Below are 140227 nucleotides of genomic sequence, written 5' to 3'. Positions count from 1 at the left end.
CTTGATGTGCGTGATTGGAGCTGATGGGAGCAGGTGGGACGTCGAGGTCTTCTTCAAACGCCGGCGCGTATGGTTGTTGCAATCCATCGTAGACATATCGTCCAGCTCCTAAGGGCGGCACGGGAGAATCTTTTCCTCTCCCGAATGACGCCCCACGGCGTGGCAGATCATCCTCGTCCATGCGGTCGGGTCTCACTGGTCTTTGATAGCCAGGTTCCCGGTCTACTAGTGATGGTATTCTTCCGTTGGTATCGTCAGTAGGGTGAGGACCATGTCCGTAGCCGCTACCACGTCCTCGTCCTGATGCAGCTGCAAATTCCTCGTCAGGTAGGGGAGAGCAAGCTCGCGGCGGAGATCCTGTTCCACCGTAGCTAGTGTTGTGTGGAGATTTGTGTAACGATTCTGGATCCACGTGCCGGATGGGATGGCCTTGCCTAGCTCTCTCACGGTCTCTCACTCCGTCGAGCTCTGGATCATAATATCCAAATGGCTGCGCTCGTGGAGAAGTTGGAGGGGGCTCTGACCTGCTGTACATGGTGCCTTTGTTCATGTAGAGCTCATGGTCTTGCTCCGGGTCATAATACGCGAGCCCAGATCGTTGTGCTCGTGGTGAAAGCATGGCACGAGATACTGGGATGGGCCTGGCGCGAGATGGATTGTGTTTCTGCCCATCCCAGTCTCGCTCCGGGTCGTATAATGCGAAAGGTGTCTCTTCCTTGAATCTGCTTCCCATAGTCGATGGCGCTGTCTGACCTCAGTGGAATATCTCTTTGAATAGTTCCCTCCACACAGATTCGTCATCAGAATACCAGAGAGTTGCAACACAAGAGCTTGAATGCGATTCGGTGGAAGAGACAAGACGACTACAATACTAATAGCATGTACTGACCATCAACACGTACAACCTTTCTAGTCCCCAGCTTTTGAAAAAAGAAAGAACAAGGAATGAATTCATTTTCTCAAAACACTGAGGACCTGGTCATACACTGAAAGAGAATGACGACTTCAGTTCAGAAACATGGCGCAACAAAACCAAAACCTAAGAACTCATGTTTTGGAAACAGTGCATGAGCGACAACAATGTGTTGCAAATTCCCCTAAAAAGATCGTCGTGGACAGACTGAACGTGGGGGCGTCCTTACCATGAACCTCTCAAAACTTCATAAAAAACAAACCCCTCCTAGTTGTGCATAACTCAATCACAGAAAATGAAAGTTAGAAACCATGATCCCCAAGCCATCACTCCCAACAAAAACTCATGAATTTCCACAGAAACAAATTACCAACCAGACATTCAAACTGCATCTAGAGAGACAATTCACGCACTAACCCTCCCATCTCCACACAAAAGATCCCAAACAAAAACGCTGCACTGTACACAAAACATCAGGAAATCAAGGGGAATAAATAAATAAATAAATAAATAAAAACACAACAAGAAACAGAGGACGGAGTCACATCAAAAATCTGCAAAAACACTAACCCCTCCCAAGAAACACCAAATTAAGATGAAATCAGGATCAATTAGGACAGGGAATCGCGCGTGGTAATGGACAAGGACTCAAAACAATCCCTGGCACGACTCAGCAATCGTAGCCAGCTCTCGTTTCAGCACCATGCAAAACTGCGAAAGAAAAGGGTCTCAAGGTGAGGCAGAAACCTGCAGAGGCTGAATTCTTTCACCGCGCCGAGAGGCAGTTCGTCGAAGAAATAATCCAGCGAAGCAGGGGATCGATCGATCGATGGATTGACGAGGTCGGACTGGATTCGTCAATTTGTATGGAGCTCGATGGACTGTCTCCGTTTCGCGACGGCACTGCCTGGTGCTTTGAAGCGACGCGTCGAGGGGCGGGCTGCCCGGGCCCGCATAAGGATGGGGATGGAGACATCGGGGGCAGCGGGCAGTGGATATGAAAAAACCAGTAGGAAAACGCTAAAGTCAAAAGATAAAAGGTAAAAGGAAGGGTTGGACGGGAATGAGAACAATGCCTTGGGTTGTGTTTGTATTAAGGGGGTTCAGACTTGGCACTTTCACAAAACCCAATAACTGGGATTTAGCACTTGATATTTCCAGTATCATTCAATTTATCATTCAATTCAATAAAATCCAAAATATCACCATTCAAGCTTTATTACCCCCCTAATATTACCCCCTGATTCAAACTTTATTACCCCCTGTTATGGAGTCAAAGAGGGAAGAGAGTTAAGACAAGCGAAACAGTTTTTGATATTTCACCTGCCCCTCTTTTGATATTTTGACTCAAACTCACCCACCTTGAAAATAAATAAATTTATTTATTTTTATTGTACTTAAAAACTTATAATCCATAATATCTAAAATGTGGTACATATTTTTATTTCTAAAAAACATCTATCTTTTAGCTTCACAGGTGATGAAGTGTACTAAGCACTATTTTTATTTTTTTATTTTTTTATACATGTAGATAATATATATTATCTTATTCCGTGATAAAACTAAATTTTTAGAAAAACCTATAACACAAATCAAACAAAAATTAAATAATATATACTTCTATGTTATTAGATGTACATAATACATCAAGTATTTATACAATACCACAGTTGATTTACAGAACTGTAATCCAAAATATTATGCACTAATTGAATGTGACACAGTTCCATTGCATGTTAATTCAAAAACTTATATATCTAATCATGTATGAAACATGTTGAGGAATCATTAAGATAACATATTTAATGTTCTGTTTATTTTTTCAATTATAAGTTTTCTTAATAAAATAATATACAATTTGCAATTTTCCTTAGAAACTTCAACAAACACAATTGTTATTCATGTTGAAAGCTTAATTTGGTATCAATAAAATATTTCTTTATTCATTATTATAATTTTATACTAAAAAACACACGTGTAAGGTATGTATTGTGGATGTAACCAAAAATTAGATGAAGTATTTTCAAATAATACGAAATAGATTAGACACATGTTTTTATTTTTATATTGATTCAGAAAATTACTAGGATTGAAAAACAATGACATGAATGATCGTAAAAATAATTGCACAACCTGATTGTTAGTTTCAAAACAAGTTGATTTCAAATGCTATACACTTTACCAACTGTTTTATTTTTTTGAAAATAAAAATATAAAAATATATAAAGCTCCAAATTCACCAATCAATATGGTGATTCTTAACAAGTACATCAGGGATACAAAAAATTGCGTGTGAATTTTATTTGTTTATGTACCTAATTTTGGAGAATGAAGCATTTTTAATATTTCAATACCTTCAGGTAAGTTTTAGGTTTGTTCAATTAAATGTAAACTTACAACTTTAAAAATTCAGCATTAAAATCATTATAAATGTGTGGGTCTGTCTTGATGTTTCATGGTAAATTTAGATGTATTCTGTGCTGATGTATGTTGAAGACTTGGAAACCCACATTTTTTTGTTGCCATTATTTCAATTTTTGGTTTTCTTCCAATACTTTTTACTTGAAACTTACATGGCTCTTTGAAGAATGGTATTGGTTTTGGTTGATATTTCATGTAAGTAATTGGATCCATTTTTAACATGTTTATGTCCTTTTGTTTGTAACTTCCAATATCAATGTTATGTTTTTTGTTATCCTTTGTTTTCTTTGCACTGGAGTTGTTGGAATGTGATGAGTTTGGAAACCAACATATTGGTTTTTTTTGATGTAACATCCAATCATTTGGCCCTTCATTAATTGCAAATTTTTTCTTCATACTTAATTTACAAGTTGACATTGAATTCAGTGGAAATTGATAGTGAAGTTTATGCTATTGAAAATTATGAGTTATGTTTAAAATCCACAATCATTAGAAGTAGTTTTAGATTGTGATCTGTATTTTGGTTACAATATAGTGCAAATAAAACTGAGAAACATCTAAAGATCAACCTGGGACATGAATTAAAGTGCATGATCAAGTGACATAAACACTTGGGTTGAGAATACACACAATTTTCAAATCATAAATAGTAAATAATTTTTTTTATTTAAAGAATGATTAAAATAAATTAATATTGGGAAATCTATATTTTATTAGAAAACTTACATATATAGGAATAAAAAAAAATGAAAAAAATAAAATTATTATGATACTGTTATTTTTAGTATCAAGTTATTACTTTTTGATGAATATAAAAAATTGTGAATATGATAAATCCTAAAAAAAATTAAATTAAATTAAATTGTTTAAGATGATTATGAAAATAATATTGGTGCAACTTGAACATTTTTATCTACTACTGAGTTGTCATTATTATTATTTAGAATATTATTATTGGAGCATCAAGAAGATGTTATCTTTGTTCTAGTATTCATAACAAAAGATTAGGAATTTTGTATCTTGGATTTGAACTACTAATCTTTTGGTACCATTTTCTATTTTCTGGTACTGTGAGGTCATTCAAGAATATCGAAAAAAAAAAAAAAAAAAAAAAAAAACCCTTAAAAAAGTCTTAATTTTTACTGATAATATATTTAATGTAAAACTGCAAACTCAAATAATTATTTATAATATTTTATTAATATTCATTAACATATATATAATTTTAAGCACAAAATAACTTGATTTAGAAATTAAATAATAACTAAAAAAGTCATATAAATTTAAAACAATATTTTGCTTTGCTTTTATGTGGCTTCAGAAACTGAAACAAAATATACCGTGATTTGTTGCTTGAGTGATAATAGAACGTCTGAAGCTTTCTATTAAATTGTTAAATATAGTCTTATTGGCATTACATAGATAATTTGCTTGATGGATATCAAATTATACAATTATACGAAAATGAAAAAAATGTGCTTGATGACGTCTTGTTTATTATTATTATTATTATTATTTACTGAAATAGATATAATAAGTGCCTATGTAATATCAAAATTTATTATAGTTAATTTTCTCATTTTATCCTTTGCAATGTGATGTTTAAAAAAAAAAACCACTCAAAATGAAAATATAAATATAGTAAGAAGTTTTTTTTATAACAATCCAATATTTTTAATCTATATATATATATATGTATATATAAGCCGCAAGTTGCATTTCATAGCTTCAGACTATGTATCAAAATCCTCACTGGTGTTATTCTTTTTTATATGCTTTATGATGCGATTAAAGTTCAAAAACAATTAATTTAAAATTTTAAATATCTATTTAAATATGCTAAATCATATGTAACCTTGCATAATGTGCCTAATAAAGTCCTTAAATGATTACCTTATGTATAAAGTTAAAGAAAAAATACCTAAATATTTATTATAATTTTTTGAGAAAATTTATTAAAATTACTTGTTGAGCATATGTAAAACAAAATAGTGCATAAAATGTAATTTCAATTCTTATTTATGGATGTAAATAAATACAAAAATAAGGACTAAATAAATTATTTAAAATCATATATATATATATATATATATATCTGTATTTCAGATTAATTTGTGTTAATCAGGAGTTTGTACTTGAAAACATTGGCAAATCTCTTTTCTAGTATTTGTATGGATGTATGTATACAAATAAATTATTTGATATAAAGATGTTGTAAAAAAGCATGAAATTTTTTGCAAAATAAAAAATTGGATTCTACAGTGTGAATATGTGTATTTAGAAATAAAGTTCCCCTTTTTTGCAATAACCAATTCAAATACCTTAAATCAAATTTTACATTGACCTGATTTTTGAAAAATCTGTTGATTTTTTTTACCAGATAGCACTTTAAAAATAATTTAGAAATTCATAAATACATACAGAGTAACTTTACATTAGACATTTTACTGCCATTATCTTTATTGTGAAAATGTCACTCTAGCAAAAATGTCTATTGTGAAAATATTGGAAGAATTGCTTTCAATGTTATTTATCTCATCATTTTCAAATGACTCGATAACTAAGTTTGAAGCTTGGTATTCATAGTTGGAAGATACATGTCGACCATCATGAAAGATGTGGGATGTGCATTAGCACTTTTTGAGAGACTAATTCATCTTTATTAATTACTTAAAAAAATCCATAATCTCAAGTCACACCCTAATTAGAGATCTTCCTTCACCTTTGCTTTCACATGATGAAGGTAAACTTGCAATGATTTTTTCAATAGCCTATCTCCCATAAAACAAACAATCAGAATATTCTTCTATAGATAATTATTTTTATTTTTATTTTTTAAAATTTCTCCTCATCTAACATAACTTAGATCACTTTCATGTTCAACAAGAAGCAAGTACAATTTTTGGCTAAACCATCAAGAAGTTTTTCACTTGGTGTAGCTTAGATATGATTAATAGTAGTAAACTTTTCTAGGTTTGATGTTGTTGTAACTAACCCAGATTCTACCTTTGTTGTGCTTGGTCCACTTTGCAACCTTCCTCTCAGATGGTAGAACCCACATGTGCACATGCCATCCTTGTCTTTAGCACCTTGGTGTATATTGCCATCTTGGTATTGCCTTCTAAATCTCCTTGTACAATAGCCTTGAAGCCAAACAACATACATCAAAATAGAAAAATCTTAATCTATGACTGTATTCTACCACTGTGTTCCTTTGCCATGACATATGTGTACAGCAACAAGGATTAGATGAAAGGTAAGTAAATAAATTTTTCTTCACATGCGATTGAACAATCTCTTGTCTACTGACATAATGCATGCTTTGCCTTGTATTCTCCCACATACACAACAGAATCCACTGGAGCACCATTGTGTCTTTCTTCCCCATACTACTGCATCTCCAATTGCTGTCACTCATAACCCATATTTTGACCCAGATTCCTACCAGTGTCTTAGATTGTTGATTTTGGAAAAGAAAAATTAGAATATTTTTGGATGCTAGCTTGTTGTACATGACTCAAAGTGTAATATGGTTCTTAGAGGTATGGCTTATTATTACTACACTAATCCACTATAATAAACATATTTGATCAAAAATCATGCTGCAGACTTGCACTTACAACTAATAATGCGCAGAGACAAGACACACATCTTCTCAAGTTTGCTTTCAAATTTCACTCTTTAATTTGCAAAAGAACCCTAGAGTTGCTATAGGTGCTTGGATTTGTCCCTTAGGATTTGATTTTGATCCTAGTTGGCAACTAGTCCTTTTTGGATATCAATTCTTATCTTTTTGAGGTAAATTTTGCTAAAATCAACTTTTAACTCCTTATATATGCGTATATTTTTTTTTTTCTAATTTACTTTATTTTGTCTTATTTATTATTCTACAAAGTAAATAGAATCCATTTTAATAAATACTTTTTTTAAAACCACAAGATTTTATTACTTGCCTATCATTTATTTATATTTTTTTATTACTTCTTTTAATTAGGTTCTTTTATAATAATAAAATATTTTTTTTCTTCTTTCACCAAATAGTTGTGTTACTATATAACACCACAAGCCATAATACCAATAAAATTCCTAAAAGTCCTAAGAAAGATGAGGAGATAAAAAGTACTATCAAAGATTCTATTCCTATAGTACAAAAACAAAGGTACAAATCCAAGCTTTCATTGAAGAACCAAGTGGATGTTGAAAAATCCACAAATAGATTATGAAAGGAGAACAAAAGTAGTGCTAGTAGTAGCAAAATTTGCCTATAGATTTCTGCTTGCATATTACACCAAGCATATTAGGCCATTCCAAATCCTGACAAGCTCAATGAGTCAAATTACAAAGAATTTTAGGAGAAGATGTAGCTATATCTAATATTTACGGTCTACACACTATAAGAGTAAGAGGTATGTTATGTGAATTAATAAACACATTACCAAGAAATAGTTGATGGATTCATATTGGAGATAAAAACATAATAAGAAGAAATGTAATAAGTCCAATATATATGGCTTGTCCATCTCAAGTAATAAACAACAATTGTTTAACACCTTTATAATGTCATTGCAAGTAGAAGATATCTTTCTATTATCAAATTCCATCCAATTTAATTGACATAGCAAGAAATAAGACAATACTTGTATTATGGCTAAATAAAATTGAACATCCATATTTTAGATATCGAGAGTAATCACCACTTCTATTGATTATGAGATTTTTAGAGATTGCACTTATTTAAACTACATGTATGTATGGTAACAAATACAACTTCAATTTGGAGCTTGTTGGAAGTCATCATATATCATAAATATACAATACCTATGTAATAAAGTAGTCCAAAGCAAGATTTCTCACATCTGGACGTTGCATCTGTTTCTACTCTTTTTTCTTAAGCTTAATAAATATATGAGATTCTACAAAGCATATTATATTGACAAGGCCACCAAATACATAAGAGAAGAATCTATTCTATAAGTATAATTGACTATCCCAATAAGCACCTTACAACAAGATTCAAGAGATAGTGATTGCCATAAAAAAGGTAGTTTCATGCGTTGACCAACTCTAGCATTTAGAATATTAGAAAGTTGAAGGGCAAAAATTATAATCTTGATTGAAGTGACAAAGGATAGATGATTGTTACATAAAAAAAGAAAATCCAAACATACAAGATATAATCCACAACCTAACATATCACCAAGTTGGCTAAGGTATAAGATCAAGTTCACAACAACCAAGATTCTATTGCCTTTATATGTCAAAAAATTTATAAAAAGTTGTATATGTCATTCTTGGCTATTAGTGCAACAATTGGGATAAGCCAATATGCAAGAGATTACATCACCATTAGCTTAGATGTGGCAATGAAGGAGAGATTCTAAACTCTCATTATCTTAGTTGAATTCATTGTATCCATGAAAGACATAAAAAAGGGTAAGTCCCTTAGTCTAGATAACATTTTTTAGAATTATATTATATGTTTTGAGAGGTAATTGAGCAAGAGTACTTAATCATGCTTTCAGAAATCATAAATCGTGACTAGTTACCACTTGAGATAATACAAGTGATAATTGCATTACTATACAAAGGAGGAATTAGAAGCAATCTCATTAATTGAAGACCAATTACCTTCTTCAATGTTGCCTAGAAGATTTATGCAAAAGCTCCACAACTATGACTTGAACATATGCTTACAAATATTATTAGAATAGACCAATTTGCTTTCTTACCTATAAGGTTTATATTAGACAATTTATTATTGATCTACATGATCATGGCATGGGCAAAAAAATCACATTAGATTTTTCTTTTTTTTTTTCTTTTTTTTTTTCTTTTTTTTCTAAAGCTTGACTTTTCAAAGACATATGACATGGTCAAATGTGATTTCTTGTTTCATACAATAGTAAGTTTAGAACTCTGAACTAAATTCACACACAAAGTTAGATTATTGTTCATCAAGCGTGTGTAAAAATCAATGGCTCACTCTCTACATCTTTCACTCTCTACATCCACTTGCTCCTTCTTTTTTATTTTAGCCAAAGACTCAATAAGATGATTGCAGGAAAAACCAAACTTAATTCAATGAGAAGAATCCAACTTCCAGTGGCTCACACACAACAAACTATGGCACAATACACAGATGACACTTCTCTAACTCTGCTTGGAGAGGAAGGGAGTGTGCAAAATGCCATTTATCTAAAACATTTTGTCTAGGATCAGGCCTTATCTTAAACTGGAATAAGTCCAATGGCCATTGAAAAGGTTCCCAAGATCCAATCCACCCTCCTTGGACAAATGAACTTGGTGTTACAAAAGAACTAGAGAGATGATTACATTAAATTTCACAGAAAGTTGAAGTTCTGTAGGATAAATTAAATCTCCTTAGTACTAAGAAGGCTCAAATTTGAATGAGGTGCAAAGTCTCACAACAGCACTATGTGGTAAACAATCAAGAAAGGTAAGAGACTCTAAACCTTAAGCCCAGAGGAGAGATTATTTTATACAACCCATATCGACTTTCAATTTTGTGCAAGTACAAAAAGCAGGATGTGTCAGAGTATTGGCTATGATAAAATTCCACAGTTTGAAATGACATTTTCAGGCATTCATTGAAGACTATTCTACATTACAAAGATCCCACTGCAATGAAAATAAAATCATGACTCTATTGCCCGTTCGACTGAATTTGAACAGGTCAAAACGAGCAAAAGAGCAGTCAACCTTAATGTCAGCGCAGAAAGGAGGCGCAGGAACAACTATTCTTGAACCTCCGCCCTAGTTAAATACCAACACAACCCTAAACACGTGGTCATTTCATCGTAAGGAACTGTTCCCGGTGCAGTATTGTATACTGACATCTACATTACAGTAGTCCTGAGTGCTTCAGCTCCAACTGCGCAGCTTCAAAATTTACCCACTCCAACTCAAATTGGACAGGCTCTGGGGGTACATCTCCCTGCCAACAAGACAACTTGCAACATAGCAATGTGTAGGAAGTAGCTTGTACGTAAATTAGCATAAATTAATAGACAGGACACCTAAGTTGGTCGTTTGGAACTGTCCCTTGTAAATTTGGAGCTTAATTTAGAGAAAAAAGTAAGCTTAATTACGAAGTAATCAACGAGCTTACCAATTCGTAGCTGTCATAGGGAAGCACTGTGGGATCCAAGCGCCATCCGCAAGTGCCCTCTTCGTAAACATAACACCTGAAGCAATATATTGATATGAGAATCACGGGGTTAAGTAAAGAGGTCTGTACAAGTGATTACAATAACAGGTAGAAATTGTTTCGTCAGAGGGACAATTCTTTACTAGTATCCAACTTGAGAGGTTATTGGGATGCTGGCATATGATGAACGATGACAATGCAAAATGACAATGAACAATGATGCCTTGCAAGTTCCAAAAAAACAGGGAGGCATATAAAGATTGTATCAGTAGTACCGTTTGAAACCAGCGTCTTGAGCTACATAAGCCGCCCATGAAGCACGCCTGTTTGATCTACCTGTATAATCTGAAATTCAAATTTAAAATGATAATGCAAGGATTGAAAACTTAGTTCCCATAACGAGGCCCTTCATCACCAAAAAAAATTGAAAAAGTGAAAGATAGCTCTGCACAAGCAGGAGGGACCTCTCCAAGGTAAAGAATAGCAGCAGAAAGATCATACAAGAGTATAGCGGCAACAACCTAGATAAGAAGTAGGGATTGAAAACCCGAAGAATAAAAAGGAGAAAATGCATTGCTTGCTGCAGCAATAAAAGCATAGCTCAGGGAATAAAATAAAAATTGAATTATAGACAGACCTCAAACAATCTAAGAACTTACAGTGGAGGATGACAATGTCGTCAGTGTCAATCTTGGGTTCATGATACCGCTTCTCGAATGGTGCAGGATCTTTCGCTAGTGCCTTTGGCCACCCCTCCACTGCGCGGCCATATGCTTATAAGTCATACGCATACTTCGGCTATCACATTTAAGAAAAATAAGAACCTCTTATTTTGATACAGAGGCGGATGCAGTAGGAGTCTCTAGAGAATCTAAACAAAATACGGTATTTACTAAGTCCTAGTGGAGAAGACTGTTCGCACCTCGAATGTGCAAAGACCCCTTGATGTGCCCATACAAAGCTCGTTCATCCTGCCTACGCAGGTCAATCAACCACGGTGTATTTTCTCCCACATTCTTGTCATCTGCCATGGCTTCCTTGTTCCGGACCAACAGAGCAACCGCATCCCTGCATCACCAATAGCCAGAAATGACAGATCGATATAGAAGTTGGTGCACAACATTTCATCACCTACTAGTTTCATAATACTTGCTCAATCAAATACCTGCTTATATAGTGTACATGTTCCCCATTAGGAGAAGAATTTGCACGTAAGCCCTGGAAACCGCCCTTTAAAATACAACACCTGCAACAATTACCGACACCACCAAACTGAGATTGAGCAGGCTATGTGCGTCTAAGCCTGGGCATTCTGACATAACAGTAGGTTTGCACACAACCAATAAGAAGGACAAAATTTACCCATTAAAGCCCAGATCAGCAGCTGCTGCCGCAACGCGCTGAGCACGCTTGCCACGATTTGACAGGAATATTATCAAATCCTCCCGTCCTGGTTTCTTTGCAGAGGGGAACTTCGTCTTCCAGTCAGCTGCTGAAAGCTGTAAACAAGCTCTAACTTCCGTTTCTGCATGAATTGACCCAGTTATCCTAGTCAAGGCAAGCCTTAACATTTTCTCCCAAATTTTCCTATTCTTATTCCTTCTCCCAAATGAAAGACGACCAGGTTTATGGGTGGAGGAAACGTACCAGGAATGTTGATTGCATTTTCAAAGGGCTTGGGCTCCGTGCGAGCTGCATCAGGGTGACGGACGTCGATGAGGAGGTAAGGAATGGGGTTAATCTCCACCAGTTTCTTCACTGCCATTGGACTCAAGTGAGCTAACAGAGGAGGCTCCACTGGCCGATACAGAATGACGTTCACGCGTCCTCCCCTAGAACTAAGCGCTTTGTTCTGTCGTCGACGTGCAAGGACGCTACGCAGTTGCCGGATTCCCCAAGCAAAGAGTGCTATCTGATAACAACCATTGGTTGTTTGATTAGTATACGCATGAATTGTTCGTAAAACTTATCGCTGAGGATATGATTTAGACATATCCTGCAATCTCTACATAATCCTTCACCAAAACGGCAGAAGTAATACCCAGATATGGATTGCAGCTGTTGTGGTTTTCTAAGCCTGGCAGAAGTCTAAAAAGATTTATAGTTTCGATTCAGACGCAACCAAAATACGGCAAAACGAGGTTGTGGTACCAATTGGGATTATTCACTGAAAAGCTCATGAACCTGATTGACGAATTTCAAAAAATGTACAAAATTCTTAGCGCATTAATAGAATGCTGATCTTTAACCAGTATGAATGCACCTGACACTCTTCAAAATCACAACGACGGAACAACTGAAGAATAGATCCTCAATCTGCATGCCATAGACCTTCTTCCCCATTTCGTCCATACACTTCTGAACCCCATCTCGCCAACAATACCAAAAAAGCTAGCGAGACGGATTCTCGCACGCCACGAACATCAAAAAACGCGGGGAGAGGAAATGGGAGCAAGGGCGCGGGATCCCACCTGCAAGAGAAAGGTGAGCGAGCCTCCAACGTTCGAATTCGCAAGCGCACACGCTCTTTATGCTTCGGGGGAGAAGCAGGCGGAGAGTCGTCATCGTCGTCGGGGAAAGGCTCGTCATCGTCGTGAAGGAAGCGGCCGGAGGGAAGCGCGTTCAAGGGCAGCCGATCTTCGGCGTCGTCAGCTGGGTCCTCGTCCGCCATAGCCACACAAACAGCGACAACCCTGACGCAACACAAAATTCAACCCAAAACCCAAACTCGCGGATACGAAATCAACGACTTCGCATCAATCGGAACTGGACTCCGTCTCCGGATTCGGCGACGATCACATTGACACGCGAATCCTTCAAGTCATGCACTCATCCTTTCGTTCCGAAGTCCCAGTTCCTCACACAACCAACTGAGGCCATTCGGGACGACGATCAATCTCTCATTGGGGCAAGTTCACCTAATTCCTATATATCGTTGATCGAACACGGACCAATGCATCAGTGATTCATTCAAGTCATTTACTCACTGCTTGATATAATAGGTCTCTCCCTTTGCATCACTTCCTTCGGCAAACGTTGCGATTGTAGAACAGTCATCGTATGATCGCCTCCAAGTGGCAGCATGAGAACGCCATTGATCTCGACCACAATTGTTCCTCTCAATTCTACGGTATTCCTTGCCCCTCAGACTCCGGAGTCAAGTGCTTTGTGATGTCAACATAATCCCACAAAATTCCAATTTAATAAGCTTGATGTCATCTTGATTTTGATGAATCTGATACACTTTTCGCACCACTTTGGGTTTCATGAGAGCGAGGTAACCCAGGTATTGAAATGTGGCACTCTCCATGTATGGACAGCTCCATGGTGTATTGCTCAAAACTTGCCGAATTATCGGCATTACAATACGTATGGTCAACTGTTCCACGAAGGAACGCGATGAATGTTCACCCAAATTTTGACGTCTAAGGTGCATTCAACCCAGGATGTTTCAAAGTTCTGCCTTAGTAGCAAATTCCATGATGCTTGTTCAGTCATCTAAGCTCCAACATGGTTACAGACAGTCAATTTGGTGGCTCCTCGCCACCACCACTACCAAATTGCAGGATGGCAGCCACTTCTTAAGTTTGAGAATTAAGCAAACAGCACACGATTTAGTAGAAGCTCCTGAAAATATATATATCTACTGCTGAAGATCTGGACGTCCGTCCAAAGATTGATAACATGCAAGAATTTCAACAATGGTTCTGCCAACATTTCATTCAATGGATTGAGAGGCACAGCAGCAGGGGTACAAATTGGCACATTACATCAACAAACAGTTTATATTTATCAATCCTGTGGCATTCTTTAAAAATTCGCACCGTACCACCTGCAAATTGCTACTCTCTACTCTCCGTATCTGCAGTAAAGCATTACGAAGTGCAAAGACATAAGCAAGCTCTGCAGCCTCGGAGTCTCTCCATGAACATTACTATAAAAATAACTACAGCAGGAAGAGGCAATAATGTATGCTATGGAATTTGAAAGCTAATCACTGTAGGATTCTACGACACTTTTCAAACATGTCTGATTCTTAGGTTTAGCAGCGTCTTGTCCTTCAGAGTTGGAATTGTGAACAAGAACTAAACTCAAAAGCAAGATTGTAACATACACCTGTGAAAAAAGAAAAATTCTAACAAATCCTCAGTGTTCTAATCCTGAAACGAGTATGAACTTATTTAGGTTTAGGATTATGTCTAAACTTCCACAAATACTAATTCCACATACATAGACAATGAAACTAGTCACTGAACCTGGAAACAGAGAGTGCTTGGTGAAGCCTTATAACTGGTCAAATGAAGGAATTTTATCTACCTCAGAAAGAGTAAAACACTCTCTGAGAAAAACCCTAGAGTAAGATAGTGTCAGCAAATGAAGAACCCAACTCGGAGACAAAGAAAAACACAATTCTTCTTCTTCTTCTTCTCCTTCTGCAAGAGCAGTTGGTGCACAAGTTTTTTAGATTCTTCCAAGATCTGTGTCTAATTCACTTACAAAAAGTGGATCCAACGTCAAATTCTGAAGCTTCATTATTTCACAATTATACATAACCAAGCAGATTTGACTGTATTGTTTAAAGACAGAATTCAATACTGATAACATCAGTAGGAATCGATATTGGGATTTACCAATACTTGACTCTTTTGGAATGATTATTAAATGAAATAAATAATGGTAATTGTTTGTATGTGGGGATGTTTTCTTTTCTTTTCTCTATGTTTCATTTAGATTAAAAAAAAACTATCCATGAACATATGCATGTATTATATACACATGCATACACCATTATCTTAAATTGAAGAATTATAAATTTATCTTCTTTATTTTATAAAATTATAAATTTTAAGATAGATATAATTTTTTTATATAAAATTAACATTAGTACTTATAGAAATATATTAAAAAAATTATAGCAATTAATTTATTATAAAAATTATATATATTTATATTTATATTTGTCTCTTATATATTGAAGCTAATATTTTTATATAGCTTACTTAGTTGATGTCTATTTGTTATCTATTGATGCAACGTTTCATAGAAATATCCATTCATGGACTCAGTGCTAATACTTGGGCAACATTGTGAACATTGATGCAACCTTTTATGGAAGTATTTATTTATGTATTCAATACCAAAGTTGTTGTTGTATTGTAATATGATTATAAAGTGAAAGAAAAAAAATGTGAATTATAGTTTAGAAAAGTATGGATAAAAGATAGGTAGTTAATATATTTACTATTGATGTTGCTTTTTTGTAAAAAAAATAGTTCTACTCATTTTATAAGACCATAAATAAAATAAAATAAAATAGATTAGGTATACATATATATATATATATATATATAGGCATCTTTAGGAGAGAATTAAAAATAATTTTTAGCAACAAATTACCTTAAAAAGCTAAAATTTGATATAGAAAGAGGACTTGTTGTAAATCAAGTTCAAAACTAGATCCTATATCATAGACACACAAATGAAGAAGGTTCCAGAAGGTTCCAAAAGATACCAATAGATTCTAAGAAGGCTCTTGAAGATTTTGGGAGATTCCAGAAGGTTCCAGTAGATTCTAAGAAAGTTTTAGAAGGTCATGGGAGGTCTTAGAAGGTTCTAGGAGGCTTTAGATGATTTAGAAAGTTGCTGAAGAAGGATCTTAAGCTTGCTTTGTTTTCAAGCCTCATAGAAACTTTTCAAAAAGCTTTCTAGGACCTAGTATATATAAGAGTCGAGGCTGAGCAAATCCTCGGTCTCAACAATTCACTTCTTGTGGTCTAGCTAGGACCTTCTTGTCTTGTATCCAGTTATTATTTTAATGTTGAGCTAATTCCATTTCTTAGTCTTAAATCCTTGTCTTGTATATGCTCTCTAACAATTTGTCAAGACTGCCATAAAACAATATTAAGAGCTTCGTCTTTTTTGACAGAGAGTGGATTATCCCTCTTCTTGGAAGTACTATAGTATTCTAGAGGTTGTGGATTATCCTCCCCTCGAATAATAATGTTCTTTTCTTAATATTCTTTTGGTTTTTTTTTTTTTTTATATCATAAATCAAGTTTTTTTCTTCTGAAGGTGTATGTTTCTCTAATTTTCTATGGTAGAAGGTAAAAAAGTAAATAGGATAGATTCAAAAGAGATCAAGTTAAATTATATTATTAATGCTCTTAAAGTATTGAAGATTAGAACAGAGACTTTGTCGAAGCAGAATGAAGAACTATATATGACCATACATAATGGTCAAGGAGCTGGAGTGCCTCAACCACCACATCAAATTGCAACAAAGGTTCCAAATTCTCAAATGACTATGTCTACTTCAAACATGGGAGGTGCATCCACTTAAGGCAATGATCTAATAACAATAATAACAAAAGAATTAAGGATCAGCCTTCTAGAAAAGTTTGATGGCACCTACTCAAAATTTTGTGGCTTTGTAAACCAAGTATGACTAATCACCTTCCTTCAACCTCAACGATATTCCACTCAAGCATCTCATGTTGGTTTGATTGGAATCTTACTTTTGGATCAAGCTTTATCTTGGTTCGCCTCATTATTTGAAAAGAATTCTCTTATATTGTACAATTTTGAAGCATTTTTGGCAGTATTTATGGAAGCATTTGGCAAATATGATAAAGTTTGTTCTTCAACAACTAAAATTCGAAGCCTTCAATAAGAAACGCAGTCTACATCAATGTATGCCTCAAATTTTTTACAATTAGCATGTAATATAAATTAGAAAGAAGATGCATTGATGAATCAATTTCATTGGGAATTAAGAGACAATGTCAAAGACTTATTGTTATTTATGCCAGATCTTCTAACACTCAATGAAGTGATTAGACAAGCTGTGAAATATAAAAACCGTTTATTTCAACAAAAACAAGATAAACATTCTTCAATTATGCCACATATATACATCAATTATTCTACGGCTTCTTCACTATCCAATTTTAATGAGCAGTTGGAAGCAAAAGATATGTAAATTGATATAGTTCACTTCAAACTTCTTTCTAAGTAAGAAAAAAAACATCAAAGATATCTTGGCCTATGCTTATATTACAAAAAATCTCGCCATAAGCTTAATAATTTTTCAAAGAAATTCTAGCATACATATCAAATGAGGAGTGCAGCCACATCATAAAAAACATTGTAGGAAAACAAGGGCATTCAGCCATAGTAGAAACTGTGTAGTTGGATTCTTTACTATCATAAACAAAAAAAAGTCATGTACTCTCTACCAGCCGTTCTCGTTGTTTTACTATACCTATATGGTTAGGAGTCACAAAACTAAATTATCATGCATTACTTGATTTATGAGCCTCTACATGTTTTATTAACAAAGGATTTTCTAAATCACACAAAATTTGTATGGTCAAAAAACCTAAAGCCATATATATAGAAGTAATAGATGGTCGACCTTTATCCTCTAGAGATGTCACTCATAAAACAATTCCATTAGAAATAACCTTTAACAACCATAGCAGCCAAGTAGTATTCAACATCATTAGCTTACCATCAAGTCCACTCATTTTAGGACTCTCATGGCTTGAAAAATACAATACACAAATAGATTAAATATCACAAAAGTTAGAATTTTTTTTAGTAGATTATAGAACCCCCAAATCTATATAAAAGCTTCTAACATCCGACAAGCCAAAACTTAAACAACATTTATTTATTGGAGTTAGAGCATTTGTGAGAGCAACCAAACAAAGTACTATGTTTGCTGTCTATGCAAATCCACAATCAAAACATGTGATTGCTACAACAACAATTCCAGAGGCGTATAAGGATTTTATAGATGTATTTGAAAAGAAAAATGTGGATATCCTACCAAAGCATTGCCCTTACAATTTTGCAATTGACCTTCAAGAATGTGCTTAACCACCATTTTCATCCATCTACAATTTATCCCAGAATGAGCTTGCAACTTTAAAAGAGTACATTGAGAAAAATCTAGCTAAGAATTTTATTTGACATTCCAAATCACTAACTGGTGCTCCAATATTATTTGTGAAGAAGAAAGATGGATCCTTAAGAATGAATGTCAATTATTGCGGTTTTAATAAAATCACAATAAAAAATTGATATCCATTGCCGTTGATATCCAGACTTTTTAATCAACTTAGCTAAGCAAAGATCTTTACGAAGATTGATCTATGAGGCATGTATAACTTAATAGGCATTAAGGAGGGAGATGAATATAAGACAACATTTTGTACTAGATATGGACATTTTAAATACAATGTCATGCCTTTTGGACTTATCAATGTTCCAGTCATATTTCAATACTTAATGAATGACATATTTTATAAGTATCTCGATGATTTTGTTGTAATCTATTTAGATGATATTCTGATCTTTTCTAAGAATCCGGAAGACCACAAAAAATATATCCGTCTTATGCTGAAAAAACTACAAAGTGCTAGGCTATATGAAAAACTAGAGAAGTGTGTATTTCATACACCTGAAGTCAAACTTGTTGGATATATTTCATACACCTGAAGTCGAACTTGTTGGATATATTATTTCCAACAAAGGCCTTTTTATGGATCTAAAGAAGGTACAAGCAATCATCAATTAGACAAAGCCAAAAATTTTATATGATGTCTAATGCTTTCTTGGATTTGTAAACTTCTATAAGATTTTTGTTAAGAATTACTCCAAGATTGCTATTCCACTTATGTAGTTGATATGCAAGGACAAACTAGATTGGGGCCTCAAAGTAGAGAAATCTTTTCAAAACTTAAAAGATGCTTTTATAACAATTCCAATTTTGATACATCCAAATTTCAACAAGCCCTATTTTATGGAGATCAATGCTTCAAACTTTGTATTAGGATCAATTTTGTCACAATATGAAGAAGATGGCAAATTTAATCTAATTGCATTCCATTCTAAAAAATTCTCAAGGATAGAAATTAACTATGAAATCTATGATAAAGAACTACTTACTATTATAGATTCTTTCTAAGAATGGTGTCACTTTCTTGAAAGGGCCTCTCATCAGGTGACTATATATACAGATCACAAGAATCTTGAATATTTCATGTCAACCTGAGTATTAAACCATTGCCGGACACGTTAGAGTATATCTTTATCATGATTTGACTTTTGCATCACATATCGACCCAGGAGCCAACAAAGATTATCAGATGCATTATTAAGACGTTCCTACCTTGAATCAAAAGAAGGCAAAGTAGCTAATGATCAACAATAGGCAACCTTATTAAAACCTAAGTAATTTCATCTTCAAGCAATCAATGTAACAATGCCTGTAGATTTATCATTTCTTGATCATATTTGTAAAGCCTCAAACTCGGACCCTCTTGTTCTTAATATCAAGCATCTTACTAACAACTTTCTTAAAGAATCTTTTAAATTTAAGTATAAAGACAACCTCTTATTTTTTAAAGAATGTTTGTTCATTCTTGAAGGACCAACTTGCATGCGCGTTCTTCAAACATGCCATGACTTCCCTACAACTGGACATTTTGGATTCAACAAGACCTTAGAACTTTTGTCTAGAGACTTTTGGTGGCCTAAAATGTGGAAGAACGTTAAAAAATTTGTACTATCATGTGATACTTATTCAGGATCAAAGAACCCTCGACATAGGCCATATGGACTTCTTCAACTCTTTTCTATTCCAAGACAACTATTGTCATCTATCTCTATGGATTTTATTACAGATCTCCCACCATCAAACTCATTTGACACTATCTTTGTAGTTGTTGATCGATTGACTAAGATGGCACATATTATACTTTACAAGAAGTCAATTACTGGTGAAGAAATGGCAAGATTTTTTATTGATAATATCTATCATTACTATAGGTTGCTAGTCAATATTGCGTCGAATTGAAGGCCACAATTTGTATTAAGATTTTTAAGATTGACATCAACCTTTTGTCTATCTTCAACCTTCAAACTAATGACCAAACAGAGCAAGTCAACCAAATTCTTGAGCTATATTTGAAGTACACTATCAATTATCAACGAGACGATTGAACTTTCTACTTGTTATTGGTAGAGTTTGCATATAATAACACAATCCATGCATCTATGTAGCAAACGCTATTCTATTCAAACTACGGTCATCATCCAAATTTAGATATGATAGAGCCTTCAAAGTCGACAAATTCAACAGCAGAGGAGTTTGCTACGAAGATGGCCAAACTTCAAGCAACCATGAAGACTCGCCTAAAAAAAGCTCAACAATATTATAAACTATTGGCGGATGAATTGAGGAAGGAACATCTTCCATTCTAAGTTGGTGATAATGTATGGCTTCTTCGGTGCAATATAAAAACCAACAAGCCATGTAATAAGTTGAACTACCGAAGGTTGAGATCATTTGTGCTTCAGAAATAAATTAATTATGTAACTTATGGCTTAGAGTTACCATTATCCATGAAGATTCATCCAATCTTTCATGTTTTACTTTTAGAAAGTTATAAAGAATAAAACATACAAGATCAAAAAAAACCACTACTTCTTATAGTTGAAATCAAAGATCATGTTAAATTTGAGGTAAAAGAGGTATTAGATTCAAAGATAAGACATGAAAGGCTTAAATATTTGGTCTATTTGCATGGATATGATATCAATGATCGCTCATGGGAACCAAATGGCAATCTTATAAATATACAAATGAAGGTTCAAAGGTTCCATTAATGACATCCATCTAGACCAAAAGCAGCAAAATGAACAACAATAGCTTGGTAAGATAGCTTTACAATGAAAATTCTTAGTTCTTGGCCTCATAAAGAAGGGGAGGAAGCAACCTCTGAAGAGGCAGTTGTTATCAAATGTTTAGAATAGTATAAGTCAATAGTTTGAGTTCACAATCATAGCATGTTTATATTCTTTTGGTCTTATCTACTTTATATGATATGGATAGTTAAGAGATAGATGCCTTGTCAGTTATACCATCTCAACCAAGTAGCTCATGGAGATGACCCCGAAATAAAGAGTCGCCTGAACTACAAAGACGTCAAAGGATACCTAGTAATAGGTCACTTATAATTGTATTTGAGGTAGAACTTGCCTATAAAGAACATTTAGAAGGAGTGTTTGCAGGATAATTCAATAATGAAGATACCAAAGTTTGTGCTTGGTGACAAGTAGAAGGCTTGGGACACTATCAATGGCTACAAGGACCTATGAACCATTTACCTTGCAAAAAACAATTGAAATATATAAAAGATACTATGCGATAGATCTTCAACTTCTTGCACATATACTAGCTTACTGCAACATTGCTTATCGAAGACCTCGAAGCTAGAAGAAGAGGTGATATTACTAACATACAACTTAAGAAGATTCTAGAAGGTTTTAGAAGGTTTGAAAAAGTACCAATAGATTTTAAGAAGGCTCTTCAAGGTTCTATGAGGTTTTAGAAGGTTCTGGAAGTTTTTAGTAGTTTCTAAGAAAGTTTCACAAGGTCATAGGAGGTCCTAGAAGATTTTAGGATGCTTTAGATGATTTAGGAAGTTGCTGAAGAAGGATCTTAGGCTTGCTTTGTTCTCAAGCCTCATAGAAATTTCTCAAGAAGCTGTCTAGGACCTAGTATATATAAGAGTCGAGGTTGAGAGGATCCTTAGTCTTGACAACTCACTTCTTGTGGTCTAGTTATGACTTTTTTGCCTTGTATTTAGTTATTGTTTTAATGTTGAGCTAGCTCCATTTTTTAGTCTTGAATCCTTGTTTTGTATATGGTCTCTATCATCCTAAGGCACAAAATTGTATACTTGTTGCATATTTCAAACTTATTTTTTTTATTGGAGAGAAAAAATAGAAAGCATACTTGATTAGGTTTATTTAAGTAATATGGATTTTTGAAAAATAAAATAAAATTTTTATATTTAATTTTTATATAATTATTTTAGTATATTAATAAGTACAAATTTATAAGCTTGTGCATTTGGTTATTTTAGTTTTTTTTTGTATTTAAACTCAATCTAATAATTATATCAGAGATTATTAAAATTCAACTAAATTAAGGTCTTGGAATTTGGATTTCAAGGATTAATAAGAGCTTCTTTGATTGTAAATAATCTGCTTGTTGGATTATAGCAAATTCTTGTAAGTGGCTTTTGAATTTAGTTTTTAATATTTTTTCCAATTTTAAGTGCAATTAAATAATTCAATAAGAATTTATCATTGCTATAAGATCAACATTAAGATTGGAGAAGAAAGATGGCTAATATCTAAGTAATTAAGGAGCTTTTTTTTCTTCATTTTATAAGTTGGATTATTCTTCAAATTTGTGTATTTTTTTTTTATTATTGAATTATAATTTATATAAAATCTTAAATAAGATTAATAATTTAATCAATAATTATTGAGATTTCAAGATTATTCTAAAATTAGTTAATATTACTTAAACTTTAAATAGAATTTTATTTAAATTTTATTAGAATTTTTAAGATTTTTTTAAAAATTGTTTGAATTTTTTAAAGATTTCATAGAATTTGATTAGACTTTATTTAAAATATTCCATAAACTTTTTTAGAATTTGATTATAGTATTTTTAATGTTCACTTAAGTTTTTTTTAATATTCTTTATGATTTCTTTGTTGTTTTTATGAATTATCTAATGATTCTTTTAGAATTTCTTTGAAGTTTTTTAGAATTTCATTAAGGTTTGATTATAATTGTTAAGATTCAATTAAGATTTTTTTAGAATTTTATTAGAATTATTGACTTCTTTGTTTGTTGCAATCATTATTTATCTTCCATAATCAAATGTCAAGGACAAAAACTTGATGAAAGTAAATAAAAAAGTGAGATTCTCTCAAAAAAATATGACAAAATAAAAATAGAAAAGTATGAATACTAAAAAAAAAAATGGAATGGCTATTGCCAAAAGATAAAGAAACTAGAGACTCTTGAAACTAAATTAGAAAGAAAAAAGGAATTCACAAGAGTGAAGAAGACTTCACTCTTGTCTCTACATATACTATCTACTTAGGATTTATGTGGTGACGTTCTATAGGACCTCCAAAAATATTTTGACTTTGCATGATACATATCTTAACTTGTACTACAAGTTTTTTATATGAGAACCACATAGTTAACTTATTTTGTAAGCTATCAATACATGTGGCACGTGATTAGCTTGTTGACTAAGTTTCTAACCTATGAATCAACTACAAACACATATAAAGTTAAAACAGTATCTAAAAAGCTTCTAGGAAGCTTCTCTAGAAGGTATTATGAAATAAATCTATTTTTATCTACTTCTAATTATTTATATTATCTACGTAATAATTACAATAGATATATATATCCATGACACCAAATTCTTAGTACATTCACAAGTTAGTTTTTATATAACATGACACTATAAGACTTGAATGTTTTTATTTCATCCCAATAATAAAAGATGATAAAGAAGCAGTAATAACAAAATTGATCAATTGAAATGGTTACTCTTTCAAGTCTTCTACTTCAACTTGATGAATGTAGTACAAGGTCAATTGATATTTTGCAAGCCATCATTAATTAATACAACATTTGTACTTCAAGATGAAGAAAGTGCAATAATATGATCCAAAGATTGAAATAGTATAAAACACAAAATAAATATATTTGATAATAGAGAGGTAATTGTGATAAGTGCATACTTTTAATTTAGGTTAAGGAAATGCATTTTCAACAACAGTCTATTTCAACAACAGCCTCAACTTATTGATGAAGAAAATGAGAGTACAATCTAAATAAATTCAAATTTTCTTACAAAAGTCCACGATAGGACTAAGAAAGGAGAATATAATGTGAAAGAGAGAAAGAGTATGTATATATATATATATATATATATATGTAAAGCTACAATAATTAAAAAAAGACAACTTAACAGTAATATAGGCAAGAAAAAAAAAAAAAAAAAAAAAAATCAGGAAAGAAAGAAGTAAGTGAGCAAGAGAGAGAGAGAGAGAGAGAGGTGGAAGAAGGATTCATTTAAGAGTAAAGAGGTGCAAGACTATATCACAAGTGAATTCGCTCTCCTTCTCTCTTCTCCACTTATTTGCTTTCTTCTCCACTTCTTTTCTTTGCTTTTTTTTTTTACTTGAAGAAGAGAATAAAGAAAGGAAGATGTGAGAATACTACATGCATTAAATACAAATTATGTTTCAATACATTAAAAATATAAATTAAAAAAAATAAAAATTTTCATTCTTTTCAATTAATTAAAGAGGTAATAATTTTTTTTATACATTTCTTGTATATTTTTATGTGTAGATATGAATTTTTCATACATATATTAAATAGTATTTTTTAATTGCCTCAACAAAATTTTTTTTATAGATTTATGTTATTTTATGGTTAATAAAAGAATAAATTATTAAAATAATAATCTTATTTCTAAGATACCATATTATGAAGACCAAAATAAATGATAAAATAAAAACTAAATAAAAATAATTTTAATTGAAATTAAGTATTAGAAAAAAATTTAATAAGTAAAAATTATGTATATTAATAAAATATTCAAGTATTATTTTATAAACTTCAAAACATAATATTCAATTAAATATTTACACATTATAAATATTTTTATGTGGTCCATTTAAAAATTAATTTTAAAAATCTAAAAATTTAAATACAAATATTTTTAATAACTAATTTAATAAATCTTTAAGATTTTAAAATATATTAATCTAATTAAAATACAACTATTCCATATTATCAATTATTATTTTAAATATTTATCAATAAATATTTTTAAAATTTTAAAAAATAGAATTTTATATTTTTCTAGAATAATTGTGTAAGAAAAAAAAAAAAAAAAAAAAAAAAAAAAAAAAAACTATATCTATGCATGTATAAACTATGCATGTATAAATGTTAATTATATTTTTTTATCATGAATTAAATCCAAATATAGAATTATACTACTTTCCATTAATACTAAATTCTTTAAATATACTAAAAATATTTTTTATACTAAAATATTTAAACTTTGATATTGTCTATGTTTGGAAGACAATGAAATCTTTAAATTCATTTTTTGCTGCAATACTAATATTTACTTATTACATTTTTATGTAATAAGTAAATTATAAATATTAATATATATATATATATATAGAGAGAGAGAGAGAGAGAGAATATTAAATATATCTCTAAGATTTTTATAATAAAAGACATAATAGTAGATATATATCTTTTAATTATTAATACACTTTAGGATTGCATAAAAATGGTTGATAATTCTAAATCAACTTAAAAAATATCATCACATTTTTTAGTGATTATAAAAATTTAAAAAATAAATAAAAAATAAATGATAATGTATTTTTTTATGATTTTGTAAGCAAGCTAACTAATAGAAAAATAATGTGAAATTTATTTGCAATCATATAAGACAAAGTCTACTCTAAAGCTTTGTTGTTAGAGAAAAAATCATTTAAATTGTGGACAATATTTTTTTTTTATCTATTTTCAAAGAAACGATTGATAAATTTTTAGCCCAAGCATGTATAATAATTTATTGCAAATTTTGTAGCATACTATGGTTTTTATAGTCAGTGCACCATATCATATGGTTTCTTGTTGTAAATATTATTTATTTATTTCTTATTAATTTTAATTTTAACTTTTAGAAAGAAAGATCCTTATTTAATATTATGATTTTTTTTTCTTTGATTTCCTTTCTTGCTATCTAACATTCCATATAGTCTATAAATTCCGTATCATTGTCTTCAGCTATAAATTTATTTTGAATTTTTATTTTCAGAAAATATTTAATTTTTTTAAAAAATTGACCAGTGTTTCTTTACTTGTACAAAAGACACATCTTTTTAGTCATAATTTCAAATAATACCCCTTAGAAAGAACAATGGGTCTAACAAAGAAGTGTTGGGAATTGCACCAAATGCAGTAACATTGAAATATCTTAAACCATATCACATCCTTGAGCCAACCTAAAGATCTCACCTAAACCGCCCTGGCACAAACCAAAAACAACCATTCTTCATGTAGAAAGATTCCTAGTCCATTCCAAACCTACCAATGATTGGCAAACTTTACAAAAATAAAGGGTGTGGTTTAGTGTGATGGAAGTGGATGGTTTTGCTCAAGTCTACGCCTTGCTTCAGGGATCAAATGCAAAAACTATTTTGTTAATTTTTATCAATTAAACCATTGCATCAATTCATTTTTTTATTTATTTATTTTTTTTTTCGTTCTTTCTTTTGGAGCACATCAAAACCTTGTTTCTCCACCCAAAAAATATAAAATTAATAAAAATTAAAAATTAAAAAACCTAAAATCTAAAATAAAACCACGCAAGCTAGCTGAAAAACAATAAGTTGACGGTTTAAGATATTCCAACGTTAGTGCTATCAGATTTCTAGTCTGCTTCAGTTGGGTCCCTGGCTTTACGCACCGCATGAACCTTTGTGGCTATGGTGGTGGCAATGAGGACAGCCCACCAGTCGGCACACAGACTGGTGGGTCCACAGGAAAAAAGACTTTAAACTTGGAGAGTGACAGTATGGCTTGGCTAAGAATGCTCTTATCCTCGGATGGTGCAGTAATGAATGTTCTTATCCTCTCTCATTCTCTTCTCCACCGAAAAGAATTCCACGTCATGAGCTTGGATTTCAGCTTAATTTGCTTGGAAGATTCTAGATGGGTGCTCTGAGGAATGCACAACATTGCACCGAAGTCCTAGCACTCAAATCTCATGGATTTCATTACCGTGTTGGTGAGCTCCTCTTGATGTCTAGTACAGGACTTACATGCTCACAGCGCTGTGGAAGAATGGAACCTAGTGGAAAACCCTTTCAACTCAATACAATCAACACATCACTCAACCGAGACGATAATTTGTCTCACCTCATCAATGACTTGCAACGCTCAGAGAAGCAATTCGATAAAGTGCTCTGATAAAAAGTAAAATCTAATTACGAGGTTTCTGCTTTGTCTCAATGATCCAGTAGCTTAGATTCCAATGCTCCATTCGTGGTACTGCTGTCCTCTGGTGGCAACCCAAAGTGCAGAGTCTGTGTTGGTAACTCGGTAGATAGCTACGTCTACATGTATTGTTCTCAGAGATGTGTTCTTAATGGAATCGGCCTGATAATTGTCGTCAGGGATGTATCCTCGACAGGCCTGGAACTGAATCTACTCGTGGAGCTCGTTGTCGGGATTGAAACGTGCATCAGTAGCGTATTTTTGGGGTAAGAATGTTTACGATTCTACATCAGAAGTCCTTGTGTCCGACATCAATGCAAATCCACAGGCCTATCTCTCTTGTTCGCTGTGGCAGTTCCTTATTTTTGCATGACCATGGTGTTCTAACGAAATCCGTTGATTCGAGCCCACTAGCATGAACTGTAACTGCACTTTCCACATCAGATATCAGTTACTATTTTCCCACTGGTCTGGTTGGTCAATCAAATCTGATATACATGTATTGAAATGGCACATCTGGGGGTTTTTTTAGTGGAACTTTGTTTATAAGTTCTAGGAAGGGGCAGCTGTATTAGAAGGCGTTCAATTTTCATGCCAACTGTTGCACACTGCTACGGTTCCAACTAGTAGTTGCCGACATCCATACATTCCAAAACGGCTGAAAGGTTTTGTAAGATGTTACGTCGTGCGAGGCGGAATATAAGCGTCTAGAATGCAAGTTGAGGACTCGGTACAGAGTGTTCTTCTGCAAATTGCTCACGACACACTTGCCTTTCTTCCACAATATCGGACTCAAATACATTTTACTCGCCTTGTGTACAGTTCCAATGCTCTTTGTTCGCATGTACAGACTTTAAAAAGGAAATATACTCAGCGCCACGGCTGATTGCAGTTAATTCTACCCCTTGATTTCAAGTACAGTCACTAATCCCCTCTATTTTATCTTGCCAACCGGCTACAGCGGGATGGATTATGATAGAATCTGTAAACTATAACAATTCTTAGAATGTCACTTAAAGTGTGAGATCCTCAGTTGCAGAACTTTACTAGAAACACTAACATGGAAGGAGGCTACGTTGCATCGAAAAGGAATGGTCTACCCAGTGGAGCCAGTGATCATAGAACTTGAACCCAGCCTGCACAGCCCACAACTTTCTCCACCCGTGTTGAGGCTAAAGTGATTGGCCTGAGCAACTGGGTCTAGGTCCTAAGATAAGATAAATAGCGTACTAAAAATAACTGGTGAGAGAGTGTATCCTTGCGCACTTGCCACACATTGCAACTCGCATGCTACCAAGCATCATCTTTCTCCAATGGTTTTGTACAGGCGTGGAAAGTGGTGCACAACCTCCATGGGAATGATCACATTGCTCACGGGCAAACCAAACTAGCAGTGTCCATTCCTCGGCAACCACCCAACTGCAATTCACCAACTCTGGTTTTGTTTGTGTGTGATCCGAGTAAGCTTCGCTGGTTCTTTTTGGAACTGAGTTAGTGATAGAATTCCCCACGATATAAATAGATGGATGTCGTTGAGAGTACCCATCTTAAGGGACATATTGTCAAACTGTATACATAACACACTCTTGTTGTAACACAAATGCAACTATTTTAAAGCTTCTAAATACTTCATTTTTTTGTGTTATGTCCATTTATAAAAGATCTTTTTATACTAGTCAAATAATCATCTGCTGAACCGAAATAATAATAAATAAGTAAATAGTTAAAACTAATCTTTTTACATAGCAATTTTTTATGTACTTGAATATATTTACATGTTTATTCATGTGTATTTTAAAATTTCAGAGAATACCTTCATTGTAGCGTGTTTCACATGAAGTTGAATTAACTTTAGACAGAATACTTATAAAATTTACTTCAAAAAGTTTTAAATTATATTGTAACTAAAGTAATTTACACTAGTGAATTATTAAACCACACCATCATTCAAAATGAATCCAAATTTTTTTAACAATGTTGAATACATGGGAGAAAATATATGTGTTCTCAAGTTTTACATATTGGAAACTAAAGACATAGGTCACCAAAATGTAATCACAAAGTGAACAAGAATGATTAATCACTAAATGAATTAGCAAGGACATGAACTGACCAACTGACAATCAAATTATTACACGATGTAAAATAAAGCAAATAAAATCAGACAAGCATATGTTGCAGGATGGTACCATCGAGTATTTCCAACACAAGTTGGAAAGAAAAAAAAATTAAGACGCAGTGGTACAAAAAAACGGGGGGCCGAAACTGTGAAGCTGTTTACAACCTGCTTTGGAAAGTACTTAAAAGAGATCATTTTCTTTAAAAAATGAATTGGGAAATAATAAAAATAACAAGAATAATTGACATTCTCTTTTCTATTAGCCTCCAGCAGCATAGGATCCACGGACGCAGACAAGACCCCATTTTACACATCTCTCAGCAATTTATGTAAGTTTCAAAATCAAAACCGAATGTTGCATGAATAACATGCAGAAAATAGCTTTGAAAAGAAGGCTGAAATTTCTGTGTGCGATTAGATCACACAAATCCCTTACCAGTAATGTGAGATTAGTAATGTATACGTTGACAGAGGATACTGAATTAAACATTTTGCTTACAGGCAGGCAGGTTCACCAGCTCGTAGAATCCACTCCTTGTGAGCCCTTGGGTGTGTACAAGAATCTGCTTCAAGGTTATCAGGAGCTGCGCTAATCTCTGTGTGTTTAGCTAGTGATTTTCTACGTATTTGCCTCGATTGTTACAAAAAACAGGGGTGGCTAAGTGACGTATTCGCTGCACTACTAAGAGACTACTGTGAGGTGCCAGAATGGAGTTGAAATTGTGAAACCGGTTGCTCAAGTCCAACTGTTTTCATGGTGAGAGAAACAGTCGTGCGGTCTCAAATCTTCACAGATGAATTGGTAGCTGTGCCATTTTATCAACATGCGATCACGTTGGGTAGGAAACCATCAGAAAGATTCGTTGACTTCGAGAGAGATCCGTGAGGAAACAAAGGGGTTAGCTCGTCGTGTGTCTCATCATCCACCAGCTGCCATTGAATCTTTCCATTCAAACCAGAAAAAGCAATTGCTAGCAGTTCCTCAGCAGAATGCCCTCCATCGTCATCCCAGGACCAAACCCCACCACTACCGTTCATGGATGGATCAGGTGCTCGCTTTCAGCTGGTAGCTTTTGCGCTTCGTCTCGTAGCTTATCCAGAACAAACACAATGGTGGGGGAGCTCATATTCGCATAATTCTCCAAAATATATCTGCCATGTCGATCAAACAGTAGACGGCCATAGATGAATATACAGCTTACAGTTTTTAAGTAGGTACAAATGTGGCATTGCTGCAAACTAATGATCCAAGTTTACGGATCCTTGCCCTCGGGCCATCATGTTGGTGTTGATTGACTATACCTTGTAAATCGGAGCTGCTCCGGCACCAAGCTGCAACCTTTTTCCACTGCATCCACAACTGCTTTGCCTCCAGGATGCACCGCCCAGTTAACAGTATCAGGTTTGAGCTCCGTTCCCTCAAGGAGCAGTTCTACGAACTTGCCACAATTCTAGCCCACAACTGAAGGCACGTTCTTGTTGAGAGTAGCCTTAAGCCCAGACTGCGACAGTTTGGCCTGTAATGATAACCTCATGGTCGTTCAACGGAATGTCAGTTCAAACATGCTAGAATCCAATAGATTGCAAGGAGAATTGAATGCAACACATGGGAGAAGATTTTCTTAGTACATTACCGTAATATGGTGATCTGTATCGGGGATGTATGAAGTAAAGCAACGGTCGACTTGGAAGATCGGTGTCTCATGTTCTGTGGGCTGTGTCCCTACAATCACACCTGCGGCGCCGTCTCCGAAAATGATAGAAACCACGTGGTTGTTCAGGTCTTGCAGGCCAGCAGGGTTGAGGGGCTGCGCTTGTGCAGAATTGATCTCCACACACACAACTAAGACGCGGAAAGCAGCGTCTGCTTGGGCGATTTCCGCGGCAGTTCTGATACCAATCAGACCAGCATGACAACCCATTAGTGACACCCAGAAATGCTTCACGGTTTGGCGGAGGCCGAGAGCCTTGATTAATTGCATGTCAAGGGCTGGGGACGTCATGCCAGACGTGGAGTATGTGATCAAATGAGTGATTTTGGACTTGTCCCCGCCCCAGTTGCTAATTGCAAGTTCTGCAGAAAGAGTGCCAAACTTGATGGCTTCGGGTGCGAACAAATCCATCCTCTTGTCCAACGATGGAGCTCCAAATGTCTGCATGTTGGGATCCCCGTGATACATCTCCCGCCCATGTGCCATATTTTTTTTGAAGATGCCGGAGCCCTTACCTGCTCACAGTAAACACTAATATACAATTAACGTCTATGGACCGTCAACGACATGACAAGTGTTCATTCTTTTCCTGATCACCACCTTCACATTCTCATCGCTCTTATTTTGCATTTCACAGTTGGTTACTCTCATAAACTAGCCGGAAGATGTGTGGTAATGAGCTTACAGACGCGTGCGCTGAATTCCCTTACGGCAGGGGTATCGTTTTCACCGAAGCCATGCAGAATGTCCCTTGCGAAGTCGGACATCGGGAATACGCGATCAGGAGTGGCCGTCCCCGTCCCCAAAACGCAGCTTGGAGATTTGCAGTTTAATGACACAGGAACACGCGCCACAGATCTGTTTGACCTCTTGGATTTTGGATAAGCAGAGGTAGCACCTTTAATTCCAGCTAATGCATCTGCCTGGAGCAAGCATGTGACATCTTCATCAGGCTGCAGCGACTTGCTGTTGCCATGAGCACTGACAGCAGAAATGCCATTCAAGGAAGAAGCCTCTCCAGCTGATCCAGCTTCCACTAAGCTGCAGCTCAACCAGGGACAGCGACCATTGTCGAAGCAGAGGGCCATTGACGTGATTCACGAAGAGTTCCGATGCTCTTGAAGGCTTTCAGTTTGAGTGCAATATAAGCTGCGCCGCTTCACGATGACAAGCCTGCACAACAACAAACGCAGGCCACACCAAAAGGGAACTGGCATCGATAGATTGCAAGGGGAGTGAACTCAGATTCTTGCCTAGGCAGCCAGTCTTCAAATAGGTGAGGACGGCGGAGACAACTGGACGTGGTAGCTACCACGGCATCGTGCCTGTGCGTCCAAACTGCAATCTGTGGAAACGAGACGGTGTATATCTCGTTTTTTGGGCGCATACGAATCGGAGCTAGTTACTACCGCGACCTAGATTTTGGATTGGGTGGATGTACAGGCCATGAAACAACATGATGCACTCCAACTGATTGGGGAGTACTAGGTACCCAGCTGCTAACATCTTACGATTGTACTATAACGGTCAATCACAAAGGCAGTGACTAAATTTGTTCTAAATTCTGATGCATGTCCACCTGTTACCAGTCATCAACGATACCGAATTTGGTATCATTGATATGAAAGGAGGAACTTGTTTCTTAAAGGCGGACCCGACACTACGAGTAGATTGTCATCATGTTAGTTAAGAGAATGTCCTAACGTTGACACTTCAGTCTCACATCTATCCCTTAAACTTGGAACCACGTGACCAGTTCGAGATTTGGTACATCGAAAGAGGAGGAAAGTAATAAGGTGTTGATAACGTCCAGGTTAAGCAGCGAGTGAGTTTCTTTCGGTATTCAGTTTTAATTCGTCCTGCTAGACAACGAATGACGCAGTAAGGACTGCAGATGTGGCGCTAGCCACACCAACGGCCTTGTTTTGTTGCAGGTGAAAGACGATACCAGACTACCAAATATCCAATTTCACGAAGCTTAGCCAATTCCAGAACTCAAAGGAAATTATCAAGAGACATCAAGGTTTCCTCTCCATCAACAACTTCAAAATGTAGCCGAGATAACTGAGGCTATGAGTGGATTTATGAGAGGAATACAAGTGATGAAACCTACTTCTTAGTGAAAATTAATACGGTTCACAGATCCATCTACATTCAGTCATCATCGTTCTCACTACTAAGAAAACTATAAGAGGTGAGCCTAAATTGATTATAAGGGTGAGAGGCTACTCACCAATCAGCGTTGAAAGGTATGTCATTGTCCGCCGCAAATACCTGCATTTCATTTTATCAACGGACTTCTGTCCATCGATTGTATAGTTAGACTCCAAGCAACTCCACATGCAGAGGCAACTTGATGAGACTTGAAAAGAATGTCTCAGTCCGACAGGATTGACCCAATTTCTCTTGGTTTGTTACAGTTGCCAAGTCACATACTTTTCCCTCTGATGCCAATCTCAAGGTCATGGTATTGAAAATAAATTTGAAATTCGTTTGCATAACTAGAACCCGTATCTGTTTACCATGGTCTAGAACCTCTTTTGCACGTTCTCAATATTATACAGATTGACTGCATCACGCAACAACTCACCTACGTTGAGGAATCTACGACCCTTCAATAATCTACTCCTATTATTAGTATTTGCTATCACTGAAGACCAAGCTGAAGGATCTTCAGCTTGAGCTGTTGCAACTTCTAGACATTGTAAACCATCTGGTCTGAGTTCACTTCAAAGATACACTTAGAAAGAGATATTAGAGCTATTCCGACCAATGAAATTCATGATATCAGCAATGAGAGGTGACACCAAACCCTTTGATCTGACTAGTCACAAAGTACAGGCAATTTACCAACTCCATACGCTCTTAGAAGTTAGCTCATGGCTTCTGCTTCGAGGTTCATGTTCATCATCCGGTGCCTCTATTGGAGGACCCTCCAAAGTAGAGGTTGCTCCTCCAACGTCATTAAAACTTCCATGACTCGACATACCCTTCCATACCTCCCACCTTTGATAGTGGATCACTTTGATCTTCGGTATCAGAAGCAATTGTTACTATTTGTGTCTACAGTTTAAGTATACACCTGCAATGACTTTTTACTTACATATTACCTCTGCTGAAATATTGAGGTTTCTTAGAAACGAAGGATATTATTATTTGTAGGCTCAATATAATTAGTCTCAGAATTTAATTCATTAATTATCTCGTTGATCTGAAGATTTTGTGAGCTTTAAAGAATTCAGGATGCGCACACACTTTTCAACCAAGACCATTAGGGTTAGGGTGTCATAGATTTGAAAAACAAGAAGAAAAAAAAAGGTTGACCATCGGTGCAAGAGATAGAGAATCAAGGTGATTCCTAGATTGAAAATAGAGGCCAGTTTAGCTCAATTACTGGATCAATTTCCAGCAGTTTTCTGATGTCTGCGACAATAATCTACGGACAGGTTAAGGGTCTCGTGATTAATGTGCGTCATTCGTTATCAGTTATTGTGTGATAAACACTACAAATTGACAGAACGAAAAGAATCCAAATAGAATTTTTGGTAACGTATATTTCTAAAAGCATTAACATTCTCTTCATATTTATCTACATAACCTCAATAACATCATTGCCAAAGCAGAATACACTGAAAACAGTATTTTTACACCTGGCAAAGTAGAGTCAAATAATTTGAAAATAGGAGCCTAAATAATCTGGCAAATTATACAAGGAGATACAACTAATCATGAACTTGTAGCAGGTATACACTCTACTCATAATGACAACCTGTTGAACCAGGGATCGAATTCTAATCCTATAAAGATAAGATAGCATGAATAGCACACGATTGTGAATAATAACCAGCTTCTCTTTCTGAGACAAAATACATCAACGGTACCTGTAAGGTCTTGGCCTCAAAGTTCCGTCTGTATACACTCCCTTTCCACGCAGGACTTTGTTCCATGAATCATCGTGATAAACAGCTGATTAGAAGTTAGTCAAAATATGGACGACAACAGTTCATTTAGGATACACTGCGTCACAGATAAAGCAGAACTTATAATTGCGAGTTTCAAGCAGGTGACTGTATGGCAAGTCTTACGATATACAGACTGTTACATTTTTAGAACATGAAAACAGCACAAACAGAAATGAAAGAAAGGACTACAGTTACACTCACACTGCGGAAGTCCTTCAGACTATTGCATTTAATCGGAAGTTTCAGCATTTATTGAATCAAACTGTAGAAAATTCAGTAGTAACCGAACATAAAGTTGCATTGAAATGCGAAAACTGAGGATAAAACACTAGAGTAAACCCCCTTCAAAAACGCGGCTGGCCCAGAATCATCACATCCTCAGATAATATCAATGCAACTATGATAGCCTTCACTCGCCAAATACAATGAATAATTCGGATTTCACATATTGAAGTAGCTGTGCACACCCCAAAGCTCACAATAACTACCTACTGCACTCAAAGCAACTATCGACATTGTTGCTTGCGATCACATTAAGTGGATGAACTGTTGCCTAATTGCAGTGCTCACTTCTGCTGACAATTTAACTGAATCTACTGCCCTTTGATGGTGCAAAAAATGCGCAAAGAACTGCTAAGATACTTGCCCACAAGTAGTTTGCAGCAGTAGCCGTAAACCTCATCATGGATATATTGTCTTGAGGAAATACTTTAACAAGCAAATTATATCTCCTGATCTCCAACCTACACTACTTTCTACTCCCTTTCATTACCAAATGTCATCCCCTAAGACTAAATCTGGTCTGAAAGATTATGATCGTTCCAGGATCATATCCATGCCTATATATTTGGAAGAAGACAAACGTACGCCACAATACTCGCAGATTGTTACTTCCCAGTGGTGAAAATTGCTTTACTACCACTTTACAACATAATAGAAACATGGTATGCTGAGAATATGTGCTTGTACAATAGAGAATGAATTAGAAGAGGAAAGGTGAACCTGCACATCATGATGATCCTCGCCCATTACATCACTGGTCGAAAATAAGTCCCCAAGTCCTATTCGTGTTTGGCATTTCTCTTGATCTGCATTCCAGGTTGGTGTGGATGGCATAACCATAGTGCACAGCATTTGGCTACACGCATGGAACTTCGGCGTAATGTTTGGCGCAAAGGGAAGAGAAAGGATGAGGAACTAGTAATTTCAACTCAAATCTCCAACCTCGATCACCTCAATCTAAAAACTGGGCAACTGAATTAGAACCTTAGTAATGAATTCCCAGAAGAGGCGAAGTGCAGGAGCCAGGATCCAACCAAGTAAACACCCGCAATCCGACAGCTACTGCGTACAGTCGTACCACAGACGGAAATGTCTGAACGCCATTAAGTACTCTATAAAATTGGAACCCAATACCAAACTTACAGAATGACCAAAGAGATTGGCGTGTAGTCACTCAATGCATACTTACTTGTTGTAACATTTCATTGCCCGAGCATAGTCATTCCAATGACCCCAGGCAGAAACTAGCACAAAACTCGTCTGGTCGCAATTTCAAAGCATCAAGCCCCACTACAATATGGCGAATAGTCATAAGGATGTTGATGCATATCCATCAGATTCAAGCAAATCTATATACGTTATTGCATCAGGACGAAACAAAGTGGCTAAGACGCTTTCCAAGGGAGATCTGCCATGAGTATATTGCTAGCTAATAGGAAAGGTGCAGCATTGATCACAGGCTCTACGACGAGTTGAGCAGCATCGGTTGATATTGTTAATGCACCTGTTTTTAATGAAGAGGACACCCTCGTTTCTAAATCAACCATTGCAAGCAACCCAATGGGTTTCTTCATCCAGTTGGCCAGAAATTTCTTTATCGGCGTCAATTCATTCTGCAAGATGGCCAAACCAGGAGGTGAGTCTAAAACTCATTCCTCATGTGAAAGGCAGTGTTCACTGAAAATTTAAGCTTCCAGCCCAGTCTCCTACTACCCGAACTAAGCTCACACCACTTCACTTAAAAAAAAAGCTTCAAAACAGCAGCAAAATTGCTTGTCAGAGAAAGAAGTCGATCATCCACAGCGAACGCATTCGAAAGCAAACAAACAAATTCACAACAGAAGTGCACGAACAATTCCCAAAGAACAGTCCTGTAATTTTAGCACAGGGAAACGCCTGACAAGTTCAAACACTAGACGAACTCCCAATCCAAGACATAGACGGTCGAGATCACAACAAAGGCGCCTTCTTCTAGTATCCGATACCGCACCCAAACACTTTTAAAAACAAACCTAAACTGCAACTCTGTGGAACATTCAAAAGTTCACTCAACATCACACCATCGCCTAGAATTCACAACAACCTAATTCCCCAGGTACCGAAATAAGTCACACACCAAGACACCAACAGGACTTGGTGCGCAGCGCCTACGAAGCTACAACACCGCCATAGCCTCAGATTCCTCCTAACACAATCCAAATTACATCGGAATCCACAAACTTCCCAAATTCAACCGCCGCGTGAAGGAAATGTGGCAGCTCATGAGGTGCTGCAAGCAACTACTAGAGTTCATCTGTACCAACAAGAAGAAGAAAACACACACACACACGAAACACAATGCGCAGCGTCGTCAACGCGGTTGCAATCTCATGAACCAGCGAAGTCAAACTGCAACACTAGACTGGAGAATCATCAATGAAGAATGAGCTGCCTGGAGGTTCGCAACAAGAAATGAGTGGCGACAAGTGTAGAGCGACACTCTCTAGAAACCTGAAGCTTCAGCGACGGTGCGTTCGAATGCTACCCTCCCCCCGTCACCGCGACAACAGCCCCACCCACCCATGATCGTAGGAAAAAAGCATCTCAAACACATCGAAATGACGTGAATTCTCATCTCGCTTTGTGCTGCTCCCTAACTGCAGTGTTCAGCAAGTGTTGCAACAGCTGGTGGCGCTGTCAAGAAACATCGTGGCAGATTTTTCATGAAAAAAAAAAAGAAACATGACTGTAAGAAGAGGGTAAGGGGCACAGCAGGGTTCGAGGCATCCGGCCATGCACCCCAGGAATTTCTGGCCAGAAAAGGGCTAACATGTGGCAAGTTACACAACCTTTTTACAAGTTTCCATGGTAGGAAAAATAAGTTTATCAATGCAGAGTTGACAACGAGAGAGATCGAAAAAGAGGGTGGTTGGTGCTAAGACCGTGAGGGGAGCCATCTCCGAGGGCCGCCATGCAATTTCACCCTCTTTAACTCCCCCTTTCCTCGTTCCTCTTTAGCTACTCCCTATTGATTATGCCCTCTCGCAGATTCCAGGTTTTGAGGGCATTTTGCTTTCTGAACGAGTTTAATAAACGAAAAACCATCGAGCGCACCGAGAATAGAGGGCATCATCACGGCAGAGAAAATGGCGAAAGAATAGAGACCGCGACAGAAACAGTGGGATTTTAGCCCCCCTAAGAAATAATATATAGAAACGTTGGGGAGTCAAACGCCTATTTGGAGCGTAGTGGAGGAAAGCCGCATAGGCGTGTCCCCACCATTTTATTATCATTTTTTTGTTTCCTTTTCTTTTACATAGCTCATTCATGGTGATGGTGTTGGAAGCTGGGTTGTTGTTGATGTTGCTTCTGCTGCCGCTACTACTACTGCTACTCATACACAACGAGGTGCTGCGGTATGGTACGGTTATGAATGTAGCGCTGGGATAGAAGGGATTGTTCAAACCCACAGAAGAAAAAGGGGGAGAAGAGAAGGGAAAGTGCAGCCAGGTTTTGGAGGAAGGTGAAGCTCAACTTGGCTGAGGAAGAAGGAGAAGCAGAAGCAGACAGCGAGAAAAAGGAAAGACAGAGGCAGAAAGAAAGTGGAAACGAAGGGTAAGGGAAGGGAAGTGGGGGAAACGAAAGGGGAAAGGGTTGCAGCCTGGAAGATCATTTTTCAGTTTTCTCGTCCAGTTTTCGAGTTTTGGCTGCCTGTGTGGGGAAAGGTTAGTTTACTTCAACTTACCTATTTCACATATTTGTGTGCGAAATGAAAATAGTTTCTCTGCCTCTGCTCTCTCGATCTTTCTCACACGCCTCCCCCCCCCCCCCCCCCCAACTCACTCACCCCTCCCCCACCCCAACTCATTCCAAGTTTACGCACTTCGGTTTTTGGTTGTTTTTTTTTGGGTTGCGTTTAGTTTTGTCTTCTGCAACATGTATTCGTGAGAATGTTTTTTTTTTTTTTTTTTTTTTTTTTTTGTGTGTGCGTGAGTCGACAGTTTTCGGGTGACGGTGGAATGGGTTTGGTTTAGCTGTTGAGTGAGTGAGTGAGTGGGTGTGTGTGTGTCTGAGGAGGGGGACTTGACCTGTAAGCTAGGTTGTGTGAGGTTAAGCCTTGGGTTGACACTCACTAATGCTCGTCTTGACAACGAACGCCCTTCTTTTGCTTATCTGGATTCCCTGAAGACTTGTGTCAAAGCCTTGGAGGCTGCAGAGGTGGTCCACCATAAAGCCAGGCTTGGGTGCATGTGGACTGTCTTGAGTACTAGAATCATATTGCCGTTGGTTTTTCCTGGAGGTTTGTGCACACCAGTGTCTCATGTCCCGGATGGTGGGTTTTGAGTCAAGTTTTTGGTGATTGTCACAGAAGTGGCCAGTCTAGGGGAGGTCCACCATAACGTCGGTGTGCTTCACGGAGGGTTGAGTATCAGGCTTTATCTTATTGCGTTGAAAATGCTCCCTCGGCAGATTCCTGGGTTTTGAGGATTGTGGGTTTTGTGCGTTCGTGGACTTTAGGAGCGTTGGCTTTCGCAATAGGAGACTGGTGGCTTGGTCGTTTGAACGTATACTCTCTTTTGTTCGTGGACCTTACTGGTTTCCGTGTTGCGTAGCAGTCTTCGTGGTCTCATTGCAAGCACACCTACCTTATGGACATTTCCGGCTCCTGAAGTTTGTAGCGCGCAAAGTTAGTTTGCCTTGTTCTTCTACTAAACTACTGCCTCCTTTTCTCGCCCTGGCTTCCGCGAGGTTAGAGAACGAGAGTACATCACGAGACAGTGAAAGAATCGACTTGAGGTTTTTTTTTTTGTTGTTGTTTGAAAATAATAATAATAAGAATAATAATTTTGAGAGGAAGACTTGTACATCACTTCGAACGGGAACGCATTGTAAACTGAGTGAGGAATCAAGCTCACGTCGGAGATTCGAGTGTCTCCTCAAAGACAGAGAGAATGTGTCCAGTCGATGAGTTATGATAGGACCATGGTAGCAAAGGCGTTGCATATCTAGAATTTAACATGTAGTGTTGCTCAAATCAGATTCTTTTCAAGCAATTCCGGTGGAACCAACAGAGAGCTCGTTGCGGGACGTTTCGAGATGGAAGGCGACGCTGCGGGTATTTCTCCGGCTGCGCCACCCGTGAAGCGACGGAGGGGACGGCCTCGTAAATCAGAACTACCACCAACGCCGAGTAGCGCAAAAGACGCTGTGGGATCCCAAAAAGCAACAGGAACTGGTACTGATTCGACGAAGCCGAGGAAGCAAAGGAAGAGAAAAGGTGTGGAAGTCGCCCCAGCTAGTGTGGATGTGTCCATGATTGGGCAACAAGTGACTGGTGTGTTGGATGGAACCTTCGACGCGGGCTATCTCTTAAGCGTCAGAGTTGGAAGCTCAGACATGATATTGCGCGGTGTTGTATTCGGTCCTGGCTTGTCTGTGCCTCTATCAAGAGTGAACGACATCGCACCGGGTGTGAAGCAAGTCAGACGAGAGGAAATGCCCTTACCGCCGGCTTCAAAGCTTCCCATCCCTCCCAAACCTCCCACTCCTGCCAAGCTTCCGATAGTTTCGCCATCCCTGCCATTTGTAGTGCAAACGCCTCCCCCTCCACCCAGTGCTGTGCCCCCAACATCCGCAGTCCTGGAAGCAGCTGCAGCCGTGTTTGGCAATGCCGTCTCCGCGGCCTCGTCTCCAGCTCCACCCTCGACAGGCCTGGTGGCGGCGTTGCAACAATTACCCGGGGGTGGGTACACCCCAGACCCATCCACTTTCTCTCAGCCCACCTTCCAATCCGAGTCTGCGAAGCAAGTCACCCAACAGGCCAAAGTGGTTCAGTCCGGGGCATGATTTCTACCCAGCAGTTTGCATTGCTCAGTGTATTCTTAGTTTTTGGAAGTTTTATTACTGCTGGTGATTTCTCTCATGTTGTTTGATTAGCTGCGAGGTCAAAGCTTGGTTGTAGGCAACCGAAGCTTAGGGGTAACAAGGGGCGGGGTGGGAGGGCAAGTAGACTTCCACCTTGCAGGTGATAGTTTCTGTACAGAAGCATGTTTGGAAGGAGGCAGCAGGAGCAAGCTTGACGGTTACTGCTAACGATGGCGTAGAGATAGCGACAGAGAAAGCGATAGACAGACAAACAAGCAGGCAGGCAGGCATATCCCTCAATTTCGTCCCACATTTAAATCGACGTAGGCAGGGCAGGAGATGATCAACGATATCGTCTTTAGGATTTTGTCAGCATAGTTTTTGTGTGTTCGGAACCTTCACACTCTCAATACAGACACCGCCAGACTCTCGCACCTCCCGTAGTAGCAGCAGCAGCAGTAGCAGCAGCCAGCCACTGCTGCTTCTGCTGCTTGCTTGCTCTCATCCCTTGAGTTGAGCCATCCCAAGGTGTAACATGTCTGCAAGGAAACATTTCCTTTACACTCCAATTTGTTTCTTCTTTTGCATTCTTCAATTCAAAACCACTTTTCCTTTTCTCCCTCTCATTTATCTTCTGTTTTTCTTTTTCTGTCTTTTTTGCTCACTCTCATGTGATTTATTGGTGGAATTACGTTATATCGGTGTGAAAAGATTGTGAATGCCGTCATTGGTCGAATCTTCTCATAGAGAATTTGTGTTTTTTTGGAATACAGTTAATAGATTGTGTGAATTCTTGCTGTTGTGGTTAGATTTGTTTCATGTAGGTAGTGACCAAGCAAATCAAGTTGTGAGTTTTAGCATATTTTTTATTGATCATTTCGGAAAAAATATAGAACACAAGATAAGCATATAAACGTATGAAACCTTTGACACGATTTCATTAGTATTGTGAACTTTTGACCAACAATCCATCAAATACGAATTCAACGTTTTGTTTTTTTAATAATCATATTACTTGTTTCAATAAGAGATTTAAGTAAAACTAGTGACTTAGCTGACAGGTTTGCACATTTTGACATTTATTATCTTGTCATTGGACAATTTAAAATACAAACACAAAAACTTATCAATTTTTAATGTGTTTTAAGGAACAAGGATTAATTCCTTAATCTCTTCCTTTAAGGATTCAAGATTAAGTGTTTTTACAAAGAACACATAATTGCAGAAAGGCTGTTCTGTAGACTGAATTTAAATTGTAATGACTGAGAAGATAGGACTAATTTCAAACAAGTCATAAGATAATTCAGAGTCGAATAAATCCAAAAGACGTGTTTCATATTTTAATTGCTCAAATCGTCAGAAGAATATGCTCTTCACCGTCTTGGGTGAAAATACTAACTTTTAAAAAAGATTTTTTTCAAATATCACGGCTGAAATCTAAAGCGGATAGTAGGAACTGTTAACTTCCTGTTTCATTAAAAAAATTTATAATAGTTTTTAGTTGTGAACGCCTACTCCTGTGGAGATAACGAGCTGTTGTCTTATTACTTTTTCAGAAGCATCGTTGTTATTTAGCCACAGCAGACTATTGTACTCATGCATGGTTTGTTGGGACACAAATATTCGCCATGCCTAGGGATTCAGTATTTCGAGCTTTTCTCACCTGATCATGCCTCGACAAACCCAACTGGACACAAAAAAAATTAAGGATGATCCACAACCTTCTACTCAAATCATCATGCTTAGGAAAAAAGTAACAGCTTCATTTGTTTGAATTTATACAGTTGCACATGAGCCTCTGTAATGGTACAAAATAATCCAAGAGTTAGAGTTTCTCCTCTGCTTGGTTCTTCGCTAACTGTCGCCCTATAACTTTGAGCAACTCATCTAACGGGATAATTGGAAAAGAAATGGCCACCACTAGCAACCACTCATTCAAGTTCAATGGAACCACTCCAAACGAATCTGCCAACCACGGAGTATACAAAATGGCAAAATGCAGCCCCATGGATACTGCAATCGCCACTAGCAGATACCTGTTCACCCAACCGGGCGTTGTCAACAAACTATTATTCTCTGAGAGGGCATTCAAAGCATTAAACATCTCGATAACTACAAGAGTGGACATGGACAAAGTGGAGGCTTTCAATTTCCCCAGGGAGAAGTAGTCACAGGGGTCTCCGAAGACGAACATACGGTCACCGGCCGTGAAAGGAGTGACACGAAAATTAGGCCACAAGGAACACTCTCCCCAGTGGGAAAGCTGGTGGAATGTTACTGTTGAGTGACCGTCGCTTGAGAGGTCTATCCCCAGGAAGCTGGTGTCGTTTAGGTACCAGAGAGCAAAGACACCGACGGTTGCGAGGCCGACATAAGAGCCGATCACCATGAAGCGGAAGAAAGTCCACCCGCTGACGAGCCCGTCGGTGGAGGGGCGGGGAGGGCGTTCCATAATGTCTGGGTCAGGAGGGTTGAAGCCCAAAGCGGTGGCTGGGGCACCGTCGGTGACGAGGTTTACCCAGAGGAGCTGGACTGGGATTAATCCTTGTGGAAATCCGAGAAGAGCTGTGAGGAGGATACAGACTACTTCGCCGATGTTGGAGGAGATCAAGTAGCGAATGAAGGACTTCATGTTGTCATAGATTGAGCGGCCTTCTCGTACTGCTTTTACGATCGTTGCGAAGTCATCGTCTGCAAGGACCATGTCACTGGCCTCCTTTGCAACCTGTTGGAAATTTTGCAGATACACTACTTTGCTCAGCAAATAATCCAAGGATGCTGAGAAACGAATATGTAAATTATCTCACAAATTATCTGACGCCCTACAGTAAACGAATATGGGGAGGTTGTGCAGATTACCTCGGTTCCAGTAATTCCCATCGCAATTCCGATGTCAGCGAGCTTCAAGGCAGGGGCATCATTCACTCCATCGCCAGTCATAGCCACGATTTCACCCCCAGCTTTCAACACACGGACGATCTCTTGCTTATGAATTGGTTCAGCGCGAGAGAAAACGAAGCCTGAACCTTTGTTTCTGTCCCCAAGAAGAAGCTCTCTTCTTTCATTCGATGACAGCTTCATGAAATCTCTTCCGATCAATGATTTAAGAGACAAGTCTTCGTCTTCAGCAAAGAGTCCAATTTCTCGGCAAATAGCTTCTGCAGTGCTTTTGTTATCACCAGTGATGACGACCACCCTGATGCCTGCTTTTTTACAGTCCTCAATTGCGGGCTTCACTTCCTTCCGAGGGGGGTCCTGTATCGAACAAAGCAATCATAAGTTGTTGAATTAAACTTCAGATACTGGGCTTAATCTAACCCCGATTGTAACTCCACAAAACCATTCAATGCTTTGATTGTACTGACACAGTTGTGTGCCCAAGAATAGAGGAAAACAAGCAATGCCGTTTAATTTTAGGCGAAAGAATAGCATACCTGAAGACCGCCTAGGCCCACAAAGGTCAGTTCACTTTCAATTGATGAGTAATTATCAGCATTGACCAGTCTTTGGTGGGCTGGGTGCTCTGGTCCATTGTAGTCGGACATGCTACCGAGGTCGCGCTTAAAAGCACAAGCAAGAACTCGTAATCCCTGACATGCCATTCCCTCAATGCTACTAGTTATCCCCTGCCTAAAGCTGGGTGAAAGTGGAATGATGGTACCATCCTTGAGCTGCACTGAGGTGCATCTCTCCAGAACACATTCTGCTGCTCCCTGCAATAACGAGCACCACATATTACGTTTATCTGAGGCATTACCTATAGCTATCTCATGTATCTAACGCGTTAATCTAATTACATTCTATGTAAACGGAAATGCTATCAGAAAGAAAATCTTGAAAAATGTAACAATTCAATCTGCACAAATATAACAACCCAAACCTACAAAATGTAAATACAATTTGTAATCTGAGAAAGGTACCTTCACTAGAAGTTTGTTGCCGGTATCACTGCCTTGCTCCTTAATTATAACACCCATTGACTTCCGCAATCTGTCAAACTCTAACGTAAACAGCCTCTGACTACCCTCAGCCCAATATTTACACACCCCCATAGAATATTTTTCAGGAGCCGACAACCTCTCTGCAGATATTTCTTCTTGTAGACGTGCATCAGGTACTTTTAACTTCTCAACTAATACCTGAATGGAGAGAAGTTGATGAACATGTCAAAGAAGAACATGAACGTACGAGAGAGAAATAACTTCTGGCCACAAACTTCAGATGCTAGAATTCATGCCATAATGCGTACCTTGAGAGCTGCTTCTGTGGGCATTCCGGTTGCTGTAAAAACACCATCTTGGAGCTGAACCCCGGCATCATTGCAAACAGAACATATTTGTGCAATAGACTGCAGATTTGCATCAAGACTTTCCGGCAAATCAATAATTTCACCATCCCGAGGATCGTATGAAGTTCCAGAAACTCTAAAAGTACGCAAAGAGCCCTCTGTATCCACACCAACCAAACGCACAACCGACATCTGGTTGGTAGTTAAAGTGCCTGTCTTATCTGAGCAGATTACACTAGTACAGCCAAGAGTTTCCACAGAAGGCAACTTTCGCACAATCGCATTTTCTTCAGCCATACGACGAGTACCGAGAGCGAGACAAGTGGTAATAACTGCCGGTAAGCCTTCTGGAATGGCAGCCACAGCAAGTGCCACTGCTACTTTAAAGTAATATGTGGCTTGATCCAGGTTGAACTCAAAATTTGTAGGAAATCCATCGACAATTTCCCAAGAAACGAAGTATTTATAATTCACCAGCCACACAACGATGCAGATGGTTCCCACCACCTTCGTTAATAAGTCTGCGAATTCGTCGAGCTTCCGGCTGAGGGGCGTATCATAATCTTCTAGAGAGGCTTCATGAATCTGAGACTGAATTTTACCTATTTCTGTGTTCATGCCCGTATCAGTTACAACACACACAGCGCTCCCATTTGTTACAGTTGTGCCCGCAAATGCCATACAAAGCTTGCCCTGCAACTCAATTTCATCATCATCCCCTTCCTCGGCTTGCTTTAACACGGGTTGGCTTTCTCCAGTAAGAGAAGCTTGCTGCAAGCGTATAGTTCCCGATTTAAGCATAGCAATTCGCATGTCAGCGGCCACTTTGTCACCTGCTCTTAGCTCTACGATATCTCCTGGTACCAAATCCCGGCTCGGAACGTCCCTGAATTCGGTTGCATCTCTCAAAACGCGGGAGGACTCAGACTGCATCTCCTTCAAAGATTCTAATGTGCTCTCAGCTTTCCGTTCTTGCCATACTCCAATCACAGCATTGAGGATAATAATTGACAGTATTACTAATGGCTCGGTGAAGGCCTCCACTCCCGCTGATTCATTTTTGTCTAAGTCAGAAAGTGCTAGGAGGAATGAAACTCCAGCTGCTGCTAGCAGGATTTGCACTAATGTGTCCTCAAATTGCTCCACAACCAGGAGCCAGAAGGGTTTGGCCTCACCCTTTTCAAGCTCATTCCAACCGAATCGTAGGCGCTGCTTCTCCACTGCGTCAGCACCGAGTCCGCTATTGAGATCTACATTGAAGTGTTGTAGTACCCCTGCGAGGGGTTCAGTCCAAGCTGAGAATCCCACCCGCTTTGTGGCACCTCCATTCTGAAAAAAAGAGTGAGACATGATGGTACAATTTATGTTCGGTATGAAAACGTGCTAGCATACTACAGCTGCATTTTATCAAATGCGTTCAAATGCAATCAAAAATGAAATCTTAAGCATAATAACTTTGTCTGAAGTATCTGTCTAACACTGTATACAATGTGAACCGAAACATGCACCTCCTGTATCATGACTTACTTGGGGTTTTGAAAGAGAGGCCCCTGAAGGAGCGGTAGAATCCACGCTAACTTTGTCTGCAAGATCTGTTGCACCTGCATTTTTCTGGGCCCGTATTATAGGCAGCTTTCGGAGCCTAGAAGTTGAGGACAATGTCACTCTCTGCAGCCCAACGTCGAATTCGTAAGTATCTCACCTCAATCAAGTGAAATAAGCACTTCATTACATCAGCAGGTTCAGCTATTATTAACCCGCTATGTGAGCTAATACGAATAAATTGTATCAATTGAGGACAGAGACATATTAACCTTTCTTCTGAACTGCTTTCTGTGCTCCTCTTTTCTCACATGATGTGAATTTAATTCTCAGTAAACCACTGAAATTTATTCAAGACGATATTGTTATACAGATCCAAGTACAAATTATTAGAAGAGTACACGAGGGCTTACTTGAATAAGGGCAGGATCCTTGAAGCTTCGATCACTACTAATTTGGCGACTTAGAAATGGCTTGGAAAAACGGCTGTTGGGAGCAATGCCCAGGCAAATACCAGCCGAAGAGACAGAAGCATGTGTCGCAGAGGCTGCTGTAATCTGAGCCATGCTCTTCAACTACTTCAGTGAACTGCCCCGCAGTAATATAGTGGCCACAACACTCAAGTGACAGACGTCCGTTGATTCTCGGTTTGCCAAAAATTAAAACCAGTAAGACCCTCGTGTAAATTGTTTTTCTTCAAGACACGAGTAAAACTTGCTTCAGGTATGACCACGTGTAACTGCAGCCGTAATTAATGATGCCGTTTACTGGTTATCTCTCTAAATTTTCAGGTGCACACATGAATGCAAAAAAGAAAGGTCACCTTATCGATCAGGCAGCTACCTCAGCTCCAGTCATGTCCAAGGCTCAATGCAAAAGAACACAGCACACGACTGTCATCTGTTTCACTGAAATGACACTGGACATCATCGCCCACAAAATCATCAAAAATCTCAGTGGCGGAAATGGCAGAAAATACGCTCTCAGCTACACCACAACATGGATCTCAACCGTAATCCACACGTCTCTCCGCATTCACTGCACTTCAAACCTCCCCGGCCTTGTGTCCCACACAAAATGCACAAAAACATCGCAACGAAACTCAAATTCCCCTAAAAAAACTTCTCACTCCAATTCCTTCTCACCTACGAAAAAAACCTCTCGCTCAACCCCCAATGCACTCAAAAAGCACAAACTCCTTTCGCGGACCCAACACAACACACTCTCGCCGCGCACACGGGAGCGTCCACGCCATAGCCAGGAAAAGATCCCGTCGTGAACCCACCAGGGGCCGTAGGATTAAGCGCAAGGATGAGAATTCGAGAAACCACTTGCGAGAGAAGGATGCATTCATCGGAATCGGGATGGGCGTGGAGAGCCTGGAGAGCCTGGTCCGAATCTTCTTCACTTGCATGGGGGTGGATTGGTGGGTTAGATTGGTGGGATAGATTGGTGGGTGGGTGGGTGCGAGTTGCAAATCCACGACGACGACGACGACGTCGACGAAGCAGAAGAAGAAGCCGAGCTGAGCTGAGCGGAGCTGACTGGGTGGCCACAGCAAAGGCCCTGATCTCCACGCCAGAATGACTCGGACTGGCCAAGTGCCACTGGATTCGCCAAGTGGCAGTCTAGCCCCTTGGCTGGGTGACCCCTCCCCCAAATATCCATCCCGCGATTTTCCCCCTTCTAAATCTCGGGTCTCTCTCATTCACACTCTCTCATTCGTGACGTCACTTCCGTATGACGTGTCCGGATTCTGCCACGTGGACAGACGTGAGTTTGCGTGGTTGTGCGACCCCCAAATGTTAACGTGCCAGTGCCCGTGGACGTCTTTTAGCCCCTTTGAGGACATGAATCTTTTTTCATTCTTTAACTTTAAAATTACTTTTCGGTTTTAACTTTAGTGGGGAATTATTTTTTGTAGTTTTTTTTTTGGGGGGGGGGGATTTTTTTTAGTTGTCGCTGTTATGCAATTAATAATTATACTGTTAATTTCTGAGCTTTATTGTTTCAAAGACCTTAATTTACACAACAATTTTTGCTTTTCAAATTCTTTCTGAGCAGTAGTGTTTACCAACCTTCGTTTTTCTTTTTTTCTATGGTCCCGTCATTGTTTGTTGATAATTTATAATTAAGTTGATTAAATGGGTGAAAATAATATTGAGGCTTAGATTGTGTTTTTCCTTTTCATTTCAACATAATTTTATGGTACTCATTGTCATGTATCTGTTAGATTTAGAATGATAAATTATATGATTAAATTTTATTAATTATATTCTTCTCGCTTTAAAAAAACAAAATCACATAATTTAGACTTTCAAGTAAGAAATGATTTTTATTGCATGCAGAAAATGAATTTTTAATTAAATACTTTTCAATTCTATTATAGTTATTGACTATATATAAAAGGAAAGTATACACATAAAGATTTTAGTGAAATAATGCAATACATTATCACATGGATTGTTTCTACAAGCATGCAATACACCACTTGCATTTATTTTTCATATTTTCAAATGATTCAATTTAAATTGCACTGAAAAACGTTTCTATGAACCAATCATCCATATCCTCCACAAATTCTACACTAATTTACTACCATAAACACAATTCCAAGGATTACGGTGCCATGTTTAATCATCAAAATATTTGGAGCATTTATAAAGATTGTTTAAGTATAAATTTAACTAATATAAATATTGAATTTCTTCAAAATTATTTGTACCTCTACTAACCATACCACTCAACATCATGGCAATTTGATTTCAACCAATTGGATGCTATTGTAAAGCTACCATTTGAATGAATATCAACATCCTCTTAAATACTATATACAATAATACAAGTATATTAGTTATATGTAATATGGAAAACGATTAAAAAGTCTCACAATTTCTTTGAACAAATAAGATTGTTGATTCATAAATAAACTATAAGGTTTTATATTATATTGTGATCTTGAGGACAATACCATTATAAAGATTATTAATTAATAGGATATATGATTAGCTTAGAAAATATGGTACGATGTTGATACAAATAAGCTTAAAAAAACATAATCCATATTACCATGATTTTTATATAAGTCACTTGTATGCATAGAATTAAGAGTTTAATTAAATAAAATATTTAAATAATATATATATATATATATATATTTAGAGTTTGATAAATTCAAATTCAACTGGATAAAATACATGCTACATAACCATAAAGATATCACTCACCATAACTTATAATTACAAAAGTTATAAAATATATAAGTGCAAAAATTATTCTTTTACATATTTATATTGAAAACCACTTTTTTCTTAATCAAGTGGGCCAATGTACTTTTAGTAAAGAAAATCCTAACATCCAAAACTGAATTTTATTATAAATTAATGTGTTGTTTAATTATCATGTAATCTTTTTGCATAATCAAGATCCTATACATAACAAAGTATGATGTATAATTGTAATAAGTAAATACTTTTATATTCATGTAATGAACAATTAGAATTTTGTTTTAAAGCAAACATTCAATTTCCTAATTGAAACAATGCTTAGCACATAAAAAACATTAGATTCTATATATATATATATATATATAGAGAGAGAGAGAGAGAGAGAGAGAGATACATATATGAGAATGATAAAATAACCCAATTTTTTACTAAAGCAACCCATCTATCATCACAATCATGAAAAAATAATTACTTCTAGATTCATTTTTCTAACATTGGATTTGCAACCAATGAAAAGAAAGCACATTCATCTACAATCACAATAATTTAATCTTCATTATTGCCATCCATAATGATAGCTACAATAGTCTTTAATTATAAAATCCTAATCATTTCTTTAAAAGAATGAGGGACCTACTACAAATTTATCTCATTACTTCACTTCTCATTGGGATGACGGTTTAGTTGGCCTTCCCTTCCTTTACAAGAGGAGTTGCTTTATTCTCTTGGCCCTCTCATTCTATTGCTTCCTTGCCACCCTCTTCTCTTTGCATCACTACCTACCATCCTTCTCTCTCCACATTGCTACCTTGCTACCCTCCTCTCTCTATATTGCTACTCTCTTCATTATTGTCCTTAGTATATTGATACGAGGTATTAAGCAAACCACATATTAAAATTGTTCTATTAAGAAAACTACATATTATAATTGTTCTATTAAGCTTATATCTATATAAAACATATTATAGCTAATATTAACATTATGCAAGGCATGTTATAGTCTTTGGATTCATGAAGTCTAGACTTTTCTTTCAATATTGTGGTTTTATGTGAAGTAGTCAAAAGTATTTGATCTTCATTCTAGTTAAAGATGATTTGTTTCAACTCAATTAGAATTTATTCATTTAAAATGAATGTAATTGCTTTTTTATGCTACTTGTCTCATTTTGTGCATCTCCAAATCTCTATTTGAATGTTGATGTGGGAATTATATCACCATTCAAATATAAAAAAGTCTTTGTTTTAAATGATGGCGATGAGGTGAGCAATAAAAAATCTTGATTTTTGATAAAAAATAATTAACATTATTGAAATATAAGACTACTTGCAAGTTTGTGGCAAGAGATGTCAAGAAGTCAATAAACTTTATACTTTTCTTGGTTTGTAGTTTGATTTTAATATATATGTACTGACCAATTTATAGATTTAAAAGACAAGATGATTTTTTTAAGGTGTTCTAAGATTGTTATTCTACAAGCTGCATCTAGTTGATTCTCGTGCAATTTTATAAAAATTATCTTGTGCTTTGTTGAATGAGTAGGTAGATTTGGACCTTAGTAATTATGAGGAATTTTTGGATGTTACTTTGACTTACAACAACAATATGACTACCGAATAGTTGATCAAGAAGAAAGTTTCTTCCATTGTAGCATCTCTTCAAGTATTTGTGTGCATGTGTGGGTTGAGCTTTCATTTCCTTGATTTTTCACCATGTTCATGTTCTTCTCTAATTATATATTCTATATTGCAAAGCAGTACAGATTGATTGTTGATTTGTGTTTTCTTCTTCATTAGATTATTATATCAATAATTGGATTAATCAAACTTTTTTTTGTCAATGGTTTCATTACAGTAATAATAAATTTCTAGTTCATGCTCTTTAGGAGTAGTATATTTGGTTTTGTTGATTAGCCTAATAACTATGGAATGGCAATAAATATGGCATGTCAACACAAGCCGCTTTGCTGGATTTTGTTTGTTAGGCTGCTACTTTAAGTGTTTGTTTTTTTGGAGAGAAGAAGAGAAAGAAATTCAATTTTGGGCATGTTAGTGATTTAATCCATCTATTGTTCATTAGAAGGTGCAAAGTAGGACCTTATTTTGACATTTCAGGGCTATAAATCTAAGGTTTTGGATCTTAAGCACAGATTATATAGATGGTTGGGGGATCTTTGTTGATTACTAAGGATATGGAGGTATGCAAGATTTTGAATAGTGTGTAATAGGGAGCAATGGGGGCTTTTTTGCAGATGCAATAGTTAGCTCTATCATCAACATATATATTTATGTGTTGTTCATCAGAAGGTGTTGTATATTAGATGATGTCACAAAACTAATCAAGGATCAAGTTGTGCTTTTCAATAGGCCATTTCTTTGCACTCATTACAATTACAATTCAAATAAAATGTTCTTTCTATATGGTCAACTTCATTTAATTTTTTTTAAATAAAATTCAAATATCATTTAAACAAAATTTGAATGTATATATTATTTTGAAATGTTAATAAATCTTCATTAAGAAATGAAATTAGATACATCATTTTTACTTTATTAGTATGAAATAAATTGATGATTAATATCACTTGAAGTAATAATCATCTATAATTTTTCAAATGACTATATGTAGTACTTTTTAAAATATTTTTATTAACATACTATTAAGCTCTATTCTATTTGTACATTATTTATAGATAATTGCAAGGAAAAATTTATCCTTGTAGGACATATGTGGATATTATGTCCCATTGACTTACAATTGATGCAAAAGTGTCTCCTTGTTCTTGCTTCTATAGTTTCAAACTAAAAATGCAAATTGTTGTGTGGATGTTTTAATATACATGTCACTTCTACTATTTCTTGCTCCTTGAAGTCTTCCCTTCATACAACTTACTTGTTGATTTTTTAATTATACAGTTATTGTTGAAAGATCAACTAATCTTTCATATAGATTCTCTTCTTGATGAAGAAATAAAACATCAAAAGTTTGACTAACAATAGCATCGAGTAGATGTAAACTTTCAAAAGATAATGAAATTGTAGGTGGTATTAGAATAAAGTGGTTAGGAGTATTTACTAAGTAGTATTGATGATGAAAATCACTAATTGACAAAACATCTCCTCTTCTCAATAAAATTCTTATTTGATGCTTATATAATAGGCCTAATGTATTTGTCATTGTCCTAATATACTTATTCCAAAGATTAGTCTACTCCAAATCAAAAAGCTCTACAAAACATGCACTAATCATAGTGATTCAATTTGCAAAGAATGAATACCATCCTAATTCTACATTGTTTAAAAAGTATTTTTTGCAATTTGCTAATACATTTTTTTATATATGCTAAATGCAAATTAATACTTTTGAAACAAAAAATATTAATTCAATGGCATTTATTAATGCTAAATCCCTATCAACACCTATGCAAATGGGTCAAATTTCTCCATATACTGCTGAAATTGGATTAATGCCTAAGAAAAGAAAGATTCTATTTCTTTATGGAAAAAAATAATATCAATGGTAAATGAGGTGTTAAAACTTGTCATTTCTACAATATGTAATATTTTGAATTATTCATTTTTTATATGCAATCTATGAAAATGGAAAAATGGTATTTTTTTGCAAGTTGAATACAATCAAAATGTGCAAAAAATAGACAAGTAATTTTATTTTTATCATCACAATGATAAGTAAAATGGTAATTAGCTTCTTATAAAGTTTCTATAAGACATATAATAAGTGATTGTCGAGTAAGTGCAATGCAATGTAATTTTTGTTACTCATTATAAATAGTTTGTGGAATGACTTTGCTATTAGTATCACTCTCTTGTAAGGCAACAACATTTTTGGTGGAATGCTTGTCGCTAGCAATTCTGAAGTTAGTTCTTTTTTGATTGGTTGCAAACGGCAAGCAAATAGATGGTCTAAAAAGAAAAGAAGTAACTCCATAGTTGTGAAGAACATTTCAAACAATCAAATGCAATTGAGTACTATTATATATACAACAAGCATGCAATATAAATGGGCATCTTGTTAGATGTCTTGCACTATTTCATTTATTAGTATGAAAATTTCAATTATAGTAAACCTCTCCTTTGTCACACTTGTAATCAATGTGATCTTTGTCATACCATCATTTGCATACGGCATAGCCTTGATTATGTATAAATTCATCAATACTATATTTCATTTCTTATATACTCTAAAAATATCCCTTTAATGGTGTACATAGATATTTTTCACTTTCTATTGCAAAATGAAAAAAAATTATAGAACGTACAATTTTATTTCCTCTATCCACTATACACAATCTAGAAAAGAATATATACTAAAATAAGATGAAGAAGCAAATTTAGTACATACATAATTACAAGGTAAGTAAGAAAAGAGTAATAGAAAGACATTATTACTAGCCATTGGGAACTATTGAGAATTTTTGGGAATTATATCCAAAATAATGATTTTGTTATCCAAATATAGATTATGGTCTTAATGACGAAGAAGATTTGTACTATCCATGTGCAAAATTTTGATGATGGATGGATTACTTTTGTAAAAATTTGGGTCGCTTTATCATTCTCCTAGATATAAATATATATATATATATATATAAGAACATATGTAAATATTTTATAATATTTAAGAAAAATATTGTAAGTATATTAATTTGAAATATGTTAATAGTTTTATATACACTATAAATAGTATTTATTAAAAAAATGTTTAATAACAAGAATATGAGGTGATCATTGTATAAAATTAGAATTTTATTAAACTATTAAATGAGCATGATAAAATGTATGTATATATATATATAACCGGATAAGAAAGAACCACGGTCAAAAGGGTCCGTGAGGGCTTCCATGACCTTGCCAGCGGCAGCGGCTGTTCTTCTCCATTTGCGGCCGCCGCCTCTGCAGCCGCTGGCCCCTCGCGGCGTCTTCTAGCGTCTTCGATGCTGGTAGAGTCAGCAAGCTCGGCACCTTGTCAGCTGGGAGGGTTTTAAGACTACATACACGGGGCGGTGGTGATGCTGTGGAAATCTGTACTCTCCTCGCCCCTGTTTGATCCAACGATGTTGTAATCTGTGCTCCTCGTTACTCAGGTGAGCCTCATCTGTTGTTATTGTGACCCCCTGTTGGATTGCATTCATGCTCATTTGTGCTCCTTTTTTGGTTGCACTTCGAACGGGTTTTCGAAGGGGGAAATTGTGAGGTTGTTTTTTGAGGTTTGTGGCACTTGCTGTGAATTGACATGGACGTGACGTGGTTTCGACTTAGGGAGAAGAGGGAAAAAATAGGGTTATCACCATGACTGGATCAGGGAGGTTCTTCGTTGGTGGGAACTGGAAGTGCAATGGTAGCACCGCGTCGATCAAGCAGCTCGTGAACGAACTGAACAGTGCCAGCATTGAGAACGATGTCGACGTTGTTGTCGCTCCCCCGTTCCTCTACATCGGTCAGGTCATCGGGTCCTTGACCGACCGTATCGAAGTCTCAGCTCAGAATTGTTGGGTGGGCAAGGGTGGAGCCTTCACCGGTGAGATCAGTGCCGATCAGCTGGTCGATGTCGGCGTGAAGTGGGTTATTCAGGGCCACTCTGAGCGCCGGCACGTTATCGGAGAGTCTAATGCTACCATCGGGAAAAAGAGTGCATATGCATTGTCCAAGGGATTGGGCGTAATCGCGTGTGTTGGAGAGAAGCTTGAGGAGCGTGAAGCTAGCCGCACCACTGCGGTTGTGTTCGAGCAGCTGCAAGCGTACGCCGACGAGATTTCTGATTGGTCTAAAGTCGTCATAGCGTATGAGCCAGTGTGGGCTATTGGCACTGGCAAAGTTGCCACTCCCGAGCAAGCGCAGGAGGTGCACGCTGCTATCCGTTCGTGGTTGAGCGAGAAGATTTCGCTTGAGGTTGCCTTGGCTACTCGCATCATCTATGGTGGTTCTGTTAACAGATCCAACTGTGCTGAGCTTGCGAAGAAAGAGGACATAGATGGATTCCTTGTAGGAGGAGCGTCGCTTAAGGGACCGGAGTTCGTCTCAATCTGCAATGCTGTTACTGCAAAGAAGGTTGCAGTATAATCTCGGGTAACTCTGCGGCTGTAGGCTTCATGACTCTAATTGAGAACTCTTGCTTGTAAATCATCAATGGAAATACTGGACTAGGAGTCCGCAATCATAGTGAACTGTGTTGGTACTCTGCAAAATTCCTCTGGCTTCTCATGGTTCATTGAGTCCTTGTTTTAGTGCGTGTACTTCCCAAATGCAGTCACAATACCACCACCTTGAATTGTGCATGTGATTGTATGATTGTCTAAAGTGATCAATTTGCTTTCTTTTGCGCAAGAGCCGCTGCGGACCAAGTTGCTGACATTGCCTAAATGCCAATCGTGAAGGATAGCATTTTTTGTCAGCCACAATACCGATATTTGAGTTTCCCTCGGCACTACGAACAGTTTCACCAACGAATTTTGGGAAATTTTGCTGCATACCTTCGTACTAAATATGCCTCTGCTTAAAAACTTTCTTTGTTACAAGTTGGACTCGAACCACCGTTTTGATGTGTAATGATGTGAAACGTAATACATTTTAAAATTCGATGGAATCGACGTTGTAAAACATTAAGAAAGATTTCCATTTTATCAGTTTTGTGATAATTTGCTCTCTAATACACTCCAATAATGTTTTTCACAGGGTCGGTGCTGTCTTTTTAGCTAGATTTCGACTTATCATGGGAGTTGTCTCGCAGAATGAATCGTGCCCACTTAGCTGAGGAGAATGGTCCTCATGCTCTACCATTCACTCGCCTTCGAGAAACGGTGAGGCTTTTGTGCATGCACTACTGATGTTTTAACTGCGTCGTCGCACTAACACTCATGCATTTGTCGAACGTTCCGAATGTAAGACTTCTGGATCAGAGGACAAACCTAAGTGAACATTTGATTTCATGTAATTTTCCCGAACAACACCTCCTTGACTGTCAAGTGTGATGCAAAATGTTCAGGATTGATTTTATAAGATCTATCTGTTAATGAGCTTGTCTCAGTGCACTCAAACTCCATCTCCAACTTTGTACTTGTACAACCAGAAACGCAAATTTAATGTAATAATCCGAGAATAGTTAAGTATAGTACCCCTCTTTAAATCCGTAACTGAGCCGATCACATCAAGTATTAGTGTGGTGCGTTTGCTCAATCCTTGACACTGTAATCAGGTCACTTAATCCTATTCCGAATCTGACCAAAGACGCTGTAAGACAGGTGCCATGCTTTACGATCTGTCGAAGTTTAGATACACCATTTGGTATACCACTGACCGTCATGGCTGCTCAGTTGTTGCATAAATAGATCTATTCGATAATTGGACCTTCAGGACTAACTCCATGTTATGGCACGCTTGGGGAAACGCACACGCTTCAGTGATGATGGAAAGGCTCTAGGGACAGCAGGGCGACCATGCAAGCTGGAACCGTATCACGGTTGCTGTCACTGGGTGGGTGAGCTTGCTTTTTCATGAAATTTATGGCGCACTTTCAAATTGCTTTTCAGCTTAGTTGCTGATTGCTGTTGTCTTCGAAGGTATGGTCAGAGCTTTGCGTGAACTTAATCGTCCGATGGAGCTGAGAGGTTAAGGGTGTACAATATTGCATTCCCCTCTTTCTGACCTGTCGTAATTCTCTCTAAGTTTTTAGGTGGAACAACTTTGGGGACGGTTACTCAAGGTTCCAAATGGGAGAGCAATCAAAGATTGTCTCAATGACCCAGACAATCATTGTCGAAGCTAAGGTGCTCAGAAGGAATTCTGACACAGCTTTCATCTTTGTCTGCAGATTCGACATCGAAACGTGAAGTTGCGAGCTGGTTTCCGAGACATGGTGGGAATTCGAGAAGTTTTCGAGAAGAGGGTTCCAGTGAGTGCACACAGCATTGAATTCTTCAGTTCGATCAACACGAGAACCTTAGTTCTATTCATCTGCATGATGTGATAGGTTGTATTGCTCCAGCGAATTGTGTCAGAGTGATCAGAGAGTGTGTTCTTCCCTGCAGTTTCAAGTGCGTGGTGTCCAGTGGCTAGACAAGACCTTTGCCACGGATAGAGGGAGACGGAACAATGAACTGGATCATCGATGCTGGAAACTTGCAGTTCTTAGAAAGAGGTCTCAAGTTGACCCATGAAGGGCGTGTGCATGTCAGATGTGATGAACCTCTTATGCACAACAGACTCTGCAGGTGTAAGTCAAAGGATCCACGAATTGAGTTTGGATACAGTCGATGGCGACTGGGTGTGATATATTTGTATGTAGCTTCCATGCCTGTCTGTGCTTCCATTGACCGAGCAAGAGGTATTGATCAGAACCCAAAGTGTGGTCCAACTGTCAGGGGCTGTCGAAGTGGAGTTTCAGCTGTCCACGACGCTTTTGTCGTATCCTATTTTATTGTATGCTGATCCGACAGCGTCAGCAATCATGTTCCGCTGTTTGATTGCAGGGCATGTGACAGGAGTTGACTTACAGCTCAAGTCTTCTGGGCGTTAGTTTGTTGGAGATCCGTGTTTGGATCACTCGGTAGCGCCTCTGTGCTCGTACTCATTACAACGTGTATTGATGACTGATCTACTGAAGCAAGGAAAACACTAAGGAAATGCTGCTAAGAACGACATCAACTCTGCTATCGAACGGGAGATTGGTTCCTGGAAGTTCCTTATTTAATTCAATACGCTCCCGAACCATCGAAAAACGGTGGTGAGAGGGTCGAGCGCCGGATTGGGAGGGTGATAGCAAATAGCTCAATCAGCTGAATCCCACGTAACAATTTCAGCTTGCAGGACTGTTAATCTTCGCAACAACTTGGTACACAGTTTCTTCGAAACAGGTGTGTGATTAGTCAAGGTTGTGGTCACGACGCTGTGGAGGGTAACACCGAGCATGAGAAGGAACAGTAATAAGAGGAAAATCATAACAGTACCCGTGAAGAGTGAGAAATAAGGGGGATGGTTATACAAAAACCAAGCAGGTACAATTCTTCGTTCTCGGCCAATCTAAATAGACTACAGGACAGGCTGCGCGGAGCGCATCGTCCGGGCTCGAAGCCACAAGCAGATCGGAGCGCTTGATTGGCTACTGAGCAGCGCGTCGGCCGACCTGGGAAGAGGGTTCGCGATATCTCGATTTTTACAAAACCTAATTCCGGAACCCTAATTTTGCAACCCTATTGTTCCGTAATCGAATTGGTTATGAGCGTGACAACGCGGCAGGTGGATTATGGGAGTTAATTTAGACGTGCATGTAACTAAGCCAAAGTTATTATGTTGATTAGTTACATTTTAATCACATCAATGTCTTTGTTGGAACGACATTAATATTCACTTGTATGTGTTTTTTTGTAAGTAAAATCAACACCTTTCTATAAATAAATATAACTTTGACGAGTCATTTTACGAGTGTTATTTTTAAGAAACATTATTTCAAAAATAGATTCGACGTACAACAGAATATGTTCATTTTAACAAATTATAATTATAAATTGGTTTATATCATTTACAACTGCATTTTGTTGTAAGTGCAATAACCAAAGTTTCAAAATTTTGGATCTAATAGCTTTAAATTGTTAGCATGAGTCCTGAAATCCAAAAATATGAATAGATTTTTGTTTTTGAATACATTATTTCATTGTGAGCACAAAATTTATAAAATGTGTATATAAATACTAAGATTATCCTTGTGACAAGACAGTTATACAGAAAGAATCAATCAAATTGTTCAATACATAATCAAAAAGAAAAGATCTGTGGTAATCATAATCAATAACTTTTAATTGATCGTGCTTGACTCTAATGAACATGATTTGATAACATTGTAATATTTTTGTCATGATTGATGTTTTAATGTGCATGTTCAACCCACAATTTAAGAAAAACACACACACCTACATTAATAGATATATGTCCAACTTATTTTCTATTTAACTTCAGTATCTTATATAGACTCTTTTTGATTAAATCAAAATTTTCTTCTATTATTTTACTTTTTATTATGTTGAAGAATATATCTTTTTTACTTTTTATTATTAATCATTACACATATGACACCTCAAAGATTTTACATATATATATATATATATATCTAGACTCATCAATATCAATCCAAAGTGATAATAGTAGGTGTTGCTTTGTACTCATTTGCTTTGTCATGTGGCTATTTGTTGAGATAGGTTATCAAACACAATGCTAATTTTCATAATAACGAATGACGGTAATCAATTTTTCAAGTAATGTTCTTCAAGTGAAGAAGTAAGATGCAAGTAAAATACATGCAACTTCTTGTAATGATCATGATTTCAATACTTGTTTAAGATGCTTGAACGCATTGGAGGTTACGACAAGCAGAAGTTACACTATATTTATTTAACTATTTATCATTTAAACTAAATTCTGTGATTTTGTGCTTTGCTGTAAACGACAAAGCCACCCATTTACTCAAAGAAACGCAAGAAATCACATACTTCGTGAAATATACATATGAATATATGAACAATGGCGATCCAAACAAAACACAACAAGGTATAAAAAAGAAATAATATGAGGACAAGTGCAATTGTCAAGTCTCCCAGTCACATGCAAGGATAATACACTATTGTATCCCAAAATTTTATCTGACCGGTTTTGTTCGTGCATAACTTTTGCTTTTTGGATATAAAGAGAGGGTAGCGTGGTCCGGGTCGTCTCCTAGTCCCGCGGGCCCCATCGACAGCTGGGAGGGCCGGACCGGGCCAGGTACGGCGTAGGCATGGGCGCCCTCCGAGCCTCGGAGGACGGGCTACGACGCTGCGACGTTCGGCGGCGCCGGCAACCGCGGGAGGAAGGGCGGCACGTGGATCCCGCCCCACTCCCACGCTCATGCCCGTTCCCATGCCCGTGCCCCATGCCTCGCCCACACCTCGCTGCCCACACCCTCGCTGCACAGACACGCTGCTGCTGCGCTGTGGGCCATCGTTCGGAGCCTGGATCCTCCGCAATGGCCACACAGTGGAAGAGGAAGAGCAGGAGGGGAAGAGAGTGCAGGGCGTGAAAGCACTCTCTGTGTCTCTAGTTTGGTGTCTGGCTTTTGGGAATCAGTTTCGGCTTGTCTCGTGGGGAGTGGGGAGGGAAGGAATCGCCTGCCTGGCTGCCTGGCCACACAGAAAGCGAGAGACAGAAAGGCAGGCTGTGGCAAAGGTTCATTAGTTCTCTCGCTTGATCAGCTTTGTTTCACTTTCTCTCTCTCTCTCTCGCTCTCTGTTTTTCTCTCCCCGTTCCTCCTTCGGCTGCTAATGATGGAGTCGAGTCGTCGTCTGTTTCACGCTCTCCCCACGCATGGATGCAGGAGTAGTGGGGTTCCGCCTGGTGTGCTTGGCAGTGAGGTACAAGCCACTAGGGGGTGCGACGCCCTCGCCTAGCTAAGCTTCAGTAAGGTTGCGCCGTTTTACGCTACACAATTCTCCACATAAAGTAAATATAAATATTGCGACAGGAGCACACCAATCCGGTGCTCTGCACATGGATAGAGGGGATTCGACTTCTCATTCATCAGCCTCTGGACCATCGAGATGGATGAATGAGAAGTCGAATCTCCTCATTTAAGGCTAGGGTTATATTCTATTCTAGAACACTATTTTGAGTCATGCATATGATTACTTGTTGGTTTTTGTTTTTGTTTCTTGTCTTCTTTTTTAATATATATGAAAATATAACTCTGTTTTTATATAATAATTATTGTGCACGGATGAGTTCCATATGTATATAAATGTATCTTATTAATATAAAATTTGATGTCATTGGTGACAAAGACTAAAATACAGAATTGTTTTCTCAAAAGTTTTTGTCATGGACAAATTACGAAATTGAACTTCATGAAACTTTCAAAATTCTCGGTGGATGTTTGAATTCACTTGGAACATTTTGTTAAGCTTCAAAAGATTTTTACAAATCTTTAAAACATCCATTTAAAATTTCTTTACAATTTGGCCTTCTAATGATATTTTATAAGCTTCTCAAGTATTTCATAAAAAGCTTTCCAAACCTCCACAAATTCAATAACCCTGTTCAAATTTTCATAGTTTTTACAGGATCAAAGTATGTCAATTCTTGTAAACTAAAACTGTGGGATATTTATTTCGTTTTTTTTTAGCACTGTTTTTCTTAGAAGCTTTTTAAAAATTCATCAAGTTGCAAATGTTAAATATTTTCAACATGGATCAACATTTAAAAATTACTATTAACTACAATCCCAACCTTCACAAATATATTCAAGTTATGTAAGGTTTTATAAAATCTTTTGATATATGCATGAAACCCAAGTTTTAAGTATATAATTTGTATATTCTATTATAAGTATTTTTTTTATAAAGATTATTGAAGAACAACTTCAAATTAAACTATTTAATGATATAATAGCTACATAATATTAGCAATATCCATAAGTAATTTGTTAATGTTTATATTTAAAATTTTCAAAACATAGATAGATTATTGTTACTTTCTACTAATAAAAATAAAAATAATAAAAATAAATAGAAATAGCAATTATTCAATAAAGAATTGACAAATTTTAAGAATTTATTCTAAAACATCGATTTGTCTAAAAATAATTTTATGATTTTAAAGAAATGTTGGCAATCTCTATAATGTTGATGATCAAACACACACACACACACACACACATATATATATATATATATATATATATATTGGAATGTATTTATAAAAATATTTATTAATATTTATTTGACTATCTCATGTTATAAATATTAGAAGTCTATGATGGTCATATTAAAGCTAATCAGTACTTTAAAAGTATAATCTAATTGGATGAAAGTTTTGGTAAAAATATTTATATTAAAGAAATACAAGTTTTAATTAACAAAATATACCTATCTGAAAAGAGACCAATTAATTGTTTTTGGTAATATCCAATTAGATACAACATTTTTTTATAAAATTTGGCAGAATTTGACTTTTTGAAACCATCCTCTATGGACATTTTGAGTTTATATTAAATGGAACTGGATAAGCGAATACATAGTATGATTTCAATTTGAGTTTGCTTGTTTAAATATATTCATCTCTCTAATAAGAAATCTATCTAAGTAAAATTAATAATAAAATTTCAATAAGTTAAACATCTATTTAAATAAAACATTATAATAATCTTGTATGATCTTTATGTATTTTTACATATCTAAATTTAGCACGTGTGGAATAACAATTTCGTTTACAAAAAATATACATATAGGTTTTAAACAATAAACATATAATTGTGTATATCATATGAAATAAGTTAATGAAATTTACTTCTGTGTTTTATTCATTCATTTATTTGTATTGTGATATTAATTTTTTATTCAAAAAGGCACTATTGAATGAATGTATTTCCAAATATCATTTTAAAATTAACAATAATTATCTACAATAGATTTTTATTCTACTTTAGTCTTATCAATATTGTTTATTAAATAAAAATGTATTTATGATAATCCATTTAATATATATATATACATGTATTTCAAATTTTATAAAAAATATAATTTATTTTTATTACTTGCCTAAGATTTTACTTGCTTGTACAAATGATACCTGCCAAAGTAACTGGATGGCATGACATCAACAAAACAATGAGGATGTAAAGAGTAACAAATAATGCTGCCATGATTAATGAGGCGCAACTTGAGGTCAAAGAATATTTAAGGATTGAAAAAATATAACAATAATAAAAGCCCAAGTAACAGTTCTTTTTTAATGTATTCAAATATTATCTGATTTCCTACAATGAAAACAGTTTGCTGTTGAGCTGAAAAAAAATAAATAGCTTTCATTTTGAATGCTTATCAATTCTGTTTTGTAAAGTTTATAATTATTACAATTTGATATATAGATTCCAAAACTGTTAAGTTACCTGTTTTAGAGTTCACTTTGAATCTTTATCATCAATTTTTTTGAGAAAAAAATATTCATATATATATATATATATATATCTTTAAAAATTATACATAAGCATCTCCTGTGTAATTCAAATAGACTATTTGACACATATATTTGTTAAATAAATCCCAAGTTTCAATTTGTAAATGAAAATAATTTATTATCAAATATAATTAATAATTCAATGTGAATTTGATGTTTTATTTTGTGAACTTATTTGAACGCCTTCATGACTTCAGTTTATTAACTTCAAAAATAAAATACTAGAGACACTCTTAAAGTATCATGTATTAAGGCATCACGTGTTGGGTGAATAAAATAAGGTTGTAAAACAAGTGTTAACAATTTACATAAAGAAATCTAAAATTTTAAAAAGAAAAAGAATTTAAAAAGAAAAGAAAAGAAAAAAAAGAAGAATATACAATGCCAACGCCATTATCTAATTTGGATATTGTGTAGAAGGGAATAAGAAGAAAATAAGCAAGAACCAAATAAAACAAAGTTTTCTTAAGAAGATTAAATTAAGCACTGACAGCTCTCTTCCATGAGGATAATAATTAATTTTGGGAGCTATTCCAGAAGGGCAATGGTTATTAGTTATTAGCTATTTTTTATTGCTTCTAATTTGTTATTTTGTTATTTATTATTTAATATTGTTTTTAGTCTTTGTGGGGCACCGTTCCCTAAACTAAAACACTCTACCCTGGGAACATGTGCCCAATGGTGGGATATGATTGGGGGATAATAAAAGGGGGGGGGTACATTATCAGCCTTGTTGTGGGGGTTTCTGTGTTTAATGAGCCCCTTCGTATTCTGGCTGCTGGGAACCATACACGAGGGAGTTTCATTCATCCACACATCTACCCATCCATCTAACGCCCCATCAAAAAATAAGAACACACAATTGGATGAATAATCCCCGACGAACAATACGAACAAGCATGGGTTCGGCCCACGAAGTCGGTGATAGGGTGGGGGAATCCAGCCAGCCAGCATGCCCTCATCCGACCCATCCACCACCACCACCGCAGAATGAACACAGCGAGGAGGAGTGAGTTCTTATCCGGAACATACCCGGGTCGGTTCGTCCACCTATGCCAGCGAATGATAAGAGGAGCGGGGACCCGGGGGGAGGGGGTATCGACATCGGGATTCGTATTGTGTTCCGTAAGGACACGCTCAACCTCCGCCTCGGAAGTGGGGGGGGGGGGCTGCTACCTGCTATTGCTGGGTCCTCTTTCCTTCCCTTCATCCCTTCGTAGCTTAGGTCATCGCGTCTTTTGCGTCGTTGCTTTGACCAGTCCCAGTTCTAAATACTCAAGGAGACCATCGCTGCAGGCAGCTGCAGGGGGAGAAGAGCGAGAGAGACGAAGAGGGAACGAAAGAGATAGAGAGAAAAGTGAAGAGGGGGAGGAGGAGGGAGGAGGAGGAGGAGGAGGAGGGGGGAGGGGGGGTTCAACTAACAGAGAAGAAGCAGTGGATGCGGGAAGGAAAACACACGGTGTGTATGAGTGTGTGTGGGTTGGAGCACGACAAACATCAGTCAGTCACTGGGTGAGTGAGTGAAGTGAGTGAGCTACAGGTGGGTGGGGCTAATGAGGATGATGATACTCATCATCACGCGCTCTTTTTTTGGGGTGCTTTGGACACTTGGGACGTGAGATTCTCCCCCCTCCCTCATTTTTCTAATTTTGTAGCAGGTAAATTTTGCTCGCATCTGGTGGTGGTAAGGGGATGTCGATGGCTTTGTCTGTTGGTGGTTATTTTTAATTTTAATTTATTTTTTTTTTCTTTTGTGTTTTTTGTTTTTGTGATTGATGATCCCTCTCGTGTGGAGACTCTTTCTTGCAAGTGAGTGAGTGAGTGAGTGAGTGAGTACTGTGGGTGAGAGCTGTGAGTTTTGCGTCACACTCTTGCAGGTGATTGGTTGTCGGATGTTTCTGTCAATCAGGTCTCTCGTCAAGGTGTGGCCGTTTGTTCGTCCGCTTCTTCCCTTATGCGTCGCTGGGTCTAACACATGACGACTTTAGAGGTTGGTCAAGGTTAGGCGTCTCGGGTCCTGGTTTATAGGCGTCTGTTAAAAGATACCTAGTCTCTGGGAGGGGGGATTCAAGTTTGGAGGGATGTCCTCTCTTTCTTTAAAAGGTATTCTTTATGTTAAAGATAGTTGGTCCATTGGTGGTGGTGTTTTTAAGCGGTGGCAGTTGAAGGTTGTGAGTTGGTTGCATGGAATGGATGCTGAGTGAATGGAGCTTGTGGTTTTTGAGAGATGGAAACGGAATGTGAGATTCTGAGCCCAGAAAACAGTGCCGTTGTATCTTGTTCAGGTGTTGCTTGCATGGGTCTGGAGATAGTGCTGCAAGGGTAATTCTGCAGCCGTGGTAGCTCGTTCATAAAATCGTGAGAGCTCTCCTGCGAAGGCTGCACACTTAGAGCGGTTGTATTTGCCCAACTGAGTCACGAGGTGCGAGTTAGGGCAATCGTCGCAATTTATCATCGCAATCCTAGCATGAGCAGTCCGTTGTGAGAGGATAGACACACGGGGGATTTTTGGTGAAGCTTGTTAGGGGTAAGTAGGTAGGTTGTATTTCATGGCAGCTCCTATATCCATGGACCTCAGCGAACCAGGAGAGTTGGGAAAAGTAGGCAAGAGTGGAGGATCGTTAGCAGTTAGCAAATCGTCGAGCAAGATAAAGAAAGGCTTGCGACCGACGTTGGCACAACCCAGACTAGCTCCGCAGGTGTACAAGACAGAACCAAGCGACTTCCGCTCTCTAGTACAACAGCTGACAGGCACTTCCTTGCCTGCGAATCCACCTCCCTCTGGACCCAAGCCTCCCAACTCCAGATTGTCAAGCCTTGCCCCACCGCCATTGAGACCAACCGGCACCTACCCTGCTCTTGTCCAGCCTTCTGCACAACCCTCTGGGCAATTGCAACCAAACCCTGCAGTAGCGATCCACCCACCCTCGTTTCCTTTCGCAAGCTACTCCCCTCTATCAAACCATGGTGCCTCGCCATTCCCTGTGCCATCTCCACTGTCATTTTCTCCGTTACCCAAGCTATCACCAAGTGACCAAGTTTGGGTGAACTCGCTGGAGTCGCCAGGCAGCGCAGTTATCCGACAACTTGCCGAAAAAATTGCGGAGGGTAATGTTCCAGCATCAAAGCCAGATACAAGCGCAACCGCGGCTTCTTCTCTCCCTCCCATGTCGCCCACGTTCTCCAATCTCAGATTCTCCTCTACCTTCGGCCTTCCTAGCCCTACTGGCTTCCCAAGCCCCAACGGGTTCGGCTTCGGTCTCGGGAATGTCTACAGCTCCAGCAGTTGCTTCACACCCTCAGCCGCGTTGGCCATGGACGCCACTTTCAGTTTTCCTGAACCAGACCTAGCCATGTCTCCAGCTAGTACGCCATAGCTTTTGTGAACTCCAACAGTCAACCGATTTCACTCATTGTGAAGCATATGAAGGTATTGAATGATTCCTCCTCCTCACGCCAACCTAGCCGCACAAGTATTACGTTGATAGGTGGATGAGGTACTCTCCTAACTCTACTCAATCTACCTCGCCACTTAAGGGGTTTGGCTAGTCCTTATTTGAAATGGAGTGTACAGTCTATGAGCTTAGTTTCGATCATGCTGAAAGATTCCGGCCACATCACGACTTGACGCTCTTGATGCTTTGGAGGAGGAGGAGGAGGAGGATTATCGATTAATGGAGCTTGTAGCACTGGTTTCGGAGTGTTAAAGGTGTTTGATTGGAAGGTGGGTTACAACTTCCGAGGAGAACGAAGTTGAAGGATCTGCGTCATGTATAAAGAAACCAGTCGAAGACCAAACAGCAGTGTACAAAAATATGCACAACTCTGAGTTTGATTCTTTGATTGACTCTTACAAATTGCGGTCTCTAATGATCCTATACACCCCACAGAAAGATCCCATGTATGTAGACAGTGATCACGTGTGAAATTGCTTTGTGGAGGCCTCGAACTACACCGTCTGTTGTAGAGTTTGCAGACTACAGGAATACACTTTGCTGCCTCAGAATTCCTAAGGATGTTGCTACTGCAGATTCTCCTTCACTTGCTTGGGCGATTTGGTCTCTGTACATGTGAGTTTGAGTGGATTTTTTTGAACTATTTCTTTCAATTGCTATAACGATTAGATTTCTCATAAAATTGAACCCAGTTTCTGTAATTCTCTAAGCTAGAGGTATCCAATTCCAGTCCTTTGAACACTTCGCATGGTTGAATCTCATGAAATGGCTTACCCAAATGTAATAGCAGCCCTGTTTGGAGTCAATCGTATTCGAGAAGTTACTTTAAGCTTACGTCTACACAGACGATTATTGTGGATCTTATGCAGAGTTATTATACATTTGGACCCTTGATTGTAGCTAATTGTATGACTTGGTCAAGCACTGTATTTTGATTTTGTTGCAGATTTGCATGTGAATGTTTCAACGAGTGCTGTTTCACATTTCTGAGCTCTGATTGCACTATTATCAGCGCATTATGTGAAGTCCATGGGGACAGACAATAATTAATTGTTGCTCTCACGTGGATAATAAGTCAGGTACAAATAAAGTTGTCAGATGTATGGCATGTTACATTGTAAAAGAATTGCATTGAGTTTTAATATGGTACTTAACTGCTGGTAGCATATCAAGACCATATATCACTTGAACACACAGTAGATTTTACATGGAAGAATGTGTAGTAGATCCATTGTTTAGAATTGACATACTGGTTGAAAACTGGAAGGAAACTCAGAGATATTATTTTTTATTTTAATTATTTTTCATTGGGTATGGATTTTAGTTTATATCTTCTTTAATTTTGATACACATGTCTATATATATATATACATATATATATTTATTTATATACACATAATCAAATTTCAACAATAATGATCAAAATATTAGTTAAAATAAAATATTGTCTAAAAAAAATCATATCTAAGAAAAACAATTAGCAAAATAATCAATATTAAATCAATAATTTGGTCACTTAAATTCATAAAGCTTATAATGATTGTGCATTTGTTTCATTATTTTCTTGTCAAAGAAAAAACATCTTTTTCAATCATATATTTTTGTTGTTGTAGATTTGAGGTAATTTTTGCTAATAGGTACAACAAATTGCTCAATTAAATTAAATCTCAACAAACACAACTACAAACAATAATAATTTACACAAGAAATACAACTATCAAATAGAATGCATAACTTGTAACAAATGTAACATCTAAAGAAAATACTTATCTATGGCTTTTTGTTTAAAGTAGAGGATTAAAATATCATTTTTATTTATCTTCTTCATCACCATCAAATTCTATTTTAAATCAAAGTATATTTTATATATTTTTAATACAATCTCCATATGATATTTTATGATGATTTTTAGTTTATTTATTATAGTGCTATTTTTTATATAGTTGTCTATCATTTTATATATATTTCAAAAAATATTATCATATTGGTTGGAATTCTGGCTTTATAGATTTAAATAATTAATGTTTCATTGAATAAAACTTATATTGTATAAAGTCATTCTATAGGCTCATTAAAATTTTAATATAACTATTATTTTGATTTCACTAAAATATAAGTTAAGTTGTTATTTACCTTCTTATCATTAAGTAATATATATCATAGCAGACAAATATATGCATAATATTTCTTAGTTATTTATTAAATTCTTTTAAAGTAAAGTTCATAATTGATAGTTTTTATAAACTCTCAAGTTAATGTTGTGTGGTCCGATCTAAATTTGTTATAGATATCTATTGCAAATTTATATGAATCCATAGTAGAAATTAGTGTGGATAAGGCTATTAATTTTTAATTTTATCTATAAGACATGATATTTCTTTATGGAAACTGCTATATAGACACCCCTCTTTTATTGTGTAAATACCTCCTTTTTATTGTGTGGACATCCTTGTGCCACACCAACAATAAACCACTACTACAAGTTAGTTGAAAAACTTGTGAGGGTGGAATGTATAAAAACACATAAAAACAAGCTTTTGGCAATCATTTTTAATCAATTTCAATTCTTTTTAGTGTATGTATTTATATATATATATATATCTTAAGATATAGATTTGATATGCTAAACACAATATTAATTAATATAGACCTTATATCCAAACCACAATCTTAGTATATTATAAAATATTTTCTTGTCATTTTTAATTGTAAAATAAAATGACTAGTACATGTATTCAATTTACAATTTGATTACTTTTTAATTTTACAGAAAAAAATTAAAATTTCATTTTAAGAAATATTTGTAAATAAATTTGACATAAATAAATAAATAAATATGTATGTATACTTTTAATTACAAATTTGGTATCTTCACATCCAAACTTAAAGTTCTATATGATCTAAGTTTCTTTACAATTATTATGTGAGATTAAAAATAAAAATATAAAATACTAAATAGACATTTGAAATTACTATTTAAGATTAAAACTCTAACATAATTAAGATAGACTAAATTAGAATCTAAATAAATATGAATCTTGTCATCTCTTCTTTTGAGTTACAATAACAATTACCTTTTTACTCTTTGTAGGCTTTGCATATCTATTCTAATCTTATGAATATGTGTATATATATATATATATATATATGTAGGAGAATATTAAATAGACTCAGAATTTTACTAAATCAACCCATCCATAATGAAGAATATGTTAACCATGATGAATGTGGTTGGTTTTCATTGGTTGCAGATCTAGTAGCAGAGAAATGAATCTAGAGGTTACTTTTGTTTTTCATGATGGTTAGAATGAGTAAGTCGATTTAGTAAAAGTGTGAGTCTATCTAACAATCCCCTATATCTATATATACACACACACTCACTTGCTTCTATTTTATTTTATTTTATTTTAGTTTTAGTTTTTTGTATATAACTATGTATTTGAATTTTAATACAAATCGTACTTGTAATAGATGTGAAACAAATAGCAATAAATACTTTATTTAGAAATCTGAATGTTAATAGATAAAATCATTTGTTAATGTGCCAATGTTAATGTGCCAAGTAAAAAACTAATTTAATCAACTAAAAATAATATTATACTAAAATATTATATAATCTTAAGCTTTTTGGGGGCTAATGATTCTTTTCATGCTTCTTGAAACAAGGTAGGAATAATTCCTTAGCTTCTACTTTAATACGTTAAAAAAATCATTTGAATTCATTAAATTTAAATATTAATTATTATTTAAAAACAAAGAATGCCATTATCAAAATAAAACACACAATAAATATTTATTTTGATACATATCTCAATACAAAAGATTTAGGAAGTCTTGCTAAGAACACAAAAATACTGTAAGAAAATTCTCTCTCTACATTTTCAAAACTATGGTAACAATAAAAGATTCAAGATGGGTTTGATAAATTTTGGAACTTTATCAAATCAAACAAGAAAAGAAAAAAAAAGAAACAAATAGAGAACAAAAAGAACTTCCTAATAATTGTGCATACCAGTTAACGTTTCCAACTGGTTATGCAATGAAGTGGACATTGTTAGTGCCAATTGTGTATAAATTATCCTTGTTGAAATTGCTTTTCTTGCACTCCATTAACATGGATGACAAACAATGCTTGAATACAATCATAAAAAATTCAATTAATGAAGTGATAACATCATCAAAGGTTAGGCCGAGTGGAGCAGGAGAACCAGTCTATCTATCTATGAAAACCTTGAACGATTTTTCGACCATTCTTTTAAATACTATTCCTGTGATCGTAGAATGCAGAATTGGCTCAGCTTTCAAGCCATTCTTCTACTGACTTGTCTCCTTCGCTTTGCCGTAAGAGGTGCCTCCATCCTGATACAACAAAAGAAGATAAGATCACAAGTTTCCAAAAACATTTTCCCAACATGGAGAAGGAATTACATGCGAGGCCAACGCTCTGCCAATCCAAACCACATCAATTGTCGTTACCTGGGATGACGGCCGTGTTCTCTCGATATAACGGTAACGATCGCCTTCTCTTGCCAATGCCAACCTAGCCTGCAATCCCCGTGCACAAACCATTGTTCAAAATCATATCATTGCAACAGAAATATTTTACCACGCTTTTTCTCTCACCGATAGGTGGTTTGTTATCACTGTTAGAAGACTCCCAGAAGATTCACATTCTGAATCGATGATACCCCTGATATTGAGAGAATCTATTGACTACTCTAACTTTAGATTGAATTTCAGACCCAGGAAGGACACCTACTGGGAAAGAAATAACTCCGATTCTGTTGCACCGTTCTTGACAACAAATTGTGATACGTAAAGAACCCAGATTGCGATACAATCAAAGTGAGAAAATATTCAGCATAAATTATAACACAATGATTCCAGAAATTGCGTTCTGCGACTCTGAGATAATCGAACAGGCCTCAAGCTTTTCCCCTCCTCGATTCTCTGGGACAATCACGAAAATTTCAAGAGGAACGTAGGAAAACAGAATTACAGGAAAAGAAACCAGACCTCCTGCTCTTTTTTCAGGTCCAACTCGGGCTTAACCCACAAAAAGTACGAAGTGGTAATCGCGACACCCCACGCTGCTAAATTCTGATAACCCCTCACTCCGCCCATAAGATTCGTGATGGAGTTTCTGACAGTCCCCAAGAACGTAGTACGCGCCATAGTTGTCGCCCTCAAACTCCACAAAATCGCTCGACAATCTGGTGCCCTTCAATTAACCCTCGCATACATTCCAATCACTTCCAATCTGCTTAACCCAAAATTCTCCCACCAATCAAAAAGAAACTGCCACATCCACACAGAATCACATCAGGACACCGTAATCTCATCTACAGAATCCAAACCCTGCAGTAGCACAACAACCAGGACTCTCAAACCACGCTCAACACAGAGTAATTCAAAACCCTGTCACTCCCACGTCAAAGAACTGCATTCAGAAACAAAAAAAAACCCTAAAACAAACTCAACCTATCGAAGCCACGAGATCCCACTTCCTCACACACACAAACTGCATCAAAGCTGGGGCAGAAACCTGGCAACGAACCGCGTGGGCTCTCGATTCTCACCAATTGTATGAAGCCTTCCCAACTGCTAAGAAGAATCAACAACAGCGGTTTCTGACCTGTTTCAGAATAATAGGAGTAACGAACGAATGATTAGTTATGGATGTGAATCTTATTGGATGAATGAGAGAATCGAAATATTTATTTAAAAAAATCAACCTCTGGCGGGAACTTAGGGAACTCAGAAGGGGAACATGTTGGGGAACTTCGTCTCTCTCGGTTTTTGCTGTGGTTGCGACTGTTGGTCCCTCTCAATTAATTCGACACTTGCCGCTCCATTTACAAATATTAGCCTTCACCTTTCCTTTCGTTTCCTGTCACTTGGATTCTCGCTTTTCGATGCTTCTCTTTTGCGGCTCTCCGTGACTAATGAGATCGTTCTTCACTTTATGGAACGTTTAATGTTAAGTAGGTTCCTTGGCATACTAGTTTACGATATTGAGGAGTGTCGATACTCTCTCTGTGCGTATGGGGCTTGAGAATGGAAGCTCTTCAGCGATGTTGGAGTTTGTGAATTTCGGTGACAATGTGAAGGAGTTTGGCCTTGGGAGGAGCTGGTTCATTCATGCGGAGAGGATTCATGGTGAATGGTGCCGTCGAGAGGATTCGTTGTGGTTGAGGTTGAGGAGGAGGAGTTGAGAGGTAACCTTTGCGCATGAATGACTTGGAAGGTTAGATAATCTTTTGCGCTGTTTGAGTGTTTCAGATCTTGTTTCTTTAGTATCTTGATGGTCACTAGTCGGTATTTGTAATGGTGAGTGACGATTAGGTAATGTCATGTTGATAATTTACTAGTGGAGCTGAAACTTGTGGCTGGGACGGCTTGCGCGATGAGCGCAGATATTGTCTCGGAGTAAGGGGTTGAAAGTTAGCGTTTAGAGCCTCCAGCATCGCCGTTTGAGGGTTGATCGTCGCATCCTTAATCTTGTGTTTGTACGTTACTTTCATGAACCGTGGATCGCGAAGTATCTTGTCAGGTGAAAGATGTGAGGTGGTTTTGAAAAGATTTCTAGTAGAGAGCTTGAGGTTGGAGAATGCTCACATTTACTATTGAATCAGCACCACGTGATGATGCAGTTTAGAATGGAACTGATGTAAGTATGACAACAGCTGAATTTCAGGAAAATGGTTGTACTTGTTCCAATGGGTATACAAGCCTCTTTGAAATCCATAGTGTTTCGAATAATTTCAAAGAATCTGGATAGAAGAAATGGAAGAATAGAAGAAAAATTAGCTCTCCTTCGCGATAAATTTGGACGTGTAAAACAGCTACTATCCAGGAAGATTATCGTTTGCGGCAGGTTATGGATGTGTCATCACTTAAGTTCGCATATGCGCGCTTTGATCATCAATTGTTTGCAAGATCACTGCCACAATTCTACTTGGCTCTCTAAAATGTGGAAAATTCCTACACACTTTCTAATGGACGATTTCTTTACATCACCTCTTTTAAGCTTTATTTTTATTCCACTTTCTCCAACCTCGTCATCTTCTTTCTCTCCTCTTCGTTTTAGCCCACCGTAGTTGATTTAGAGTGGCTATGGATTAGTGTGCAAAATTTCAGGTTACGTTCGTACTTGATCAGGGCTACATTCTGGATACTTTTTGTACATCTTGATGAAGAAAATTTGGGTGCACACTGAGTATACTCTGAAGAATATGACATGTACTTATCTGCAGCTGATCTAGTTATCGTTCGTTTGAAGATTCACTCGTTGCAGAATCCTTGCTTTGTGGAGGTCGATGGAGTATTGTTAATTCTTCAAATTTTATGTGTTTGATGAGGGCTCTGAGACATCTGCAGATTAGTGATAGGGTTACTTATAATGAAGGGGGCCTCATTGAAGTGGTGCTGAACCAGCTGTGAAGAGTGTCTAGTGCACTCCAGCGTCCCCGATCATGGAATCACATGGCGGAGGTATATACGCAGGAGAAGCATGTGAAGGTGAAATGGTTTTCGAATCGTTCCTTGTTCCTGAGATCGTTGCTCTCAGTGAAGAGAATTCTTCTGTCCTGGAAGCTGATCTTGGTAGAGAAAGAAAGTTTGAATTAGCTTGTGGTGAAGTGAAATATTTTCAACCCGATGTAGTGAGCCCTAAGCATAGTACTCAAGCTCTAGACAACACTGTGAGGTCGGAGTCAGTCTCTTCAAAGTGTTGCAATTGTGCTGAGTTTTACGAAAAGATGAATGAAAAGTGGAGTTGGCCAGAGGAACATCACTCAGGACAAGCGCAAAGCACTGTCAGGTCTGTGAATTCCTTCCAAAGTACAACAGACCAGCTGAGAGTGATGTGTGTGCAAAACCTAAGATCCAGCGCTCCAGTCACTACTATGGTTGACAGTTTATATCTCGAAAATGACCGGAACATTTGTACCCAGGACTTTGCTGATAGTCTAAATGGTTTGTCGCTTTTTGAAATGGGAGAGCAGTCGAAAAAAGGCGTTGTTTCTGACTATCTTTTAGCATCTTCCGACTCTAATGACTCTAATACTCCGGCTGATGATTTTCAACGAAGTCCCTTAGTGTCATTCACAAAGGAAAGCATTCCAAGGGAGGGGTTCTCCGACGATTTGGAACTTATGGAAGAAGGTTCAAAGCTGTTGCTAGAGGATGCAAGTTCGAAACAGAACTTGCAGCACACATTGAAGGGCGAGTCTTGTACAAATTCACGCTTATCGAAGTCCCAAGGTGTATCTAGTAGTCAACTGGGCTCTTTGGCGGATGATGAGAGAGATCTTGTATGTGATGTCGAGGAGCAACGATATAGTCTTATAAGCGCGGCAACATGTGGGACGGATCTTCCCAGATTCAAGGGGGGTGATTTTGAAATGGAAGAACTTGAAACTATGCAGGCTGAATCAAACACTGACGTAATTATTGATTCAACATGTACTGCACCCTGTATGGATCTTCTGAAAGATGTTCAGGAGGTTGAATCCCCAGATCTCGACAAAGAATTTCAGGTATTCGATTCCTCACATGGTGAAAGTGAGCAAGGAGTTATCTTCTCTATAGGACAACAAACAGACTGTCCTGGTTCTGTTGTGGTACAGCCAGATGTGCGAGAGGCTGTTGTAGTGGCTGTGCAAATCTCAACTGAGGAGAATCTTACTAAAAATGGAGAGGAGAACCGTCTTGCGATCCCATCAGAAGCAACTCTTGCTGTTGGGATAGCAGAAGCTTTTTATGAAACGAAAACAGCTTCCGATCTCGCACTTCTGACGATGGGTGAATTAGGGTTCTGCTTGCCTCCCGGAGTAGCTACTTTGCAAAGTGCTGAAGCGAAGAATGCAGAGGAAGCTCGAAAACCAATCATCAGTCTTGATAGAAAAACTCCGGAGCTGACCTCCAGATCTACCGCATTCTCGTTCGAAAACCAACTAATTGAGCTCTGCAATTTAGGTTAGTCATCCTGCCAACAATAGTGGAGTTTTGGGAATGCTGGATCAAGAAGAATATGATACGTTAAGAATCTATGTTGTGTTGACTATGTTTATTTGTGAGAATTGTCTTAATAATCAACAATAGCACTCATAGGTGCGTTCTGATCAAAAGCTGATTGCGATTGGCATTGTCCTATTATTCAAGCTCCGATGCAACCATTTCGTCATTTGCCTCGCAGACTTATACTAGACTTGATTGAATATGTTAAATATCATGGTTCAGGCCTCGGAGGTCCTATGCAAGCAGCATCTGAAGACAATGCATCTATTCAGGTACTCGATAGTCAAAATCCTGGCTCAGATGGAGGTGTCTCAGTTGCAGAATCACTTAAGGTTAACAACTGTGCTTTTAAAGAGGAACTCGAAGAGTCCAGTTCCATTAATATGGCTTTTGTACCTGTTACCCTAGAAGGTTCTTGTGAAGATTATAGACCAGGCAATAATGGCGAAGCGAAGGGTGATTATTTACACTAACTTTTGCTGTTGCTGGAATCCTGATTTCATGAAATTTTCAGTTCTATCATCTTTGGTGCTTGGTAAGGTTGATTGTTAAGTTTTAGAGTCGCTGAGCTTATTTTCGTTCCCCTGATAGTCTTATACCAATGTCCCTTTCAAAGATCGACATAGTTGAGCATAGCTGATAAGCAGGCCAATAGGTAACAAGCCAATACATCCTGCTACATATCACACAAGTATTCATAATCCTCATATGGTAATGTGCAGCTGGAAAAGGCCAGGAAAAGATTCAGCAACACCTGTGGTGCTACTTATTTGAGAATATGATTAGGGCCATTGATGAACTCTACTGTCTTTGTGATCTCGAGTCAGATGCTGAAAAAATAAAGGAAGCTCTACTAGTTTTGGATGACGCAGGTATTGATTTTGAACACTTAAAAGCAAGAGTTGATGGCTTTGATAGAGTTAACAAAGGTTCTCGCTCATCCCGAACAGCATCTGCCAAGATTATCAACAGTTTCTTATCAACTAAAAAAGATTTACTACAGAGACGCCCTCACTCTACAGCTTGGGAGGTAAGGTACACCCTGTCGATACCCAGTAAATGACTGCACAAGCCGCTGCAACTGTTGTTTGCTATCGGGATTTTGGTTCCTTCTCTTACATATATCGCACCGTGTAGTTTCATCCAGATCTGATGTTGAACAGCTTGAATTACACGGAAACTGCCAGTCCTGTAGAATAATTGCTTACAGATTTCTCCCACAGGTACGCCGCATGGCCTGCTCTCAAGAGCAAGCTGGTATGCCCACCCCTTCATTGGAAGATTTCAAGAGGGTAAATGGGACTTCACAGTCCCATAGCCTTCAAGGTAGGAGAAGGGATACCTCACAGGCTCTCTCTCCAGAATCGAAGCAAGTTGCACTCTGATTATGTCAAGTTAAAGGAGTCGGTTGCAGTTTCCAGAGACATGTCAGTTCCAAACATAGACAAGATCCTTGTGATAGCAAAAGAACCTGACGTTAGTTTCAAAAAAACTTGATTGAGGTCACTGCTAATCGTATAGAGATGCCCTGCGAAAGTAGAATGATATCACCAATTGTTGACACATTCCTCAAAAGTCAGAGAGGGTGGTTTTACTAGAGAACTTCCAGCTGAATGTAGAGATGTTTTATCTAAAGCAACTGATATCCAAGTTTTTCAGAATGATCATTTAGTAAGCCTTCGAATACAGGACCCCGAAATCATGCAGATGCGCGACAACCAGATTCCTCTGAGAGCTTGCCGTTTCAAGGTCCGGCATGTGTGGCGACCACCACCTCACCGCGACAAGAGGGGTGTCGGGAGAAGGAATCTACTATTTGTGACTCCGAGCTTTTCACAGGCAGAAGTTTCGACTTGGCCTGCAAGAGATCAGCGCCCAGTTTATCTTTAGTTGATAGATACACGAGCCCTACAGCTTTCAGTGTGCATCGTGCTTGCTCCAAGAAGAGGCAGATAAGTGCTCCGACTGGCTCCGTGACAGGTATTGAAGTATGGAAGAAAAAGAGAAACTGGCAGGATACACTCTCACCTCCTCGCACCCGTTCATCACGAGCATCAAGGTCCTCAAGACCTGATCGTAAGAGCAAGGAGCGAGTGCGCGTGCTTCATGGCAAGCTTGCATCACCCAAAGGTAGAAAGGGAAGTTCTAAAGAAACGAAGGACGTGGACGGGGAGCAAGCATGTGCGCATTGCATACAAATGGCGTTAGAGAATGAGGAAGTGCAACGTCTTTCAAATACGCAAGAGAAACCGAGTAGAGCGAGTGCGTGGCAGGCAGCAAGGAGTCTAGACCTTCGGAGAGGCATGCATTCTCAGCAGGAACGTGGGGATTCTCGAGCTCAAGCTGGTGTTGCTCAAATCGCGAGAAGAGCATGGAATAAAAGTAGTAAAGTCAGAGAGTTTCGTCCAATAGACTCTTTAAATGAAGAGAAAGAGAAGCTAGATCTGCAAGAGAAGCTTCAAGGTTCAGAAAGTCAAGGGGCTGAAAGGCTACATAGTTTGAGATTGAAACGAAAAGAAGACATTGCGAAGGAGGAAGATGTGCAAGAAAGGAGGCGCCAGCTTGATGCAGAAAGATCACAACTACTGACTGTAGTGCGACGGAAGAAAGAAGAGGTTAAAACAAGACAAGAGGAAGAAAGCAAAATTTCTGATGCCACTCTGGAGGCTCGAGCCACATACCAGATCCGAAAGAAGGATGCATGGATAATTTCTCAACAAGAAGAAGCTGAATTTCTTGAGCAAAAGCTTTCAGATAGGCTCCTGGAGAGTTCACTGCGGCGGAAAATTTATCTGGAGAAGATCAAGGAACGTGCTTTGATGGACTTTGAGAAACAAGACAAGCTTAGTAAGGACATACTAAATGAACTTGTAGGGATGCGGGATCAAAGTTTGTCGTTTGGTGGGCTAGCTTCAAGGAGACAAAAGGTCCCTCCTAATGAAATATGCAATAATGAAGCTCACAAGGATGGGCCAATGAGGGGAAGTCATGAAGGTGTAGCTTTGGTCAGTTTGGTCGGAAATCACAAAGGCACTTGGGTGCAGACCACTAAAAATAAATCGAAACTAATTCGGCAACGGCTGATAAGTAGAAAGACTGAATATTGTGAACCTCCTGCTGGAATCGAAGGTCGTGGGCTTGGTACTGCGACTGTCATAGGTGGGTGATCTTAATTTATGGGTACATGTGTAAGTGCTGAGGCGTGTAATATGTGTCTAAAATGCGCAGGTTATGACATGCCTAAGAAAAGATCTGTGATAGATCCTTGGTTAATGCCGTTCTTGAGCATTTTGTCGTTTTGGTTTCCTTGTGCAGAACTGCTCAAAACATCGTCATCGTTGGTAGTGGGTGCTGTTAGTGTTTGCAATAGTTAGTTTACCTTGTCGGCTGGATGTGAATCTAATTCCTAGCAGTTTTTATTTATTTATTTATTTATTTTATGGATACGAGCTGTTTGCTTCTCGATTCAGATCGTAGTCTCAGTTGTTTGAATTGAAACAAATACACATATACTGTGCTGTGGTAGTAGGTGGGGCTCGCTCTCAAATAAGAAAATGGATGCAAGAGCTGAAACGTCTGCAGGAAATTAAAAAACCTGGAAGTTTGACATCTAGCCTCTTGGTAATTTCCGAAATAGAAAAAGTAAGTCTCCTTCCATGTGGATGCAGTTCCTAAAATCAATTGTTCTAATTCTCTTGTTAAGGCAAGAATATATTTATAGCATCTACTTTGTCGGATATGTTAGAATTATGCTTTGCAACAGATACTTGTGCATAACTAAGAATTTTTTTTCTTCAATGTGAAGTACTTGGAGGAAAGGGAACCCATGCTTCATGCTGCTCGCCAGCAAGGCCTCATTGATTACATCGCTACAGCACTGCCAGCGTCGCACTCTTCCAGACATGAACCCTCGGCGTTCACTGTGGCCTTGCTCCGACTTCTGATGGTAGTTCTCTTTCTTCCCGCGAATCGGAGTTACTTCATAGCCCGCAATTTGTTGCCTCCTCTCATTCCCATGTTGTCTATGGCACTGAGAGCCTTTAGCTCGAGTGGCTCCGTGAACAACCGCGGAGTATTGTCACATAAAATTTCTGTTGTGTCGAAAGAACGATCTGCCTCGCCTTCTGAGGGTCAAGGTACTGTTATGTTCGTGAAAGAGAAAAAAAGACTCAAGCAGAAAAATTGACGACCATGCGAGAAGTACTGGAGGGATTACTATCGGTTACTTCATCGATCATAGGTCATACATGCATTGATGACCACCTTTTTCAAATGCAAGAAGACCTTGCAGAACTGGTCGTGGCTTGCGAGGTTCTTCGCAATCTACAGATCCTCTTTGCTCTCTATGATCGTCTGCGAATGGAAGTAGCTGCAATTCCTGGTCCTATCATTCTAGGTCTGAGGTTGCTGGAAGCTTTGACGGGACCAGGAGGTAAAATGCTATCAACTGCTCATGAGACGCCAGTCAACATCGTGGGTCGCCCCCTGCAGCCAACACCAGAATTAAAGAGCATTCAGGAGAATCTAGGCTCGCAGAAGCTGGTTGATGTTAAAAAGGCATGCTCCAATGGGAGTTCTGCAGGAATTAGAGCTTCTGGATCACCCGATGACAAGACCGGAAAGTTTGAGGCGAAGGCAAGTAATAAAAATAGTAGACCTAATTTGGGCGCAGTAGTCCAACTAGAATTTCATATAGATGGAAAGAATCAGCAAACCATGAGTAGTTCAAGGAAGCTCCTGCTTAAAGAAATCGTGGAGACAGGATTGGTAGGTCTGCCTTCGCTGTTGACAGATATACTTCTCCAGGCCAACCAGCGAGTTACAACAGATCAGGTAACGTTGCGGTTGCTATGTTTAGGGTAAAATACTCCCTCATTCTACTCCTCATAAGTAGGAGCTATCCTTCATTCCTTTTAAGAACACGAGATTCCACGTTTTTCGTCCATCTTTGGAGCCCTCGAACACAATCTAATTGCTCTGGTGAAATTGCAATGTTGTTAGGTTGGATCTATTCTCCAATCCAACTTCGGCGAGGTGGCCATCAGTGTCTTGCGGGTGATAAACAACGCTGCCAGGCTTAACCTTTTTCTCGTGCAAAATGTACTGGTATATATGATACTAAAAACAATGGCATCCCTGTCGCGCAGCTTATAAATTAGTAGTTTGTGATCTAACTTAGTTTTCATATACTCCTCTTGTAGCCACTCTTGGAAAATAATTTTTTTGGGTAAATAGGTGACAATCGAATTATTATTGAAATTTAAGATTCCAATAGTCTCTTCCCTGCAGGCTTTTTCGGATATTCGGATGGAGTTTTTTTTATCTTATCAATTTCCTCCTATCTCATTGTACTTGCAAGTGGAAGAGCAGTTCAGATCAGGTAATGGGTCTGATGATATATCCAATATTTTTCAAGTGCGTGTAATATTTGTTGTGAAATGCGAAGGATTGAATTTGTTCTTGGAATGCAGAACTAAATACTTATCCTGCCAACCAACGATGACTTAATGGTGGGCTTGTTTACTGACCTGCAGCATCTACATTTGCCAGCATTTTGGAGCCTATTTACTCCTAACGGGTTAGCTTGCATACAGATTGGTGCATTGCTGATGGAAACATTACTACTCCTTGGTTGTGCGGCACTCCTGCATCCAGGCAATCAAGTTGTTCTCCGATGGGGCAAAAGTCCTACAATCCTTAATCAGGTTATTGTGAAAGTAGCTCTCTTTGATTCTATGTTTTTTCACATGTTGTGGTCACTGTTACTTCGTCAATACCCACTATTCAACATATCTTCTCTCATCCTGCACTCTGGGCAGAGACGGAAGTGCATAGATGTTACGTTACAAAAATTTAGTTTAAATAGGTAGGGCTGCCTGATATCACTTCGAAAATGCTGTTGCGTCCTTGAAGGGTAACAGCTTCTTATAATGCCCTGGCTAGTAAGATGTGCACAGATCTGCGATCTCCCGTTTGCGTTTTTCAGTGACCCAAAGCTGACACCAATTTTGATTGGGACACTATTGTCCGTCTGCTTTGGCAATGAGCGCAACCGCGATATTGTGGAGCAACAGTTAAGCTCGGAAATGCTACTGGCCTTTCTGAAAAACTCAACCCTGGACCCAACCCCAGCCCCTCCCACATCTAATACGAAATCCGAAGGGGATGGTGATTCAGTCGAACTGAAGCCAAAATTTGTTATGTTTGATTCGGAATCGTTTACCATCACCGCACGTGATGGGGGTCTTCTCAAGCACCCGTCTGATACGTTTTTTCCGTCTCTGAAGAAACCAATCCAATTGTCAGCAAAAAGCTCATTAAACTTGAACATGACTCTGGTCTCTCCGGACGGCGGATCACTGCCGAAGCACTTCAGAAGTGCAACTTCCACCTTCAGGAGCATGAGCGATCGGGTTGCCTCACCAAGCCAGCGACAACATGTAACAAAGAGGGCAAAGGGTGTAAATTCATCCTATCCATCCCTATCCACCAAACCCTCAAATCTTACCGTGACACAGACTGTCCCTTCTGCAGTAACGTTTCGAACCCCAGAGACGAGGGTGGTGTCGTCTCCATCCCCTGCATTGCCGTCGCTGCAGAACAGGTTTCCAGTGGTCCTGTGGCCACATGCAAAAGAGTTCTTCTCAACAAGCGCATAGATGGGAAGGACTTTGAAGAGCCTGTGAAGAGCGGCGGCGAGGAAATCTCGAGATGTGGGTCAAGTGCAAGGATGCAGATCTCGACTGCAGGTGGTGCTCGTCGTGCAGGTCTGTCTGCGACACCATCCCCAACATCCACATTGTGCTTCACCAGATATAGGAACTTCGATCCAGTACCCTCACGAAGGCTCCGCTGGTTTCTCGGCAAGCTTCGGATGTGGTGCGAGATGGCCATGAGTAGCACGGTGAGCGCCACTCCCACACTTTGCGCGTTAGTGAAGAAACCATTGCCAGGGATTCCCTCATTTTTACGTAGCACAAAATGCCCATTACCTTGGCAGGAGACAACTCAAGTGATCTTTGTAGTCACTGATAAACGATTTCTTTCAAAATATACAGGAATGGATTTCACGTGGGAGACAAAGGATAGTCAAATAATGAACAGATAAATAAGGGATATATGCCTGTCCTTAGGTTGGTCGAAATTTTATTCTTACTATTATTTTGTCAAGTTCTCAGAAGATGTTTTTGAAATAAGGGAGCATTAGGTGGAAGTTGAAGGAGATGTCTTAAGTGTGGAAGATGTCTCCAAAGTGTGAAATTAAGTGAATATAGTTCTAGAGATAGAATTTGTGTAACATTGTTGAATTTGAGAGGATTTTTTTTCTTTTTTTTTTTTTTTTTTTTTTAGCATCAAGGAGATTAACCTCTTGAGCTATAGGTTTCCATCAGGCATGAAGGAGATGTTTACTATAAGGGATCAAATCCGTAACCATTGCATTTGCTTTGGGTACCTAATGTTGTCATCTGGTAGTTTGGGGTCAGCTCAAATCTCGTTAGAGAGGCTTTTCAAGCTAATACATGGTTCTTAGTTATAACCTAGATATTCTTGTGAAGCAAGTGTAATTTAAAAAATAATCAAATCTATTAATCATTTGGATTAAATAATTGTTTATTGAACAAACAACTAAAAACAAACCACATCCAAAGTCCAAGAAATAAAATATTTTATTCTATTTTTTTCTTCTTTTATTGTATATTAAAATTTGGAAACTCTTTAATAGACACCCTACTTTTTATTTTGTGGAAGTCTATCTTTTATTGTATAGACACTTCTTGTGTCATACCAATAGTATATTATTATTACAAGTTTTTGAATAAGTTGGACATTAAAGAAGTTGAAAGATATAAAAACAACAATCTAAAATGCGCCGACAGCATCACCAACCTGGGAATAGTAAGGAATGAATTTCCAGAATTACATCCTTTATTTTCAACAGCATATGACCTGTCACCAACGGGCTCGCATTTTGAAATGCTACTTCCAAAGAAACTCTTCGCGAGGGCATATTACACATTAACAATGCTAGTCACATGTGACTACCGTTGTTAGGTAAGCAGTATATTCGTGTCAAGCGTGGCCCGAACTGCTGACCAGCACACTAAGAAATATTCGTCAGCAGTACTGCTTGTAATGCAGGATTGACGTTCAACACTGTGTCTACAAGTGAGCTAAAACCACATGAAACTAGTTCGGACTACGAACTACGGAGACCGGATGTGTTTGGTCAGAACCAACTCACATCAGAACACAAATATGCTAGACGAATCGCGACATGACTCAACTTCACAGAACAAATCAGATCAACTGCTCAGCTCGATTTGGAAGTAGCACGTGGAATACGGAGCTTCTTATTGAACAAGGAGATAACCAGCTTCGTACATTTTTTTTTCCTACAAAAATTCACATCACTTGACCATTTCTGGTTTGCTGGCCAGGGTGGAAACCCCGAAGTGATCGAAAATACAATATTCCAGAGTGCTTCACCAACCTCCCTTCCCATGTACCCAGGGATTCCTCATTCCGTAGACTTATACATCTAGATATTAACATCTAGATATTAATCTTTATTATCGTAGATTTTTGGAATCTTCTTGGGAGGTGATTCGGGCGTGTGCTTCCCCTCCTCCAGGATGGATGATAATTTATATGATAAGATGAATGATAAGGTGGATATGGCTGCTGACGTGGACCAGGTTGGCAGAGATGAGGTGCGATGACACGTGTATGTTCGCTGGTCTTCGAATTTGGCGGGAACTGGTGATCTGGAACTAGTTTGGAAAATGGTTCCGTTCACACTTGCCAATTGTGATGGTCCGGACCTTGGGGGACCCTGCTCAAGGAATGGGGCGTTATTTAAAAGTGAGACAATGTGTGGATAGAATCTTAAAACCTCAGTTTTGAAACGAACCTATAATTGGGTACAACAGGATGAAAATAATAGTAATAATAATAAATCAATATTTAGAAAAAAATTAACATGCGTCTTTAAAATATTTAATAAAATGATGGATGGATTGAATAAACCATTAATCTTTTCGAAATTCTACTTAGAAAATTTATCAAACTTATCTTAAATGTTATGATTTATTTTTTATGCAAGTACATATATAGTTATATATATATGAAATGAAGACAGTGATATTTTTTTATTTGTGTACATATATTTAAAAGACAAGACATCTATTCATGCAACTTTTTAATGATTGTTTGAGAGTGACATTTGTATAAATCTTTTCAAAGCTCAATCTAACTATTTGAATAATGAGATACAATGTTTTTACAAACACATGAAGTAGGGTGCTTAGAGGGAAATTGGAATCTACAAGTTATAAATCATAGTAAGTCATATTATAACAATAGTAGCAAGGACAACCTTCTTACAACATTTGTGGGTATCATATTTATGTAATAAAGATGGATGATAGCATTAACATTACTATTATTTAAAAAAAAAAAAAAATGTATAGAATAGACTATCTACTTACTTTAACACATGTTGCTAAAAATACATGTTACTCATGGCATTTTAAGTGATTCTTAATAGTCTTAAGTGAATCAGCTCTTGAATAATCTACACAAAGCGGATTTTATTATTATTAATATATTTTTTTACTAAATTATATTTTAAGATTTTAAAAAATGTATGTCTAACCTATCTAAAAAAATATTAAGAAATAAAATAAATGTAATGCAAAGAAATGATTATTTGAAAAATCAAAGGGCTGTTGTTAAAAAGCAATAAATAACAAAATAAAAAAATAAAATTAGTCCTTTATGACATCTTCTCATAAGCATTCAAAAATTACTCAATGGTAGTGCTGACAACAATGAATCATGTATTAATTACATTGGGGTATATAATTTAATTTTTAAGAGCAAGGTGATAATGACTTTTAGAAAACAAGAAAAAAAATATTTATATTTTTTGTGTGCAATGGATCGTCTATCATTATATGGAAAGTTTGTTGCATATTGGAATTATATTTTTTGTATTTAATTCTATTTGTTTTCATGATACAACATTTGAAAGTCAATTAAATTTTCGTTGCTAATTGTTTTTGGAAACACAAACATATGATAAACTTAAATACAACGTATACAGCTGATATTATGTTCATTTAATTTCTATACCACTTGTAGAATGATGAAGAATATTGTAAATCTATTTGGGATTTTAGTTCTTTGAATTACTACGAACGCCACATCACATCTACCAAAGCATCAAATGAATGTTACAAAAAAAAATTATTTCCAAAAATGACACTGACAAACTTTACTACAATATCAAGATTACCAAATGGTTAATTGGGGACAAAAGCACCTGATAATTTTTTCATTCATGAATAATCATCTAAATTATGTCATACACCATCTTAGAATCTTCAACATCTAAAATTGAGGAGATGTTTAATTCACATCATTTCCAAGGGCAATAATCTAAAAAATTAATTGTTTAAACACTTACTGTTTTTGTTGGAAAGAATTCTAAATGCGGTATGAGTTTTCTAAAAAACTGTTTTGTAAAGACAAATGCTACTTCTTTGACAATTCCCAATCTTCAAAAAGATTGAATAAAACGGATAATCCTGCCCACACCAGAATTGCAAGCACCCAAACATGACCACTAAATGGAGACTGGTGAATGTTTTTAGGGGTCGCAGGTTTGGATATCGTCTTCTGATGATTCCAAGCTTTAGCGTATGCTTTGGCAAATTCCCTGTTTCAAACAAAAAAACACCTTCATTCATAAATGACCTTCACAAAAAACAATGAAAAATTGCAAATATTGCAATTCAACTAAAACGTGGTATTGAACTTCCATAAAATTTTATAAAATACTGTGAACTATTCAGTTGATGAATGCTCAAAGAACGAAGTGGCATGGATAGAAAATGGAATGTAATGCATGTCATTTCCACTTACCAACTCGCTACATGTTCTCACAAGTATTCATAACATTTCCATATCTATGTTTGAACTCAAAAGGCATCAAATGAGATTCAATTTCTGCGAAGGATGCACAACGAAGGTGCTAAACAATTCTACAAAGCATCATTATGCTGAAACGACAACCATGCACAACGAAGTTTTTTTGAAATGCTCACCGTCTGGAGCAGTAAACCAAGGAGGCTGGAATGATCAACATAACAGCACATCCAGCAAATGCACCAGTGAAACCCACTAGCTCATCCACTGACACTTCTGCATGCTGGAAGTAGACGGAGACTAATGAGCTCATCAGTGTTAAGGAACAGACATGGGAACAAAAGGTTAATTTTGAGATACATGGACTCCACGTACCATTTCTTCAAGTAAAAAAACAATAAGATTTGAACTTCTTGACTGCAAAAAATGTGGAATTTCAAAATAAGAATGTCCAAACATGCACAAACAAGGTGAACCAAAAATCCAAAATGGTCCAGCCAGTGAAATAAAAAAGTGCAACAACTTACCTCAGCAATATAACAAAGTACAGTGGGTGGAATAACAGCAAGTAAAGTCATCAAAATCCGACGATATCCAGTTTTGGATTGAGAAGTTGAAACTATTGTGTCTGAAGGTGCGTTTCCATGCGTCACTGTTCGCACAATGTCACATGCATTATTTTTCAACCATGTCTTCTAATAAATAAATCACATCTTAATTGAAACTCCACAATACTGCCTCAATAAACTGCAGACTAGTCTCAGTGTGGTTTACCTCTTACCTTTTTGTGAAATGTGTTGAATCAAAGTATCAAGGTTGTTGCGCAAAGTTATCGATAGCATGGGAAAACTTGACGACAAAGTGAACACTACTCAACAACACAAGAGTAAAATGTTAAAATTGGGCAAAATGGATGGATTTAAAACTTAGCACAAATGATTGCAGGCAACTAGCATAATAGAACTTAAGGTATACTCTATTTCAAAATATAGGCCGTTCATACAAAAGCAACTCACAATGCCCGCATCTACAAAATTGGTTCGTACCAGGAAAGAGGAAAAGACAATCGCCAAGAAAACCATATTCTGTGGTCATTATGTTAAAGATTTTCAAGATTATTACTTAAAAAAAAAACTGCGGTAGTTGTCATGATGGAACTCAAAACAGGAAAAAGAATCTCAAATAAGCAGACTCTTAATAATTGTAAAGGATACGTTTTGGGGGAAAATTGAAGGTCAAGGGATCCTTGATACCTTCAAGGCCTGCAGATTTCAAAGCATAAGAATGGTATTGTAAGATCTGCAAGAGTTCACTTGGGAATTTGCTAAATCACTTTGCAATATGAATAGCATATGCCTAAATAAAAATAGAGTATGTACTCCAACAAGCGAAGGTCGACAGCTACGTACCAAAAGCAAGGCCGCTGGTAACAAAGAGCAATAAATACACCACAATGACGCTTCCAAATGCAAATTGTACAATGCGCTGTAGGTTTGACTTATCTTTCATAGGTGTGATTATGCCAGGTAAACTTTATACATCAAAAAAGATAACGTTTTGTCAAGATACTTAATTGAAATGATTCACCTACAGGTACAGTTCGAGGATGACATGCAATGCATTATTAAAGCATTATGAAGATTCAAAAGATGAAAGAAAGGCTACACCAACAAAAGCTTGGAAATTGAAGTAAGATAATGTAAAACCTGTGATGACACATAAATGAATAGACAGCCCCTCCAAACAAGTTAGGCAGTGCTCTGCAACACAAACTTAGAATAAAAAAAAAGGCTAATGTGTGCCATAAAATCTCAATTTCTAAAAGCCATAATAACAGGTAAGTCTCTTGATAATTTAAAGCAGATATATCAGCGAATAATGCAAAGACAAGAGAGTTTACATACGCAATATTAGCAACTGGAACATCAGTATCTTGACGACCTCTCTTCACTAGCTTCATTGCTGACAACACAATCATCCTGCATGTAGCACAATCTATTTGGATCAAAAAACCACCATACTCACGTATGAATAATTGAAACAGTTATAAATAAGGCTCATGTTGAAGGTTCAAGAAACACTCCCATACGTGTAAAGCGATAAGTTCCGAATAGCCTACAAAACACACAAACGCACCAAGCATTAACCAAGTTTTGATTGCAAAACAACAAAATCTTCGAAATTGAGGCCAACATGTGCTAATATTGAATAAATGGACTAGAAACTAAAGAACTTCAAGTCTTAGGCAAGTGAATTCGTTGCTACAACACATTGGAGATGATGAAAATAGAAAACAACAAAAACTGTTGGCAAATAGTTAGGCAAGGAAATACCAAAGTAGTCATTTGCAAGAGCTTTGTTTTTTGAAAATCAAAAAAGCTGCAATATACCAGAAGTAATATTAATGCACAATTCAAGGAAAGGATGCAATATGTGTGCACTCAAAGAAAGTCGATCAATATAAAAATAATAATGATAATAATGCCGAGAGGCATATTATTCAGAGAGAATTTTACGTAAAACACATACTAGAGTGTTGGAAAATTACCAGAGGGGTAAGCTGACACAAAAGAAAATGCCCAAATATAGGTCAAATGACCGTTCCGTTGGAGTGAAGTCATCAAAAAATACAGACAAAGACCTTGCAACCAACGTGCTATAAATAACAGAATCTCCTATGAGGTACAACTGCACAATCCATCCACACCACAAATCTCTGTCAACCTAAGCAAAAAACTTAAATACAAGGTAAGATAACTAGTTCGTTTCGACTTGTTGGACAATGTAAAGAACTACAATAAGGTTGTCAAAAAAAAATCAAAAGCACAATCTAAATGATTACTATACCATTTCAGTAACAAACTGAAAGTGATTATAAAAAGATTATCAAACGTGGAATTAGATAGCCACTACCATACTAATTTAAGATAGTCTTAGTTATCAATACAAATGGTTTAGATACTTCACGTATAAAGGTTCAAGAAACTGATCATGTGACTCAAGTGCCCCAAAAAATGGTTTTTAGGAGCACCATACAATCAATATGGTGTAGAAGATGATCATGCCCCACTCGTTGAAAAACAAACCCTGCAGCCAAGCCAGTTTTTACATCAAAATAATTTTGATTGACACAAAATCCAAGTATTAGCACTGTCATATTGGAAATGCAAGTTGGTACTCTTGTCGACCACAAAAGGACATTGTAAGGACAAGCAAGCCAGTAGAAATGAATCCATCCAGTTCCTAAACATGAATTTAGCATGAAAAGGAATCATCTTTGTATCTAAAATCATATAATGGAATAATGTGATGCCTTGGACCATGTAGAAGACCTCACCAACGGCAAAGTTGAAACAATTTTTGTTTCCACATGCCAAAGACCAACAGTGTACCTCATCTAACATGATTATAGATATTTATCTACAACATTGTCACATCACAGGGATTGTCAAGGGCAGCTATTTTACCGCCATTTCTCCAAGCTCCGTCCTCCTTATAATCTGGAATAAATGTGTGTCGCTCGCAGTAGGATGAAGTTGTGACATATCCTCAAGAGAACCGTCTCCTTTCAAAGTTCCTGACTCTTCAGATAAAAGAACAAATTCTTCAAGTCCACCCTGAAACGACAACAAAACTTTCATCAAAGCATTAGCCACTACAGAAATTAAGGCCATACCAACAAAATTCAAACTTAGATGCTCTAATATCTTCAAGCAATTCACTAAATTGATTTATTCTCCTGCAAGATGAATTTTCTGAAATGGGCTTTTGTGGAGAGAAAGAAAGCTTAAGCATACCTTGCTTCTAAGTCGTATAACAGCATTGGCTGTGGCCATAGCTTCAAGCATAAATGTCACACTTACATAGCTACATAACATAATGCCATAGTGTTTTGAGTACAAGCTTTAATTTTCATGACTAGACACTATTCTATACCAAAGAACTTAAGCTTCTAGTTTATTTGTATCAATTTTTAACGAATCACATTGATGCAATAAATTGCAATCCGCCAAAGCAATTCAATTATTGGATGACACAATCTAAATAATTTGTATGCAATGATTGATAATAAGAAAAAAGAAATAAGAAATAAGAAAAAAAGAAAAAAGTTTGTAACTGTACCTCAAAAATGCAACTATTACAATGAAGAATCCACCCAAGAACTGCAGACTCAAGTCACAGTTACATGAGGACGCAAATACATTGCCATTACCCTTTGATCGAAGTTAACGAGATCACAGATTTTTTTCTAGAAGGAGTCTACAACTCGTTATATTAACGTTGGTAGCAAAATACTTTGAAAAAACCAGAAAATTTGAGAAACACCTCATAATCGATACTGGAGCTAATTAACCAACGTTAAACAACATTAAGCAGAAATTCAGATTATAAATAGATTGCTTACCCATCCTCCTTTCAAGAGCACAGACGGTAGTGCCAAACATCCCGTTCCAACCATCAAATTGAAGAGATAGCTGCAAGTATGTCACCATTTAGGGTAAGAGTTGAGAACCGAATCACCCACTTCATTTAAAACTACACTCATTCTTTGGTGAGTCCTTGTATACACGTTTACTGCGAAAATTGCCGTCTTCCACTTATTCAATATAATACCAAGGGAATTGATGCAAGGATAGTAAGATTTCAGACAATAGGGTTTGAGATTGAGATGGTGTCGGAAGGACGCACATGAATGCAACAAAAGGAGAGTATTGAGATCCATGAACATCGTCCATTTTCGTCATGTTTTTGCCTCTTTCCCTTAATTCAAGCCAGGATTGAGTGCCACTCCACTTATGATGTTATCCCAATTGTGTCCTGCTTACATTCATGGTAAAAACGTCTTTCGTAACGCCTGTGACGGCACCCCCGTGGCATAAGAACAGGAAGCCGTCACCGATCAAGGCTGATCCCCAGCCACTCTAATCCGCCAAAGGAGTACTATCCTGTGTGAGTATACTACCACCTTGACAATTGAATCTGCATGGAAGCTGGTATTGGATCCCACAAAACCTTGTCCACGTTCAAACAGCTACAGAAAATCTTAGGCTTCGCATAATAGCGACAAATCATGGAAGTATTGGTATCATCTTAAGTACGCGACACCCGCCTGAGATTCAAAGCACCAAAGTAATTCAAAATGCAACCAAAAATAAATTTAAAAAAATAAAAAATAACACGGAGGGGCAAATGAATGTCTAAATCCCAACATTCGCGTGCAATGTGCTTCAACAGAAGCGGCAGCCCACAATGTGCGTTTCCAGCGAGACGCTGAACTCCTACCCACACTCTCGATCAAAATTTTTAGAAAGCTAGAAAGACCCAACAAAGTAATCATCGAGACAGGAGGAAGGGCATACACAAGAAACACAGAATCCGAAGACGGGATTCCGCTCACAGCTGCATGTAGATGCTTCAGTAGCCCACACTGCAAACCGGGTTACAATCGAAGACCCTGCTCACGAACTCGATCTCTCCCCACAACACACAACACGTAGAAAGGAAGCGAATCTGGTGTGGAGGAAAAAACTCACGAACATGGGCCCGCGATTCCTCGAGATCGGAAGCCATAATGCGGTCAGTCGAGGTGCGAGAAACAGCAGCAATGAGGAGGAGGGGGGGATGACTTCACTGTTACGAGCTCCTCCGTGGCGCACACTCACAGCTTGTGCGACGCTGCAATAAAAGGGCTTTACTTTGCTTTGCTTTTGCTTTGGTTTGCTTCACCTGAATATTGTCCTCTTCCTCGTCCCTCAACTTCGCATTATCATCGCAATTGTGGGCATCATCATCGTCTTCGTCTTCGTCTTCGAAAGCCCTGCGTTCCCTCCTTCCTGGCAATTACGAGGCTTCTCCTTCTTCGAAACTTCCTTGCCTCATCCAAATCACTCTCTTTCGTGGAAATTGTGGTTCCTGGAGGTAATTTCAAGAGACTTTTAATAATTTTAATTTTGAAAGGTAATTAAAACCTTTTTATAATCATGAAATATTTATTTAAAATCAAAAAAACCTTGTCAATATTTTTATTAATTTTTCCAACCACTACTTCTATCAAAACAATTATAGTTATTTATTTTTGAAGATTTTATTACAAATCTTTTAATCTCCAGTGCTTATGGCTCTATATTTGTAATAGTAGATTATTTCTTTTAGTTGGCACATTTTTTGCTATGCACAAAAACTTTTATAAGTAAAAAAACAACTAGAGTTCTTTTTGATAATATTTATTACTATTATGGATTTTCAAGGAATATTATATCAAATAAAAGAACTTATAATTTGTTTAAATTTTAAATAACTATTTTAAAATATTGAAGGTAGACATATATCTTTATCGTTTTAATTTTAAACTAATAGTTAAACAAAACAAGTAAATCAAATATTGGAATAATACTTAAGATATACCATCAATTATCATCTAATGTCACATATATATATATATATTCACCTAGATAAGAAGTACTAGGTAGAAAGTAAATATAGGTAAATTTGATATTATCTTGTAGCATAGCTTCTTAGAAGCTTTATAGATTGTATTTGAAATTATACATATTTATAGTTGATTGGTATATTAGGAACACGGCCAATAGTTAGCCATGTGTTACATGTGTAGGTAGCTTGTAGTACAAGCTAACAATGTGGTGCACATATAAGTAACTTGCCTTATAAGTTAAGACATATGTCTTATAAATTGAACATGTATTGGAGGTCATATAGGATGTTGTCATGTAGCTCCTAGTTGATAATGTATATGGGAATAAGAGTGAAGAATTTTTTACTCTTGTCAATGCCTTTTTAGTCTTTAATCTTGTTTTAAGACTTTCTAGTCTTCCTGTCATTGGCAATAGCTATTTTAGTTTAATATTAAACTATCTTTGAGTGATTCTCCAATCTTTTTGAGTGACATAAGAGTGTATAGATCTTTTGGTTCTTTGAAATTCATGTCCTTGATATCTAAATGATTTGAAAATTATTTTGCCATTTGCAAAGTTTATTTATAATAATATGGTATATCTTTCTATTTAATAATAATTTTTTATATTAATTGTGATTATCATCTATGATTTGATACTTTTGACTTCTCAAAAGCTAATAATCTTACTGTAGAAGATTTGAGAAATTATCTATTAGAGCTACATGCAACATAAAGACATAATTAAATGAAGTTGAAGAATAATAAAATACCAATTCAAATATCTATTGGAATAAAAAATCTCAATTCTATCTTGGCGACAAGATATGATAATTTAATTGTAATTTTAAGACTATTTTCTTTTATGAAAAGTTTGATTATTATAAATATAGATCATTTTTTATTTACAAATAAATCAATCGAATTACATATTAATTATACTTATTGGAATCTATAAATATCTATCTTGTATTCCATGTATCTCTTTTTAATCCATACAAGACATTGAATATCTTAGAAAGAAGACAAATGCCACCTTCTTTTATTGAAATAGACCACAATAATGAATTTAAAGCAAAAGATGTTTTAGATTCAAAGCAATGCTAAAATAAATTAAAGTATTTTATATATTATCACAAATATGATATTAATGAATGTACATTAGAGCCATCCATAAATCTAGCAAATATAATAAAGAAAGATAGTTCTTTTCATTGACAACATCCATCAAAATTAAGATATAGAAATAATAATTATTATTATTATTATTTGCTATAAAATAAAATAAATTTAATAAAGATTACATTCTATCTTTTATTAATAATAGTAATAATAATAATAATAAATTTTATATATTTGTGATGATAAGGAGATAAAAAATCATCAACAAATGCATTCAACTCAAGAACTATCATTAACTAAGTTATTTAATAAAGCATTGAGATTATTATAGCTTTTAAGATATTGTAATAATTTTTTTTAAAAAAAATAATATATTCTTCTTTGAATAGATGGCAAAATACAATGCATTTGGCATCACAACATTAAAAAAGAATCTTACTATTTGGTAATATTATTGAATGTATAAATTACTCTTAATAGTATTTTAAATATTTTATTTGAAGGAAGTTATGAAGGTTTCAACAATAATCAAATAATAAGGTTATTTTCTTGCCTTAATATAAGACACTAGTAATAGTTGTAAGGACCTATTAACTAGCTTTGAAAAGAATAAAGTTCAAAGTATGTAGCTAATACAATTTGATGTATCTTGGACTTTTTTAACATGTAATTAGGGCTCCTCATAGAACTTCTTTGTTGAAGATAAAATAATGTAATAAACATTAATAATTGTATTTGTAATTATGAGGATAAAAAAATCATATAAAAATAAAAGTAAGTAAATTTCATACTATCTTATAAAAAAAAATCTTACAAGCTTTGTATTCATTAATTTGATTTTATAAATATTTGTAGGTAATTGGTAGGTTGAAAATTTAGCAAGAGTAAGACCTTTATTATATTTAGTATATTGTATTGTAATATATGCCTCTATATTGACTTATTCATTGATATGACTGAGACCTTTATTGTATTTTTGTGTTATCTCAAGAATCTCTAGTCTCTTTGTATTTGATAATAGATATTTTAGTTTTGTAACACATATAATTGTTCTTGATTTTATAAATAAGGATTTGGTTGTTTATGAATTATAACATTATTTTGTTAAAAATATTCTTAAAATCATTGTGAAAAAAAATTAAGATTATGAAAAATTTAATCTATTTAAGAGATATAATTTCTTGACTACAATAGATTTTAAATCATTAGATTAACAAAAGATCTAGTGCCATTAAATTTTATTAGACTATTATGACTATGTATTGATATATCTATATGAATGTTTTATAAATAATGATATTAAAGAACAAAGATCAATCATCTATAACTTCTACATATAATTTTTTGTTTTGTTTCATTAATGATATTTCATGTGCATCAATAAAAATATTTAAATATTAAATAATTATTTTTATAAGATATTTATTAACATAAATATTAAATTTAATGATTTTTTATTTTGATTATTAATATGTATTGTAAATTAGTTCATACAATGGTTGGACTTTTTTTTGAAGATCAATTTTATAATCATAATAATAATCTTTATTTTAAAATTTTAAGTTTATATAATATGATTTTAAATAATTATATTGCTTAAAAATGACATTAGATGTTTTTTTTTATAAAATAATTAAATGTGACATAAATATTAAAAATGAATACACACACACACACACACATATATATATATATATATATATATATATTATTAAGATTTTCATATGTAAATTTATTTTAAAAACTAAAAATTATATATTTTTAAGCATTAAAGAAAATTATTGAATTAAAATTTTATTTATTTATATTATTAATCAAGAGCAAATTGAAGACTGTAAGATATCTAATCTTATATTTTGCAAAGCCCAATTCACAGTCTGGCTGATAAAATAAGAAAAGAAATGTAAAAAAATAAGACTGCGCATGGCCTTGGTTTGCTTGTGAAACGGTGTTGCCCTGATTCCTAATCACCCATTTTCATTGTGTTATGCACTAATCACATAATATTAGTGTAATGTTGTGCAGATCATGAATGGATCCGGGCGCAACCAGTGGATGCAAATTTACAATCCACATATTCAAGAGTGTTTTGTTGGATGCGGTGGTTGTTGGTGGAGGATTTGACCTAATAGATCCTGATGAGGACTGCATCACCAGTTGTTGTTGTTGTTGTTGTTGTTGTTATTTTTTCATTTTATTTTATTTTATTTTTTGTGTGAGGATCATGGCAAGCGTGTGTGCGTGTGTGCGGGCGCGCGCTTTGTTTTGGAACTGATCTGGATTTTGGGCCCTCACTGAATCTGGGCATGGTTTCGGGGGAGCTTTGTCGTTGCGCTTGTGCACGTAAGTGTGCACCAGCTTCGCGTGCAAACCCGCTGCAATTGTGTCCCGGGAGTTGCAGGGAGAAGGGCTCCGTCGTGCATGATTGAGCCTCGGACAGATGCTTGGAGGTTCGTGTGTGTGTCTCTTTCTCTCTCTCTCTCTCTCGTGCTCCAGGCTCGCAGTGGCACCGATTATGGCTGCTTCTCATTGACACTGTGTGTCAGTAAATAGTATCGGGTTGTAGCTGGGTTTTGTTGGAGGGATGTCAAAGAATTACAAGTTCTGTATTCTCTTTCTGTCGACCCACGCTGCGCTATCGCCGCCATGGTTCTTGTTTCACTCTCCCTGACGCTGCTTTTGTTTGTGAACGAAACCCATTTTGCTTAAACCTTTGATTCCGGATTGGTTGTCGGTCGCAAGCCACGTCTGCTGTTCAGGGGTCTGGTTTGAAGATTTGCCGAAGCTTTGCTTGTTCTTTGGACACTGGAACTCATGGAAAGCGGATATGTGCGATCTTGCCAACTTTATTGGGGTTGGTTCTGACGCGGGCTTTGTATTAAGGGTAGGTGTGCACGTTGAAAGCCGAATGAAAAGGACTGCGTGCTGGCATGTGGGGCCAGTTCTTTACGCCACTCTGGCTCTGCACAGTCCTGTTACTTCCGCCAGATCAGGAATGCATTTCTACGGGATCCGTCCATTGCTTTCCAAAAATTCCATCCCCTCCAGTCCACGCATCCCTTGCTTCATTAAGTGCATTAATACTACTTTTAGGAAAACTGGAGAGAATCTGATTCCACAAGTTAAGCTCTTTTACATTTTCCATTTGAAAGTTTTCATGGTGAGAATCACGATGGGTGTCGCAGAGTACCGCTTCATCTGATTGTGTTGCATTTGTGTTCAAGGAGACCAAAACAGAATAGTTTAGGGGTACCTTGCCTTCGTTCAATAATTTCTCGTCTTTGGCTTTCCAATTGGCTTATGTTAAGTTTCCATTTTCTTCTTCACTCGGTCGGTGGGGTGGCCAGAGGTTAGCGAGACTTTCCGATTTTTGTATCTGTTTACCTTTGCGTAGAATTCTAGGCGTTCCAAGCATCTTTCAGATATTGCGTGTGTAACTGTGCAGTTCTCGCTTTTCGTTTGACTCGCTCGAATTCTGTGATTTTGAGATGGATTGTGAAGTCACGGATTTTTCGCCGGAATAGATTTTTGCATTTTCTTCTTGGATCAGATGCTTGTGCTCTTTGGTTGGAGTTAAGCAATTGTGATTGTTTTCTGACGCTTGTTTTCGTCGAGAATTCAGAAATCTGACGCGTATGAGCTTATTCGAGCGGGGATCCTTTCGTCTTCTCAAAGTCTGGTGAAGAAATTGGCAATGGCGCGAAAGAAAGAAGTTGAAGGATACCTGGTACGCCGCCACGGCCACGGAACCCACTACGCCAGCGACTCCACAAGCACTGGCCATAACGAAGTTCCAGACTCCGACTTGAAGGTGCCGGACATTACAGTTCCAAAGCTTCACGGCAAATTTGACGCCTCCGCTGGCGCCGTCAGCTTGGAAGATGGCTTCATGTCCCTTGAAGTTCCTCGCTGGCAAGACCAGCTCACCATGAGGGGTCTCATGGTAGCGTTTTTCTTGGGGTTCCTGTTTTGCATCATCACACACAAGCTCAACCTGACGGTAGGAATCATACCCTCGCTGAACATTTCGGCAGGATTGTTGGGTTTCTTCTTCATCAGAATGTGGACCGCAATATCGTCGAAGTGTGGATTCTTCACCAAACCTTTCACTCGCCAAGAGAACACCGTAATTCAAACTTGCGTTGTCTCATGCTACGGGATTGCTTTCAGTGGTACGAACACTTGCTATTGCAAACATAGATAAAACACCTACCGTTCTTTGCTTCTTTGTTTATTTACGTGTTTTAAATGTTAGATCTTCATCTTAAACCTATTTTATCTAATTTCATCTTAATTTTCTGAAAGTGCAAAATATAACTGCTTGGTTGATTACGTTGAATGTGATATGATTGCAGGCGGATTTGGCTCTTATTTGCTTGGAATGGATCAGGCGACGCATGACAAGATCTCTGCGGCTGGGGCTGGAGATATTCCGGGCAATGAGGATGTGAAGAACCCAGGTCTTGGTTGGATGACTGCGTTCGTGTTTGTTGTCAGTTTCGTTGGAATTTTCTCCATTGTCATCCTTCGGAAGGTACCGCCTTATCAATCAACATTTAAGTCTTGCGTGTACTCTTTTATTTGTTTTTGGTAATTTATCTCATTGTGTAGTAGTTTGCTGAAAGAGATTGAAGATTTGTTGGCAGAATTTCGCTTTGTCAGAGAAGTTTTGCTTGTGAAATTGGTTGAGTCACCGTTGCCTTACTCCTCTTGTCTGCTTTCATGTCGGTCCAGATTATGATCATTGATTACAGACTTACATACCCAAGTGGTACTGCAACGGGTATTCTAATTAACAGCTTCCACACCCCAGGAGGTGTAGAGATTGCTAAGTAGGTTCCTTAACCATTCTCTTGGTTAGAAAGCTGTTTCTCCGATTATTGATGTAGTTCATGGTTGAGAGTTACCTCCTGAACAGGCGTTTATAGTGCATTCTGGTTGGAAGCATTTGTACAAGAGTATAGATAATAAACTTTTACTTATGGAATGTTTGTGGAAGCACAGGACGCAAGTTACGTGTCTAGGCAAGTATTTTACTTTGAGCTTTGTCTTCTCAGCCTTCAAGTGGTTCTTTAGCGGCATTGGTGACAGCTGTGGATTCGACCAATTTCCAACCTTAGGTTTGAAGGCTTATCACAACATGTGCGCAATCTTATCTCTACTTTCTTTTCCTTATCATAAGTCTTACTGAAAAAGCAGATAAAATTAATTACACAGAGTTAGCCTCCCCACAATACCAAGCGGGGAATGGTTGAAATTTCTACGTACAATTCACTCATGCCTCATCTCTTGACCCAAATTTTCAGGATGTACTTCGACTTCAGCATGACCTACATCGGAGCAGGCATCATATGCCCCCATATCGTGAACGTCTCCGTCCTTCTTGGCGCAATCCTTTCATGGTGCCTGTTGTGGCCACTGATCGCAAGTTATGAAGGTATTTGGTACCCTGCTGGTCTTGGATCCAGCAACTTCAAAGGTCTCTACGGCTACAAGGTCTTCATTGCCATTGCCGTCATTCTGGGTGATGGACTATACAATTTTATTGTAATCTTGTACAAATCCGGCAAAGAGTTACACGCCCACTATGCTTCTCATAATCAACTCCCAGTTTCTAATGCTGGTGCGCACCCTACCCTACCTTGTAAATTTACACTAATCTCCTCGTCTGATTGATTTCTTTACTCGCATTGATAATCATGCCCATCTATGAACTCCGTCTTTTGAATTCTCGCAGAGATTCTGGACCCCATCGACAGAGACCACGCCCGTCGAAGCGAAATCTTCATGAAAGAAGGGATCCCGCCCTGGGTGGCTTTCACAGGTTACGTAATTCTAGCTTCTGTATCAGTGATCGTCATCCCCCATATTTTCAATCCTGTGAAGTGGTATTTCGTCCTCATCTGCTACATCTTTGCCCCCATCTTGGCCTTCTGCAACGCGTATGGGTGCGGCCTCACGGACTGGAGCTTGGCCTCCACTTATGGTAAACTGGCGCTATTCATCTTCGGCGCCTGGGCTGGCACCAATGGTGGAGTATTGGTGGGTCTCGCAGTGTGCGGTGTGATGATGTCGATTGTTTCTACTGCCTCGGATTTGATCCAGGACTTCAAGACTGGATACCTGACCCTGTCCTCGCCGCGGTCAATGTTTGTCAGTCAACTGATCGGATGTGCCATGGGGTGTGTCTTGGCGCCTCTAACCTTCTGGCTCTTCTGGACTGCTTTCCCTATTGGTGATCCCGACGGCCTCTACAAGGCCCCATATGCCATTGTATATAGGTCAGTTTTCCTCTTTATTTTCCTGCTGCTTCTGTTATTCTTCCTCGTGTTCTATTTTTCTTGTTTTGAAGTGTTATTTATATTGGAACTTTTTTTTGTTTTTGCTTGCTTGTAATTACATTGATATTATTATAGCCAATCCTAGATGAATATGGGTTTGTTTCCATCTACTCCTTTCGTGAGTGCGCACAAATTGCAGATAAGAATTTTTGGTGAGGCTTGTCTTTTGCGACCTGATCCATGCTCACGAATGAGTGTTTAATTCCTAGAAATTCTACGCTTTCTATCACACGTTTGACTGTCATTTTTTACATTCCATAAACTTCCTGTAAACGACGTTCACTTTTATCCTTTTTGTACCGGTACAGGTCGATGGCGTTGATAGGTGTGGAAGGCTTCAGTGCTCTCCCAGGCCACTGCCTAGAGATATGTTATGTCATGTTTGCTGCGGCGGTTGTGATCAACATCCTTCGCGACACTCTTCCGAAAAGGATCTCTAAGTGGATCCCCATTCCTATGGCCATGGCCATTCCTTTCTACATTGGTGGCTACTTCGCCATCGACATGTTTGTCGGCTCCATCATTCGATTCGTATATGAGAAGATAGACAAGCCAAAGTCGGACATTATGACCCCTGCCATTGCAGCTGGACTTATTTGTGGAGACGGTGTGTGGACCATCCCGTCGGCTATTCTTGCTTTGAGCAAGATCAACCCTCCCCTCTGTATGTATTTTTATAAGGCTACTGATCCTCTGGCTGCAGTGGCCTATTAGGTTATAATAGATGATCTATGCAGCCCTAGTTCAACAGGCAGAATTATTAGTTTTAGGACATTCACAAATTCATGATAACAGGAGATCAATTTTGATGCCTGTAAATATCAATAGCAGCATCTGCAGTCACATGTGTAGAAAGAAGGATGCTTAACAAGCTACGTGGACATGTGCTTTGTTGCGTTGTATGGCAACGACTCAACATGCTCATGCTTAAATTTGGTTTCCTGTTCTTTGGAAAAAAAATTCAGCAAGTTCGAACCTGAGTACTGGATTTGCTTGAAATGTGGTGAGCACAATATCAGTGGGTTGGAAGATGGTAACTGCTGTACAGCATATCATATGCTCACGTGCCTAAGATGATATTTATTTGAACCACTTATCATTGATTGTTTGTTAATTGAAAATTTGGATGTCAAATTTATATGTTGGACATGGTTTCAATTTGTTTTTTCAATTTATGTTACGGCTACATTTGCCGAGTAGGTTTTAAAAAAAAAAACAGTTTGGTAAACTAAGACCAAGAAATGAGAGCACCAACCTGGGGTGAAGACTCAAATGGTCACCATTTATCAACCAACCCAACACCCTCGTAGCTACTAGATGTCTTGGTCATGAACGGCTTTGTGCTCTCGGGGATTACAGAAGGGTTGATCGGCCTTCATTCTGGAAGGGTCCGAGCATCGACTCCTCTATTGCTTCCAGCTTGATTCCAACGCATTCTTCACTTTCACTGACGTCCATCAATCTCGGCTCGTCTTTCATTGTTAGCACTTCCGAGTTCGCATTCCCCGTCGCGCAGCCAAGCCTCATTATAATGGTGAAGCAAAGCCGCAGGATGCAGCAAGGGAGCAATTTCCTTTGCAAACATGATGGGGTCTACATAACTGCACAGTAGAAATGGACACATCTGAATTACCCACCTTGTTCGGAAGTAGCCAGGTTTTCATGGGGATTTTGCAAGGATGGAGAGGCCCCGTCAGAGAGACCCAGCTGTCAAGGACAGCCATCAGCAACCATCTTTGGAGTTGGAAGCCCAAACTCATCACCTCAAAATAAGTCTCCTCCATCTAGAATTGCCAAACCTTTTTCTTGTTCGGCAACTAAAATTATCATCGACGGGAAAGGATCCCTGCAAACTCAGGCAACATCTGGCAAGGACCGTAGCAAGGAGTACCGTCGCGTTGCACTTGAAACAGCACTAATTCTTTCTGAAACACCTAGTGCTCTTCACTATTCCAAGTCGACCCTCATCTACGTTGCAGCTCTGCATTCTCAACTCTCAAACCAACAAAGCTAGCTAAAAAGCCACCGACACAAACTCTTGTGATGTACAAATCGAACTATGCGGATAATCCATCAATAATCGACGTTCCAAAACAGGCTTTGTTGGAATCGATCACATTCCCCAGGGGTGATTTTCCTTGGGTGTACAAAAAATCTTCACCTAAATAGTCTGACAAGTTCTATTATTGGTGAACAGCAGTTATTATGGGACCTTTGAATTCGGAGTTGGACCAGGCGTGTCAGTTTCTGAGAGGATGGCAGAGTGCTCCCAGTGCAGACCGGGTCCAGTTGCATGTTCTTCGCCTTGCACAGAGATATCGAAACTAAGACCATTTTCTCCTCAATTCGCCCATCGGACCATGAGTTTTGAGTTCAATCACTTTCAGCTCTATAGCGACAAGCCACAGTTGACTTGCGTTGTCGTTGATTTCCAGGGATCTGATGAAGGATCGTTAGTTTACGGTTAAGTTTTTAGCTTTGGATTGTGTCTCTGGTGGGGCTCAGCATTGTTTGGCTGGTCGCTTTGGTGTGTGTTCTGCGAGGTACAAGAGGACGCGGTGGATACTGTGGGCACCTCATCTTCTAGCTTTGAGTATGATTGTACTTCAGGTTGTGAAGGATTTTGGGTAATTTGAGCACATAGTGAAGTGTATTTTCTTGCTCCCGGATACTTTAATCTATGCTATTCAGTCGCATCGTAGTATTCGGTATCTGTCGAACGTGACAGATGAGCAGCAATGGGACTGTTAACAATGGATAGAGTTCATGTGCGTGAGGGATGCAGAAAACCTTGAATTGTAGGTTGGTAACTTCTTCCTGTTCTGGGATATAACTTTTTTCTAAATTCAGGTCGTTCTCAGCGTCAAGCATTCGTGTGACTTCACAGTCAAGCACAGTTAGTGTACCTAGAGTCGATGTCTCCGATTGGGGGAAGCATAAGCAGGACCCCATTAATACCTTATAATTAATAACAGTGTGAATTGAAAACCGATCTGTGAAGTGTTAAATAAAACGTTACGCCCTTACGTTGAGTCCCTTTGTCACGTCGTGTTTGTTCACCTTAAAAAGAGCGTTGGCAAAATTTCTATACGTCAGCTACCATGCGACAGACAGCAACCTTATTCTCGGGTAGGATACTAATAATGTGTGATTGCCTGTTCAGTCTGGAGGAAAAAAACAAGGAAGACAGGAGGCGGACAATTGGTTTGTCAAGATGGCAGGGTTAGGGATGTGGGAGTTAGGTTTAACAGGCTTGAAGGTCACATCTATCGGCTATGGTAGCTCACCTCTGGGTAATGCCTATGGATATGTAGCTGAAGAGGATGCCATCGCCTCTGTACACGAAGCTGCACGCTTGGGCATCAAATACTTCGACGTCGCTCCGTAGCTTCTCTCATCCCTTTTCCGCTTCTCAGTTTCCCGATCCAATGTGAATTTCATTGTCCATCATGCAAGAATGACTAGAAGGCGGCTTTCTGAACGCATAGCTTACAGAAACACTACACTGCGGTCCTGGTCATCTCAGGTCTTATGGCGACACACTGGCAGAGACGGTGCTCGGAAAAGCTCTCAAGACGATGCCTATACCTCGTGAAAGCTACGTTGTCTCAACAAAGTGCGGCAGATATGGTGGTGGTGCTACGACCGAAATCAGTTTCGATTTCAGTGCAGAGCGGGTGACGCGTAGCGTGGATGAGAGCTTGGCACGCCTCAAACTTGACTACTTGGATATCATCTTTTGCCATGACATCGAATTCGCTTCCCTTGATCAGATTCTGAACGAGACCATTCCTGCTCTGCAAGCTGTCAAGGAGTCCGGGAAAGTTCGTCATATTGGGATCAGTGGGCTACCTTTAAAGATTTTCAGGCGGGTGCACTTAAAACTCCAGGCTATTGGATGAAATCATTGATTTTGTTTCAAAGCTAGATACTCCAAATTTCTTAGGTGGCGCGACGTTGTTTTCATGCAGATATGTTTTAGATCGAGCTCCTGAAGGAGCTGTGGAAGTAGTCCTGTCCTACGCCCATCACAGCCTCAACGACACATCTCTGCTTGAGCTTTTACCATACTTGAAATCCAAGGGCGTGGGATTGATCAACGCCTCTCCATTGTCTCTCGGCCTTCTCACCGAAAAAGGAACCCCACATTGGCATCCTGCTCCTCTAGAGATCAAGGTTGTTTGCACGTCAACCGCTTATACATTCCATCTTGCAGACATCCACAACTCATAGTACACGGCGATAGGATTCACACCGAATGCTTTGCATAACTTGACCTATAGAGAAAGTCGTAACCACTCTTCATTTCCATGGTTGTGCTTGTGCAGACTATCTGCGCACAGGCAGCGAAGGCATGTAAGGAACAGGGCAAGAGCATCGCAAAACTAGCAGTGCAGTACGCATTAAGGAACCGTAACCTCATCACCACTCTGATCGGCATGCCTTCGGTAGCTGAGGTGAGCCCCACAATCCCCATGTGCAGAAATTCAGTAAATCTAGACGAAGATCCTCAACAGAACGGAAATCCATGAGTCTCCGATGAGAAGAATGCTGATTCCAGTAGTGGGAACTGAACCTTGAAAATGCTTCCTTGATGGACAGGTGCGAGAGAATGTGAGGATAGCCATTGAGGCGGAGCATGGAACGTTAGACATCGACGAAGAGCTGCTGCAGCAAGTGGAGCAGATACTTCAGCCAGTGAAGAACAAGACTTGGCCCAGTGGCTTACTAGAAAACAATTAGGCATAAGACGCAATGCTGTGGCAGCACAATGGCCTTAAGGTCAAGGTCATTGTCCAGTCATGCTAGGAATGGTTAACATTGAATTGCCAGGGAGGTTAAAGTATTTTCAGTTATTTTGTTGAGGTTAAGTTTTGCTTCAAATTTTTAGTTCTTTTCAAAATTTGTAGCATTAGAAAAACTTGGTTTTTTGATAAAGTTTTATATGAATTTTATCAATAATGAGCTTACGTGGTAAGATCTCACATAAGAGTGTGAATAAACCTAAGATTATAGTTTGTTTCAGTCTTGTTGATTCTTTTCTACAATATTGTTTATTCCAGGTTTTTATTTTTAATTTTATTATTATTATGTTTTGATGTGATTATCTAAATGTTTCTATTAAGGGGATTTAGACTTGAGGTATTTGCAAAACTAAATAATTGGGGATTCAATAGTGATATTTTTAGAATCATATTGAAATATCAAATCCAAAATATCACCATTCAAACTTTATTACCATCTTTAAGATTTTTTAAGTATCACTTGATATTTTGGTGATATATCAAATGATATCAAGTTGACCAAATATGTAGACTTAACATTCTACATCCATCTTACTCATTCTTTTGTACTATTCATTATGCCTTTGAAGAAGTTCCTAAGCCCTGTAGATAATGGTAAAGGAGGTCATTATCGAAGACCAAGGTGGAAGAAGTTTTCAAAAAATATTTTTTTTGAAAGGATTCCAACTTAAGGCAACTCAAGGCAACTCAAGGAGACTTTATAGAAAGAAAACTTAAGAAGCTTGTATGTGGTAGATACAAGACTCTAAGAAACCAGGCCTAAATAGTTGGCCTTTTTTAAATGGATTTTTCATTAGATGATTGTAAGGCACTCCCATATGATAGAAAAGGGTACTAAGGCTAGGTAGATCTTAGTTAAGAAGCTCAACAACCATGGCAAAGTCTAGATAGAGATGCAAGTCCTCATAATTCATACAAAGAAATATAAACTTTTAAATCAAAGAATTGAGAGAATTTACAAAGTTGAAGGTAGAAAAGAAGTTATATAAGAAATGCAAGAAAGTAGTAGCATCCCATCTCAAAAAATATTAAAGAAAACCTCAACTTCTAAAAAGAGAAGAAATAAAATTGAAGTTAGGTAGAAAAGAGCCTTTAAGCTATCTAGGAAAGAAAGAATGTAGTGTAAGACATCCTTTAGAAATAAATTTTTAGAAAATCTAACTTCTTAAGAAAAATGTCATATTATGTATCAATAAGGACATTTATTCTCCAAAGTAGAGGAAAGTGTGAGAGTTAAAAATTTTGAACTTTTCACTTACTTACTTTAAAATTCCATAAAAAAGAAGAAGATAAAATTTGTAAATTAAGACACATCCTATGGCCATTGAAGGAGTGGCAATAAAGAGGCTGAGAAGACCATCTTCTTCACCTCAAGGTTCAAGTCATTCAAACCTAGAGATGAGTCTTGAGTGCCTTTAAAGAAGGTCTTGCAATCCTTCTTCCTTAGTGTATAAAAATATTGTTTAGGCTTCAATTAAAATTCAGAAGTCATCCTCCAAATGATTAAAATCTTGGGCAATGATTTCTAAGTAGTAGTGGCATGAAGTCACATTGTGATGCAAAGTTGCGGTGCAACTCTAAGGATGTAATGTATCCTAATATGCCATGACTTTCAAATCATAATGCAACACAAGTCTAGATCATAGTGTGATTGTGTCCTGCCTTGAATCTTATAGGATTTAGCACCAAGAGAGACTCCAAAGGAATATATTTAAAGATGTTTTTAATTAAAAGTAACTCTTTTTGTAGATATTTTCAAAAGTAAAAAAAACCTAGCTTGAAAGAGTGTTATATATGGTATTAGAGCCCTTGAAATCAAAATTGGGAGTAAAGACTTGAAAGAAAATTTTCAATAAAGATTTTCGCTAATGCAAGAAGAATTAGTCAAGATAGTGAGAAAAATTACAAGAATAATTTCTTAACAATTGGAAGATAAGATCCTTGAGAAAAATATATAAGAAGTATAAGTAGGTCAAGAAATAATAAAATCGAGGAGGAGATTTGTTTAAAAAAAGTCCTTACTTGAAAAAGTGCACTATCTTACTTTAAAAATAGATAATGAAGTGGAGGTTCAAGAAGAACAAGAATAATAAGTTGAAAACTTACAAAAAGATCAAGATCCTCAAAGTGAGGACAAAATAAGTAAAAGTGAGGGTAGAAATCTGAAATCACAAAAAAAAATTAATTCTAGAACCTCTAAAGATTCTATAAAAGGATTAAGAATGAAAAAATTATATATTATTCTTTATAATGAAGTTGAAAATATTATTAAGAGGTTAATAGAAAAAAGAAACAAAGAATTTAAAAGGAAGATGGAAGTGAATTAACTTCTAAAAGATTCTTTGATGGAAAAAAATATAAGAAAAGAATCTTTATTTGAAGATTAAAATAACAAGTCAAATTTTCATAGAGCCAAAATAGATCAATATAAAAAGAACACAAAGCATAAGAGAATCACAAGAAGATTCTTTAAAGAAGTGAAGCATTGGCATTTGGTCAATGACATTGAAAGTGATATAGACAAGATTAGGACCTTGTTGATATTACTTGAAGGAAGTAATTTGAATTGATTTGATGGGAAAATCAAGACAAATCCAAATTATGCCAAAGAAACTAATTAGATTGAAGTATATAATGGTTTCATTGAAAAATTTGAGAATAAGTAGCAAAACTTCATAGAAGGATTGCAACTTCTTAAGTTAAGGCAAGAAGGAGGAAAAACCTCATTCTTCAAGTATCTTAGAGGATTTCAAAACCAACTTACTTATATTCAATTAGACCATGAGAAATGTCTTTTATTTTTTATTTGTAATGGATTGAATGTAGAAATAAGAAAGATGTATTGAGAGAGAGAAACCATTTCAATCAACATCAATGATACTTTTATATTGACTTCTCAACTAAAATTGAAAGAACAAGGAGTTGGTCATAATGAATAAAGTACTATAATCAAGACTTAGAAAAGAAAAAATAACTCCCGAGAGAAGGCCAAGCCCTTCTATAGTAGTAAGAACTCTCCATTTTCAAAAAAAAGGTTTTAAGAGAATAGTTTTCAATCTTCTAAATCCAAGACTAAATAGAAGTAAGGAAGCAATAACAAAAAGAAAAAAATAAGTTCAATAAATGTGACTTATTTTAAGTATCAACAAAAAAAACACTATATCAATGGTTGCAAAAATAAATAAGTGTCTAGAAAAGCAAATAAATATTTTGGAACTCCTCTTTTAGTTAAGATTCAAAAGGTGAAACAACTTCAAATCATGAATCTTAGCAAAAGTGTCTTAGCAAGAGAAGGAGGTTTTGAAGAAAAACTTATCTTAATAAGTTTGCATAAAAAACTCATCTTAATAAGTTTGCATAAAAAACTCATCTATTTAAGTTTTAAGATTGAAGGTACTAAAGTTTCCATGATGGTTGATACATAAGCAACCAACTCATTCATGAGTCCAACTTGCTCCAAAAAGTTAAAATTGATTAAAAAAAAATCAAAGAGATAAAGGTTTTTTTTGCACATGGCAAAGAAATAATCAACTTAATTATAAAGAATTAATAACTTAAATATAAAAACATAGGTTTTAGGTAGATTTCATAATATATTTCAAGGACAAGAAGATGATAAAAATAAATAAACAAGTGAAACTTCTCTCAAAAAAAGTTGAAAAAATAGAAATAACTTGATATGTATATTAAAAAAGAAATTGGAATGGCTATTGCAAAAAACCAAGCAAATTAGAAACCCTTAAAACTAGACTGGAAGAAAGAAAGGAGTTGACAAGAGTGAAGAAGGCTTCACTCTTATCTCTATATATACTATCTAACTAGGGGCTATGTGGCAATGTTCTATAAGACCTCTAATATATGTTGACTTTGTAGGACACATGCCTTGACTTATAAAGCAAAATTTTCCACGTGTGGGCCACATAGTTAGCTTGGTCATTAAGCTAACACCATGTGTGGCACATGGCCAACTTGTTGACAACGTTTCTAATCCAAAAAATCAATTAAAGACACCTATAAAGTCAAAGCAGCATCTATGAAGCTTCTAGGAAGCTTCCATAGTAAATATTATAGAATTAACTTACTTTTATTTATTTTTACTTACTTCTATCTATTTATACATGTAATTACTGGCTTACATGAATATGTCCGTGACAGTATACAATCTTAATAGAGTGAATCTAGTATTATAGAATACTTTCTTGGACTTCTTTGTAGTTGAACTTTGTTGGAAGGTCAAAATGAGAGTAGTCATGGTTGAAGAAAATGAAAAAGTAGTAGACTTACCATTCAAAAATCTATTCATGTTATATCAATTTAGGATTTTTGTAGTTTTTTAAAATAAGTTAGAAGGAGAGCAATTCTTCTTGCACTTCAAGAGTAGTGATTTTGATTTTAATTGTAATAATAATTTTTTATATAATAAAAAAATTTTATTGAAGATAACTTTGCACTTTACAAAACTTATCAAAGGTTTGATGATTAAGTTTGGAGATGTAGTAACAAATAAGCTTCCAAAAGAACTCTCACCTAATAGATTTGTGGATCATAAGATTGAATTAGTCCTCCATATATAATCTCTAAGCAAAACACCTTATAGATTAAAGCAAATGAAGTTAAGTGAATTCTAAAAGCATCTCAATGAGTTGCTTAAAAAATATTATATTAAATAAAATAAATCTCTATTTGATGCCATAGTTCTTTTTATAAGCAAAAAAGATGGAAAATGAAGATGTTCATTGATTATAGAGCCTTAAATAAGATCACCATTAAAAATAATTATCTACTTTTACGAAAGTAAATTTTTTCCTCAATTCAAATTATGAGATGGCTTCAATTAAAAATTTCTTATAATTAGTGGTATGAAGTAGAAGATAAAATAAACAAGAAAATAAGAAAGAATAACATAAAATAAGTGAAATAAATATAATCAAGAAATTATATACAATAAAAGTAATTTATAATTTTTTCATTAAATTTTTATCTAATAAAATAAAAAATAAAATAGTAATTTATTTTACATAGGTAATTTTATTATCTTTCTAATAACATAAAAAACACATAAATCTAAATTATTATGAATAAGTTATAAAAGTTTAAAGATAGAAAGTAAGTAATTAAAAAGTAATATTTAACAATAAATAAAAATAATAAATTAACTAAGATAATTATTTCAAAGACTTATTAAGATTCAATTTTTATAAATTTTCTCATAATAAGACTTTTATAACTTATAAATACTTCTAAATTCTAATAAATACTTAAATAATCAAAGATATTCTTTAATTTTAATATTTATATAATTAAATGATTTAAACTTATATTTTTAATCAATCTACTAATTAAGATGCATTGATGGAATTCACAAATTTCAAGAATTGATGACTTGTTGGATAGATTGAATGATAGTAAATATTTTAGTAGGATTGATTTCAAAAGTAATTACTATCAAATAAAGATTTCTCAAGAAGATATAGAAAAAATTGCTTGTAGCACTAGATATGTTTCTTATGAGTTTATGGTAATGCCTTTTGGTTTTTGTAACACTCTTGTTACTTTTACCACCTTGATAAATTCAATCTTTTATAAAAAAAAGTGATGAGTTTGATGACATTTTGATCTTCTCCAAGAATACAGAAGAATATAAGTTACATTTGAATGTAATCTTAAATAAACTAAGGAAAAACCAACTTTATGCCAACATAAAGAAAAGTATTTTTTTTCTTAGAAGAGTTGGAATTCTTAAGAAATGTTATCAATGGAAAAGAACTAATACCAAATCCAAAGAAGATAGAAGCAATCAAAAGTTGGGAGGTACCAAAACTCAAAAGGGAGTAAGATCCTTCTTCAAACTAATAAATTATTATAAAAATTTTATAAAGAAATTCTTTAAAATTTATAATTTTCTTATAAGTTTCTTAAAAAAAGATAACAATACCATAAAGTAGGATTGAAAATATGATGAATCTTTCTAAGAGATTAAGAATGCTTTAGTATAAAATAGCATCTTATTCTATTTCAAATTTGATATGGAATTTGAAGTCTATACAGATATAAGTGACTTTGCAATTGAAAGAGTCTTAATATAAGAAAGAAGATTTGTAGCTTTTGAAAGTAAAAAATTAAATAAAAATCAATTAAAATTATCCATACAGGAAAAAGAATTATTTTTAGTAGTATATTACTTGAAAGCTTTGAGTTATTATTTAAGAAGTAATAGATATTAATATATATATATATTTTACTTCAAAAGCTCAAGTACCTCCCAAGAAGTTGAGATAGTATGATATGATAGTTTTAATAGATATTGAACTTATTCATAAAATAAGGAAAAAAACTCTATGGTATAATAACACTAAAAACCATAGTATATTGTGATGACTCTCTACTCATGAAAGGCATTAAAAAAAGATATATAAATAAGATGAAGATACAATTGAAATAAAAAAATCATTTGTTCAAATCAAAACTATATGAAAATAGAAACAACTTATAAGAGCCTCTTCTATAAGAGATGGATTTATTTGGTTTAAATAAAGTAGATTGTATGTACTATAAGAAAAATAGAGAAGAAAAGTAATATTTAAAATACATGATTCTTGATGTAAAGGATATATGGGTGTAAAGACCATACTTGAAGATGTGACAAAATCTTAATATTGGCCTTCTATAAAAGAAGATATGGACTAATATATAAGAAGTTTTTTGATGTGTCAAAGAAATAAATATTCTACACAATCAAAAGTAGTACTTTTGGAACTATTGCCAATTCCATTTCTATCTTAAAGAGGTATCTCAATGGATTTCATAACTAACTTACTAAAGTGTAGTGAAGCTAATTGTATATTAATAATTATTCATAGATTTAACAAAATTGCTAGGTTTATACTAATAACTCTGTTTCTAAAAGATTCAAAAGAAAAAAAAATAGAAATTATCCTAAAAATGATGATAAGTCTCTTCTTTGATTGTTGAATTTACTTGAATGGAGTATCAACCACAATTGTGAATAATAAAGATGTGAAATTCGTAACTCAATTTTGGTAACATATTATGACAAAGTTAGGTTCCAAAATAATATTAATAATTGCTTGACATTTACAAAGAGATGGCCACACTAAAAGACTCAATGAAATTCTTTCAATATATCTAAAGCACTATGTGGCAAGTGACTACAAAGATTGGATCAAATGATTACCCATAGCAGAGTTTAGTTATAATACTACTCAAAGTATATCTTTAAAAAATACATCTTTTTAAATATCTCATGATTTTAATATATTTAGGCCAATTTATTTGATAAAAATGAGAAAAAGACATGAAATTACTTTTAAATTTTATTTAATAGAAGGAATAAGGTGGATTGCCAAAAAAAAAGCCATAATAAAAATTTCCAAAGTTAAGCATGATATGTGTATTTAATTTATTCTATATCATATACTTGGATATCATTGGGATGGATGGGCCATTGATTATAGCACATTTTGATGTTCGTGTTTTGTTAGTATTTTTTTGGACTTTAATTTTACATTTGGATTTGGTCTATATGTAATGTTTTTATAGTTTCATGAATTTCAGATTCTAATTTTGTGTATTTTTCAAGCTTTGAATCAATCATTCCTACTAATAGATAACTATCTATGTCTTCAATATTTTGTAAATTTTATCAAGTCTATTGCATTTTTGATGGTCATATTATAGATGATTATTACAAGCTAACTATCTAGGATCAATCTCTCATATATACCTCCAATTGCAATGATTCATTATCATTAGAATTCTTAAGTAGTGATATTCTTTATTATATTTTAATGAGCTCTTTCATATCTTAGTCAATAAACTAACTTGATATTTATTTAAATTCGATATGCTAACACAAATTGGTGCTTGATTATGTATAGGTTTAATCAATATTCTAAGTACTTAATAAATTCTAAATTTAGATGATACTAAAGAAGCTAGTTTGGATCCAAAATTATAAGTCTTTTTTAATGATGCTCTAGTCAAAGTACCTAAGTTAGTATTGCATGAGGATTCTATATGTATATGAATCACATGATGTACATGAGATTATAAAGAACTTATCAATCTATATAGAAATCAATTCTATCCAATTATAGTATAGAAATATAATATTGTGTCCATTATCAAGTATTAAAAGATATATAGTTGAAAAAATTATATACAAAATATAGCAATTCATAAATTTTATCTTTGTATCTTTGTATTTGTTTTTGATAATCATATGTATGTTGATAGTCTGTGTGTGAATTTAATAATTAACAAACCCTCTATTTTAGTCTTATTATTTTTCAATCCTATTTCAAAGAATACATTAGAAAAGATGTATATGAAGAAGTCATACAAGAAAAATAATAAGACCTTTATTAAATTATATTATAAGTTTGTATTTTAGAGGTTAGATTTTTCTATTGCTTATTATTTTTTAAATCTTTGCTTTAGAATATTTAAGTCAAATATTCGAATTTAATTTTGTATAAGATATTAGCTAATCATTTTGCTAAAAATACCTATTTTTAGAGTTTTTTTTGGAGAGTTTAAAAAAGTCCATGTTTCAAAAAGAATAATTCTATAATAAAATTCAAAACAATTAATCTTTTTTTTTTAATTCAAAATTTAGATTTTTATTACAATGTCTTCTTAGAAAATTAGCAAAATTGAGAGATTGAATGTGCAACTAGATTTATTTTGTTTCATGTAATAATGCTTGTATACCAACTTTGTATATATATATACATAAAACTTTCTATTCCACAATCTTATGAATTTCCACTCTAAAGATTAGGTTTTCCTTTAATCCTACTAAGTCATTAGTATTGTGAAAAACTTATTATTTTATTTAAAGACTTAGTTGCCTTCTTTTAAGTTAATGGAATTTGACATTAGCTCTTAAGTTACAAAGGTATATTTTGCAAGAAGGTGCAAAGGTTTGGTTACAAGTTATAGAACTTCTTGAGCTTATGCAAATTCAAGCTAGAAGTAGATGAAGGAATTGAATTTTTGGAGCAAAGACCTTATTTGCAAGGTCATGGGAGAGATGTGCATTTTATAAAAGGAGAAAAAATGTAGTTGAATATAAGTAATCTCACGTGCCTAATACATCTTACTTCTAAGTGGATCTAAAAGTAGGCACACTCTTATGAAGTTGAAAGAGTATTAGACAAGAATGTATATGTTTTGGACATATCAAAAAGATTGAAGTGGCATTTAATTATTTATATAAGTATCTTTAAGAAGTTTTTGGAAGATATGAGAGGCTTCTACAAAGACAAGATAAGGATTCTACTTCAAAAAGAGGTATAGAATCAAACCATGGTTCAAATAGAAGCAATACTTGGTAAGAAATACATGGATGTGAGAGGAATTCAATACTTGTGTACTTTCAAAGATTATCTTCTACATGACTTCTATTAAATAAATAAAAAGAACTTAAGAAATGTGCAAAGATTACTCACAACTTTCAACAAGCAAATAGGTGACTACAAAAAATTAAAGACCACAAAGAAGCAAATCAAAAATTACTAAGGTGATTATTTGATTTAATTTAAAAGAGGCAAGTGAAGTTGATTAAGAAGATGAAAATATCTTTACTCCAAAGTGGAGGAGGATCACAATCCTATGTGATATAAAAATACATATATATCTATCTATGAGCCAAATTATGGAAAACCTCCAAAAACACCAAATAGACAAGACATATTGATAGAAGATATTATTTAATAAAAACCTCAAATTTTCTTTTTCAAGAAAATCAAAGTAGAAAAAGTTTTCAAAAGATGAAAGGTTTCAAAGGATTCTAATATAAAGAGATTTTGTAGAAATAAATCTTAAGAATTTTATATGTAGTGGATACAAGACTCTAAGCAAATTTCTAAAAATTATACTATTCTAATAAGATAGACGTATGTAAGAAGCATATAAGCAAAATTGGAGCTTTAATTTAGTTGCTTGCCTAGATGAATAAGACATCAAAGGGCAAGTTCAATCTTTTCATGATAAAATTATTATATCAATTGCATACTTTAAAAATAATTTTTTTTTCCATATATGATTGATCAATGAGTATCAACATTGAAATTAATAATAAAGATAAAAAGTAGAGTATACATACAATGGCCACTAAGTTAGAAGAAAATTATCTACTCTTTGAAAAGATGCATATTTTGTATAATGCAAGGCAAAAAGTGACCCTGTTCTACAAGAAAAACTCCACTATGATAACAGATATAATATCATTGTAAGGTTCTATGGCAAAAGTGGTAATCAATTTACTAGGTCTATTATTAAATTTGATTTTTTTTCTTAAAAAATTACTATTTCAAGATATTTAAGAGACATATTTGTAAGATAAATTTCATGAACCAAAGAAGGTATGAAAAGAAGATCATAATAAGAAAGTAGTAAAGAAGTTGAAGCATCATTTGATGCTTTGCAGAAGGAATTTACTTTTGTACCAATCTTATATTGTATTGAATTTTTTAAGGCTTTTTTCATGGAAATAGAAGCATCAAACTTTGCTTTAGATGTCATATTGTTACAAATGGGAGGAGATAATAAATTCTATTTAATAGTTTTCTATTCTAAAAAAATTTTAACAAGAGAGATTAATTATAAAATCCACAATAAAGAACTTTTTGCTATTGTGGATTCTTTTTAAGAATGGCATCATTATCTAGAAGGTACCTTTAGTCTAGTCACCGTATATATAGATCAAAAGAACTTTAAATATTTTATATCAATACAAATATTGAATTGTTGCTAGACTTATTGAAGCATGTCATTATTAAGGTTTGATTTTTAGATCACATATTGACTTAAAAAATAATAAGATTTATTAGATGTACTTTTTAAACATTCTTATTTTGTACCAAAAAAAGAAATGTAGCTTTTGATCAACAAAGAATGGTTGTCTTGAAGTTTAAATAATTTCATCTTTGAACAATAAAATCAATATTAACTATTGATTCAACCTTTGTTGCATAAATTTAATCAAATATATCCTTTGATCTTCTAATTCATGATATTAAAAATACTTCTTCTAAGTCTCATGATACTTTCAAGTTCAAGTTCAAGAACAACCTACTTTATTTTGAAGGTTGCTTATATGTTCAAAAATGAGAAGTATATTTATGTATTTTTTAAGTATATCACAACTTTTGAGTGATATAACCTATTGGATACAATAAGACTTTAGAGATTATATCTAAAGATTTTTGATAAATATAAAAGGCTATAAAAAAAACTTTAAAAAGTTATGTAATATTTGTTTAAAATAAAAAATTTCTTATCATAGACCCTATTGACTTCTCCAACCATTGCCTATATTCAAACAACCATGGTCTTCTATTTTTATAAATTTTATTATAGATCTTTTAAATTCAAATTTATATGATTCTATATTTGTGATTAATGATTATTTTATCAAAATGGTACATTTTATATCATGTACAAAATCTATTTCAAGTGAAAAAACAACTAAGATTTTTCTTAACAATATCTATCATTATCATGGATTGCTTATGGATATTATATCAAATAGAAGGATACAGCTTGCATCAAGATTTTAGAGAATCTTTTTTAAGATATTGAAAATGGATATAAAATTATCTTTGGCCTTTTATCCTCAAACTAATAATTAAATAAAATAGTGTCATATTATGTGAAGCCTTGCTTGAGAATGCACCAAGTACCTGATTATAGAAGGTAGAAGGAAAATTGCAACAACAAGTTTCTAATTCTAATAGAATCTTAAAAAATTCTAATTAAACCTTAACAATGCTTATCAAGCTTTGATCAAATCCAAAAAAACCTTAAATAAGTTACAAAATAAGCATGAAAAAATCCTAAAGAAATTCAAAAGAAGTATTAGAATAAAATCTTAAATATAAGTTAAATAAATCCCATTTAAATTCTAATTTAATCCTAGTTAAAATCATAATAGTCCTTAATTAAATCCTAAGTTAAATCTTAAATATTTCCTAAAAAATCTTAAATCCTAAATAAATCTTAATCAAATTAACCTAATTCCTTGGTAATTTAGAATCTAAATATCTATTAATTATATTATTGATCTTGCTTAAGATTTTATACACCTCTCAACAAATAATTTGGAAATAAGTACATAAAATTTGAAGAGATCAAACTTATCAAATAGAAGATTAATCCTAAATTCCATTTAGGTATTGATCTGCTTCCTACTCTAATCTGAATGTTGAACTTCTAGTACCAATATCTCCTTTTTGAATTATTAAATTTCTCCCAAAATTTACTTAAATTTTTAAAAATCAAGTTTAGTTTATATACAAAAAAAATTAGCTTTTAACTAATTGATAGATTCCTAAAGATCTTAAAAATACTCACTAATCTTTAAACTCTAATTTTTAAGACCTCAACCCACAAAAACCTTCATACACTTTGATCTCACTATTTGAGCGACCTCAAAACTTGCAGGCATATTAATGACTAGTACACCAACACTTTTATAAAATTTACTTGTACAAATATTACAAAACTCAAGAAACCTTCAAATATGTAAACATAGATTTATTTCTCAAAATCTAAACTAATTAAGAATATTACTAACTTTAAAAATCTTCCTAAAAATAAATATTAACTTGATTAATATAAAACATATGCTCAAAAATCTCTTTATAAGTCTACTCTCAAATTCCATTCTTTGATCTACCAAAAAACTCCAAAGTTGCTATAGGTGTATGGTTGTATGTCTTAGGATTTGATTTCAACCTAAGTTGACAATTGGTCCTTTTTGGGCATCAATATTTAATAATTTGAAAGAATTTTTCTTCAATCTATTAATAATTTCTTTTTTAATATTTCTATATTAATTACTTATCTCATTTACTTTGATTTGAGGTATTTATACTCCTACAAAGTAAATAGAAGCTTTTTTTTCTAAAAGGCAGTATTAATACTAAATCTTTTATTATCTTCCTATCATTTATGCTTATTTTTCTATTATATCTTTTTACTAGGTTCTACTACAACAACATCCATGTTTTTATTTTTTACCATATAGTTGTATTACTATACAACAATAAGTGAATCAAGTTATGAAATAGTATTTGAAATATACTATCAACTATCATCAAGATGATTAGATAAACTTATATATAATAATTTAATATATTTTTTATTCAAAAATTATTTTTTTACTAATTATAGTTATTATATATAATTTTATATTTTTGACTTTTTAAAGATTAATAATTATATAGAAAAAGATTTAATAAATTATTTATCAAAGCTACATGCAATAATAAAGGCAAAATTAAAAGAAGCTCAAGAATCACAAAAGTTTAATATAGATGCATATTATAAGAAATAACTATAATTCAATATGGATGATAAAATATGGTTATTTTGTCATAATATTAACACTACTTGTCTTTGTAAACAAGTTGGACTATTGTAAGCTTAGACCTTTTTTTATTTGCAAATGAGTCAATGATGTTGCTTATTGATTATATCTACCAAAGTCTATGAAGATCCATCTTGTATTCCATATATCTCTTCTTGAGCCATATAAAATAGTGAATATTTTAGAAAGAAGACAAATACAACCTCTTCCTATAAAAATAGATAATAATCAAGAATTTAAGGTAGAAAAAATCTTAGATTCAAGATGGCACCAAAATAGATTAAAATATCTTATTCATTGATGCAGATATGATATTAAAGAATGTATATGAGAGCAAGCAAAGAATCTTACAAATGCAACAAAGATTATTGAGGCTTTTCATCGAAGATATCCATCAAAACCATCATGAAGAATGGCAAGATCCATAAAAGGTGATGATCACTTTTCATAGACATACATATTTATTTCAATAATTACCTATATAATCAAATAGAAGTAGGTAAAAATAGATTAATTTCATAATATCTTATAGAGAAGCTTTTTGGAAACTTTTTAGAAGAGATTTTGATTTTACATATATTTATAGTTGATTGATAGATTAACAACTTAATTAATAAGTTAACCATGTATCACACATATTGGTTGCTTGTGTTAAGGACATAGTCCTTAGAACCTTCTAGAGACAAGTTTCTAGAACCTTCTAGAAGGAAGTCTCTGGAACCTTCTAGAAGCTTCTTAGTTAGTAGAAGATGTTAGGGACATAGTCCTTAGAACCTTCTAGAGATAAGTTTTTAGAACTTTCTAGAAGTAAGTCTCTAGAACCTTCTAGAAGCTTCCTAGTTGGTAGAAGTTGCTTGAGAAGCTTCCTAAATAGGAGTATATATTGGAATTGAGGCTAAAGAGTTCTTCAGTCTTGACAACACATCTCTTGGAGCTCTAGTTCACCTCTTTGGTATTGTTCTTATATTCATCTGATTAATCTAGTTCTTGCCAATTCTTCTTCAACTTCTTGTTAGATCTTGATTCTGTATTTCTGTGTCCGTGACAGTTTGTCGAGACTTCACTCACCTCAGATATCAGAGTTAGTTTCTTCCTCGTTAGAGTGCGGATTATCCCTCTGCTTGGAAGTGTACTAGCATTTTAGAGGTTGCGGATTACCCTCCTCTAAATTGATACTTCTTTTGTTACAATATTGGAGTCTTATTCTTCTTGAAGAGAGTGGATTACCCCTTTTCTTGAAGCTCTTAAGGCATTTTAGAGGTTGCGGAGTACCCTCCTCTAAATCAATATTGTCTTATTGTAGAGTCATTTCTGTCCTTCTCTTAGAATGGCAAGAGGCTAAGACATTAGTATGACGAAAAAATCGAAGTTCAAGTTGGATGCTATCATGAATGCCCTCGCTACATTATCGCAAAGAACTACAGAGATTGAAGGAGTCGTGGCCAAGCTTCATAAGGATGGAGCATCTGGGATGGCACAATCTAGGTTGCACCAGCCTCAAACTTCTACACTTGGAGAAACAACTTTGCCTCAAGTTCGACAAGCACCGCTGGTTTTACAACATAAGGAGCCCCGAGTTAGCCTTTCGAACAAGTTCGATAATACGCGTTCCAAGTTTTGAGGATTTATCAATCAAATCAGGTCGATAACAGTTTTACAGCCCGAATGCTATCCAACAAAGGAGTCACGTGTTGGGCTTGTTGGAACCTTACTTACAGGGCAAGCTCTATCATGGTTTGCTCCTTTGTTTGAGAAACGATCGTCCATATTAAACAACTTTGAAACCTTTTTGGAGGCGTTTGCGGAAGCATTTGGTAAACACGACAAGGTTCGATGGGCTATAACAAAGATCCGGTCACTACGACAAGGGATGCGCTCTACATCAGTCTATGCATTGGACTTCAGGTAATTAGCATGTGACATCAATTGGAATGAAGAAGCGTTGATGAGTCAATTCTATTAAGGTTTAAGGGATGATGTGAAGGATTTGCTGTTAACTCTTCCTGATCCACAAATGCTCAACGAAGCTATTAGCCAAGCTGTGAAGTGCGATAACCGCCTATTCCAACACCGCCAATACTAATATTCAAGACAACATACGGTTCGCCACGCCCCAACTATATTGGCAAGCAGCGTGAATTCACATTCAGAGGTAGAAGACATGTAAATTGATGCGGTACGTATCAAATCACTTACCCAAGAAGAAAAAAAGTGACGTATGGAGGAAGGTCTATGCTTGTATTGTGGTGAAGAAGGCCACAAAGTTAGAAACTGCCCCAAGAAGCAAAATCGACGTATTGTTAGGACGAGGGACACATTTGTTCAAGAAAACAAGGATGCCCAGCCACAATAGGAACCGTGCAGCTGGATAGTGAAATATCACAACAACAATTAGGTTCCTTTCTTTCCGCTCAACCTGCCCTTTGCTTTACAATCCCTTTGTTTATTGGCCCTCAAAAACTAAGAACCTTAGTATTATTAGATTCAAGAGCATCTACTTGTTTCTTAGACGAAGAACTTGTGAAGCGTCATAAGATCCCTTCAGTACAAAAATCCAAACCTGTTCACGTTGAGGTCATAGATGGGCAACCTTTATTGTCTGGTAGTGTCACCCATGAATCAGAACCTATAGAAGTGACGTTTAAGGGCCGTAGTAGCCATATTATTTTCAATATTATTAGAACTCCATTAAATCTTATTATTCTTGGTCTTTCCTGGTTAGAAAAGCATAACCCATCCATAGATTGGAGGTTGCGAAAGATGACCTTTCCCACAAAACCACCGAAGAGCAAGCCTAGTAGAAAATCTCGAATAGAGAAATTCTTATTCATTGGAGCAAGGGCGTTTATAAGATCGTCTAACGAAGGCACATCGTTTGTCATTTATGCAGCTCCAACTACCGAGGAGAAGATCTCGACAACAAGTATATCTGAGCAATATAAGGATTTCAAAGACGTGTTTCAAAAGAAGAATGTCAACATGCTACCGGAACACCAACCATATGATTGTGCCATAGACTTGCAAGAAGGAGCACAACCACCTTTTGGCCCAATCTACAATCTATCTCAAATGGAGTTGGCGGAGTTGCGGAAGTACATCGACGAGAATCTAGCCAAGAACTTCATCCGTCATTCAAAATCATCAACTGGAGCACCCATCTTATTTGTGAAGAAGAAAGATGGCTTGTTGCGGATGTGCGTGGACTATTGAGGCCTCAACAAGGTAACAAAGAAAAATCGTTATCCGTTACCCTTGATTTTTGGTCTCAGAACAACTTGGACGTGCAAGGATCTTTATAAAAATTGATCTAAGGAGAGCTTACAACCTCGTACGAATTAAGGAAGGAAATGAGTGGAAGACAACTTTCCGTACAAGGTATGGCTACTTTGAGTATAATGTCATGCCCTTTGGTCTTATCAATGCTCCAGCACTCTTTCAACATATAATGAATGACATTTTCCAAGAGCACCTTGACAATTTTGTTGTCATCTATTTAGATGATATTTTGATATTCTCCAAAAATGAGGAAGAGCATAAAAAGCATGTTCGTTTGGTCTTAGAAAAACTACGCAAGTGAGGACTATATGCCAAGTTGGAGAAGTGTTTATTTCACTAAATAGAGATGGAGTTTCTGGGATTCGTTACGACTACGAAAGGCTTGAAGATGGACCCCAAGAAGGTGGAAGCAATCGTGTCCTTGGAGGTTCCGAAGACGGTTAGAGACAAACAATGCTTTCTTGGTTTTGCCAACTTCTATCGGATCTTCATCAAGAATTACTCCTAAATTACTGCTCCTCTCACTCGGTTGATATGCAAGAATAAGTTGGAATGGGGACCTCTAATAGAGAAGGCGTTTCAAGACTTGAAGACGGCATTTACTATGGCTCCAATCTTGGTACATCTAGACTTTACAAAGGCCTTTTATTTAGAAACGAATACTTCAGATTTTGCTTTGGGAGCTGTACTTTCACAAATGAGAGAAGACAAGAAGCTCCATGTGGTTGCATTCTATTCACGAAAGTTCTCTGCTGCTAAAATCAATTATGAGATCCACGATAAGAAACTTCTTGCTATAGTAGATTCTTTCTAAGTATGGCATCACTTTCTTGAAGGAGTTGTACACCCAGTGATCGTATACACAAATCATAAGAATTTGGAGTATTTCATGTCGGCTCGAGTTCTAAATCGACGACAAGCTCGGTGGAGTATGTTGCTATCTAGGTTCGATTTTGTTATCACTTATCGACCTGAAAAGTAGCAAGGACTATCTGATCTCTTATTGAAGAGATCGTATCTTGTACCAAAGGTTGGAGAAGCAGCGTTTGATCAACAATGTATGACATTATTGAAGCTAGAGCAATTTCAGCTTTGCACTATTATTGTGCCAATTGATGCTGACTTCTTGAATCAAGTACATGCTGTGACTATTGAAGATTCAGTAGCCATTGATATTAAGTAGTATGCCAATGACGACAAGTTCAAGGTGGATAGAGATCTTTTATACTTTGAGGAGCGGTTATATATCCCAAAAGGACCAGCACGACTCCGAGTTCTTCAATCTCGCCATGATTTTCCAGCTGCGGGACATTTTTGATTCAATAAGACCTTAGAGCTTATTTCTCGAGATTTTTGGTGGCCCCAAATGTGGAAGGATGTGAAAGATTTTGTTCTCTCCTGCGACATCTGTTCAAGATCTAAGAATCCTCGGCATCGCCCTTATGGACTCCTACAGCAATTGCCTATTCCACATCGATCATGGTCTTCAATTTCCATGGACTTCATCATGGACCTGCCATCATCGAACTCATTTGACAGCATCTTTTTCGTGGTAGATCGGCTTACAAAGATGGCGCACTTTGTTCCTTGCAAGAAGACATCATCCAGTGAAGTCACAGCAAGGCTCTTTCTCGATAATGTGTATCGATATCATGGACTACTAGATGATATCATATCAGATCGAGAAACTTAGTTCGTATCAAAGTTTTGGAGATCTCTCTTTGAAATACTGAAGGTGAATATCAAGCTTTCTTCGACTTTTCATCCTCAAACTGACGGCCAAATGGAATGGATGAACCAAGTCTTGGAACAATACTTACGATGCAACATCAACTATCAGCAAGTCGATTGGACCACATATCTGCCGCTAGCCGAGTTTACATATAATAACACCCTCTATGCGTCGACTCAATACACACCATTCTTTTCCAACTATAGGTATCATCCGAAGCTTGATTTATTGAGTCTGTCAACAAATAACAATCCAACAGGTGAAGGATTTGCAAAACAACTATCAGAGCTTCAAAATACATTGAAGCTTCAATTACAATCCGCTCAAGAATCCTACAAGGCGTCTACAAATAGATTTCGGAATCAAGCACCTACTTTCAAAATTGGAAATAAAGCATGGCTTCTTCGACGGAATATCAAGACCAAGCGACCATGTGATAAGTTGGACTATCAAAGATTGGGACCATTTATCATCTAGAAGCAAATCAATCCAATGGCGTACCATCTGGAATTACCGGCTTCTATGAAGGTATATCCAGTCTTTCATGTTTCTTTGTTGGAGCCTTATCGAGAGTCGTCTTTTCTTAGAAGAGTGCAATGTCTGCCACCTAGTATTGAGATCGAGAACCATGAGGAATATGAGGTTGAAAAGGTATTGGATTCATGGCGAAGGTTGGGCAAGTTGGAGTATCTTGTTCATTGGTGTGGCTACGACATTAATGAGCGAACGTGGGAGCCAATTGAAAATCTCACCAATGCGTCGCAAAAGGTACAGGAGTTTCATCAACAACATCCTCATAAACCTAAGCCGGTTTGACGAGAGCTTCCTTCTGAAGCTTGCTCACCCAAAAATATAAGAAAGGGAAAGAGCACCACCAAAATTCGTAGTTGATGTAGTTATTTTCTCCAAGATAAAATAGAATTTTTTCAGTAGCTATAGTTTGGTCTTCTGATATGGATAGCCAAGAGATAGATACTATGCCATTCAGATTATCTCAACTGACTAGCTCACGAAGGCGACCTCGAGATGAAGAATCGCCTACACCACGACGACGACGGAGGATACCAAGTAACCGATTACTGGTGATTGTATTTGAGTCTGAGCCTACTTACGATGGTCAGCCAAAAGGCGTGTTTGCAGGACAATTTTACAATGAGGACATGAAAGTTCATGCTTGGTCAGAAGTTGAAGGAGTGGGCCACTACAATTGGCTTCAAGGGCTGATGAACCACTTGCCTCGTGAACAATAGTTGGATTTCATAGCAGATGTTATGCAACAGATCTTCATTCTCTTGCGTTGGTACTGATTAATAATAATATTGCTTCTCAGAGACCTCGAAGCTAAAGGAGGGGGTGATGTTAGGAACATAGTCCTTAGAACCTTCTAGAGACAAGTTTCTAGAACCTTCTAGAGACAAGTTTCTAGAACCTTCTAGAAGCAAGTCTCTAGAACCTTCTAGAAGCTTCTTAGTTGGTAGAAGTTGCTTGAGAAGCTTCTTAAATAGGAGTATATATTGGAATCGAGGCTGAAGAGTTCTTCAGTCTCGACAACACATCTCTTGGAGCTCTAGCTCACCTCTCTGGTGTTATTCTTGTATTCATCTGATTAATCTAGTTCTTGCGAGTTCTTCTTGAACTTCTTGTTAGATCTCGAGTCTATATTTCTGTGTCCGTGAGAGCTTGTGAAATAAGCTAGTTATGTGGCGCACATATAGAAAAATTATTTTATGAGATAAGATATGTGTCTTACAAAGTCAACATGTGTTGGAGGTCCTATAAAACATTGCCCTAGTTAGATAGTATATATAGAGGCAAAAATGAGGCCTTTTTCACTCTTGTCAATGCCATTCTAATCTTTAGTCTTATTTCAAGAATTTTTAGACTTTTTATCTTTGGCAACAGCCATTCTCGTTTAATATATTATCATCTTTGAATGAATATTTAATCTTTTTGAGTGACACAAGAGTGTATTAGATTTTCTTTTTTTGAGATTCATGTCCTTAACATTATATAACTTAGAATAAAATATTATAATTTTTACTAAATTTTTAATGTTTTTTTATATTTTTTTATATTTTTTTATATTATTATATTATATTTTTTTATAAAATAACCGATCTTACAAAACTATTGCATTTAGAGCTTTTTTTTGCATAGAACCAAAATTGGGCATTAAGTTCTTACATGAAATAATTCATAATCCAATTAGTTGATTGAAATATGATATTTCAAGTGTACATATAATGAGAGTTGTTGATTAAGCTGTGAACCACTATGAGTTCTTTTACATTATCAATCTCAATGAAGTCATCCTAAAACTTATTTTCAACTTCCTAGTACTATTTTTTAAATATTTCATTAAATTCCTTATCAACAAAAAAAGTGGATAACTTTTCTACGTCTTAAAGAGTTTATTATTTTTTAAAGCGCTAAGGCGTAGTGAAGTTGTAGTATAGTGTGGAATCAAAGAAATTTAGGATTTATTATTTTTTTAAAGCACAAAAAAAAATGAGGTTGTAATATTATGTTGTAACAAGGCTATTATATAACAGGGTATAGAAAAGATATTTGTATTGTTGATACATATGGATAGATAGTTTGAATTATATTTGAAAATTTTATAAAAGTTTTTAAAATTAGGGCTAAGTTAGTGAATTAAGTAGGATCTACTATAGAACATTTTAGAAAGAATTTAAGGTAGTTATCTAGATAGGGCCTACCATAAAACCTTCTAAAAAGAATTTAAGATGATTATTTAAGTAAGATCCATTATTAGAAATATTCTAGAAAGTTCCAAGATGGTTGGATAAAGTATAAATAAGACTAGCCAAGGACTTTTTGGACATCTAGTCAGATATGGCTTTAGACCTATTCTCTTAATAAATTTTGGTTTTGCATCTTTTTATTCAATTCTATTTTGTTCTATTTTTGTTTGCTTGATTTTAGTCTTTTGTATCCTATTTTGTTTAATTTTATTTAATTTTGTTCTGATTTATTTTGTCCTACTTTGTGATAAAATATATATTGTTGTAAATTAAAAAAATCTTAGATTCTTGAGATAGACTGGTCTTGTTTTAATGGTATTAGAATAAATGTTAGATTATTGTTTGGTAGTGTATTGATAGCCACCATCTACTTTAAAATTAGTTCTTATAGTCACACTAGATACTATATTGAAGCTACTACAAGTTACTCTTAAAAAATCAACCAAAAGATGAAAAGAAATAATAATAGTAGAATCTAGCAAGAAAATTGTAGCAAGGGAGATATGGTGGAGCAATGTCACGAATTTAGAATATTGACTAGAAATCTAAATAAGAAGCTCAAGAAGAATCGGCAAGAACTAGATTAATCAGATGAGTACAAGAACAACACTAGAGAGGTGAGCTAGAGCTCCAAGAGGTGTGTTGTTGAGACTGAGGATTCCCTCAGTTTTAGCTCCTATATATACTACAAGCTAGGAAGCTTTTCAAGTAGCTTCCACAAACTAAGAAGCTTCTCAAACAACTTCCACAAGTTAGGAAGCTTCTTAAGCAACTTCCACAAGTTAGGAAGCTTTTCAAGCAACTTCCACAAGTTAGGAAGCTTCTCAAGCAGCTTTCACGAGCTTAAAAACTTCTCAAGTAGCTTCTACAAACTACAAAGCTTCTCTAGAACCTTCTAAAATCTTCTACAACTTCCTAGTGTATGTCCTTGACATCACCTTCTCTTTTAGCTTCGAGGCCTCCGAGAAGCAGTCTTATTGCGAGTCAGTACCAATGTAAGAAGTTGAAGATTTGTTGCATAGTATCTGCAATATACTCAAATTATTATTCACGCGACAAGTAGATTATTGGTCTTTGTAATCAACGATAGTGTCCTACACCTTTGGTTTCTGACCAAACATGAAATTTCGTTATCTTCATTATAAAAATGCCTTACAAACACTGCTTCGAGAAGATCACCGTAGGTAGGTTCTATCTCAAACACAATTACTAGCAACCTATTACTAGGTATCTTCCGTCATCGTTGTGGTACAGGCAACTCTTCATCTTGGGGTTGTCTTCATGAGATACTCGATTGAGAAGACATGAATGGTATGGAATCTATCTCTTGGCTATCCATATCAGACCAAAAAATACAAGCATTAAACATGGAAGAATGGACTGAGGTTACATAATTATAGTCTCTAACTATGTCTTTTAGAGGTTCTTTTTTCCCCTTCTTTGTAAGGCCGAGGATTAAGAGACTTCAAGAAGAACGAACTTCACTGAAAAACTTTCATCAAAAGAGCTTAGGTTTTTGAGGATAGCATCAATGAAAATCCTGTACCTTTTGCGATGCATTGATAAGATTTTCCACTAGTTTCGATGTATGCTTATTGATATCATAGCTGCTCCAATGCATTAGGTACTCCAATTTTTTCTACTTATGTCGTAAATCTAGTACCTTTTTTACCTCGTATTCCTCGTGGTTCTCAATTTCAATACTAAGTGGTGGACATTGCACTCTTCCAGGAAAAGATGACTCTCGATAAGATTCCAACAAAGAAACATGAAAGACTCGATGTACTTTCATAGCACTCGGTAATCCTAGACGGTACGCCACAGGATTGATTTACTTTTGGATGAAAAATGCTTCCAATCTGTGGTAGTTCAATTTATCACATGGCCGCTGTCGTGTTGTAACACGAGTATACCGTAAAAATATAAAGAAAGGGGACTTTTATTAATGTTCAGTTACCTTGAATATTGGGAGCAACGACCAACTTTAGTACAAATACTCAGTGGCCAGGTTCAATCACCTCGTTACAGTCAGCCGAGGCATACTGAAATGCTCCATTCGATTTCAATAACGGGAGTCAGCAGGAAGAGAAAGGACCAATTCACACGACGAGTGAGCCTGGTTCGAAGAGCCAATTGGATCCAATTTCAAGAATCCAATCCGAGTCCTCTTACCCAATATGAGACCTGAATTGGTCGGGCAACCCAATGCAGTCTAATTACGAGAAAATCCAGGTCTTACTACGGGCCTCAACCAATCTGACGCAAAGGACCAATTTGATCCAATTACGGGGACATCCGGGTCTTACTACTGGACTCTTAGCCAATATGAGACTTGAATTGGTCGGGTGACTCAATGTGGTCCCGATTATGGGGTTTCGATTTTGTTTCAGGCTGTCCTGTTCTCTGTGCCGTTTCAGGGAACGTTGTTTTTGGTAAAAGGATCTCTTAAAGGTAAAAATGGGGGAGAAAGCTTTGACGGCAAGAGCCAATTTCGGATCCAAGCTCTGACGGTGGGAGCCAATTCCGGATCCAAGACAGAAGATTGAAGAAATTCAGAGGATAAGGTTAGGGGAGAGAAGTTTTGAGGGAGTTTTTTTTGAAGAATCGGGGAGAGCTAGCTTCATGCTTCGGGCAGGGAAAGAAGACAGAGAATTGGGTTTTTTTTTCTTCATAGGGTTTTGGGAAGACTGAGGCAATCGTTGCTGAAGTCAGTGTTGTAATGGTGAATCAGGATTTTTAATGAAGTGGGTTTGATTACTCTTGATTGTTTTGTGAAATCGAGTTACGTTTGTGATGAAGAGTTAAAAGGGTGTCTATAGGATTGAGTATGCGGAGTGAATGAAATTTATTGGGTTAATCTAACAAGACAGTCAGTGGATACAAGATCATGAGTATAAAGCGGTATCGAAGATTAGCAGTTTGGGTTGTTCGGGGTTCTCTGTAACGTCTAGAGACCTATCGGCTGGGGCAAAAAGGACTTCGACAAGCAATCGAAGGGCATCCGTATAGATTTACGGTATATTCTTGTAGTTGTTTGTATTCCAACAGTCAATAATCGATAAATTACTTGAATATTGGCGAATCTCCATACTACCTTCTACAACCAGATGCCCGGCGCGTTCTCGAGCAGGAAAGCATGTAATACGACAATAGTGGTGAACCCGACGTGAAAGTTTAGGGTGGAAGGTATTGGATTTTGTATGTGGTTATTTGGATTGATGGTGCAAGATGACAAGGTTGATTTTAGAGTTTTTGGAAGACTTGGAGCTTTGGAGGATATTTTGAAAAGCAATGGTGATATTTGGATTATTATGGAGTATATTATGGCTTATAGACATCTTGGGGCATTTTTAAGGTATCATAAGTTATTTATTGGAGCATTTCCAGGGATATTATTTTAACATTGTGGAAGAAAATGGAAGATATTTCAATGAAGTCTTTAGATAGGTTGAATACTTTGGATGGACCAAATGTTAAAGAGTTTTTTGAGGCTTTTTGTATATTCATGGAAGAACAACAAAAGATACAAGTAATTGAAAGGGATATCACAAAGGCATTACAAGGAATTTTCAACAAATTTGGAAGGCTTAACGGATGCAACATCACTAAGTTTTTACAAGTTTATACATGTGAGATGGAGACATGCCAAATCCCTGAGGCAAAGATGATTTCAAGCTTTTATTTGGCTATTGAACCTGGAATTCATAGAAAGGTGAAGAGATTACTTGAAAGGGGTGTGAAGACATGGTCAAAATTTCAAGAACTTTTGAAGAAAGAATTTATTGATGCAAATGAGGATAAGATTACCAAGCGACAAGTTTTGGATTGGATAGAATTACAACTAGGCACGCATATGGATCTTTATGAATTCTTGAAAGAATTTGAAAAGAGGTTTTATCAACTGTCATCCTCAGAGAGACAGTCATTGGATGCTATAAAAATAGAATTATTTTTAAATGGTCTTGATGATGCCATGGGAGACAAACTTTTTATACTTCTTACAGATGAGTCTACGGAGAGTGGTTGTATTAACAATTGGGAAGAGTTGAAAGAAGCAACAATTCTTTTAGCAAAGCAACAAAGAGCACAAGCTAAAGGAGTTGGAGTATGGTCTAAGAAATCTTCTACTTTGGCTTCTATATCATCTTTATCAATACAAGGGATTAATCGTGAAAAAAGAGAAATGGAACAGCAATTGGAGGACTTCGAAGGAGGAGCCAATTTTTTGCAAATGAAAGAAAGTGGATCTTTTATCAAGGATGGTGAAGGAAAGAACAAAGACTTTGATCAAATTATTACTATGGAAGGTCAAAATATCAAAAAAATTGAAGGCAATATGGAATTCAAGGATTTAGAAATTAATGACAATAAGGATGAAAATTATGGCTATTCTACATTGAATATGTTTATGCAAGTGGATGATGGCAATTTGGATGGAACATCTCATGGTGGTAAAAAAGATTATGGTGAAAGTTGCAAGATTTTTCAAGAACATGAGGTTTCACAAGGCTATAAAATTTTTCAATATTATGAAGTAATACAACATATTGAGATACCACAAGGTTATGATGTTTCACAAGGATGCATTCAAGAAGAAATGAAGGATGTTTTACAAGGATACATTCAAGAAGAAATGATAGATATTTCACAAGATAATGTGGCGAAAGAAGATTATGGAATCAAAGGTAAAGGTACTAAATCAATGGCTTTAATCAAGTTAATTGTGAGTACTAAACTTTTGGACCAAGATCAAGGTTACATGGATAATGCACATGTATTGGGGGCACAATTGGATTTTGATAAGAAAAAGATTCATCATGAAGTGTGGAATTCAAAGGTTGAAAATCTAAAAATCTTCAAATATGAAGACATGGGCAATGGATTTAAGGATTATATGGACGTCTTAAATCAAGCATGAAATCAAAGGAACAAGAAAAAAGATGCAAGCAAGATGTATGTGGCCATATGGAAGAAGTTTCAATTAAATCTTTCCATTTCAAAATTTGTACCTCGCCAATGGTTTGGTCATGTACAAAGTTGGATGTTTCCAATTTACTTGTACAAGATGTATACATGGATTTTTGGTATTGAATAAAGAATAATGGTATACTGAATTTGACACATATCGGAGGATGTGCACGTTTAGAGGGGGTGGATGTCATATTGTAACACGAGTATACTGTGAAAATATAAAGAAAGAGGACTTTTATTAATGTTCAGTTACCTCGAATATTGGGAGCAACGACCAACTTTAGTGCAAATACTCAGTGGCCAGGTTCAATCACCTCGTTACAGTCAGCCGGGGCATACTGAAATGCTCCATTCGATTCCAATAACGGGAGTCAGCAAGAAAAGAAAGGACCAATTCACACGACGAGTGAGCCTGGTTCGAAGAGCCAATTGGATCCAATTTCAAGAATCCAATCCGAGTCATCTTACCCAATATGAGACCTGAATTGGTCGGGCAACCCAATGCAGTCTAATTACGAGAAAATCCAGGTCTTACTACGGGCCTCAACCAATCTGACGCAAAGGACCAATTTGATCCAATTACGGGGACATCCGGGTCTTACTACTGGACTCTTAGCCAATATGAGACTTGAATTGGTCGGGCGACTCAATGTGGTCCCGATTATGGGGTTTCGATTCTGTTTCAGGATGTCCTGTTCTCTGTGCCGTTTCAGGGAACGTTGTTTTTGGTAAAAGGATCTCTTAAAGATAAAAATGGGGGAGAAAGCTTTGACGGCAAGAGCCAATTTCGGATCCAAGCTCTGACGGTGGGAGCCAATTCCGGATCCAAGACGGAAGGAGCCAATTTCGGATCCAAGATGGAAGGAGCCAATTTCGGATCCAAGACGGAAGGAGCCAATTCCGGATCTAAGACGAAAGGAGCCAATTTCGGATCCAAGATGAAAGGAGCCAATTCTGGATCCAAGACGGAAGGAGCCAATTCCGGATCCAAGACGGAAGATTGAAGAAATTCAGAGGCTAGGGTTTGAAAGAGGAGAGAATTAGGATTAAAGGGGAAGAAGGTTAAGAAATGAGAGAGGTTTTTTCAGATGGGATTTTTGGATCAAAGAGCTAGCTTCAAGCTCTTTTCAAGGTCACTAGTTTGGTTTCATTAGGGTTTATGAGGGGAGAGCAATCGCTGCTCAAAGTCAGTGTTTATTTTGGTGTTTCGGATTTTATATAAAACATTGATGGTTTGCATTCTCAATCGGTTTGTGCAAGTCGTGTAGCATCTATAGATCAAAATTTGGTATTGTCTGAATAGTTAGGTGTGCTAAGTTTATACAAAAATTTGTGTTAATCTAACGATGCAATCAAGAGATATCTGGGTTTTAGCACAAAGGGTTGCCGAAAGTTGGCAGTCTAGGGTTGGATAGGGTTTTTGTGATATCTGAAGATCTACTAGTTGGATCGACGTAATTTTTGGCTTGGTAATAGAAGATTTGGAGATCAAGCGGCTATTCAATTTTGAGCTGGAGTTAACGATTGACAAAGGAGAAATCACTTCTGGAGTTTCTACATCAAATTTCAAGATTGCGGCCGAGTGTCATTAGTGCGGTTTTTTGGGCGTTTTCTTGCAATTTGTAAGTTGGGTTGGGCTGAAATTTTTTGAGCATATAGAAGGCTTATACTGGTATTTGGGTGCAAAATTTCACACTAAGTGGACGGTTGGATCAAAAGTTACAGCTTGTCAAAGCTCACTGGCTAGGGTTAGGGCTTGTTAAGAAAAACAAAAACAACTTAATTATAAAAGAAATATAGCAATTGGAATATTGTATGGTTAAAATGACTATGAGGAGTGTTTTTAAATACTTGAAAATTGATATTTCAATTATATTCTTCATACATGGATAAAATCTATTAGGGTTTCTTTGTTATTTGTAAAAACAACTATACCTTCCACAGCCAGATACCCAGTGTATTCCCAAACAAGACAACACGTAATACGATACCGCATGGTTTTGATATTCCATCAAAGCAGCCATACTTTATCTCCAATTTTGAAAGTTGGTGCCTGATTCCAAAATTTATCTATGAACGCCTTGTAAGCTTCTTGGGCGGTTTGGAATTGAAGCTTCAACGTAGTTTGAATCTCCGATAGTTGTTTCACAAATCCTTCAGTTGCCTGGTTGCTATTGGTTGATGGACTCAACAAATCAAGCTTCGGATGATATCCATAATTGAAAAAGAATGGTCTTTGTTGAGTCGACGCATGAAAGGTGTTGTTATATGCAAACTCAACTAACGATAGATACGCAATCCAATTATCTTATTGATAGTTGATGCTGCATTGTAAATATTGCTCCAAAGTTTGATTCACCCACTCCGTTTGGCCGTCAGTTTGAGGATGGAAAGCATAAAAAAGCTTGATATCCATCTTCAATATCTCAAAGAAAGATTTCTAGAACTTTGATACGAATTGGGTTCCTTGATCTGACATGCTATCATCTCGTAGACCATGATATCAATATACACTATCAAGAAAGAGTCTTGTTGTGTCTTTGCTTCACGATGTTTTCTTACAAGGGACAAAATGTGCCATCTCTGTAAGCCGATCTATCACAACAAAGATGCTGTCAAATGAATTTGATGGCAGCAGGTCCGTAATAAAGTCCATGGAAATTGAAGACCATGGCTAACGTAGAATAGACAATGGCTGAAGAAGATCATAAGGATGATGGCAAGGGTTCTTGGATCTTGAACAAATATTACAGGAGAGGATAAAATCCTTATCATCCTTCTACATTTGGGGCCACCAAAAATCTCGGGAAATAAGTTCCTACATCTTATTGAATCCAAAATATCCTGTAGTTGGAAAGTCGTATCGAGATTAGAGAACTCGGAGTCGTGTTGGTCCCTTTAGAATATACAATCGCTCCTCAAAGTATAAAAGATCTCCTTCCACCTTGAACTTGTCATTATTGAAATGTTGTGTGATATCGAGGGCTACAAAATCTCCAATAGTCACGATATGTACATGGTTGAGGAAGTTAGCATCAATTGGCACTATAGCAGAGCAAAGCCTGAATTGTTCCGACTTCAGCAATGTTGTACACCATTGATCAAACGTTGCTTCTCTAGCCTTTGGCGCTAGATACGGTCTCCTAGATAATGCATCGGATAGTCCTTGTTGCTTTCGAGGCTGATAAGTAATAACTAAGTCAAATCTAGATAGCAACATATTCCATTGAGCTTGACGACGATTCAGAACTCAAGCCGACATGAAGTACTCTAAATTCTTGTGATTTGTATATACGGTGTCGGGGTAGAAAGAGTTTGCCTCAAAAAAACGATGGACTTCTGGCTGTGACTAATTATTCAATCAAGCTTGAAAATAAGGGAAGCCCTAAGTTTATATATAATTTTTCTCCTTTTGAGTAATTACACCAAATACACAATCCTCAAGTAACCCACAACTTTCAAAATATGATAAAATCTTCTAAAACCTTGTTTATTCTTATGTGGAGATTTTTCCAAACTTCAACACCTCATATCTCCTAATCCGACCGTCCAAACAAATTCAAATTTTATATGAGATACTGATGTATTCTTATTAACTTCTACAAAAAAATTTCAACTACAAATTCGTTGCAGATCTTGAGATATCTTGAAAATCCTAACAGCCGCTTCAAACCCTTGTCTTTATACATCTATGTGCAATTTTCTTCATATCTCACAAAATATAAGCTCAAATGCCATGAAATTTGTATGTATAGCTTTTTAACACAAAATTTTACATTCTCCAAAAAGTTTGAGCCAAAAATTCGTTCGAAAACTCAAGTTATGGCTCCAACCATTACTACAAATAAATCCGCTTACTTACTGCTTTTGATTTGGAAGCATCGCCTTCAACTCCTTACAACTCCTTTATATAAACTCCAAAAGCAATAATTCTTTTATGAAAGATGTAGAACTTGAAATTGCCGTTCCAATCGCATCTTTCGATCTTCAAAAGTTACTGTAAAACTCCTCGTACCCTCAAAAGAGTAACAGTATGTCTTAAATTAACATCTTAACTTCAAACGGCTATAACTTTTTCACCCTAACTCCAAATCCTCTAATTTTTGCATAAAAATTGTACCCCAAATCCTAAACTTTACAACCTTAGCTTGTAATCTCCGAATGCTCTCTTTGAAGTCGCCGAAAACCTTCTTAAGGTCGCTGGCAGCCTCCTCAAAGCGCATTGGGCATGGTATTTGACCAATAGGGATGAAGTTCCCCATTCCTTGCCTTCATCCGACCATGCCTTGCTTTCATCCCTCCCAATTAGCCTCCTACTAGTTTAGATTTTCATCCTTAGGTTTCCACCTTCTCCGAAGGCTTCATACTAAACATTTAGATCCTATATATATATATATATATATATTTTAATGTCAGAATCAAAAGAAGTAAAGAAACAAAGTAAAGTTTCTTATACCAACTCCTTTTAATTTAATCTACTAGCCACTCTAATACATATTTAGATTTATCAACATATAATATATGTTAACTAATTTTTACATACTGTAAGCACTTACAGTACTACATCCACCCCCTCCAAACCTACACATCCTCTGGTATGTGCCAATCTGACCATCTGAGTTTGGTACATTATTTCCATTTCTTTTCCATCTTCCTCTTGATCTAAATCCAATGTTTTAAAATTTGGAAGATCACTTGAAATAAATCTGCCATCTCTTCTCTTAAATACCTTGATGCACTTTCTAACTATAGATATCTTCAACATTATACCATCTAACTCTCAAAATATATGTGTTTTATTGTGTTGCATTGTTGCAACTATATATAATTCAAACTGTCTTTAAGTATATTTCTTCTATGTATTATATTGGTATTCTAAAGTACCATTAAAAACCTCTATTCTTATATCTTCCATATTATTTAAAACTCTCAATATCTATTTTTGGCTGATATCAATAGACCATTTTCTCCTATTTAAAAGTCTCCTAGAGATGATTTTTCTCTCAGAGTCATGAATAATCAAAGCTAAGACCATATCTTCAAGCTCTCTAAGCTTCACTTTTGTCCAAAATAAATGATAATTATTACCCCAGGTGCACCAAATGGTACTAATCTTTTAAAAATTTAAGAGACTTTTCTTTTTACTTAATATAGTTCTAAATATTTATCAAATAAATAAATAAGTGCTATATAAGGTATATATTTGTCATCTAAATTGATTAAGGAATTGAATTAATCTAAATTTTGGTAATATTAATCAATGTGATTAATGAATACATCCACTACAGTGGATTTATAAATGTATACAAAGTGCATAGACATATGAGAGGTTAATGCACAAGCTATATGTATCTAACATAATTTTTTGGTATACAAAGCATGTCTTTAGTTTTAAATCTTATTCTTACAATATTCATGAAAAAACAATCTAATAGCTATTTATTAAATTAAAGATAATACATTAGAGGATACTTGAATATTGCAATAAAAGGTTTTTCTTTTTATTCTACTTAATAGCTTCAAAAGCATTCCTTTCATACCACATTCTTAATATCTTTGCTATCTTCATTAAATAATATAATGACATTATTGTTTCTTATTATAAATTGAATATTAAAATTTAATAATAATTGATGATTTTAAATCATTAATTAGAATACCAAGAAAATAGGTACCAAAATTGTATATAATTACAAGGTTAAAAAAACCTTGTATTAAAAATAATAAAAAATAGTAGCTATCTTCTAAAATCAAATTAATAAGATTAGTTTGAAATTAGTTTTAATTACTATAAAGATTTTATCAAATTAATTTAAATTGTATCTAAAAATTAAGAAAATAATTTTATTTATTTAAATTTATTTTTTATACCTAATTAAAATTCAACTTTCAAATGAGCAAAAATATTTCATTTCTTTGCTCAAGTATATATATTGTTCTATAGCAAATATATTTTTCTTTAGATGAGAGTCATTTTTTTTTATTATTATAGATACTTATTTCATAATCTATATATATCAAAGCCTATCTATTTAATCAATAAAAAAATCTAAGATAAAGCTTAATATTTTTTAATTAATTTTTTTTATAGCATTACCAAAGTAAGAAAATATAGCTCGGAAAAAAAGACATCTTTTAGTCATAATTAATTAAACTATAAGCAAATAAAAAATTATCATAAAATTTGGTATATACATAAAAGATAAAATTATCCAAATTGGTGCACCTGGGGTAAGATCAGGCAAGTTCATGTCAACACCTAGTGTTGGATCGACAACAATAGAGTGCATATCCACACCATCGCATTGATTCAGATGCTACAGAGAGGGCTAGTGAAAATGCTTTCATTATATTCTGGAAACTTTTGGCACCATTTTAAAATTAAAGTTGGTAAAAAAAAGTAGATTAGGAGACAGTCAAGTTCCTCCTGTTTCAGCCTAACGATCTCTCCCACAAACAAGCCTCCATTTTGCAAAATTGTGTGCATCACATGCAATAAAGCGCTCAGAACACGTTTGTAACTGAAATTTTTACATTCACGTGGAAGCATGTATTCCAATATGCATCAAGCAGTGAGGCTTATGTCTCTGCCGAAGATTAAGACACTATAAAGATAGGAATTAGAACTGTGGGGTTCAGAGTTTGGATTATGCACCAAGTCCTCTAGATTTGTTGCAAATTGAGTCCATCGAAAAACAAATTGAGGTTTTCTCCTCTTAAGCTAACTCTGAACATATTAGGGAACAACCAGAAAGACTCTCGTAAGGGCTTTAAGCGATCAGGTAAAAATGACTGAAGAGAATATACAGAGTATACTCACATTATCATATTAGAGGCTCGTCAGGCTTGTAATTACTTCCCACTGCTATCCGGTTTCATGCTAGATGGATCTTTTAGCTTTATGCCCATGGCCCCCAGCAAGTTAGAAGCTGGTCCAGGCATTCCTTCTTGATTCATAAAAGATTGCAGCAAGCTCGTGACCAAATTAATGTCCACATCCACAATGCCATCGTTATCATCGTCTTTCTCTTTCTGCTGTGCTTGGTCATTCATCTGCAGCAACATACGGACACATAAGCCTCATCTTCAAAGTATTCTATTAACATGAAGTGACGTGGATAGATGTGATGTGGTAAGCTCATGGCTATAAAAAGGTTGATAAGAATGAATCTCAACAAGCTCACATTTACCCATCAGCTTGACACATTTCTGATTGCTGATTCGACCCAGTGCCAAATATGGTAGAAATGAAGACATCACGACAAAGAGGTACACTAGAGCAGCTTTGATCACCTTAGCAGGCCCATCTTTAATTTCGGGAGTTTCGAAACTCTTTGCAAGACTTGACCCTTGCAACTCACGCTGCAGGGCTTCGGAATATTCTTCCATGAAATCATCGCTGGATTTTGACGACCTTGCAATCTGACTAACACCTGCTGGATTACCCAAACTGTTGCTGGCTCTTAATTCATCATCATCATCAGCCATTTCTTCATCATCGTCATCTGAAAAAGTGTACGTAAAAGCAAGAGTTAGTGAAAAACAACGCAAAGAAAAATTCAATTAACAAACCTTTTCACAGACATAAAGCCCTGCTATCCAGGAACAT

General features: G+C 36.2%; 15 protein-coding genes, 1 long non-coding RNA gene and 1 pseudogene across 66 annotated transcripts in view; 9 read left to right on the top strand and 8 right to left on the bottom strand.

Annotated features, from left to right (window-relative positions):
• Positions 1–1818, bottom strand: part of LOC112292667 (uncharacterized) — a 2123-nt gene extending 305 nt beyond the window's left edge. The window contains exons 1-2 of one of the 2 annotated variants that reach the window (XM_024541514.3): positions 1661–1818; positions 1–768 (exon numbers count right to left, since the gene is read on the bottom strand). The exon at positions 1–768 is cut by the window's left edge and continues 305 nt beyond it. In XM_024541514.3, coding sequence (XP_024397282.1) covers positions 1–733 — 733 coding nt within the window. In that variant the 5' untranslated portion in view covers positions 734–768; positions 1661–1818. Of the gene's footprint in view, positions 783–1660 lie in introns of both variants that reach the window. The other variant, XM_024541591.3, reaches the window with a different exon arrangement.
• Positions 1819–9883: 8065 nt separating this feature from the next.
• LOC112278828 (uncharacterized) lies at positions 9884–13562 on the bottom strand. 2 transcript variants are annotated; one of them, XM_024512655.3, is made up of 9 exons: positions 12974–13562; positions 12150–12414; positions 11865–12027; positions 11668–11748; positions 11425–11570; positions 11162–11260; positions 10778–10847; positions 10464–10539; positions 9884–10289 (listed from the first exon to the last, which is right to left on the bottom strand). In XM_024512655.3, the coding sequence occupies exons 2-9, from the start codon at positions 12265–12267 to the stop codon at positions 10197–10199; spliced, it is 846 nt and encodes a 281-aa protein (XP_024368423.1). In that variant the 5' UTR covers positions 12268–12414; positions 12974–13562; the 3' UTR covers positions 9884–10196. The 2 variants fall into 2 exon arrangements, with proteins under 2 accessions (XP_024368423.1, XP_090105179.1); XM_090249053.1 differs by having other exon boundaries at positions 10778–10838; positions 12974–13464.
• Positions 13563–30004: 16442 nt separating this feature from the next.
• On the bottom strand, positions 30005–38707 carry LOC112282421 (chalcone synthase). 6 transcript variants are annotated; one of them, XM_090249029.1, is made up of 6 exons: positions 37991–38309; positions 37005–37113; positions 31942–36306; positions 31179–31771; positions 30847–31061; positions 30005–30696 (listed from the first exon to the last, which is right to left on the bottom strand). In XM_090249029.1, the coding sequence occupies exons 3-5, from the start codon at positions 32342–32344 to the stop codon at positions 30996–30998; spliced, it is 1062 nt and encodes a 353-aa protein (XP_090105155.1). In that variant the 5' UTR covers positions 32345–36306; positions 37005–37113; positions 37991–38309; the 3' UTR covers positions 30005–30696; positions 30847–30995. The 6 variants fall into 6 exon arrangements, with proteins under 6 accessions (XP_090105155.1, XP_090105151.1, XP_024375764.1 ...); XM_090249025.1 differs by lacking the exon at positions 37991–38309 and adding an exon at positions 37617–37981; XM_024519996.3 differs by lacking the exon at positions 37991–38309 and having other exon boundaries at positions 31942–32429; positions 33490–33556; positions 34107–37977.
• A 134-nt stretch (positions 38708–38841) lies between these two features.
• LOC112282468 (uncharacterized) lies at positions 38842–41970 on the top strand. 3 transcript variants are annotated; one of them, XM_024520074.3, is made up of 2 exons: positions 38842–39204; positions 40519–41970. In XM_024520074.3, exon 2 carries the CDS (start codon positions 40577–40579, stop codon positions 41324–41326), a length of 750 nt encoding a protein of 249 aa, XP_024375842.1. In that variant the 5' UTR covers positions 38842–39204; positions 40519–40576; the 3' UTR covers positions 41327–41970. The 3 variants fall into 3 exon arrangements, with proteins under 3 accessions (XP_024375842.1, XP_090105171.1, XP_090105162.1); XM_090249045.1 differs by lacking the exon at positions 38842–39204 and adding an exon at positions 39325–39697; XM_090249036.1 differs by lacking the exon at positions 38842–39204 and adding an exon at positions 39325–39779.
• Positions 41971–43086: 1116 nt separating this feature from the next.
• Positions 43087–48630, bottom strand: LOC112282415 (calcium-transporting ATPase 1, endoplasmic reticulum-type). 4 transcript variants are annotated; one of them, XM_090249004.1, is made up of 9 exons: positions 48320–48594; positions 47998–48093; positions 47588–47731; positions 47160–47300; positions 45594–46961; positions 45265–45483; positions 44779–45057; positions 44204–44599; positions 43087–44069 (listed from the first exon to the last, which is right to left on the bottom strand). In XM_090249004.1, the coding sequence occupies exons 5-9, from the start codon at positions 46563–46565 to the stop codon at positions 43170–43172; spliced, it is 2766 nt and encodes a 921-aa protein (XP_090105130.1). In that variant the 5' UTR covers positions 46566–46961; positions 47160–47300; positions 47588–47731; positions 47998–48093; positions 48320–48594; the 3' UTR covers positions 43087–43169. The 4 variants fall into 4 exon arrangements, with proteins under 4 accessions (XP_090105130.1, XP_090105119.1, XP_090105129.1 ...); XM_090248993.1 differs by having other exon boundaries at positions 47588–48093; positions 48320–48598; XM_090249003.1 differs by having other exon boundaries at positions 47998–48594.
• Positions 48631–55442: 6812 nt separating this feature from the next.
• LOC141044316 (triosephosphate isomerase, chloroplastic pseudogene) lies at positions 55443–57002 on the top strand (annotated as a pseudogene). 2 transcript variants are annotated; one of them, XR_016502180.1, is made up of 3 exons: positions 55443–55503; positions 55679–56485; positions 56745–57002. The product of XR_016502180.1 is annotated as a triosephosphate isomerase, chloroplastic pseudogene, transcript variant X2 (transcript). The 2 variants fall into 2 exon arrangements; XR_016502177.1 differs by lacking the exon at positions 56745–57002 and having other exon boundaries at positions 55679–56583.
• Positions 56754–59833, top strand: LOC112276929 (uncharacterized). Of its 4 annotated transcripts, none has more exons than XM_073532848.2 (5): positions 56754–56893; positions 57147–57216; positions 57817–57889; positions 58227–58307; positions 58444–59833. In XM_073532848.2, the coding sequence occupies exons 2-5, from the start codon at positions 57176–57178 to the stop codon at positions 58570–58572; spliced, it is 324 nt and encodes a 107-aa protein (XP_073388949.1). In that variant the 5' UTR covers positions 56754–56893; positions 57147–57175; the 3' UTR covers positions 58573–59833. The 4 variants fall into 4 exon arrangements, 3 of the variants coding, with proteins under 3 accessions (XP_073388949.1, XP_073388948.1, XP_073388952.1); XM_073532847.2 differs by having other exon boundaries at positions 56764–56893; positions 57092–57216; XR_016502182.1 differs by lacking the exon at positions 56754–56893 and having other exon boundaries at positions 57092–57216; positions 58444–58628; positions 58885–59833.
• A 5712-nt stretch (positions 59834–65545) lies between these two features.
• On the top strand, positions 65546–68747 carry LOC112285819 (uncharacterized). Of its 5 annotated transcripts, none has more exons than XM_024527042.3 (2): positions 65546–66051; positions 66679–68747. In XM_024527042.3, the coding sequence occupies exon 2, from the start codon at positions 66943–66945 to the stop codon at positions 67768–67770; it is 828 nt and encodes a 275-aa protein (XP_024382810.1). In that variant the 5' UTR covers positions 65546–66051; positions 66679–66942; the 3' UTR covers positions 67771–68747. The 5 variants fall into 5 exon arrangements, with proteins under 5 accessions (XP_024382810.1, XP_024382820.1, XP_090105068.1 ...); XM_024527052.3 differs by having other exon boundaries at positions 65780–66051; positions 66659–68747; XM_090248942.1 differs by having other exon boundaries at positions 65791–66008.
• Positions 68748–71980: 3233 nt separating this feature from the next.
• Positions 71981–73483, bottom strand: LOC141045197 (uncharacterized). Of its 6 annotated transcripts, none has more exons than XM_090248944.1 (4): positions 73394–73483; positions 72865–73146; positions 72325–72393; positions 71981–72207 (listed from the first exon to the last, which is right to left on the bottom strand). In XM_090248944.1, exons 2-4 carry the CDS (start codon positions 73021–73023, stop codon positions 72163–72165), a joined length of 273 nt encoding a protein of 90 aa, XP_090105070.1. In that variant the 5' UTR covers positions 73024–73146; positions 73394–73483; the 3' UTR covers positions 71981–72162. The 6 variants fall into 6 exon arrangements, with proteins under 6 accessions (XP_090105070.1, XP_090105081.1, XP_090105077.1 ...); XM_090248955.1 differs by having other exon boundaries at positions 73428–73482; XM_090248951.1 differs by having other exon boundaries at positions 73406–73473.
• A 188-nt stretch (positions 73484–73671) lies between these two features.
• Positions 73672–81142, top strand: LOC112291647 (uncharacterized). Of its 12 annotated transcripts, XM_090248877.1 has the most exons (9): positions 73672–74066; positions 74265–74327; positions 74535–76827; positions 77092–77325; positions 77592–77904; positions 78080–78195; positions 78559–80028; positions 80396–80511; positions 80675–81142. In XM_090248877.1, the coding sequence occupies exons 3-9, from the start codon at positions 75324–75326 to the stop codon at positions 81053–81055; spliced, it is 4134 nt and encodes a 1377-aa protein (XP_090105003.1). In that variant the 5' UTR covers positions 73672–74066; positions 74265–74327; positions 74535–75323; the 3' UTR covers positions 81056–81142. The 12 variants fall into 12 exon arrangements, with proteins under 12 accessions (XP_090105003.1, XP_090105010.1, XP_090105007.1 ...); XM_090248884.1 differs by lacking the exon at positions 74265–74327 and having other exon boundaries at positions 75286–76827; XM_090248881.1 differs by lacking the exon at positions 74265–74327 and having other exon boundaries at positions 75229–76827.
• LOC141044403 (uncharacterized) lies at positions 81061–84216 on the top strand. 6 transcript variants are annotated; one of them, XR_016502147.1, is made up of 5 exons: positions 81061–81702; positions 81871–81969; positions 82159–82249; positions 82464–83773; positions 83928–84216. XR_016502147.1 is itself a non-coding variant. In XM_090248917.1 (5 exons), the coding sequence occupies exons 1-4, from the start codon at positions 81061–81063 to the stop codon at positions 82568–82570; spliced, it is 945 nt and encodes a 314-aa protein (XP_090105043.1). In that variant the 3' UTR covers positions 82571–82574; positions 82827–82964. The 6 variants fall into 6 exon arrangements, 1 of the variants encoding a protein (XP_090105043.1); XR_016502161.1 differs by having other exon boundaries at positions 82404–83773; XR_016502145.1 differs by having other exon boundaries at positions 81871–81975.
• On the bottom strand, positions 82563–83763 carry LOC149989850 (uncharacterized). The gene is made up of 2 exons (XM_090248924.1): positions 83378–83763; positions 82563–83150 (listed from the first exon to the last, which is right to left on the bottom strand). Exons 1-2 carry the CDS (start codon positions 83761–83763, stop codon positions 82640–82642), a joined length of 897 nt encoding a protein of 298 aa, XP_090105050.1. The 3' UTR covers positions 82563–82639.
• Positions 84217–87245: 3029 nt separating the features above from the next.
• On the bottom strand, positions 87246–93562 carry LOC112289507 (uncharacterized). Of its 3 annotated transcripts, none has more exons than XM_024534765.3 (19): positions 93333–93562; positions 92488–92908; positions 92204–92273; positions 91921–91961; positions 91596–91665; positions 91266–91415; positions 90835–90885; positions 90347–90486; positions 90132–90177; positions 89888–89913; positions 89703–89777; positions 89505–89558; positions 89208–89329; positions 89013–89060; positions 88845–88883; positions 88580–88666; positions 88326–88450; positions 87978–88081; positions 87246–87589 (listed from the first exon to the last, which is right to left on the bottom strand). In XM_024534765.3, exons 2-19 carry the CDS (start codon positions 92541–92543, stop codon positions 87406–87408), a joined length of 1488 nt encoding a protein of 495 aa, XP_024390533.1. In that variant the 5' UTR covers positions 92544–92908; positions 93333–93562; the 3' UTR covers positions 87246–87405. The 3 variants fall into 3 exon arrangements, with proteins under 3 accessions (XP_024390533.1, XP_024390529.1, XP_024390540.1); XM_024534761.3 differs by having other exon boundaries at positions 93159–93557; XM_024534772.3 differs by having other exon boundaries at positions 93337–93557.
• Positions 92792–93312, top strand: LOC141045198 (uncharacterized). Its single transcript, XR_012217186.1, has 2 exons — positions 92792–92928; positions 93034–93312. It is a non-coding gene; the product is annotated as an uncharacterized LOC141045198 (long non-coding RNA).
• Positions 93563–97640: 4078 nt separating the features above from the next.
• Positions 97641–102653, top strand: LOC112284463 (putative metal-nicotianamine transporter YSL6). 5 transcript variants are annotated; one of them, XM_073532776.1, is made up of 8 exons: positions 97641–97782; positions 98955–99504; positions 99688–99866; positions 100067–100164; positions 100337–100474; positions 100639–100955; positions 101070–101613; positions 101982–102653. In XM_073532776.1, the coding sequence occupies exons 2-8, from the start codon at positions 99027–99029 to the stop codon at positions 102385–102387; spliced, it is 2160 nt and encodes a 719-aa protein (XP_073388877.1). In that variant the 5' UTR covers positions 97641–97782; positions 98955–99026; the 3' UTR covers positions 102388–102653. The 5 variants fall into 5 exon arrangements, with proteins under 5 accessions (XP_073388877.1, XP_073388872.1, XP_024380047.3 ...); XM_073532771.2 differs by lacking the exon at positions 97641–97782 and adding an exon at positions 98087–98453; XM_024524279.3 differs by lacking the exon at positions 97641–97782 and adding an exon at positions 98472–98492.
• Positions 102654–104003: 1350 nt separating this feature from the next.
• LOC112284471 (L-galactose dehydrogenase) lies at positions 104004–106698 on the top strand. Of its 3 annotated transcripts, none has more exons than XM_024524299.3 (6): positions 104004–104475; positions 104837–105057; positions 105200–105541; positions 105645–105849; positions 106002–106130; positions 106276–106698. In XM_024524299.3, exons 2-6 carry the CDS (start codon positions 104888–104890, stop codon positions 106414–106416), a joined length of 987 nt encoding a protein of 328 aa, XP_024380067.1. In that variant the 5' UTR covers positions 104004–104475; positions 104837–104887; the 3' UTR covers positions 106417–106698. The 3 variants fall into 3 exon arrangements, with proteins under 3 accessions (XP_024380067.1, XP_024380078.1, XP_024380059.1); XM_024524310.3 differs by having other exon boundaries at positions 104029–104240; XM_024524291.3 differs by having other exon boundaries at positions 104029–104283.
• Positions 106699–139179: 32481 nt separating this feature from the next.
• Positions 139180–140227, bottom strand: part of LOC112280472 (protein ecdysoneless homolog) — a 3875-nt gene continuing 2827 nt past the window's right edge. Inside the window, exons 6-7 of the mRNA XM_024516044.3 lie at positions 139912–140123; positions 139180–139671 (exon numbers count right to left, since the gene is read on the bottom strand). Coding sequence (XP_024371812.1) covers positions 139471–139671; positions 139912–140123 — 413 coding nt within the window. The 3' untranslated portion in view covers positions 139180–139470. The remainder of the gene's footprint in view (positions 139672–139911; positions 140124–140227) is intronic.

Source organism: Physcomitrium patens, chromosome 1 (assembly GCF_059467195.1).
Source record: "Physcomitrium patens ecotype Gransden chromosome 1, ASM5946719v1, whole genome shotgun sequence".
Taxonomy (NCBI): domain Eukaryota; kingdom Viridiplantae; phylum Streptophyta; class Bryopsida; order Funariales; family Funariaceae; genus Physcomitrium; species Physcomitrium patens.
This window is presented reverse-complemented; position numbering and strand designations above follow the sequence as displayed.

Coding starts and splice junctions, on each gene's coding strand:
- LOC112278828 (XM_024512655.3), bottom strand. CDS start 12,267: ATGGCAGTGAAGAAACTGGTGGAGATTAACCCCATTCCTTACCTCCTC. Junction 10,848..11,161: donor CGACATTGTCATCCTCCACT/GTAAGTTCTTAG, acceptor TTTGAATTTCAG/ATTATACAGGTAGATCAAAC. Junction 10,290..10,463: donor CCTATGACAGCTACGAATTG/GTAAGCTCGTTG, acceptor TCTTGTTGGCAG/GGAGATGTACCCCCAGAGCC.
- LOC112282421 (XM_090249006.1), bottom strand. CDS start 32,344: ATGGCCCTCTGCTTCGACAATGGTCGCTGTCCCTGGTTGAGCTGCAGC. Junction 31,772..31,941: donor GGAATTCAGCGCACGCGTCT/GTAAGCTCATTA, acceptor TACTGTGAGCAG/GTAAGGGCTCCGGCATCTTC. Junction 31,062..31,178: donor ATACAGATCACCATATTACG/GTAATGTACTAA, acceptor TTATCATTACAG/GCCAAACTGTCGCAGTCTGG.
- LOC112282468 (XM_024520074.3), top strand. CDS start 40,577: ATGGAAGGCGACGCTGCGGGTATTTCTCCGGCTGCGCCACCCGTGAAG.
- LOC112282415 (XM_024519964.3), bottom strand. CDS start 47,740: ATGGCTCAGATTACAGCAGCCTCTGCGACACATGCTTCTGTCTCTTCG. Junction 45,484..45,593: donor CCACAGAAGCAGCTCTCAAG/GTACGCATTATG, acceptor CTCTCCATTCAG/GTATTAGTTGAGAAGTTAAA. Junction 45,058..45,264: donor GCAACAAACTTCTAGTGAAG/GTACCTTTCTCA, acceptor TCGTTATTGCAG/GGAGCAGCAGAATGTGTTCT.
- LOC112276929 (XM_073532848.2), top strand. CDS start 57,176: ATGGTCCTCATGCTCTACCATTCACTCGCCTTCGAGAAACG. Junction 57,217..57,816: donor TCACTCGCCTTCGAGAAACG/GTGAGGCTTTTG, acceptor CACACGCTTCAG/TGATGATGGAAAGGCTCTAG. Junction 57,890..58,226: donor ATCACGGTTGCTGTCACTGG/GTGGGTGAGCTT, acceptor CTTTGTCTGCAG/ATTCGACATCGAAACGTGAA.
- LOC112285819 (XM_024527042.3), top strand. CDS start 66,943: ATGGCAGCTCCTATATCCATGGACCTCAGCGAACCAGGAGAGTTGGGA.
- LOC141045197 (XM_090248944.1), bottom strand. CDS start 73,023: ATGGCGCGTACTACGTTCTTGGGGACTGTCAGAAACTCCATCACGAAT. Junction 72,394..72,864: donor ACCTGAAAAAAGAGCAGGAG/GTCTGGTTTCTT, acceptor CGGGGATTGCAG/GCTAGGTTGGCATTGGCAAG. Junction 72,208..72,324: donor GAACACGGCCGTCATCCCAG/GTAACGACAATT, acceptor TTGTTGTATCAG/GATGGAGGCACCTCTTACGG.
- LOC112291647 (XM_090248884.1), top strand. CDS start 75,324: ATGGAATCACATGGCGGAGGTATATACGCAGGAGAAGCATGTGAAGGT. Junction 78,196..78,558: donor ACAGTCCCATAGCCTTCAAG/GTAGGAGAAGGG, acceptor CTTCGAATACAG/GACCCCGAAATCATGCAGAT. Junction 80,029..80,395: donor TGGTACTGCGACTGTCATAG/GTGGGTGATCTT, acceptor GTGCTGTGGTAG/TAGGTGGGGCTCGCTCTCAA.
- LOC141044403 (XM_090248917.1), top strand. CDS start 81,061: ATGCGAGAAGTACTGGAGGGATTACTATCGGTTACTTCATCGATCATA. Junction 81,976..82,158: donor TTCTCGTGCAAAATGTACTG/GTATATATGATA, acceptor TCTTCCCTGCAG/GCTTTTTCGGATATTCGGAT. Junction 82,250..82,463: donor GGAAGAGCAGTTCAGATCAG/GTAATGGGTCTG, acceptor GCTTGCATACAG/ATTGGTGCATTGCTGATGGA.
- LOC149989850 (XM_090248924.1), bottom strand. CDS start 83,763: ATGGCCATCTCGCACCACATCCGAAGCTTGCCGAGAAACCAGCGGAGC. Junction 83,151..83,377: donor AAGGGACAGTCTGTGTCACG/GTAAGATTTGAG, acceptor TGGTTTCTTCAG/AGACGGAAAAAACGTATCAG.
- LOC112289507 (XM_024534765.3), bottom strand. CDS start 92,543: ATGACGAAAATGGACGATGTTCATGGATCTCAATACTCTCCTTTTGTT. Junction 89,330..89,504: donor TCATTTATGTGTCATCACAG/GTTTTACATTAT, acceptor TGATGTATAAAG/TTTACCTGGCATAATCACAC. Junction 88,451..88,579: donor TCAACACATTTCACAAAAAG/GTAAGAGGTAAA, acceptor TTGTGCGAACAG/TGACGCATGGAAACGCACCT.
- LOC112284463 (XM_073532771.2), top strand. CDS start 98,160: ATGTGCGATCTTGCCAACTTTATTGGGGTTGGTTCTGACGCGGGCTTT. Junction 98,454..98,954: donor GAGAGAATCTGATTCCACAA/GTTAAGCTCTTT, acceptor TCGAGAATTCAG/AAATCTGACGCGTATGAGCT. Junction 100,956..101,069: donor ACTCCCAGTTTCTAATGCTG/GTGCGCACCCTA, acceptor GAATTCTCGCAG/AGATTCTGGACCCCATCGAC.
- LOC112284471 (XM_024524291.3), top strand. Junction 105,058..105,199: donor AAATACTTCGACGTCGCTCC/GTAGCTTCTCTC, acceptor TGGTCATCTCAG/GTCTTATGGCGACACACTGG. Junction 105,850..106,001: donor CTGCTCCTCTAGAGATCAAG/GTTGTTTGCACG, acceptor GTGCTTGTGCAG/ACTATCTGCGCACAGGCAGC.